The sequence below is a fragment of the Dromaius novaehollandiae genome, chromosome 5, assembly GCF_036370855.1.
Source record: "Dromaius novaehollandiae isolate bDroNov1 chromosome 5, bDroNov1.hap1, whole genome shotgun sequence".
NCBI lineage: Eukaryota > Metazoa > Chordata > Aves > Casuariiformes > Dromaiidae > Dromaius > Dromaius novaehollandiae.
In genome coordinates, this window is record NC_088102.1 from 18117825 (window position 1) to 18262003 (window position 144179).

General features: G+C 43.3%; 2 protein-coding genes across 8 annotated transcripts; one reads left to right on the forward strand and one right to left on the reverse strand.

Moving 5' to 3' along the window:
* Window positions 1-223: 223 nt before the first annotated feature.
* Window positions 224-94433, forward strand: ASB2 (ankyrin repeat and SOCS box containing 2). 7 transcript variants are annotated; one of them, XR_010389331.1, is made up of 17 exons: window positions 224-400; window positions 1462-2194; window positions 5321-5698; window positions 7297-7450; window positions 7846-8361; window positions 10485-10560; window positions 11167-11355; window positions 13774-13903; window positions 15698-19281; window positions 21478-21593; window positions 23079-23205; window positions 23736-23817; window positions 30776-30999; window positions 31778-31952; window positions 32981-33087; window positions 33375-33484; window positions 40154-41321. XR_010389331.1 is itself a non-coding variant. In XM_026111615.2 (13 exons), the coding sequence occupies exons 5-13, from the start codon at window positions 67488-67490 to the stop codon at window positions 90657-90659; spliced, it is 1944 nt and encodes a 647-aa protein (XP_025967400.2). In that variant the 5' UTR covers window positions 15929-19281; window positions 21478-21593; window positions 23079-23205; window positions 23736-23817; window positions 67468-67487; the 3' UTR covers window positions 90660-94433. The 7 variants fall into 7 exon arrangements, 2 of the variants coding, with proteins under 2 accessions (XP_025967400.2, XP_064368214.1); XR_010389330.1 differs by lacking the exon at window positions 33375-33484 and having other exon boundaries at window positions 32981-33126; XR_010389332.1 differs by lacking the exons at window positions 32981-33087; window positions 33375-33484.
* A 2885-nt stretch (window positions 94434-97318) lies between these two features.
* On the reverse strand, window positions 97319-98241 carry FAM181A (family with sequence similarity 181 member A). The gene has a single exon (XM_026112501.2). The coding sequence runs from the start codon at window positions 98195-98197 to the stop codon at window positions 97319-97321; it is 879 nt and encodes a 292-aa protein (XP_025968286.2). The 5' UTR covers window positions 98198-98241.
* Window positions 98242-144179: the final 45938 nt, after the last annotated feature.

Sequence of the window (144179 nt, forward strand, 5' to 3'; positions counted from 1 at the left end):
TCGCGGGGTGGGGCCGCTCGGCCTCGGGCCGCCTCCTCCTCGTTCCCGAGCAGCCGCGGCACGGCGGCCTCACCGCCGGGCCCACAAGTCGAGCTGCCTCGGGGCAGCCACGGCCGGCTTGCCAGCCGCCCTCCCCTCCCGCCCAGCTCTCGCCGAGATCGAAGAGACCCCACAGCCCCCACCGCTCGGGCGCATGCGCGCGCCACCTCGACCCCGCCCCTCGTGACGCACGCTCTGCCGACGCGGGCGCCCGGCAGTGACGTCCGCGTCGTAATGGCCGCGGCCGTTGGGGGTGCACGTGGCGGGTTACGGCGCTAGCGGAGCGCAGGGGCGGCTGCCGGGGAGCCCTGTACGGCCCTGCTCTGCCCGGCCGCTCTCCGCACGGGGGCTGCAGCCCGCGGTAAGTTCGCCGGCGGGGCCGGCCGCGGCCCTGCCGCCCTCCCCAGGCAGCGGCCCGGTGGCGGGGAGCCCGTCGCCGCGCGGCCCTGCGGGCTCCGGGCCACTGCGGGCTTCCTGCGCGGTGCTCGCGGGCTGCCCGGGGCGGGCCCTGCCCCAGCCCGCTGCCCGCGGCGGCGGTGGGGGAGAGCAGCGCGGGGCTGCGGGCTGGCCGCCTCCCCGAAGGTGTCCCGGGGAGCGGGCCCCGCTTTGCCGCCCGTCCGTCAGACGGCGGCGCACAGCCAGGCCCCCCGCGACCCTCGCTGAGCGCTCGGCCGTGCAGGCTGCGAAGGGCCGGGCAGAGCAGCGGGGCTGCCCGCGGGCTCCAGGCCTGCGCTTCGGCTCTACGGGGCCAAATCGTGCCTATGATAAATGGACTGGAGTGCACCACAGTCAGTGGGGAACTTATTTTTGCAATTCTGATTTGGTTTCTGGCATTATTCTAGAAGCAAAATTTCTTTGGAAAGGTAGACAGTGTGGCATTATGCTAGTTGGTTTTGAAGCCAATAGCACTGAACGTAGAGAGTGTTTTCTCCAGTCAGTGAGGAAGTGCTGTGCCTGATTCTGCATCCCTTTTCATCTGTCAAGGTTTCAGCTGTTAAGGTCTGTGCCCAAAGGCTTTGCCACACTGGTTATTTTTTTTCATTTCATTGAGGTCTCAAATACTGGATTTTTTTTTTTTTTTTTTTGAAGGAGATCAACAAGTGACTGCTTTTAACATAGGCATCATTTCAAATGTGGGTTAGAGCAATTTTTGCTAATTTGCCAAATAACATGCATGGGCTGCATGCTACAGCTGTTTTGAAAACTGCAGAGTGAAAACACAGGTGTTTGCCAACAATGCCAAAGTAGGAGCAAGTTGTAGGTTTGCTCCTCTGTACTTACACTTAAGACCATTCATATTTACATTACTAAAAAAGGAAAAAACCCTATGCCTTGCATTCCCATTCGTTTGAATGTCTTCAATGTAGTCCTGATTGTTTTGATCTGATGTCTTAATTTTTTTTCCTTTTTTTTTTTTTTTAGATAAAAATGAAGACAAAAAAGGAAAGGAAATTTAGAACTTCTTTTAAATTGAAACAAAAAGGTATTGAAGTACTAGGAAAATGGAAAACTGTGAAAATTGACCCCAATCTATTTGCTGATGAGCAGTTTGGAGACATCGTATGCTTGGAGGAACTCACAGAGTATAAATTAGTGAGTTCCTCCAAAGCAGGGAAAGTAAAAGGGAAGAAGAGAAAGGCTGATAATGTTTCTGAAAAAGGGAATGAGGAGGAAGAGCCTGTCACTTCTCCCAAAAAGAGGAAGAAACAGAAAGATTTGGGAACCAGAATGGTTACAAGCGGTGATCCTAATGTAGTAGAAGTTGATGTGCCAGCTGATAAAGAGGACAAGTGTGAAGAATTAGTGAAAGGGGAAAACTGTGAGGACCATGGACATGTGGCTGAGAGTGTATCAGGCACAAAAAATGCTCTGAAGAAAAAGAAGAAAAAGAGAGTTAAACAAAAGGCTCCTCAAACTCAGGAAACTCTTCCATCAGTAAATACTACTAAAAAAGTTAATAATTGGACAACAAAAGTTTTATCTGCCTCAACTGATCACAAAGCTGATGTGTCTGCATGGAAAGACCTGTTTGTACCTGGATTGGTGTTAAAGGCCTTGAGTTATTTGGGGTTTAGTGCTCCAACTCCTATTCAAGCATTAGCCTTGCCTTCTGCAATCCGGGATAATATGGATGTGCTTGGTGCTGCAGAAACAGGTACAAATCCTTACTGGTAGAATTTGCAATGAGCTTCCCATTTCTTTTCTTAAAATGAAGTCTGTTGTTATGATTTTCATATGTAGGAGAAGAGCTTGTGGTCTCTGCATATTGTGTTCACTGTAAAGGTGGAATATTTTTTATTTGTTTTATATGATACAAAATTTTAATACTTTGTAAAGTACAACATGCAAAGCTTAGAATTCTCAGTGAATTTTTATGCTTTCGACAAAAGTCTCGCTTTGTTATTTCTTAGGTTATCTCCTATTCTGAGAACTGTAAGGTAGTGCAGTGTAAATAAGGGTAGAACTGATGAAACAAATAGAGTCATATTCCAACAACCTAACTTTTAAGCATGTTCCTATGCCTAGGCAGACCAGAGAACTAAGTTCCTCTGAAGAAGATTCAGTACTCGCTTATAGCTGCAAATAGGAAATACTGGGCATAGAGCATTAGACATTGTAAATATGGCCTGTGCCTTCGTCATAGCGAAACAGGCCCACCTGCTGTCTTGTTTTAGTTGTCTGTATGTTTTCACCAGTTGCAGTGATTCTTACTGCTTGTGCTTGAAGTGAGCATTAGCTTGTTTCATTAAGTTTAAAGGTATTATATCTTGACTCCACTTTGTGATCAGCTCATGCTTTTCTCTTTGAGCATTGCTAACCTTAATGACATTTGTTGTGGCTTCTTTTTTACCTAAACAGTGGAGTGAAAGCTGTGAGCATTACTTTTCCTCCGAGGAATTTTTTTTGCTGCTGATGCCTTTGAAGTTTTGTCTTCGATAGTAGTGCAGCATGTTTGTCCCATAAAAACTAAAAATAGGAAGCAGAATTGTGAACTGCATTGATTTAAAGGCTGCTTTTGGCATTCGTTTAATCTGTTCTAGTTGCCTTATCTCACTGCTTGTCTTGTAAAGCCATTTACTGCTCTTGAGCATGAAGGTATAGTAACTAATTTTAATAAGATATGCAGTCATTTGCATTCTTATTTTAATTAGAAGCTAGGCTGATAAGTTTAGAAAGCCCTACAGGGAGTGTTTGTGGAAAATGGAACTGAAAATGTAAAGCATGTTCTTGTGCTGCAGAAAGGTGCCATTTTGGGAGCACTGGAGAGCAAATCCCTCTCTATCTGCAGAATGGAAGGTGTAGTTAGTAGCAGGTTTTGCTGCCCCACCCTTCTCTGTTGCTCTTTTAATTTTGCATAATCCTGAGTTACTAGGACTGTGTTTTGCTCTTTTACTTTGTTCTCTTCTGAGAGAAAGCACAGTTCCCTCCAGAGAGCCCAATAGATTGTCAGTGGTCCTGCAGAAACTTGAGAGCAGATATAGAGAATTGTCTGTTAGGAAGTGTTGCATTTGGGAGAGGCTATTCAGCTGAAACTCTCCAGTTCTCTTTTCCAGATCCTGCAGCTTTCCTCAGTGTTGGGCCTGAGGGAGGAAGGTGACTGAAAGGACTACCCTTCTTCCCTCTTTGGTTAGCGGCACAGGGGAAGATGACAAAACCTTGTGGTGGGGGTGGATCCTTGTGGGGATCAGGAGCAGGGAGTTCCATGGCTTCTTGTTTTTGTAGTGGATCTAACTAGATCTGTTCAGTACCATGTAGCTACTCTGAACAGCTAGTGAAGTTTTGGGCTAAAGTTCCAAATTATATCTCAATAAGATTCTAAACCAGTTTAAAAGAGGTTAAATTAGCTTGAGCTGTAGGATCCATGGGTACCAAGATACATCTTTCTCCTCGTTGGGTTGGTTTGGCTCTGGTATGCGATCTGTGTTTTTTGATGATAACATGCCCTGTAAGGTGATTATTTGTTTATCTTGTGGGTGAATCTAGTACCTGCAAAATAGCCCTGGTTATCGCTGGCATAATGTAGCTGTGCAGAGTGCTGATGTTTGCACTAATTGGATTGCATTATTTTCTGTTCAAGACCAGCAGCGTTCTTCATCTTTAAAACAGAGTTTCTGATAATGCAACATTACTAGGAGTTCCCTTAATGTACCAGAATCTTGTTAGATAAACATTCTGCAAATACAGATTATAGACTCTTCTGTTTCAAGTGTATAAGTGCAAAGAAATCTCCCAGGCATGCAGAAAGATGGGGAAAGGGACATGAGGAGACTTTGCAGCAGTGTTGGTCAGGATGGTGGTACTGGGCTTAGATGTTTATTAGTCAGTACTAATATTCTCCCCTAGAAAGACAAATTTCTGTGCTGCTAAATTTGGCAAACCACTGTGGGCAAACGCTGCTCAAGGAATTGAGATAAGACCTCCAGAGGATTGCTTCCCAGTAGTGAGTGACCTATTATAGAAATGGTGTATTAACATCTTGCACTCCGTAGCCACTGGATAGTTCCTTTATCACCAGTGAGCTGGTATTTATGAGAACCTTATCTGGGGTTGATGTGCTGTCAGAATTTGCATAATATTTTTGTTAGTGGCAGAGAGTTCAGAGGGGAATATGTGCCAGGGACATGACTCACAGTTGGGTACCTGTAACTCAAAGGAATTTACAGTGAACCCCCGAAATCAGAGTTAGGGGAGAATTTATTTTCTTTGAACACTCCCCTCCTTCACCTTCCAAAGTGAATGTTCTGTTTTAAATCTAAATTTATACATTTTCATTATAAAAAAGGGAGCTGGTGATAGATATGGGGATTAGAGGATAAAATATGTCAAAATATAGCTTCTCAGAAAGTGATAAACACAGTACTATACTTTTCAGTTTGTCCTTGGCCTCATTTGCTATTCCTTTATTTGGAGAAGGTTGATCAGAACTGTCAATTAGGGCATGGTATTCTCCTTACAGGGATATGGTTCTTTAAAAAGATCTTGGCTGCAACTACGGCTTTTTAAAACTACTTTCAGAACAAATTAATCTGCCTGACCTGCTGGGGATTGGAAAAATACCTGTTCCATAGGAAATATGCTGTTGGTGACCTCAAGGAGACATATCAGGGGAATAGCAGACAAGATGCTATTGCTTACTTTCTGAGCTTGTAAAGATCACGTCTTTCTAAAACCCGATTCTAAAGCCAGGTGATTAGCTGCTGCTTTTCTCTTCAAATAAATTTAATGTCCTGTCAGTCTGTATTATCTTTTCTTTTCTTTTTTCTTTTTTTTTCCCCCCTAGGAAGTGGCAAAACACTTGCATTTGCAATTCCTATGATTCACTCTGTGCTGGAATGGCAAAAATCAAACAGGTTGATGAGCAGAAATGACAGTGATGCTAAAGAGTCCCTTGAGGATGATGATGAAACAAGATGGGGAAATGAGGATGAAACAGAAGAACTAACCCAGCAACAGGTTGAAGACAGCAGAGATGGAGATGGTGCACCTTTCACAACAGGCCATGTGAAAGTGCTGAAAAATGCTGAATTTGATTCTATGGACAAGACACATACTCTTGGCTCCTGTAGAAAGAGACCTCTTTTAGGACTGGTCCTTACACCCACAAGAGAATTGGCTGTACAAGTAAAACACCACATTGATGCAGTTGCAAGATTTACAGGTACGTAGATCCCAAGGGCGGTGTCCCAGATTGTGCTGGGTTTGGTTCTGGGCTTGGTTCTGGGCTCTGGTGTTGGGCCAGGATGTGTTCCAGAGTTTCTTCTGCATAAAATTAGGGTGGTTTTTGAGGCAGTTATGATTCTTAGTGACTAACATTTGAGAAATGCAGTAACTTTCTTGGATGAGATGCAAATGGAAGTGTACAGTTAATATGAAATAATTGTTTTAAAATGTTTCTTCCAACACATAGCTATTGACTGTTCTTTTAGGAACACTGAATCAGTACTAGATACCCAGCCACAGGTAACTTTGTCCCCGTTTTGGATGATGCAGGTCATGTATATCAAGATAAGAAATGATGTCCTAAATTTTAAGGACAGAAGGCATTGCTGGATTGTCTGACTTATCTTCTATGAAAGTCAAGCTACAGCATTTCCACTGAGTAACAACTCTGATGAAAGCACTTTGTCCTGCTGCATTCTTTTCCAACTGGAGGTCAGTGCAGCTGTTAGAATAAGTGAGAATATTAAACTGTTTGAGACAGGGAGACCTGGGAAATAGCTTTCCCCTTTTCTAGCCAAGGTGATTGTGTATTTATTGAAGAGATTTTGCGGTGCAGTGAACAGCTTAAACACATTTTCCTTTGGTGTCCATATATCCTGCTGTGCTCATCAGTCTGTAGCTGACTACATGGCCAATTTTAACTGCTAGCCTACAATAATCGATTTATGGCAGTACAGTTCTGATATGAGCAGTGCTATTTGTATGTAAAAATGTGCTACCCAAGTGAAGTCTAGTTACTGTAACAGGAGAGAAAATACATTTTCATGTGGGCTTTGTCTGTCTCAAACCACCCTTGAACAAATCCCTGCCTGAAAGCATGGGTTACACAGCAAACAGTGGTGAAGAAAAGACTGAACTAGCTCCAGTCCTGGAGGAATCATGCACAGTAGCCTGGAGTTCCTCAAGGGCCAGTGTATCCTTTGAAGAAGTAGGGTGAAAGAAGCCGTGGTGAAATCTGTGCTTCCAGAACTAGATGACTCCTAGTATCTGAGCAAGTTGCTTAAAGTTTATTTAGGGTCTCTGCACTACTCTGCAGTCCAGAGGACCTTTAATTGGACAGTAACGTTCTTGTTAAGATTATTCCATAGCAAGTGAGCAGTTAGCAGCAAGATGGGTGTTTCTAAGTCTTATTCTTACAGGGAGTTTCTGGGTTATTTGCAACAGGGGCATGTTTGTTCATCCAAATTTGTTTGACAAAACATGATGGAAATAAAGTGCATGACCTTCTAATTAGGACACACAGATTCTGAAGTACAGGTAAACAAAGCTAACAGCTATGGAACGCTTACATGATTCTTCCTGCTTTTGGAAGACAGGTGCACTAAAAGCAAGACTATTTTATTTTTGACATCTTCCTATTACCAGAATTTCTCTGTGAAGCTGCAGGCGTTGCCGTGTGTTCAGTGTTACAAAAACAGAAGTTTCCTGGCCAGAGTTTAATGATAGTTGTAATACAGGTTTAAAATTACTTCTGTGAGTGGATTTAGGTAAAGATTTTCACTGATAAATTAGCAAGACAAATTATTTGTCTTCTAGGCATTAAGACTGCCATTCTAGTTGGAGGAATGGCTGCACAGAAACAAGAACGTGTACTGAGTCGAAAGCCGGAAATTGTAATCGCAACCCCAGGCCGTCTGTGGGAGCTAATTAAAGAGAGACATCCCCATCTCTCAAATCTTCGGCAGCTCAGGTAAAGATGCCTTTTAGACTAACCACTTGGGAAGAGTTGTGAGGTACCACCGAGCACTGATTATGTTTATTTACTGATAAAATAATTTTGACTATGTAAGATCACTTATTTCTTTGCTAGAATATTTTATTGAAATTCACAGTGGTTATGTTGAGAGAGAAAGAGAAATGTCAATTAAAGCCATTAACAAAACCCTCATTGTTGCTTAAAAAACTGATGTTTTTCAAAGAGAAACGTGGAAGGTTGCTGTAATTACCCAGGCATACGTGGTGCTCCTTTGGGTTTAACGTGCAGAACTTCTCTTGTGTGTTTAGCAGGGAACGTTCTTTTGAAGAGTATCAGATTTGTATTTATCTACATCATTCTGCTTGTACTGTGTGTCTTCTATTCGACAGGTGCCTTGTGATCGATGAAGCAGACCGAATGGTTGAAAGGGGTCATTTCTTAGAGCTCTCTCAATTGCTGGAAATGTTAAATGATTCACAGTATAACCCTCAACGTCAGACTTTTGTCTTTTCTGCCACGCTGACTTTGGTCCATCAAGCTCCCACAAGAATTTTACAGAAGAAGAATGCTAAAAAGATTGACAAGAAGACCAAACTAGAAATGTTAATGGAAAAAGTAGGAATAAAGGGCAAACCCAAAGTGATAGACTTAACAAGGAAAGAGGCCACTGTTGAGACTCTAACAGAAACCAGAATCCACTGTGATACAAATGAGAAAGACTATTATCTCTATTACTTCCTCCTCCAGTATCCGGGAAGAACCATGGTCTTTGCAAACAGCATAGACTGTATAAAACGCCTCAGTTCTCTCCTCACCATCTTAAATTGTGATCCTCTTCCTTTGCATGCCAACATGCACCAGAAGCAAAGGCTGAAAAACCTGGAAAGGTTTGCCGAGCGAGAGACGTAAGTTTACTTTCTTCTTCCTAGTACAAAAGAAAACATATAAAAGGTTGAGGGGGGAGAAGCAGCTGAGTTAGAGGAGCAAGTTTGGGAAGTTGGCTGGGAATGTCTGTCCATGGTTCATGAGCCCAGGTTATTACTCATTAAGGATGAGGTTCCACAGGATTGTTGAGGCGGTAAACAAGGGTGAGTTCAGTAGAAGGCCACCAAGATGGTTGAGGAACACTTGCTCTGTGAGAAGAGGCTGAGGCAACTGGGCTTGTGTAGCTTGGGAAAGAGAAAGCTTTAGGGGGACCTAATAGCAACCGTCCAGTTATCTTAAGAAAAGGTTATCAAGAAGATGAAGGCAGGCTTTTCACAGTGGTGCATGATAGGAGGATGACAGACAGGAGAGGTTCAGGCTGGATATAAGAAGGAGCTTTGTCCCTGTGAGGACAGCCAAGCACTGGAGCAGGCCACCTGTCCTTGGAGGTTTTCAAAATTCAGCTGGATAAAGCCTTGAGCAACCTGGTCCAATCTCATAGCTGATACTGCTTTGAGCAGGAGGTTGGACTGGAGACGTCCTGGGGTCCCTTCTAACCTGAATTATCCCATGATATCCTACGACAGCTCGTTACTGCTGAAGGAAGTGTCCCCTGCTCTGCTGTCAACCATGTGCTTTTACAACCATCCTGTACTTCTCCTGTGCCCTGGCCCTGCAGCTCATTTGATCCTTCTGTAGGTTGATTCATCACACTAAACCATCAGAAGACTAATCGCTTTTTACTGCGTTAGGTTTTTGCGGTTTTAGTTAGATGAATTAGCTTCCTGAGGGTCAAGGTATCTTAGAGCAATGCAAGAGAAAGGGTAATTGTGCATTTCAGCAGCAGACGGGTTTGCCAAGGCAGGGGCCTGCCCTGTCATTTGAAGAATTGTTGTTTCCTGCTGGTGTTGGAATGGCCTTTGGGGTGCAAATTGGTGGTCTCAGTAGTTCTGTAACCAGAAGCCTTAGAGCATAGTACTGCTATGTGGGTACTGCATGCTGTCCCGTTGCCTTAGAATTTGTTTGTAGCTTAGTAAACCATTCGGGCAGGGAAAAGAGAGATTGAATTGTTATGATAGATCTGCAGTATCTGTTAGCAAAAGGTAGTATTGATATCCTTGGCCTAGCCTAGGCAAGGCATTTTCATATATACGGATTTTTCAAGGTACGAAGAAATCTGAGACTATCTATCACAGCCTCCTGCAGAATGCAAGTCATGGAATTTTTTCCATTTATTTGTGCTTTGAACCTTGTAGCCACAGGGTATGCAGTCAGATGCCATAAAATGTTAAGAAATGCTTGCTATATACAAGTAACTTCTTACTCGCTAGCAGATTTTTTTAAAACAAATTGTTCCATACCCTAGGGAGACTCTTGTCTCTGTAATAGACTGTTTATATGAAAGAATGACTTTTTTGAGAATTCATTCATTTGTAGGGGATGGGGGAACCCCTGTCAGAACAGAATCCCCCCCTTATTTCTAGGTTTTAACTAATAGAACTTCTTAAAGTGCAACTTGGTAGAAGACATTTCAGCCCAAGCAAATTGTTGATTAAATCCATAATGTAAATGATATTGGTGTTTTATCAATTGAGAAAACACATAATACGCGTTCTGTCCTGCTGAAAGATCAACTGCATCATCAGTTGTATGGTCAGGTCAAATTAGTGAGTTTTTAAACCTGGCCTGGGCAAAGCACAGAAAAATGCTCTTGAGGGGAGCATACCTCCCTGCTGAGAGGTAAAGCACTATTAGATGACCTAATGCCACACTAGTTCCTGTGAGCTGGGAGAGAATAAAAGCATGGGAAAACAGAATCCTGCAAGGTAGTGAATTTCATTATTGGAGGCACAATAGACCTGCAGAAGTTATCATTTGTGTTATTTCTTTTGCTTTAAGAGTTACTGTTTTAAGATTGCCTCTGATGTAACACTGGGTATTCTTTTCTGCAGTGGCAAGCAAATAGCATGCTTCTAGCAGGTGATGTAGTAAAAGTCTGTTCTTTAAATTGTTGTAGTAGAATTCTAGGTCACCCAATCTTACGTTCTTTGGCAGGTGGCTTACTCTTCTATTTTATGTTTATTAAATGTTATCACTTTCTCAGCTGTGTCCTCCTGACGACGGATGTTGCAGCTCGTGGTCTTGATATTCCTAATGTGCAGCATGTCATCCATTACCAGGTTAAATACTTCTGATGTTTTTTGCTTTTACTGTTTTGGTTTTGAAGTATGCTCTTGCTGATCCAAACCCTGTACACTCTAAAGCTGTGATTCTCAGTCCTATATAAATCTCATATAGAGATTTAATCATGTTTTATTTAACTGTCCTATAGTCCTCTGTATCTAAGGATCTCACTGCTACAGTGACACAGTGGTGGGTAACACATTTTAAACGTGTGATTATATGAGAAATGACCTAATAGATACAGTTCTTCTTTCTGCTTTTGGCATCTCTGATGTTATTTCAATATCCCAAGGTGTCAAATGACTCATCCCTATAACTCTTATCTGAGGACGCACAGATTTTTTTTTTTCCCTGCTTTTGCAAATGAAATGCAGAAGGTTAGAAGTTAGGAGAGACTTATCAGAGATTATGCACAGAACAACAGACCAGGGAACAAAGTGTCTCCAGACAACATCTTTCACTCTTACCTTCAGCTGTGTTACACACAGTATACTACGTATATGTAAAAGGCCTGATACTATCTGGTGACCTCTTGGCCGAAGCATGATGGGCTGCTGCTAACTTTTCATATTCGGCTTCATGACATGTCTGAATATTTGCAGGTTCCTCGTACGTCTGAGCTGTATGTACACAGAAGTGGCAGAACAGCCCGAGCTGCCCATGAAGGCCTTAGCTTATTATTGATCGGTCCTGATGACTTGATAAATTTTAGGAAAATCTATAAAACCCTGGAGAAGAGTGAAGAGCTGCCGTTTTTCCCAGTTGAAACCAAGTACATGACTTCTGTAAAGGTAAAGAAAAAACAGTTTGAGTAGTAACTGATTTACTCAAGTTAGTGCCTTTCCCATCATGTTCTTTCCAGGTTTCAGGTGAAAATTACTCTTCAGGATCTGGATTTGAAATTCAGATTAATCACACTATACTTTTTTGTTAATGATATTTGTGATCGCTTCTCAATAAATGGGTTCAAACATAAGCATCACTTATATTTTTCTTCAGTGTTGTTACATAGAGCTTCATGTGGCTGGATCTCCAAATACAGTACAGGGAAGTGAATATCTGTTTTGTACAGTGACTGTTAGCAGTCATTAAAGTTCCTGTACCAGTGATGCCACAGCAGCCCCGTCAGAACCAGATGTTCCCTCTTTCTAGGATTTTGGCTGCATTAGGAAGAATTTACCTGGTCATACAGTGACTCACAAGATAGCATGATAGACAATAGTTAGGATTTCCAAAACAGTACACAGCTTTCCTGCTTTTTGCATAAGAGGGCATTTTGTGTCTCAACAGCACTGTCTGAGAGTTTTGATGACATCAGCCATGTAAAAATGGGCATATTTTGGTGTTGCATTAGAAGGGAATCTGGCTGGAGATGGAATATCTAAATATTGCACAATTATTGAGAACAGGAGAAAATGCAAGCAGTCAGGGAATGCAACAAGTATCTCCCTTGTGATATCCTGGTTCACACTTAAATCCAATTGGCCTGGATTAAGCACAGGGTCTAGCCCAGTAACAACAGTGGTATCATTACCTTGGGAGCAATGGCAGCAAGTTTCAAAGCCCACACTTACTGTAAATGGGCCTATGGTCTGCAGGAACTTAATTCTTCAGAGTATCTTGAAGCTAGTGGCTGTCCCCTGTTGCAGAAACTGATAAGTTAAAGATATAGCTGAACTGTGGAATTATGTAGCTTGGAAATGAATGGTATTTGGATCTTTCAGGAGATGCAGCCTTGTAAAACAGGCAGGTAAACAAGAATTTCCACAGAGTCATTTTTCTTCTCAGTAATGCCAGATTTGATTTCCCCCCACACCCCACCCCCAACCTCCTTCCCCTGCTTACCCCTGCTCCCAAGTGTGTCTGGTTACTAAAAGAAATCTCCTGTTCTTTTGAGACTCTTTATTCAGAGGTCCCCTCTGTGTTTCTTGATGAGTAGTTCTTGGCTGTTACCACACACTAAGTATGGAAACAATGCTCATTCACACACAAACTAATAAATTTCCCTGCCACTGTCTCAACATCTTCTCGCTTATCTGTAATAGTGGTCCTTTCCCTAGATCAGATATCTTTGCAATTGTAATTACGGGACTTCAGCCTTCTAGGCCCTCCACATGGGTCAGGTCTCATTTACTCTTTGACCTGGGCTTAATCAAAAGCCATTGTAGGCGAGACTACTGGAGTTGTTGATTCTTAATGTCTGTTCTGTTGGCATGCTCCTTTTCTGGTTCTGCACGCTCTGTTCAAGTTCAAAAAATATGCTGAAGAATTTTAAACTTGAGAGGAATAGAATTGGTGAGACACAACAGAGGAGAGACCAAAAGTGGACGCAAGTTTTAGAAGATGAAAAAGCTGTTTAAAAGCTCTCATAATGATCTGAGGAGAAGTGACTGACAGCATGTTATTAGCCAACTCCAAGGTTAATTTCTTCTGTTTCTACTGTTTTAATTATCCTGGGTGTTCTGTGTGCTACTATGTAGCACCTGACTTTTCAGCAGGGGTAATGAGGGTGTCTTGCACCCTTGTGCAATCATTGGCAAGTTCCAAACAGCAGAACTTACTGCTGGGTTGGTTATTATTTACTGTCAGTGCATATCTTCTTTCCGTAATGAACTAGTGATTTCAGACAGCTTGGCCCAGCTGGAAGGCTGCAGGTCAGATCTGGCTTGCTGGACATCTCCATTCAACCTGTAAGCAGCTGAGAAGACAGACAGGACATTTTGACCTGTGCCTGAACATGGTCAGGTCCGTTTCTGAAAACATGAGTAGCTCTTTCCGTATGGCCTGCAGGAACTTAATTCTTCAGAGTGTCGTGAAGCTAGTGGCTGTCCCCCATTGTAGAAACTGGTAAGTTAAAGACCTATCTGTACTGTGGAATTATGTAGCTTGGAAACGAATGGTATCTGATTTGCGATTTGCACCTGACGTCTCTGAAGTGTTGATTCCTTCAGCATTCAGGCTCGTTTAGTCATTGAGTTAATTTAAAAGTCAGATTCTAGCATGGATCTGAAGCAGGAAAACACTTTAGGAAACAATGACATCTGCATTATGTAGGGGTCTGCTGGCATGGTGCTGGGGATCAATCAAGAGTGTCTCCACAAGGCTGGCATCTCAGCTGCATTGTAATATATGCTCTCAAACTCTGATCCTGCAGAAGAGCCCCACATTTGAATCTGCCCAGAATGGCTAAAACATGCTTTCGTTTGCAGGAACGGATGAATTTGGCACGGCAGATTGAGAAGGCTGAATTTTTCAACAGTCGGGCAAAGCAGCATAACTCTTGGCTCCAGCAAGCTGCTGAGGCTCTTGAAATTGATCTTGATGATGACGTCTTTATGGGCAAGTAGAAATGCTTATTTATGGGAATGCTTAGCTGGTCCTGCAGTAGTGATGTCCAGAAGGAGCCTCACCATACCAGAGGAATTCTAAAACCTGCAGGGCAGAAGAGGAAAGAGAGGAGTGTTGTTACTTAGTAGTACATGGCATTGCTTATGTTCTCAGGATGATTGTGTAGTAGATAGCCCAGCAGCTGAGGGAGTGAGGTGTAACAATTCTGGCAAGTCACAGTCAGGTCCACGTGGTGTAGGAGAAGAACTGCTTAACTTCTGGCAACCAGTTGAGGGTAAATTAACAGCTTGGTATGTCATGTTTGAGTCTTGTCCCTTCTGTGTCAAAGAAAAAAAAAATATTTCTCCTCTTCTAGTCAGGCAGCAGGACAGGAGCATGGCAGCTTTGTGTGGGAACATCCAGGAAACACTAGCACACAACAGAAGTCCTGGGAGCCTTATGTGGGTTGAGCTGTGTAGGCTAAATGCCCAATACTTATGTTCAACACACCACCTGAATCCATGACTATTTGAAGTATAGTAATTTCTTATCTTAAAATTAAATGTTCTACAGGCTGTGCAGTAGCCTGCGTGAGTGTATAGGACGCTTGCTGCTATGTAGCTATACGTGCCTATTAATTGAATTCCATGAAGGTATACACCGCTTCTTAGATAGACTGTAAAATGCCACATTGTGTCCCAATACTAGGAATCAAAGGGATGATTTCCTTCCAGTCCTTTGAAGGCATGCTAAATGGGCTGCTGCCCAGGTCACTTCAGCTAAAGCTGCCACTATCCTTTTAGCTGCCAAATATGCAGATACCTTAATTTTGAAGCATGTTTTAGTTTGTTTTTTCTTTCCCTGCTCATGGCTGGGTTAGCTTGTTGCAGACCGCTGTCCAAGCAAGCACAAGTCAACTCTCTATCCAAACTGTTCAGGAGTGCTCTCAGATAACCAGCACTCTGCTGCCTGTTTTTACATACTCTGAAGATTCTGTGCCTTGAGATGTGTTTCAAAACTGCACCTCTAGTCTAAGTATGCCGTGGCTTTTGATTTAAGCACTTTGTAATTGCCATCCAAAATCTTGCCAGCTTCCTGCTTTAAGATTTATTCAGTCTCTGATTCTTCCATAGCCTGCTCTAGACAAATTAAAATCTCAGTCATGCTCCGCATGAGTTAAATGCATCTTATACTTCTGCAAAGGATTTAATAATGTTCCTTCAATGTACAGGACAGTGAACTTTGATTCCATCCTTTTTCTCCGGTTCAGGCCCCTGATCATATTAACTAAGGTCTTTTCTACACTCCTCCTGCTCCTCTGTTATTAAACATGAGCACCTCATTGTTTTTCATGTATCCTTAGTTAGGAGGAAAGGGCTACTATTCCAGTTCTATAGATGCTAAAATGAGCCGTGTGCAAGGTAATGACTTGCACAGGAGAGACTTCTGCCCAAGCCAGAAGCCCTAAGCTAATACCTTAACTGCTGGGGTCCCATTTCCTTTTGTTCCTAAGTCTTTTCTCTTCTGGGTCGAGAGTCAACAGAATGAGTTACTAGAAAAATGATAGCTAGGGCATAGTTATTCCATAGTCAGGATTCTTCTTAACCTTGTTTTACTGTGGACACCATAAGTGACTGGGAAGTGTCATAGGTGACTGAAAAACTGTATTGGAGCTGAGCGATCTTCTTAGAGAGAGAGAGAGAGAGAGATTAGCATCTGCCCCTAAACCTATGAAGCCTCTTGAAACAGGCCAATGCAAGTTCTTATTTTGTGGTAATGTTCTGTATCTTTGGTTTGTGTCCCAAGGAGGAAAAGCTACTGAACAAGAAGAAAGTCAGAAACAAAAAATGCTGAAGGGAATGAAAAAGCAACTAAAGCATATGCTGTCCCAGCCACTGTTTAAAGTCCTTATGAAAACCAAGTACCCAACACAGTCTGGAAAACTACTCCTGCCTCAGCCATCACTGAGCAATTTGGAATCTGCTCTGGGTACCATATCAAAACAACAAGCCAAGAAGAAGAAATCAATAAAATTAAATTAGATAACTGATCGAGATCATCCAGTGCGATGGAAGCTGGGAAAATCCATATCAAGACTGTTAGTGCTCATACAAGAATGTTAGAAGCTAGGCCAGAAAGCATGTAGTATCAGAGGATGGTGCCTGTGTCTTGGTTGTGCAGGCATACAGCTGGATGTAAATGGCACTGTTAAAATGCAGTTTATAACTACTGATTCTTGTCTTGGATCTTGAGGGGGGTTTTATCTTCTCTCAGAGATTTCTTTTTCTTATTCTCTGTATTAATAGAAGATGGTTAGTTTTGGAATAGTTCTGTTTATCGGCTCTTTTTATAAGATGGGTAAAATTAAATGGGCAGAATTCATCTTGGGCATACTCTAGTGGTATAACTTGATTTGAATTTTAATGTTTTTAAAAGAGAGGGGGAGGTAGGCTATATACAGGGGACAGTACAATCTGAGCTGATGTTAGTGGGAGGTTTGGCCTTTGCAGCAGTCAGCTCAGTGAGAAAGGCAAATACAGAGATTGTTACCAGTAAGCCTACAATTCTAGCTAAGGTAGTCTATCCCAATCATCCTTCTCCTCAGGAAAAGCTTTTCCATTATGATATTATTTTTCTGTTCTGTTCTCCATGAAGTCTAATTCCATTAGTCCTTTGATACATTTTCAAACGTGTGGAAAAATTCAGGCTGGTCACAGACCAGGACTGACCTTGGGAGATTTCCAGTCTAGACACAGACTTCTGAGGAATGGATGTTGCTACTCAGTTCTTCTGTTAATTAATATTTGAAGTTAAGTCTATATTTGAAAACGTGTAGGAACCACAACCATTGTTTTAATGAAAAAGATGGTGTTACTGTGAAATATCACTTTTGAAGTGTGCTTCCTGATGATTATGCTTTTTAATCATTTTAATCTGACTAGTGCAAATAATTGTTAAAATACTTTAAAGTTGATCAGAAAAATATATTTTGAATTTTGGTTAAATTGTATCTGCTATAAAACACAAAGCCTGTGTCTGCTCTCAGTTGTTTCAGATTTCTAGGTTTCCTCTTTGTGAACAGCTCATGTGCATTGCACTTATTGGACAAGAAGGAGGAGTTTAGGGGAAAAGCACCCAAAAGGTAAAAGACACAGCAGTGGGGTCTGTGATGGTGGGACCATAGGGAACCTTCACCTGCCAGCTCTAAATTGGTAAAGTTTTTGTGTCTCAAGTATAGAACCAGTGTCACTGCCCTGCCAAGAGGCAGCAATTTACCCAGCTAGTCAAAAAGAAATTTTGCTGTGGAGTTGTGTCCTTTCCAAATATTTGCTTTTTGTGGGAGAATATCAGTTTTTTTGCTCTTCCATCCTTATAACTAATTGAAGCCCCCCCCCCCCCACCCTCATCTCCCCGGAGGGCTTTTCTCACACTTGCTTCTTTGCATTACCGAGGAAGAGCTGTGACAATTTAATCACAAGTGTACAGAGCTTATTAGTTTTGGATGACTCTTTCCTTGCAATACACTTCTCATTTCATGCCCTTTAGGGTAAAAGGAGGGAGTTTGAGGGGGAAGGGAGCAGGGAGAAATTTTAAGATCCTATTTCCTTAGCTGTGTGAGAACAAGACACGTCTTTGGAGCTACTGTAACGTCTTAGAAAACAAAAGCATAAATTTAAAGAAATTGTAAAGAAAGCTCAAAGAAGGAGCTGAGCAAAAGCAAACATGCCCCAACTCATTCCTTTTATCTGTAGCATTTTAATCACATTTGCACATTATGGAAAGAGAACTTAATGTTTCTGCATGTATCAAGTGATTGAAGACTGGGCCTTTTCTGTATTTTCTGGTATATTTGTGCTTGAGAGGGATTAGACGAAGTCAAGGCTGGATCCTGACACTCGAGCTGGCAATTTATAATTCTGCGTAGGGGAGAAGCATTGCTGATTGTGAGCATAGCCAGGAACTGAACGGGGGGACGGTGAGGGTATTGTTACTGCATCACTGCTGTGCAGTTTTTCAGCTTATTCTGTTTCTCCATGTTTAACAATCCAATTCTCTCATGCCAGCCCACTGTCTTGCAAAGTTTTCCCTGCGACGGAGCATGACACTTCCCTTTCTCCATGCTTGTCTGTGCCATGCTCTGCTGCTGGTTTTCTCCCACACTCCCTGGTGCGCTCAACCTGAGTTGTCAGTGCTTAACGTACTGATGGCACACCCCCACAGGAGTTCAAGCAGAGCCTGGACCCTATAAATACCTCAGCATCTTAAAAAGGATACTGGACTAGCACTCTGAAAGCTCTCTTGCAGCTGCCTGCTTTCCCATGTCCTTCTCTGACCAGGATACCCTCTGAGTCTCCTACCTAGAGGAAAAACTGGATATTTGCTTTAGCTAATTTAGAGCAATACCTGGAAAATATTGCCAGTTAACAGCCTCCTTCCATGCTGTTGGAAGTGTGAACTAGGCTACTGCAGGAAGAGGGGAGGAAAGAGGAGAATATTTTCTCCAGCTCTGATTATTTGCATCTGTATTACTGGTGCAAGTTATACATGAACAGTTTTACATGAAGTGCATATGGGCAATTTAGTTTTAGTATTTAATGAAATATAACGAATGGTTCCTGTAATGTTCTACTGGCACTGCAGTTATGCTAAGGCCTCAAACAAGCACTCTTCTGTTTTATGGCTGCTTATAGCTGCTAAAATACCCATTAATTAATGGACTAATTAAGTCTATTTAGGGTGTAAGAACAACCTCCAAGTAGTTAAAAATGGCATGAGTTCAGCAGAGTGTTGGCAGTGGCCAGGCTCTGATGCAGAGCAAGCAGCACTATGTAACAGAAAACTGGAATCCTGATAGCTTCTGAGCCCTCATTTTTATTATTTTGTCAAGTACACGGGGCCAGTTGGCTTCATCCTGGCCGCAGAGTTTATGGTAAGTCAGATGTTATTAAAAGAAGGAAGAATCCCTGTAGCTTAAGACATCTGCTGAGGAGCTAGTTTGGATGGGATTCATATACTGGATGCTAAAGTTTCCTGACGTTCCTAGCCTTTTCTCTGTCTCTTCCCCTGTATGCAAATAAACCAGCAAGTCAGCAAAGCAGGACCGGGAGCGCTGCCTTGCCAGCTGCCCAGGCACACATCCTGCCATGTGGCACATGGGAGGTAACTTGCACCTTACTGAGAAGGGGCCAGATACCACATGCTTATCGTTGGGAAAGAGTGTCTGTATAAGAAATGGCAATTAAGCAGCTGATGCAAAGCAAGTTTCTGCCTTTGTTCAGCTCTCCTTAGTAATTCTGCCTGTGTATTCAGATCTGTAGGAGGAGAGAAGGAAGGAGAGCACACTTCTGATGATTTCACCTCATCCTGTCTAACCCTAGGAGGAAAGTCTGGTAAGAAACACTGCTTTCTTGGATATTAAAATACTCACTACTTTACACTATGTTAGCGGGGTCCATTTCGGGTGTCTGAATAAATTCCAAATTGTTTGATAAATGGCTTGGTGAAGGAATGAGCTCAAAAACCCATGAGTTGAGTGACTAGTAATGGACCAATAATCTAGTGAGCCAGAATACGTAAGAACTGTGCAGTCGTCTTTGCTGGAAAGTGGGACATTGTCAGAGGTCATAGGCTTGGGGGAGATGAGGGAACAGATAACTAAGTGCTGCTTTGGGAAGTGGTGCTGACTTTGTAGCTTTCTGTAGTTTCCTTCCCTCCTCCCCCTTCTGTTACAAAGGCAGGTGTTGTCTGATACCATTTTTCTGGCCCATGTGAGGTTTCCTATTCCAGCTCCCTTTTGTGAAAGGTACTTACAGGCTCCAGGGTCTTCTCAAGTCAGTCAAAAGCTCCTCATGGGGCTGGCCTCACAGAATGGAAAAGAAATAGGAAAATAATAAAACCTGTGACACTGAAGTTCACTGGCCTCAGCAAACATGTGAACAGAGCTGATACACTTGCTTGTCTTGGAATTCAGCAGCTCTTGCAGTTAAGCTGCATGAAATTTTAGCTTGTTTCCGAAGCAACCAACTTGAGATGGTACAAATTGCCTAATTTCTATAGGTGAGGGCTGCAGCAACACAACACAAACCCAAATTCTGGGTTGAGAAAGGAGAAAACATATTTTGAAGTACACAGACTTCTGTACCACTTATACCACTTAGATGTGTAATGTTCTTCGTTGTTATTGGTGTAGTTGTATTTATAATCTGTGGTGTAGGTTCTCCCATAAGAGTAGAGGTTATTTTCTTTCCCTTATGGGAATAGCTACACCAGTATAAACAATTTTAATACTGACAGAAATGCAACCCTGTTAGGTTTCTGCACCGGTACTGATGGTAACCATGCTATAAGGTGCAAAGCTAAACAAAGCATAAGGAGACTGCTGCTGTTAATCCGTTTTCCAACCATTTCAGACTATTTCCTACAATGTCATTTCCTAAGCCAGATCAAGTGAGATTGTTTCTATCCTCTCAGTTCTCAGATGACCTGACAATGTGAGGTTTTCTTGTCAAGTTTAAAAATTTGTGAGACTTAAATTTGCTGAAATATTTCTTAGCAATTTTTATTTTTGGTTCCTTGGGTTCTTACAATCTAAGTTCTAGTTGGAAAAAATGTTAATTCTTGCATATATATACATGTATAAACATGATTGGAAAGTGTGTCCCTTTCTTAATAATAGTTTTTCCTCAAAAGTCCATTTTCTAGTAGCTCATTCATTTCTATATGTATGCACACATACGTGCACAAATACGTACACGCACGCATGCACACACACCCACAGACACTGTAACCTAGCTTTTAGGTAATACCACCACATATATAAGGACCAAGTACTGTCATTAGTCTAAGAAATAGTTATTAATTGTAAAAGTGTTTAAAATATATTTATTTTAACAGTGCTAAGAGTAAACAGTTACTGTTAGATAAGTGCTAAGTGTATGAGTACATATATTAGGTAAAATATTAACTAAAATTTTATTTATTGGAGAGTATATATTTATGAAGAAGTCTAAGAAGAATTTTAGAAGAATTTGTAAATACCTCAACTTTTCTCAAAGGAATACTATGTAGAGGAAGGTGTCATTAGACTTGGTTTATAAATGGACAAACAGGTTCTCTGCTTCTTTCCCAAAATTACTCACTAGGGTTTCAGGAGAGCGGGCAGGAGATCTCAGGTGCCTGGAGGTCCAGCCCTGTGCCACCAGGCTCCACTCTCTTTTCTTACTGCTTCTGGTATGTTTCAAAAGCACAGGTATTGCCCAGGGACCAGATCTGTCAGAACAGGTAATGAAATACTATTCCCACTGCTGCATATCTGCTATAGAGGCCTTTGAGTAGGAAAGAGCAGCAGTTAAACGCACAGGGAGCTGTTTGTCCCTTTCATCCAAGAAGTGGAGTATTTATTTACCAAATAATACATAAATGCTTGTTGAAAAATGTTGTCATGATGTTTTTCAAAGGAAACAAGAAAATCTCAATGCTCAATCTCAGCTAGATCCCTGCTAAAGTAGGACACCCTCCCTTAAGCCTTGAAAAACAGGACATTTGATAGTTACTTTTCTTTCTTCTCCCTATTCCCCACCCCAAAGACAACACAGGTCACTGGTTCGGTGGCAAAAAAGAAAGAAAAAAGAAAAAGAAAAAGGGGCGAATCAAGGCTTGATGTTTGGAGGATAAATACCAAGACAGCAAGGTGAAATTTCAGGTTAGTTTTCGCTGTATAAAATATGATCAATGACGGCACAAAAATAAACATTGAGTAATGTTTGTCAGGACCAGTTTAATTAGAAAATGGTACCTTCTTTTATCCCAGCAGCCTTTTCTGTACACAAAAGTCTGGGTGTTACTAATAGCCAGAAGCTGCTCTCTGCTTGAAGTCAAGAAAATGTCTGCATTTTCCATTACACTGTCTTTCCACTACCGTGTCTTATTATTTAAAAAAAAAAGAGTCTAGAAAGAGGAAACTGCCTCTTGCAAGGCTCCCTGTAACACCGAAATTACTGAGGTCTGAGTGAAAAAAGGCTCTCTGCTGTTTATCAGTGGAAACTGTTTTTGTTATTGTTATTCATGCATTTTAATTTAACTGTTGCTCATATATGGGGGATCAAACCAGAATTCAGTTTACAATGAATTAAAGCCTCCCATGGCTGGGTTAAGGGTGCAAGAACAAACAACCATGAGGCACCGGTTCCCTGCTGGGGCAAACAATGCTGTAAATAAACACTTCAGCTCTTTAGCTTGCTTATATTTATAACCATTTTAAATGCTCTGAAAAGCATGTCAGGCTCTTGAATATATGGCAGCATTTTCCCAACAGAGGCATAATGGTCAGGTACACATAAGGATGGTAAATGTTGGTTTACTGCACCAAGTGACCTAACTGGAGGTGGAGGGAGTTTAAAAAAAAAAAAAATCTTTCTGCAACCTAGTAATTGCTAGAACTGTGTGTTCTCCCTCTCTGCTTTGTTTTTAAGCTATCAATAGAACTTTTCAGGAGAGTTATTGTGAAAAGTAAACGCTAATTTAAAAACAATTGATTAAAGACCTTGGAGTGTGGGGAGGGATCAGGACTGAAGTGACAGCTTTTCAAGCATTGCTTGCCAGTTCCTGGCAGCTCTCATTAGTTAGTGGCTCTGGTGTTAAGACAGCTGGATTGCCAGCTGCCGACCAGCCCCTCATGTGCTAGCTGCTTTACAGACATCAAGCAAAAGATTGTCCAAGACCCATAGGCCTGATGCCTGTCTGGGTGTCAAATCATTTGCCATTTTAAAATGCCTGCTAAGCAGAGTTCTGCTGACTGTGTTGTATCTGTGGCATAGACAATCATCTTTCCTGATTAAAACGTTGGAAGATTCTGTCTTTATGTGGTGAATGATGTATTTCAGGCTTTGTGCTTGTGTTCCACTTGCACAAAAACGCCATGATTGTTCAAAAAGTTTTCTCAGGTTTTAGAAGGAAACTTTCAACTTCAAAATAATATTATTGCTGTGAAAAATAAGTCTTTTCTCTACTTTGTCTATTTGCAGGCAAATCTGACAGTGCATTTTTCTGTAGTAATCATTGAATTCTAAGTAAATGAATTCACCTTGCTGCCAGATGATAAAGTATGTTCTGCACAGCACATTGCAGCACTCAGTAAATTGAGGGATAAGCAGTTACAGTGATTAACTCCCGTGTCCTTTTCCTACAGAGGTCTCTTACGGAGATTCCGCTCCATGCCATGTTTGAAACTTAATACAGCATGATGATGTGCACGAGCAGTGGTTATTCTTCTCATAGAATCTTATGTCCTTCTCACAAGAAAAAAATGAAATATGGTAAGATGAAGGGAAGAGCAGTGTTGTCGTCTTAGTTCTGCATCAGTTTCTTATACCTCAAAGTCCCCTAGCCACTGGCTATAGTTATCACCCACCTTTCTGCCCCACTTCTCTAGGCATTATCACAATAATAGAGCATGAGTTGTTACTCCATTTCTCATTGGTTCCTATCCTGACTGAATACAAATCCCTGTATGCTCCTTTTACTGTTGAAGCTTTTACAAATTTCCATATCTGTTTCTTCAGCTATTGCATCAAAGCCAACTCTTGCCAGGCATAGTTGCATTTCAGTGATTCTGAAAAAAAGGAGAGTTTATAAAAGATGGTAAATACTCACAGTAACTACTAATTTACTTCATAAAAATAATGATAGAGATAATACTTAAGTTGTTAAAATGTCTCTTGTTTAGATTTTTTTTTTTTTTTTTAATTCAAAATAAGACAGTGCTGTTTGAATCCCAGCCTTTCCTGCCAGGGTACTCCTAGTCCAGGAAGCACATTTCTCTTTGATATCTTTCTCTTCCAAGCAGAATTCTCCGTGTGTCTGCCACCTCATCTTTGGAAAGAGACCCTTCAAAGGCCCTTTTTCTGAGCACCTAGGAGCATGTTAAGGTAAGCTAACAGACGCCTAAGCATGGTCCTTCTTCCTGTTAATGCACAGTTAACACGGTGGTTGTGCCACATTTCATCTCCTGGCCAGCCAGAATATCTTGCTGTGTAGTGGAGTAAAACACCTGCTGTTCACGTCCTTCCTCTCTTCAGGGATACCTGTGTGTCTGAGCTGTCCTCCTCAGCGTTGGCCACTGCTGGCCCCTGCCGGCAGACGTGTCAAAGTGACTCACTTAGAAGAGGGATAAAACTGGGGAAAGGCTTAGGACAGACCAAAAATTTGACCTAAAAAGAGAGAGAGGAGCTTTTCTTGGACAGTTTTGTTTGTTTGTTTGTTTTAAACTCAGCTCAGTATAGTGTCACACTCCATGGCCCACGGTTCTAGTAGAAGTAGGAAAGTTTCCTAGGTATTGCTAGTTTCTAAGACCATTACCTTTACCCACATTCTCTCCTGTTTTCTACAACTGAGTGTTTCTCCTCAGCTGGTTTCACTGGATGGTGAAGCTGCACAGAGCTGCCAGCGTTTCTGGTTAAGTGGCTGATCCATCTGGCAGCTTCTAAAATAGAAGTGCAGCTACCAGGTGCGCTGCAATATCACCTGGAGGGGGGTTAGGCAGGAGTGCTAATCTCCAGCACCTCTGCTGCACATATGCACGATGTTAAACATGTTCAGTTCCTCTGTCCTTAAACACAGGAGCCTGGCTATGCTGTCTGTGGCTTTTTCAGCCATACTAAAAGTGACACATGGCATTAAAGATGTTTTAGTTTACTGTAGCTGGTGTCCTTGATATGCTTTTTAGGTTCCCATCAAAATGTCAGTGCTACTTCCAGGAGTTCTACTTAGCAAGTGACTGCTGTGTCTTGCATATGTTATGTAAAGTGCAAGGACAGCTTGTCTGGTTAGATCAAAGGCCTGCCTGGGCCAGTATCCTTTCTCTGGCAGAAGACAGCAAGCTCCGTGTTTCAGAAAGTGTGCTGATCTTCTGCAAACATCAGGGAGGGATTTTGCTCTTTGAGATATGTAATCCCCGTCTTGAGTCTTTTTAGCATCTTCTGAAGCTGTATAGATACAATGTCAGATACAATGATCTGTTATTTCTATTGACTTGGAAAAACTTTTAAAGAGCCAGTGTCTGGGTTTAACATTAACAGTAAAATTCCTAACAAGAACTGGTGGGCTTGGGGGATTCTTTGGGTTTTTTTCCTTCCTCCTTGTTGTGGAATACAATGACTTCTTAGATGAAAACAGCTAGATGATCCTCACAAAATTCTCTCCTACAGCAGGAACCACCACCACTGATCATTCCTTTTGTTCTTTGTTCTCTTCCTGTCATATGCAATTTTGGCATATTGTACTGAAGATCTTAAGTTTGCTATTAAAAACGTGAGCAAGGGCGTTTGTGGCCTCTGATAACTGGAGACCATGTTGCTCTTGTAGATTCTTCTGAAGAGAGGGCTACAAAAGCTGTAATTAGGTACAGGCTCATTAGTTAGAGAAAAGACTAACACAGTATTAAGGCACTTCATGCTTGATTTACCTCTGGTATAACAACTCTGCAATCCTTTTTAGTGGATCTTTGTGTTTTCCCTCCAGAGGGAAACATCCAAGTGCTTCGAAGCACTCAGAAGACATTGAGGGAATTTTCAATACTTACATTTTGAGATGAATTTCTTTGCATAGTTCCCAGAGGGCAAAACCGCAGCACTTTCTTTTTTATAGGTAACAGGAAAAGAGATAAGCAGAAAGAATAACTTACCTGCGTTTGTCTCTCCCTGGTGTTTAATGGCTTAATGAGCACATGGCTAAGGAATCAGTAGAACTTGTGCTTCTTCCTTCTCAAGTATATGTTTACTCAGGTAAAATTATTAGTAATTAGCTGAGTAATTACTTTCCAGTATCTTTTTTCTTCTACATGCTGTCACCGCAGTGGGCTGCTCTAAATGGGACATTTTGATAATGGTGAACAGTCACTAGATGGCGCGGATGCACTTGCAAAGCTGCTCGGTACCCAGGGAAGGAGGAGGGCTGAGCTGACTGTTGGGCATGCTCCCCAGTCCAAGGGGAAGATGCCAGGCCTCTGCAGCTCTTGCTGCAGATTATGCTGGATAAGAAGCATAGTGACCTCTGACCAGGATGATTACTAACTGACAGTGTAGTAAACTCTCCTTCAGTAACCTCGGCAGGAGGTGTTACAGGTAAACTTTATATCTCTAAGTGCTCCTCTTCATGGCTTATGGATATTTGGATTACATATTTGTATTGCTCCTCTTGCTCCCCACAACTCTGCCTGTCTGAAGCACCAATATTTTAATCCTCCACACATTTGTTATTAAATGGCCTCTTCAGATACCTCTTGTGAGATGCCTGTGGGGGGAAATCTCACTCAGGTGCTTCACTCATTTCTACCTAAACTCTGTAGACACCTAATTGGGACGGCCACACAGGCTGAAACCAGAACTCTGTTTAGCCTCATTAGCTGTGTGCAGGTTTTGCATGGGGCAGCAGGGCCAGAGGTGTGCAGGGGGTGTATTTTGCTTGCCAAGCACATTTTGGTGGTGGACATCCACAGGCATGTCCCAGAGGAGGCACTGCTACCTTCCATTGGGTTTCCTCCAAGAAGCTGGAGGAGCTGGATTCCAGTTCACACCAGTACTGGTGGTGCCTGCAAAAGTACAGTACGTAGTGCTGGAACAAACCAAAGGGAAACACTGTAGGGATGGGCACTCTGATCAACTCCCTGCATCCCTCTGGGGCATTAGATGCTGCCTTGAAAGACAGTGGAGAATGCTGCCTCTTTAATTTCTTGATCTTCCTGTAAATATTGACAATAAAAAAAACAGCCCACGAGCCGGGCTAAAAGCAGCATGTAATAGAGCAAGTATGCAGTGTGCTTTCACCTAATAAATCATCCCATTTTCTACCAAGCAATGGTTCAGGGATTCACACTTCATTTAGTCTCACACTGCAATCCTGGAAAGCCGGGATGCTCATACTCCATTTTATGAATTTCTGTTGCCTAGTGTTGAGTAAATAATTCAGTACTTCTGTCCTGTATGTCTTCAGTGTTTCCAGTGATTTCCCCAGTTCTTAGATCAAGAGCTCTACTTAAAACTTAAGATTCCTCCTCACATTCTTAAAAAGGAGGGGAGAATTAGAATCAAAACTAGTCTGGATTTAATTCAATCCATAACATCAAACACTATCCAGATTTAACTCTCTGTAACACTGAGAACAAGACATTCATTAAGTGACAGTCAAGTAACACAAAGGCACTTCAACTGGGAAAGGCAAATCTCCTGCATGTTTAATCCTGTAATGTTGATGTGACAAATACCTTGGTTTAATGAGATTTGCATGTGCCAGTTCTATAGTTGTTGAGGGCATGCAGCTGTTGGCATTGTCCAGTAAGAGGCTGGTCTCTGAAATGTTAGGAATTGCCATTCTGAGTTACAGCAGTAGTCCAGTGTGCATCTCTGACAGCAGTCATAAGCAGCTGTTGACAAAGAATATTGCAAAAAAACTGACATCAGGCAGATGTGGGTTAATCAGGCCTGTATAAAGATCTCCTAATGATTCCAAAAATTAGAGATTGGGACAATTTTTGAAGCAGGAAGATACTAGTGTCTGGTGTACTTTGTGAGCAATTGATTCTTCTCGCTTCCTATTCTTTCCTTCTCTTTCTCTTGTCTCTGAAGATTATGTTTTGGGTGGAAATGATATGGCTGCTGTACGCAGAACTCTGTATCTGGCAGAAAAAAAACTCTTGAGCATGAAAGTCTTACTTCATAAACACAAACTTTATTTTTTTTGTTTTAAGCAGATAGGTTTGGAAATGGATATAGCTTCATCATATCGCTATCCCACCAGTCAGTATCTTTTTATTAGTGTAAAAATAAAACAGTCTTCTTGCTGCTTTTCCCATTAAGTAATTAAATTGATAGACGTTATTCAGAATCTTATTTGGGATTTTAAGACTCTTGACAATTTTTTATTTTCTTTTAAGAAAATCAGTCTTGCTTTAAAAAAAAATATAGCTTTAATTGTTTGACCCCATTGCTCTAATACTGAGTGAGCTGCAGATTAAGTTTCAGAAGTATATTACAAGATTTGGATTGCCTGGTTTGAGGCAAATCTGTATTTGTGTCTTGGATCTTGGGCTTGGTTTTATATATATTACTATATCTCTTTGACCTCTATCCAAAGTGAGGACCCTCTTGTGTTAAGCACTGTGCATACAGGTAGTAAACAGAGCCAACCAAAAAGTGGGAGTTCGTGGGAAATTGTTGGATTTTTTCAAAAGCCTGATTTTGATCCAAATTGGGTGGAAACCAACATTTTTCAGAATTTCCAGCAAACTGAAACCTCTGCAGTCCTTGGAGTGGCTCGATGAAACTGATACTCTTGTCAGTTCCACTGCTAATAACATCTGTCAGTTCCCTGAGCAGCTGCAAGAGGCTCCTGAAATCCCAGTGCTGGGGCAGGCATGCCAGCATACTGCACCACGGGGCATCGAGGCCCACCAGCCCTGGGGCAGGCATCAGGAGCACCTGCCTCAGGTTCACTGAAAGTTTGTCAGACCTGAGGAGATTAGACCAGGGTTGGGCTGACGGTTTTGGATGGAGGTTTATGGTGAGTCCCACTGGCCAGAAGCACCTCTGTCTTGATTGATTTTTGCTCCCTAATGCAAACTTACATGACCCTTTGTCACAGTATTGCTCAAAGACAAAGCCAGGGAGCAGTCACTGCAAACTGATTGTCTCCTACTACATCTGGACATGACCAAGAGCCAGTAATGAACTGCAGGTGCTAATCCTAGCTATGTGATTCCACGAGGGATGACTCTCATATTAAATGGAATTGAAGTTCACGTGAAAAAACTTTGCCATGGATGTGAATGTTTTGCCACCTGGCTGGAGAGGTTGTTGGGCCTTGCTGCACATTGGTCGGGGTGGAAGGAGGCTCAGAAAAGCACCGGAGGATGCTGGGTGCCAGCTAGGCAGGTGTTTACTGCCTGCTCTGCCTGTGGTGCAGCAGCATTTCGGCAGCAGGAGGACAGTGGCTGCAGGAGAGGAATGCTGACATTGCCTCATGACTGAGGTGGGACTGAAAGATTCAGGAGCAGGAAAGGTGTAGGTCTGACCTCTTCTCAGAGAAGGGCTGGACCCTGGAAATGATGAGTCCCCAAATCTAGATCCCTTTCTGTGAACACAGCATAAGGACACAGAGTTTTTGAGAGCTGGAGCCTCAACCACAAGGTTGTAAATATCATTTTATTAAATGGGAACTGTACATTCAGAGAAACTACTGTACTCCAATCTTAAGAATTTGTTTGGAAAAGATGGAAACTACAGGGTAAAAGATTGTGAACGGTTTGCATTTCATTTCCATGTATTTTTTTAGAATGTTTGCCCATATTGCCGGTAAATACATTATTTTATTTTACGTTAATCTGGCTGGTTCCACGTTAACTGGTGTTTCTGCCCAGGCTTTCTACTCCTCTAGGAAGGTAATCTGTAAAACTGTTGTATTTGCTGTGCTCAGCATCTCACTGCTATTCTCCAGGGTATCCGAAAGGTACATCTTCACTTAGCTATTTTGGCCACCTTGGAAGCTGGTAATGGTGAGGTCTGGATCGAAAAAGCTTCTCCCTGTGACTAATTTTACTAAGGAAGTCAGGATTATGAGATGATGCATGTGAACTTCCTCAGTCCCATTAGTGGCAGTCTGTTTACCACATGTGTCTAACTGCAAAGCTTCTGCAGGTTTTCAGAAGGTTGATTACCCTTACCGCCATTAATACTCTCATACACTTTTTCTTTCCTGCTGTTGCTTAATTACTGCTGAGGATTGTACTTCCTTAATTTTTTTGAACATATATATTTTTTACTGTAGTCGTTATTCAGTTTGTGAAATAGAATCGAGTCAATTAACCCCTGGAAATCAGCAGCCATTAGTCAGCACGATTACTTCCACTGTATAAGCCAATAAGTACATGCTGCTCTATTATGGATACCTTTGTGACATAGGAAACATTTTATAAGGAATGTCTTTTCTGTGTTTCTGCATTGCGCACTTTTATCCTGACACTTTTCACGTCATCAATATACCCCATGCTGAACCATACAAGCTATTATTCTAAGGGAAGGGGAGACCAAATCTTAGATCATGACAGTCCTCTTGACCTTTGGGGGGAAGAGACAGTTCAGGGCATCTATCCAGATGTAACCTACTGATCATGGTACTGAAGCCTGATTATATCTCCATTTCACTGCTGGTAAAGCCAGCATTCAAGCAGTGGTTTCTTAATACCACCATTAAACACTTCTTTGACTCAGAAGTATATTGATCCCTTTTTATCAATCTGGAATGTAGCTACAGCTCATTGTAAAACATTGTTATTTCTGGAAATAGGCTTAGTAACAGGAGAGTGGAAGAGAACCTGCACAACGTTAACACAAGCTTTCTACAAATAACTTTGGCTTTCTCCTGAGACTTGCACTAAAAACAAACAGTATTGCCAGAGCCTGGAAAATCTGTTTCTTCTTTTAACTTGTATCTTTTCATATCATGAAGCAGTCTTGGGATTTCATATTTACCAGCTTCTGCCAATAATCCACTGAAGGAGAAACAGTCCCTTCATGCAGAAAACAGAAAATGAGTGGTTGCATGCATGATCCTATATTGACAAAGAAGATCAAAATGTGGCATAACCGGTCAAACTGAGCTGCCCAAGAAGTGATTACTGCTTTGTTTCATCACCTGAGATGTGAAATTTTGCTGCTGAGCAAGCTATTTTTTCAGTCCCCAGCAAAGCTATTTATACCATATAGAGAGGCCAGTCACAAGTTCAGGATCGTGATGGTCCTCCTTGCCTCACCCTGCTCTCCTCTTTCCTCTCTTCCCCTTTTCAAGTTAACAAGCAAAAGCTTCAGGAGGGTCAAGCCTACTTTCTCTCTACAGATTCTGGCTGCTGCAACTGAATGAAAACTACAGCTTCAAACTGACAGAGACCAATGATATATTGGGTAAAGGGTAGTCTTCTCAGTTGTGCTGAATCTCCTTTGAACTGCTCCAATGGCAAAAGCACCTGCTGCGGGTCCACTCCAAGAGAGGTTTTCCAAGGGGAGTATAGCTGCAGAATCACCTTGCCCAGTGGGGAAGAGGAGCAGAGGGATAGGAGCAAGGTCTGTGAGTGTGATCACCTCTCTTCAATCTAAATGAGCTGGGCTGGTGTCAATGTTGTGTCCATGCAGCAAGTAATGATGAGCAGCTGAGGGCAGGAATCCCAGGGAGCTGGAGGAAGGCAGTGGGGAACTGCAGGTGAAGACCAGCAGTGCTGTGCTGTCTGCCAGAGCTGTCTACTTGACTGCTGGTGCCTTGCACCCAGAGCTAGATGGGGCTCTGCAGAGCTGGTATAAAACATAGCTTAGTCCCAAATGCTACACATCAAACTGGTAGCATTTTACACTTTGCAGAGACTAAACAGAGGTGCAAAGAGGAGAAATGAGACATTTCTGAGTTTTGTCGATGTAACTGTTGGGGCTTTTGATTTATGCTATAGGAACCAAATATAATGTTGGCACCATTCTGTACTCACAGCCCGATGTCCCAGAAATAAAGATCAGAGCAACTCTAAACATTTGGTTTTCTCATGGAAAACATGTATGCAGAAAGTAAAAAGGGGAATCACAGTGGCCTATAGAGAAGAATAAGGAAAGAAAATACAGGCAACAATTTACAGTTTTGGCTGAAATCCTTTGAAGCATTTTGGTGGAGCAGGGGAAGATGAAGAAATGAGAAAACAAATTTGCTTGTGGAAATTGTTGCTGAAACAGAATTGTTTAATTCAGTGGAAAATTCTGACTTGTCTTCACAAAACATGAAAGACCGCAGTCGAAACAGGAGGTTTAATGCTTCCCAAAAGTTGCAGTTTACATTTGCAGCTGTCATTTTCCTCTTCAGGCTGGGTTCCTGAGCGGGGCTAGAGCTGCAATGATTCCTCTTAGCTGCCTGGCCCTGAGGAGGCCCTTGGGAGAGAGGTGGCCCGCTTGGTGATTCTGCCCCATAGGAAAGGTCCAGCACAGAGGGAGCAGAGTGCAACTCTATTGACACCTTGAGACTTTGATTCTTCATCCAGGTATTCACCTATCGGTTGTAGTATCTCAAAGGGAAATTACATTTTGTATCAAAAACACATGTTTTCGGAAGAAAAAAAATACTGAAAGTCCTGTTTTCAGTCAGAAGTGAGTTCAGTGTTACAAGTGTCAGAAAGTGGTTCTGTTAACAAGATTCACTTAAGGACCGATGCATGACGGCCTTCTCAGTGTGAATTATGCTTTGTCCTTTCTTCTGCACCAACCTGGCTTTGTCCACAGTCATAAACATGGGAGGTGAAACCCAGGCAGGCAGTCTTGTGCAAGGATGTTCAAGAGAAAAGATGGGGCTACAGGAGGAGGGTGGAAGAGGAGCCAGAATGAGGTACTCGGTCACTGTAAATGCTGTTTTTAAGTCCTAGTGAAGCTGATAATGTAAGTTACCCAGGGTAAATGAACCCTTGCAGAGCTTTGGTGTGCTGGCTGTCCCTTTGGAGGTAGAGCACATTGCTCCTGAGCTCACTGATCTGGACAGAATTGCTGGGGTCATATTTTCATATGGATGAACTGTTTTTGAGCCATTTCTCTGACACATTAGGCAACAAAATTGCTTGCCTTCCCCAGCTCTTTAAAAATGTTCTTATTTTCTTCTTTAAAAGACTCCTGCGGTACAGCTTAGGTTGTCTTTGGTTGTTCTGGCTTTGTCCTGGGTTGGTTGTGCAGTAGGTTGGTTTTTTTTTTTTTTTTTTTTTTTTTTTTTTTTTTTTTTTTTGTTATAAGGGGCGTGCTTCTTAAAGGTTTCTAATCTGTGGACTGAGCCTTGATCAAACATTTATGAAACAGTATCACCTTTCAAATACTATTGAATTGAGCCCTCAACACCACTTAAAGACTGAAGAGAAATTTCACATGCATTGACAAGTATGAAAACAGGATGAACTGATTTAACCTAGGCCCTCCCAGAAGGGGGAGGTGAACAAAGGAAAAAGGATCTTAAGATCTTTTCATTCTTGTTCTTATGCCTTAACCATACCAAAGGCTGCTTTTTTTTTTTTTTTTTTTTTTTTTTGAGGTGGGGAGAGAGAGAGAGAACTGTGTCTCAACTTCTGAATCTCTGGATTACTCAAGAAATCCAGTCCAGTTTGGATAAGGGCTGAGGAAAAAAAACACGTACTCACAGTAAGGCATTACCTGAAGGTTTCTCCTAGGGAAACTGTGGTAAGAGATTGTTTGATCTGCTGTATTTTCCTATAGGTTGGACAGGTGATCTGAGACTGAAGGGAGGTGGTGTTTCCCATAAGGAGCAAAGACCACTGTCACTGAAGCCTTGTTCATGGCCTGTCCCAGAACTGAGCAGGACTTACTGTTTCTTTTTAAAATGCTCCAACATGGGGATAGTGTATTCATCTCTTACCAATGACATGGTGATTATAAATGAGAGTTTGAGGCTCTTTCCCTCTCCACAGGTTGAGAGGGTCCAAGCCACCCCCTGATAATGCCCTACACAAGAGTGAGGCAAAGGCAGTCCCAAACCCTCCTAAGGCAGTTGGCCAGGGAGGAGCTCAAGATTTACAAGGTGAGGAAGGAGTGGGGTCTGTGTTATGGTGGTGGGACGTTTCAGAGATCACGTCTTGGTGGAGAGGAATCTATTCCTGGGGCCTGGGCCCTGGGGCTGAGCTCCACCTGGCAGCTGAGGGCAACAGTGCTAGCTCTCACCACTTGCCTACATGTCCTAAATCATAAGGTACCTGCCACCACTGCTACTTCTTGTTGAGTTTGGCTACAAACACAGTATTCAACTGCTATTCCATGGGACTTTTACTAGCTTGTTAATTCTTTGTGACTCATGGAGGACTGGCCTTGAGGAGGGGTTTGATGTCAGAGCTATTAAAAATGATGTTGCCTTTGGACTGAGACAAAAGGCAAAAGTTTGAAGCTGGATCTAAAGGAACTTGATGCTACCTGCAATGAGTGCTTCTAGCTTCATCAGCTTGTGACTCACTTAGGAGTGTCTAATTCAGTGACCCTTAGGAGAAAAACCTGAGTAACTAGCTCTCCTGTTTCGAATGGTATGAGGGAGAAATCATAGCCTTGGTTCACTATAGCCTGGTGTGAAGAAGTGTGAGATCATTCCTTTCCAATTTGGTAGTGTTTTCCTTGCTCTGGTGTAGAGATTTGGCCACCTACAGGACAGCTGTGAACTGAACATGCTGTTACGACATTGGAAATTTTGGCCAAGATGTTCCCCAGGCACAAGTCAGCAGAGCCCGTCTTTTACAAGTAATGAATTGTCTCTCATATAGAGCGACAGACACAGTGCTGACACAATGCATCGTGATTATAAGTGTGCATGGTCCTGACCATTACCAAAGTACGGCCGTGGTCTTGTGGGATCCGCGATGTTGGGTCCGTGTCCTGCCCTTTCTTGCTCCTCCTGTCATGCTCCTGTTCACATCATCTAGTCCCATAGGGCCTCTGCTCCTGATGCCCTCCTCCACCTCTGTCCCTCCCAGAGCAGTATTGCCACTGTAGAGGGAGTGCAGGGAGGATGGGTGAAGGAGGACTCCCCCTCTCCACCTTTGGCTGCTGGAGATGTCTATGCTGCCAGGTGGCTCTCAGCCCTTGAGTTGTGGGCTGGAGAAGGGGGCTCTGGACACTGAACAGAAGTGGATAGGGACCAGACTCAGCACAGTGTTGTTTGGTAACCTCAAGGTTCAAGAGAAGTTTCCAGTGACTAGTGTAAACCCCCTCGAACAAGTTGAGTTGGATAGAGCAAGGAGCTAGCGGGGTAGAACAAGAGTCGAATTCCTCTATATTTCACTGACTTCACATTCAAAAGCTTCTAAAATATTGTGATATGGTTTTGGTGCTGTGGATGATTCAAATAGTATCACTCATCGCAGTTGCCACTGTGACCGAGTGTGTATTACTCTACCCATTTTATAACCCCTTCATTCTCCCAAAGAAGAGTGAGCTAAAATGAGTAATTCCACACTAATTTCAAAGTAGGTGTCCTGAATCAAAGTACACCTAATTGTAGATCAATCTTACTCATCTGTGGCATAATCAGTGTAACGACAATGGTTTTTATTATTAGTGTGTTTCTGTTGTGCAGCAATTGCAGTTATTATTGCCAAGTGTGGGTACACAGGGAAAATAAATGAAAAACAGCATTAGAAGAAGAATTAGTTAAGGAAAACCAGGTAGGCTGATGTTAAAGTTTCCAATTTTAATCTGTTGAAATATCAGTACATTAATTTAAAATAGTGTCCTATGGATGCTTTCCCCTTATTTCTTACCAGGTTGTATTATTCTACCACTGTCTGCTGGTAGTTGGCTTTGTGACTTCTTGCTAGTTTCTTGCACTGAGTTTGGTCTCAAAAACTAGGCTTCAACTTTCCACATTGATTGGACTGTGTCACTAACTGTACAATTTGCATTTTTTCAGAACTGAATTCCTAGCAATGAAAAGGAGAGCGTTCTTCTGCAGGAAATCAATACTTGCCTCAAGTCCCATCCTAACCTTTGGGATTTGAGTCTACAGTTCTGCTCTCCTCAGCCTATGCCCCCATCATAGTCTAGTACAGTGGGTACAGGGCTATATTCTACCTTTTTGGCACACTGCATAGCCAGGAATGTGGAGACAGTGGCTCAGAAAAAAAGCGCAAAAGGGAGTCTGATTCTGTACCCCCAAAGCTAGTCTTGGGCAATACTGAGATTAATGATTAAAAATTCCTACCCTTAAAATTTCCTAACTTCACTATAAAACACGCATGGACTCAGACTATTTCCATGGTCTGGATTTTGAGACTCTAAGGTGAACTGATTTCCTTCTTCCTCTTTACTTTTTGCAAGGTAAAATAATTTGTCTTGTCTCAAAAGGGCTGGATTTCAACTAAAGACTGAGAGTTTAGGCTGGATTCTGAGTCAGACCCCAAGCTCTGACAGCTCGGGAACCGTCTTTGGACTCTCTTCTTGGCCCTTTCCATGGCTCCACCTCTGATCAGTGACTTCCCAGTGCCTCTATTATCTCTCTGTGGTGGAATGGGATTATCCTGCTAACCCACTTTAATACAGGGCTTTGGGAGAGACTGGAGCAAGAACTTCAAATATTGCTGGAAAAAGCTTTGCAGTTCTCACTTTCTAGAAATGTCCATATATAGCTGAACTGAAGCAGTCTCCAAATGGATTTATTTATACTAGCAGACTGTGTGCTCTATGGCTTTCTCCAATGATACTCTGCTCCACAGGTTTACATTCCCAGGGGATGAATCCTGAAAAGAATAATTTTGAAGAACATATTCTGATATATCTCAGCCAAGAACTACAAATTTCCCTGTCCTGGCTTTATTTGTTGTCAGATCAAGTAAAAGAGTCTAATCTACCGACATTAGTGTTACAGGATGGCAGCAAGATGAGACTAGCATTGCTTTGTGCAGTGTGTATGTTGCACATGCATATGTGCATATGGTGATGATGATATATAGCTCTTTTGTAGCTCCCTACCTCCCAGTATGTCAGTTGTATTCTCTGAAAGTTAATTACATGGTACAGAAAACATGAGAAGTGTAGAAACATTGTCCTTTGTGGGGAGACTGAAGCATGGCATATTATGTGACTTTTTCAGTCTTTTGGTAACTCACTGGTAGACCTGAGATACAGCGTGGACCTGCTTGTTCCCAGGTCTTTGTTTGGAGTGCTAGCCATTGCCCACTGCTGTGATAATGTTGATCTGATCATATAGTGCCAGTCTACATGTTACTGCATTTGCCAGTGTGCTTGGTGAGCTGAGTTGAACAGGAGAGTAAATGGGATTTTAGCTGTCCATAAAAGTCTGTGTTACTTGAGGAGTGCCATAAAGGTGCCATGTGAGAAGTGTGTTAGTTACTTACCTGCATCATGTCCAGTTTTGATACCAGTCCCAACTCCCACAAGGGCCTGTAATGCTGCATGTGACACTGCTCTCTCTGCCAGGCTGGCAGTGGCTAACAGCAAACTGTGTTGGTTTTGGCTCTGAAAAGGCATAAAAGCCCAGAGTGGACTTTTCCCCCTCACAGTGAGTCTATAATTGCCAAGTTCTCTGAAAAGTCCATACCTCTCAAGGTGACAGAACCAGGCTTTAGCCCAGTACAAATCCTATTGGGAGATCCAGTTTCTCTTTTGGGATCTTCCCAATTACACTGCTGCTTTTGTCCATGTCCCCATTTCCTCCCTGTGATCCTGGCTGGCCTCTGCAACCCAAGCTTCCTTACTTCACACACTTGTACATGCAACATGTTAAACCTCTGAATACAGGAAATATTAAACCAGTTGCTGGCTTCTACCTGCTATCCTCTCTGCTCCAACTACAGTCGGTCGGTCCTGATATACAGTCCTTTCTGCGCTCTTCTCTATGGGGCTTGTAGAGGGAAGTAGCTCCAGATATGTAGTTTTCCATTAACTGTCTCAGAGAGGCAGAAAGGAAAGATGGGAGAGGGAGAAGGAAGAAATGGTACAACCTGAAAATAGGGAAACTGAATTAAGGAGGGAAAGCTGGAAGGAAATTAGGGAGAAGAAGAGATGGTGAAAGTCTTGTGAGAGGAGTGGGAAAATGGAGTAATAAGAAGAGAGAATTCAAGAGAGGGAAAACGGGTAGTAACCTATATATGGTTGGGAAAGGAAGAGGAAAAAGTGTCTAGAGGCCAGTGAAAGAATCAGTCCAAGTCTTTGCTAGGGGATGGATTTGAAGGAAGAATATTGTGTCAGAGGCCTTGTCTAAATTGGAAATACCAGCCAATCACTGACCACATCTTTAAAAAAAAAACAAAAAAAAAAACAGTGCAAGTCCTGGGTATTGAGAGGAAAAGTCACCATTTTCACTGGGCAAGAATATAGTAACAAGATATTGGGCTGTAATGGGATTAAACTGGCTACCTTTGGGGCAAATCCTCAGGCTGGACATGGCCATAACCTGCTCCAAGAAAGAGCTGAAGATTTTTCATGGAGAAGTAGTTAGACTAAATTTCAAAGTAGTGCCTTTTAAAAGAGTGAGTTGTTTGAGAAGGTAGGACTGCATCTTGTGCTCCTTCCTCAGTACTTTACAGAGTCATTACTTACCCAAAACTCCAGGGATTTCAGCAAAGAATTTTAGTTTCACAGTATTAAACAAACTCAGTGAAAACAAGTGTTATGTATGAGAAACAAACCAAGGAGAGAAATATGTTTTGTGGCTTAGGACAAGCTGGCAAATTCTGTGGATTTTTTTGTTTCTGATAGAATCAGTGGCAGCTCTTACTTCTTTTCAGTGAAAACAAGGCCTGAACCTCCATGACCTCACTTGTGCTCTAGTTTACCCTGGTGATTCATATTACTGTGAGTCCGGCTGTTTGGAAGCATCACTGCCACGCATTCCCGGTACCTTGGGTTTAGACTCTACCAGCCTGGCCAAAAAAAATATTGGTATTGTGTTTTATGTGTCAAAAAAAAAAAGGACAGATTAGGACTTACACTGACAATGTCGTGGAAGATGTTAGCGATGAACTATGGTTAGCATGATGCTAAAAACTCACAGGATTTGCATTAAAAAGATGCATTCCTGTGCCTTATCCAGAAGGATGGCAGAAAGAGCCCACTTACCTGATATCTAAAATGACCTTTCTCCTGGGTTAGTTCCAGCTGTTTATTTTTCTCCTGTAATCTGTTGTACTTCATCTGAAGCTCAGAAAGTTCATTCATCAGCATCTGGACAAATAGAAAGCAGAAAGTTTGTGCAAAGCTGTGCTTCTCACTTCCAGAAAGAAGGACAGCTGTAATGGCTTCCAGCTGCAAAATGGCTTTTCAAGTCTTTGCAAGTGTCTTTGCAAATTTACCAGGACTCATGCTTTCCCTGCTTCTGGGGTTGTTCCAGCACAAGCACAAGCTAGACTTCTCCACGAACGTTGAGACTCTGTGATGGGCTTTGCAGCCCCTCGCTCTGGGTTTGTTAGGCCACATTCTTCTCATTTATGCTGAGGTAACTCAGGCAACTCTAGTAACGCTACTCAGTGAGTGCTGAGCAGAAAAGATGGTAAGAGGCACCTTGAAGAATGCCTCCAAGGTGCAGTGCATCCTGGTGGGTGCCTCTTGAGCCTTCTTGGGCAATGATCTGGAGAATCAGATCCAGTTTGATCTAAGGAGACAGGCTTTTGTGGGACTGCTTTCTCCTCTCAGTAAGGACACTGTTTCTCCCTTTATCTCGTTTAAATTAGTTATTTGTTATTTTAATTAAAATATTGGGAGAAACCAGCTTCAGTAGGAACATTTTATAAACATGGCTCAAAATTAAACTTCAGTCACTAGAACTGTGTATCACTACAACCTGTATTGCACTTGGTCCCCTTCCAGGAACCCACTTGATATCCATGGGAGATTTCCAGCAGGGAGGGAATCGAATGGCCACTGCCACTACTCTTTTGACAACAGGAATTTTTCGAGCATGTTTAAATGAGGGGCTATATTTTATATTTATGATCAGCAATAATTGGAGAAACTTTCTCCTCTTCAGCTGTTATATATGAATCTTACTCTAAGGCTTTCTTGCAAGAGAATGGCATTCAGCACCACAAAGAATTTGATTTTTAGGTAGTGTAACTCTCTTGGCCTAAATACTGCCCTATAAACTATAAATAACGTGCTTAATAACATTACAATTTTTGTGATATCATGTTCCCATAGCAAGGCTTCAAGGTCATGCTGGCTTTTTTTTGTAGTCATCTGACAGGATGACTAGATTATTTATCAAGTTCTGGTTTGTAGCTGGGTGAGTCTCATGCTTCCTGATGATAGCTCTTACCATAGAGTCCTCAACATATTCCAAATAATCTGTAGAAGGACACAAGGAAGGTGGCTCACAAAGTGGATACAGATGCAACCTACCACCTATCACATATTATTGTCTTGCATGTTATGGGCCTAATCCTGCTAATGTACAGATTTACTCCTGAAGGATATGTTATTCTGATAGCTCATGGACCTCTGAAGAAGTACCTGCACCATACCAAATCTGTGAAGGACTAAGACATCTGCATGACAAGCTAATCTCACTGTTGTGGAAAATGATTCAAGATGTTAGTTAAGAGCACTCGTATCTCAGCACTCAGCTTGTTCCCCTCTACCATAGCTTAGTAATAATGAATTTCAAAAATAGAAATTGGGAGTTCTTTTTGCTTTCAACACAGTTTTTTAACACGGGAGCTTCACATTTTCATGTTTTTTCTTTTTCCTGCAGCTTTGAAGAGGCTTGAAACAGATTGCTTAGAAAAAATACAAAAGAATCCCATGCTTCCCCACTACCTCAAGAGTGGAGACTGCTACCTAATCTGCTGAGTCCAAACCATCAGCTAGTATGATATGTGAGAAAATTATGGAAAGTGCCTCTGCTGGTGGATCTCACAAAAGGCAAACAACCCTGTTTATCTCAAAGAACATGGAAAGATAAGAAAACAAGACAGCTGAAGTGATTTCATTTCAAGATTTTGTCATGGGTATGTTGGACTTCATACCTCTACAACTGAGGACATTAAGCTTCCACACCCATAACTTTTTTCATTGAGCAAGGTACTCATAGTGTAAAATAATGAATGGAGAATGAGGATAGCCAGAGTCTGAGGTGACACAAAGAGGAAATTAATCTAGTGTAAGATTTTATACCAAAGAGTGAAGAAGTTTTTCAAGAGTTTGGTTTAAAAAAAAAAAAAAAAAAAAGTCTGTGTGGGGGATCTGTCCTTCAAGCAGATTTGACCCCATCGTGAAAGAAAATCAGTGACTTTTCATGGCTCAAGGTCTAAATGTTGCCAAGAGATAAACTATTTTAGGCTTAACACCTGACGAGGTGTTAAATAGCTCTTAGTGATAAACCCTTTAGTGCAGAATTATCACTTCAGATTGAGACAGGACTAAACAATCAAGACCTGGAATGCTTAAAATGGTTCAGATAGGCTTAAGACCCACTTAAGAAAGTGTATTTATTGTATCTTCTGTAAGGAACATGTAAATCAGCAGGATTAGAGACTTTAGAAATGTAATCAATTACACAACCAGGTCCTTTACCTCTATGCAAATAACACGTCAGTAAATTTACTTCAACTCACCTAAGCATTTAAATAGAACACTGGAAAAACAAATGGGTTTATGTATACCAAATACCTCTTCTGCGAGCTGTGTCTATGTTTTACAGCCTTCACTGGGTGGTGGCCCCCTGGTTCTAACACAAATATTCACTTGACCCCAGTATATTTATTAAAAAAGCAAGAGAAAAAAGCATCAAAGCTTGTTGGACTGACTTGCTTGTTTGGAGAAGCTGACAGAGCATACTTGGCCTTAGACACGTCGGGGGGGAGTCAGAGAGCAGGACTGTATTCATTTTATAGTGTAATAAATGTTTCAACATATCACAACCCTCTTGGTTGCCTTTCATGATGCTATGGGGGTCACAACCAATTTGCTGAAAAACGCTGAGCTATAAAACAGGCCAGAGTCTCTCCTACTGCAACTCTAATCCCCTAATAAGTAGAGAGAAACAGGCTGTCACTCACAAGAGGGTGGATGCCCAAGTTCAGGGCTGTCTACCATCACGCTGTTTCCGTGTGAGCATGTGCTCTGGTGCTGTTTAGGGCAAGTGCCACAATCGCCTGGAGGGAGATAACCTCCAAACCTAAGCGCTGTGGGCTGAAGTTGTGTCATCTGGAGAGAGAAGAGCTAATAAGGCCAATGGGCTACAACTCGTCCAGGCAGGTTTCTCAGGGCTGGTGCTACCTAGGCGTGGTGTGGTTGTGTGGAGTCCAAAGCACAGCAGTGATGCAAACAGGCCAGTGATGCAAATAGGAAGCAAGTGGGGCATGAGGCTCAGAAGGCTCATACCCACTTTCAGTCCGGTCTGTACTTGCAGTGGTGTTGTGGCAGGAGCCGTGCAAGCATCACTACCCCATTCCTCAGGTACAGTAGCCCTGTTAACTGCAGTACGTGACCCGAGTCTGGCAGATCTAGGAGCTCCCTGTACAAGAGGCCCATCTTAGACCCTTCCTTCAACAGCAGAAAAGCTGAACAAGGTCTTGAAACCTTCCAGCAGCATAGCATTTTGGCCCAAACCCGTTCCTGAATGGACAATGTCATCAAATTGCTCCAATACTGGGCAACTGCATTTTCCCATCCCGGCTTATTTTGTTCGCAGGCACAGATTTACAGGTAAGTTTAAGAGGATTTTAGTCTCTTGCATTGGTATCAGCTAATGAAGTGTATTTTTTCTGGTTCACAGCCATGCGGATATGCAGACCTCACAGTCAAATTGGGCTGGAGCTACGCTATAAAAGGGGTCTCTCTACCTCATCCTGTGTCTAGAGCTTGGCATTGCTGACTAGACATACAGGCTTAGCCTGGGAAAGTGGGTTTGACTCATTCTCTGCTGTCCCCCAGGCAGGTCAGCATCTGCCTCTGTGGAGAGGTGTGTTGGGGCTGTAGCAGACAGATATTTGGAGGCATGCTTATTGCTGGTGGCTGTGTTTACTGGCCCAAGGCTCAGGAGCAGAGGGAGTCAGTGATGGTTGCTGTTACTACAGCAAAAGAGCCAGCAGATGCATTAGAGTAACACTTCCTGTCAGGCAACTTGTCAGTGGTTTTCAGTAGGAAATCCTCATATACTTTATAGTTAGCAACTTTCTTCTCTAGCTTTTGCTGCCTGCAAAGAAAATGAAGAAATAAACCAGGGTATTTTAAGTGACTTAGTTCAAACAAATGAGAATGAAATATATTGTTAAAAGGATCCTTCAGTGTCGGAGGTGCTTTTAGTCATGTTCTGCCACACAAAGGATTTCCATGATGTTTGCAGACTGTGTAAAAATGAGTATTCTTTGAGGGACAAATCTGGTAGTGCTCAGACAGCTTAGCCTCCTCCCAATGGCCTCCTGTAATAATAATAATTATTATTATTCTATTATTATGTAGGAGAAGGATTTCCAGTATAGGAAGAGAAATATTAATGTCTTGTGATACTAGGCATTAATGAAATCTCATTCCAAATGTTGTGTGTAATGTTCACAAAAGGGGAACTCAGACCAGACAGGTGCAGGGAAGGATGGCTAAGTAGAGCAGGGGAACTGAGAGCTTGTCTGGGCACTAGAGGAACTTAGCTGGCTTAACACTAGCAAGAAAGTATCCAAGAGTGGATACCATTGCTTTCTATAAATAAAGCAAGGGCATAACACCAGGGAGAAAGAAGAGCAAGTTAAGCTGAAGGACAGAGTTGGCAGCAAAAGAAATAAAGGGCCATGAATCAGTTAGGAGAACGTTTCTAATTAGAGGAGAGAGGTCCTGAACAATACATCACTGGATGTAGTCGGAGCCAGGGGCTAGAGCCGTGTTGGACACCATCCCTTTGTGCACCATCACTGCAAACTGTAGCTTCTTGTATGCCCTCTAATGCTGGAGGTGCCTAGATCACATAGCACTGTCCTTGAAAGTCTCCTAGGCACTGCGAGATCTGCTTCCTCATGTGCCCTGCACTGCTCTGGCTGAGCAGCTTCACACTTCTACTCACACCTCAGCCCCCTCAGAAGTGGCTGATGCCAGCCGAGACCCCTGAGGGTCAAACCAGGAGGGCATGTTGCAGTGGGTTGTCAGGACTGAACCCTTAGCAATATTCATCAAGAGCCGCTTCATTTTAAACATGGCTAGAGGAGGTGGAGGCACTGCTCCACCACCCACGCTTGTTTGTAGTATCTTTATTAACAGCCAGTCTACGTAATGGTGGCTACTGCAGTTCTCCAGGAGCTCGAAGACCTGAGACTGTCTCCATTTTAGCTTATTGCAGTTCTCGGGTCACCAGGTTGCCTCTGCCAATCCCTACTGATTGTAGAAGAAATCTGAGCCCCCAAATCTCTAGTCCCCTTTGGTTCCCGGTGCCTACAAATCAGGATTTGCATTGCCTAACTCAGCAGTGCTGCAGCCCTATACTGTGTCTAGCCCAGTCTTCCTCACTCATTTTAGATGGGTTTTGACATATGCTGAATAGGATTTACATATACTGTTTATTAACAGCAGGGGACAAGATTTAAAGACACAGTGGGTCCCTTTTAGAACCCTGCTGCTATTATTAGTACCATACTAGCATGCTAATGTGTTTTATTAAGTGAATAATTGGAGCAAGGGAAGCAAAATGAGGTCAGGTAAAATAGAAACAGCAGCTGTCTGTCAATCGTGGTTGAAGAGGTTCCCCGAGCTGTCTGTCACATACCTGACTCATTTTTTAAAGCTCTGCCACTGGTTTATTTCTCTCTCTCTCTCTCTCTCTCATTTCATTCAGTTCTATTTCTGCTTGGTACTTTTGGATTGATTGTCTCCTCTTCACTTCACTATCCTTAAAAAACTTCTCAAACTTAAGAATTTGATCCCTGTTCTGGCAAAAAAGGAAAAAAAAATGATGTATATAATAGGCAGATGAGACACCCTAGTAGGGCACTTGGATAAACTGGAAAACAGATTAGCTTTACCCTGGATATTAGTTTCCAGCAGACCTACGAAGTCCCAAACAGTGTCCACATTGAGCATAGAGCATGGGGAAAGATGCCTATGCAATAACGGGCCCCAGTGTCATTGCTGAATCCAGTCCCAAGAACTTTACAGCCCAAGCAGAAAGTTTGGCTTCAGTCTACGGAGGCTGCAGCACTGACTCACAGGTCATGGTAAAATATGAAAATCACTCCTGCCACTGTATGCAGGATGTGTACTTATGAGAAAGAGTGAGAGAGTGCACGCTACTCCCACTAGAAGAAAGACTGTCATCTGCAGCTCTCTCTTTGCTCCAGTGGACTCTGCCTGCTGCTCAAATGCCCCACTGATTGCACCATGCACAAAAGTGCAAATGCTCCACGTGAACAGCCAGAACAGAGTCACTAAGGGCTGAACCAGGACTAGGACCAGTCACCAGGGCTCTGCTCTCATAGCACAGAGCGAGAAGGATGCTCACATCTTGTTGCTTGGCAGCTAGCTCTGCTCTCTGCTAGGACACAGCTTCCATTCACTCTTTAATTTCTTGCGTTTTGACAATAAGCTCTGTTGTGACACGATCAACTTTGACTTCTCTCTTTAGAAGCAGAGTCTTCCGGAACACGTTTGTGCTGCTTCCCAGAGTCTTGCTGGGGTCCTACCAAGGGAACTGGCTTTTCAAGTCAGAAAAGGTGTACAGCAAATCCCCTTGAGCTTCCATAAAGTCAAGTCAGAATACAGTAATCTTCATCTTAAAGCTGGGTGAGTTCCCCCCCATTTACCACCACAGTACAGACATACATTTTAAGTGGTCATCCCAAAACAGAAGAGGAGTGTGATAGTTTTAAGACAAGCTTCTCATATTGTCAAAGTAAACCATGAAACTTCCTTGGGCTGTGCTAAGAATCATCCATGACCCAGGGCTCCCATCCTGTCACAGCTCCCCAGAAGCAAAAGCTGGGGAAAAGACCCTTCAATCGAGGTGCAGTTAAGCAGCAGTAAAGGAGATGATGGTTGTCTGCGCTGTACCCACACTTCCATAACTTGTCAGGCTGGTGAGACAGTTCCAGGTAATGGTCAAAATGAGGCCAGGCAAAATAGAAACAGCATCTCTCGGAGTCACTGTCATCAGTGGAGCTGGCTGCAGAGCAGGAGGAGAGTCTTGCTGTGTTGGGCGCATTGGGAAATGTCCAAACTGCAACCAAATTTTACTCATTGCTGTCTGCAGTGCTTTTGGTGTGCACTGATTTAAATGAATAGTGAGTGATGAGTCCCTGGCTCATGTGAGATCAACTCAGTTAGATGTGGACTTAACCTCCAGAAAGATCTAATCTTGTGGGGGGATTTCAGTAGAATAAAGGTCAGCCTGCTTATCTTTATGCATTGAAAGGAGGTGGCAAAGTTAGAAGGTTAGTCATTTTTAAAGCTGATGAACAGAAATAAACTTCCAAGAGGCAGCACAGCCTGCCTAAGCTCTGCAGCACCCCAAGGAGGAACACCACTGTCTCTTGTTTCTGAGGGGAGTATAAGGTGATGAGACTGAGGAGCATCCTTAATGCCTACATACGTGGGATAAATATAGGCAAAAGAGAGTGCCGGGCAGGTGCTAAGGCACATCCTACTTACTGTACAAAGGAGTCAGGACCTGAGGTAGAAAGTGAAGCATGTCATTAACCAAACAGGCATTCTCCATAACCACAGATGCCCTTGTTGAAAACTTGGAACTGAGATTTATTTCCTTAACGCAGTATATTTTTCTTCTTTGGTTTCGTTCCTAGTTTGTTACCGTATTTTCATCATGAATAACTGCTTTTGCGTAGCTGTATGTATACCAAAGTGCACATTTTTTAATGTATAATTTTCTGTAAAGGAGGTGCCCGTATAAAAAGGTGGCTTGGCTCAAATTTGAACTGATAAATCTGCTGTTGAATCTACTGTTTACTGTGGCTTCCTGCACTCATGACATTGTCTTACCTCAGCCTTTGTTTGATACACAGTACTGAGGTAATTTTCCTGAAGAAGAGTGCCACACTCTCACTTCTCTAGGGGCCCGAACTTGGTTCCAAATGGTAACAGACAAATAGAAACATCTGATGTGAGCTTGGTTGACACGTGTACCGTACGCTGAGAGGGCAGTATTTAGTTTTAAGAGTTAAGAGGTTGCCCTCATTTAAGGAGAGAATGAAGTTCCCTGAGAATCTCTGATGCACATGTGAATAGGTAAAAAGATTTGCCCAACCTCACGGATGATGGGGGTGTAAATAAGACCTTCATCCTCTTCCTCCCTGGGAAAATACACCACAGTCAGTCAAGAGAAACATTTTTGTCAGTCTGGACCAGGACTGTACAATACAGGGAACGTTGTGCTCGCACCAAAGCATTACCCAAACCATGAGTTTCTTACCCAGTGTTCACTTGCTCCTGATCTAATGAAATGGCCTATGGCTTCAGCAGGCATTTTGTGTAAGGAAAGATTTCATGAACTGACCTGCTCTCTGTAAAGGTGCTTAAGAACAAAGTCATCCAAGGAAGTGCAGAAAATTCTGAATATCCTGCAGGACTGCCAACCTTTCTGGCCTCATACCCACAGCTTTGGAGAGTCAGGAGTGCAAGACTTCTCCCTCATTCCTTGGAGAGTGCAGGCTGGAGATGACCATTTCTTCTTCTCTTCCCTGGAGACTAGAGGAAGGGACTAACCAGATGTTAGTACTGTTGATGCTGTGTATCAGCCAAGCCACACAGTGTATAAATGTAGGTCTGCTTGGTAATCTTAATTTCAGACCAGGGCTCTCTCTGCTGGCTGCTGACAACACCAATATGGGACAAGGTGGTTGTGTCAGCCAAGAAATTACTGAATTGCCATGTTTTAAGAAGATCTACATTGCTTATTTGCCAGCAGAGATCAGGCAACAGCTTACATAAGGTTTCTTCTGATAATATTTATAGTTATTGATTTTTTGTTGAGATACAATTATTTACTTCTTTGGCCAAGTCATAAGCTCAGCAATGCTGATATAAATTGAAAGGGAAGCCATTGAATTCAGTGCTGTTATAATCATGTAAATTAGAGGAGCTGAGGGCAGGGTGCATCTCCTTTTCTCTCTTAGATTCGTCATCAAAATAGTAAATGCAGTGACAGTTTGAAAAGTTCTTTATGAATTTATGAATTGATGACAAGAGAAGTTTAATATTCTGATTTTTGTAATGCTTGGTTGCTTTCAAAAGCAATTGCACTACTTGGAAAATTTTACTGTATGATGCAAGGTCATTTGAGTGGGTTTTTTATTTTGACTTTTCTTTTAGATTTAAGATTAAGGTGAATGGAAATGAAACTGGAAATCTGATGTTTTTTATTAAGTTTTGCTTACTTAAGAAAGACTATGCTGCATGTTTACAAACAGGTCAAGAACTTTTTTCTGGAATTAGACCTCCTACAGGGAATATCAGCTTGCAATGATCAGAGTTTTTCCTAATACATTTCTTAACTCTGGTAAAGGTAATTATATGCGGTGCATTGTTATGGTATGTAATCACACAGCTCTGCTCGGTACTGCGTGATAGCAAAGATGAGAAAAGAGTAGAGACAAAGAAAAGAGTCACTTTCATTGTGTCGGCATCAGCACTTTCAATGCCAAGGGGATTTTGGTCTCTGTGTTTCCAGAGATGACTGTACTTTGAAATGTTATGTGTACAGAATGCATGGTTGTCTTTACATGTATGGGCAGGGCTTCCTGTGAGGACAGAGCGGCCTAAAAACAGTAAGAGAATATAAAACAGGCCTGTCCAGCTTCTTGAAAGTGGACTGCAAAGAATATACTTTAGCATTTTACTCAGGGGCCATGCAGCAAATAAACTGTGTAACACTCTATGATGGAGAAAGACACTGAGGAGGCAGACAGGTTTTCCAACAGGAAAGTTCAACCCACAAGCCACAAACAGAATAGCTTTTATTTCACACTTCCCTTTCAAATTTAAAATTCACTGTTTAAATCTTCAGATCTGATATTTTATACATCCATGAGTTCAGATCCTAGCAGGTGAGATCCACATATATTCATCAGTATAATCCAGAGTGTGATGCTCTGTTGAATGAATCCTTCTGTATTGGCAGCTGCTAAAGAGCTTCTGAGGATTTCCTTCAGATGAAATTTTTCTTCAGATGAATCTCTGCAGAGATTAATACAGGGCTTGTAACTGCTGGAGCCTTGGGGAGAGTACCCTAATGGTTTTATAGGTTTTACAGATGAGAAAATGAGACATGGTCCCAGTTACTGATTTTCCAATGGCCACAGAATAAACCTGGTGGATACAGGATGAAAAATGAGGTTTCTGTTAGAGGATTAGTCCCATCTAAAAGGTCTTAAGTGCTCTTATCCATTTGCTTTGTGTATGGTTGTAAATTTTGGAAGTCTAGAGTCTTTTATTATAGGGTATTGAAGTCCTTGAGGGCAGGCTGCAAGAGAATGGTCTTGAAATGTGCAAAACTAATGGGTGTGCCTGGTATGTTGCCAATTCTTTTGAAGAGGTATTCTGTTAGGAAGAAATGCTGCCAAAATACATGAGAAGGACTGCACCTCTTTGATCTTTTGTGCCATTTTGAGAAAGCCCAAAGGCAAGTCAGCTGGATGTACAGCAGCTAGGTAGGTAGGTTTGGATAGTAGTTCAGATAAAGCAGATCAATGCACAGATGTCGTATGGAAATAGATAGCACAATGGTGGGCACTTTACATATAGATGGATGGATTAGATGGGCTCACACGTGAACAACAGCTGCACATACTCAGTTTCCCAGATCTGTCCTATGCTTTTTTGGGGGTTAGTCAATCAGTTGTGCACATGTGTGTCACATTATGCATGGTGTTGTTTTGTCTTCTTATTTTTATTGACTCCATATTGTCTGCTATGAATTCTCATTTTGAAGTGATGAATCATCTCACTGCCTTCTGCAAACTCCCTTCCCCATTTTGCAAGATGAATTTAAATTCAGTCAGCATGAGCCATCTGTAAAAATGTAACAAACACCTAATGTATTGTCACTGCCTACTAACATCATCCCAGTTCATTTTTATTTTCTGGGATGCCATACTTAAATGCACTGCACTAAGAGAGCACTGTTTTATATATACAAGAAAATTGCTACTGGGTCATTCCTCCTCTTACCCTAAATTCTTTAACAATGCTTCAGTTTCTGAGAATCCCCAACAAGCACGTTTCTCATACAGATTTCCTCTTCGGACTTTAAATTCAATGATATGCTATAGGGTTTGAAATCCTGTATTCACCCAACTGGGTCACAAAAACATTGCTTGCTGTTCTTCAACTGCAGTAAGTATCTGGAATCATCATTTAAGATTGCTGGGGACCCCCAGTGACTCATGATGAGCTGGGAGCACAGTAGGAGTCTTTCCCTACATGCAATGCTTTACACCCTAAGCCACATGTATTTCTATGACTCCTGCAAAAGGTGGAAGCGGAGTCGGGAGAAGAGTTTTAGCAGGCCCTTGCCTGCAACAGCACAATCCAAAATATGACCAGCTACAGTTTGGATAGATAGAAACTTCAAGATGGATTGCAAATCTTCTGCAGATCTCCACTGCACAGAGAGGGAGCAGCGGAGAGGTGAGCTTTGCATTGCTGCAGTGACCTTCCCCTCCGCAGCTACTGCCAGTGTTCCCCTAGCAACCTCGGGCCGTGTTCGGGAAGAGGCGGCAGGACAGTCGATCACAGGCCTCGAGGCTTGCCCTGGCAAATATTTCTTCTGCATGCCACTATGCAGAGCACTGCCAAGTCATGTTAACACCCTTCTTTGGGCAAATTCTCCCTTCCTTGCTGCACAGGATAAAATTTCAGAATGAAAGCCTCAAAATCATCTGCAAACTTTAATAATCCATTCCTATGATATCTTCAAGATACAAATAATGCAAATAGAATTTGAGGGTTAGAGTAAGATTTCTTTGATTTTTCAGAAGCTGTTCAACTTGCCTGGTGTCGTCCTTCTCACACACTTCCAAGTCCCTTGTTTGCATCTGTGTGTATGTGTGTGTATATCCAGTTCAGTGTATGCAGAGACGTACAAACTATCTTCCTCAAACTCTCAACATAACATAATGCTCTCAACATGATTGTGATTGATTTGTATACCAAAATCTGGGTTTCCTCTACAAAGTAAACAGAAAGGGTGCAGAGTCCCCGAGCTTGTATCCAGCTCACTCCATCTAGTTATAAGTAGTTGTAGTTGTAGTTTTAATTTATTTCGGTTCTCTGCTAAGAAGGAAATCTTTATCATGATTTTTGTCTTGAGGACGCTTAGCCAATACAGAGCTCTAACCTGTCAATCCCTGATGATAAGGATATTCACCTCCTAAGACATTCTTTTCTGCTCGTTACAATTCAGCTTAACCATCTGCATAATTCACACCTATTTTTTATGTTTCCCTGATGCTATGCTCAGACAGGGTGATGGACTCTATGCACAAATATGTCATTAAGCCCTTTCCAGCTCTGCTTTACATTTGTGATTGTCATTCTGGTCAGCATACTACCCTCACCCATACCAGATCAGTGGAGAGCTTTTCACTGGTCTCCAAAGAGCTTGAAATCGTACTGTATTTGTCTCTTACCAGACAGAGGATATTATTCTGAAGCTTAAAAAGGCAAAGCATAAAAATGTCACAAGACCTTCATATGGTAAGTCAGTGTATGCAATTTGCATGTCATATTATTTTTTTAAGATATGAGACAGTTTCCAAAATCTTGATGGAACCTATATACCTACTCTGAAGTACTATCTCTGAAGTACTTCTTGTGCTTCTAGATCTGACCTGGGTCTCCTTTGGAATAAATATGCAGGGTTCCAGTAAAATTAGCAAGGATATGCTCATTTCTAACAGCTAAACGTCTGCTCATTCTTTACATAAATACATACAAAAGACTGCATTTCCTCGCCTGATCAGTCTGTGTTACACCATAAAGTAAAGAACTTAAGGATGGATTGAAAGCATGTGGAAGTAGAGTTTTTTCTGTGTAGAGGAATTCTTTATCAGAAGAAAGTTGGCAGAAAGCCTGCAGCTTCTGCAATATTCACCCCAGCTACTCTCTTGCCACACTAATTTATACCAGTAATGGATATCTCAGGTAAAGGACTTCACCCTCTTCACCCGAATATAATGGATTTGCAATAAGAGATCTGTATATGTGTACACGTACATGTGAAGAGAAAGCGAGGATGTATGTTTATTTATGTGTGTGTGTTGTATGATGACAGTGTCAGAAGAGATGATAATAGTTTGTTATAAATAATAATGCGTAACTGCCCTAGGGAAAAAAAGACCAGGTAGTGCCTGGTTGATCAATTCTTTCTTTGCGTATTTGCGTTTTATTTCCAGTGTATTAAGAGACCTTAGTGGGTTTTATCTGATTGTTTTGTCCTCGCTTATTCAGGTGTAACACCATCAGCTCCTCTCATCCTGGACCAATATACCTGAGCATACCGCTAAATGAATATTGGCTCTCATGCTTTGTTATAAAGACATGATGCAGAGCAGAAACAAACTGATACTGTGGCCAAACATGTGGTATGGTTTATGGTTGCAAGATCAGTGATGAGGACAGCACCCTCCAATTACTCCAGTGGTTTCTGCTAAATCTTTCTTTTCTTTTCTCTTCCCCCTCTCCTTTTTGGTTATGTTAAAAGCAAATAACATGGTTATGAAACACTCCACTCCTATTCACATCCTGAGCACTGCACCAATAGCCAGAGACATTTCTTAATGTTGATGAAAATTTATACAGACTATTGACTGCTTTTTTATGATACAAGTGTTTTGACTCTACCCAGACAAAAACATGTCTAAGGCTCTGCTGGTGTCGTATGCTGCACAGCCTGCCCCTATGAGTGTGCTGGCCTATTTATCAGAGTTGCTGTCTGCAAAAATGAAGTTTTGATGCAGGTTAGAGATTTGGGATTTTTTCTTTCACTGTTTTTTAAAGTTAGCCACAAAGCTTCCTGTACAACTTGAACTCAGCATTTGAAGTATGTCCCAATGTCATTTCCGTGTTACTCAAAGTACGAAAAGCCAGTTTAGTATGTGCAGCCTTGCTTTCCTCTAATGACTGGCTCCCAGTGTCAGCATCCATCAGTGATAGGGGTCCTTGCTCCTGGTGTTCAAAGCTGCATGTGGTTTTCTGCTGGTACACAGCAAGATGTTGTTAGAAGTTTGACAAGCCCAGAAATGTGCTATTTAGGGTTTTGGAACTGATTGCTTCAAAATGTCATGGAGATAAAGAATTTAGCAAGATTCAAATTTGGGTTCAACATTACATGACAACAGGACTGTTCAGAAGTAATCAGAAAAATATTTGGAAAGGTTACAAAGTGCCAAGCTGTGAAGATTTAAACTAGTCTTTTTCTGAGCTGGCAGGACTTCTCCAAGGGGAACAGTTTATCCTGCCAGAAGTTTCTTGCAAATGCTCCTAAACCACCCACTGTCAGAGTCAGTCTATGGGGTCTATCTAAGCTAGCCACTGGCCTGATTGATTTTTACCTGTTGAACAGCAGAAAATAAAATTAGGTCAGAAATTAATCCATGACACATAATTGTGAACATAGCTAATGTGAATTAAATGCCATGTACAATCTCATCACAGCAAACAAAACCATTGCCATGAAGAATAGAATGTGCTAAACAAGAAATGACTCATTCTTAGCGGCATTTTAGTAACAATATCTGTGAAACGCTGCATGTACTTACCTACACTTGCATATAGTGTGTGTAGCTTAAGATGTCTAAACTTGTCTCACAATCTCAGGTCAAAAGCACCTCACTCATTAAGGGAAAAAATGGTACTTTCAACATGATTTAAGCATTTGTGAAAGATGCTGGCTGGCATACCTTGGTAGCAAAGTGTTTTTGTATCTGGAGAACAAGCACAGAGTGGGCAGACCCTGGCAGGATGATGTGCCTCACTCTGGTCCCAAAAGACTGTCCCCTTCTGATGGTGAGAGAAGCTTTTTCGGCTGAGGAGACAGTGCAGTGCCAGCTGCACTGTCCCTGATGTGATCATGCTGCCACCCAGACCTGGACCGAGACCACATGCTTTCTCATCAGCTATTGCGCAACTGTCAGGCATCACCTCTTTCATTTGGGCTGGGCTGGTTTTGGCCTAGTGACCTAGGGAGCCATTTATATCCAGTTTCTAATCCTTCGAAACAAAACCCTTTCCTTTCTCAGCTGTTGCACCAAAGGAGCTCACCGAATTCCCCACACTCCCATGCTCCTTGCTCTGTAACACCTCACCCTGCCTTATGTGCTATTAGTGTATTTAATAACAGGTAGATGTGAACATTACTGTTGTTGGGCCCCCTCATGCAAAAGCGTGGAAGGATACTTCATGAACAGCAGTGTTCAGCATTTTCTGTCTTGTCCTGGGGAGCATCCCTCCACTGGTGGCCAGCAACTGTAGCTCTGGTGACACGGGGGGACATGGGCCACTTGCACCAGCTGAAGATCTGTCATGATGTTTTCAGCATTGAGGAGTCACTGAGACTGCTGCTGGCCCCTCGGTGTGGTGTTGACTTGAAGGGGAGAAGGACGGAGGAGCTCAGAGCAGTGCTTCAGGAAGACCACGGAGGAGAGCTCTGCACTGACAGCTCTTGCCCACCTGCAGCCAGGCACATCCAGAACTCGTTCTTCAAGGCCTGCTGAAAACACCCTACACTTTTTTTATGTGGAGGGTGGGACAAGATAAATGCCAAAGAACAGAAGCATGTCAGTAGCTCAAACAGAGAAAATATGCCATACTTATTACAGATCTGATTAACAGCAAGACAGTTTGGCTGAAATTTAGCTCCTCACTCCAGCCTTTATCTATGCTGTTGTGCTTGCTCTCATCTGTAAAGGTGTTAAACGGATTTTCCATTAACTTTGTGGGTTTTGCCACTTGTATAACAGCTTTTTCTGTGCTTAGGATTTCCCTGGAGCTATGATCTCCAAACACAGATCAAGAAGCTAATCATGCTTAGTTTGGAGATCAATTTCTCCTTGCCTTAGCTACGCTCAATGGTGTTATCTAGCTTTATTGTAGTTAAGGAAACCACAAATGTAGCAAGCTATTTCTTAGCTGTGAAAGAACCTGTCTTCTTCTAGACTTAGAGTGGGAATTTTAACAGTCATTGAATTCTACTCATCATGAAATCAGGGATCTTTAAAACCTTCCACAAATCTTTCCACAGTTCCACTCTAATTTGCCTACTCATGTCCTGTTTTAGGATGATCTATATTCTCATACATAAATGGTTATGGGACAATAATTATTACTTAATACAATGGAAAGAGAACTAATACAGAAAAGAAAAGGATTTTTTTCTGTCTTCTTGCTTTTAGTGATGTCTCTTCCTTCAGTATACTTGCGACTTTTATTATTGCACTGTCTGCTTACCAGTTCAGTAGATAGAGTCCACAAATCTGCTGAATTAGGTAAGTGTGCAGTTATTTTTAACTGAGTTAAACATTACATGTTCTTACGGCATGTGCAACAGATCTATGCTAGTGTCATATGACATTCTATCCAGACACTTGTCCTAAATTTAGCTCGAAATTTATCCTGAGAGATGCAGGGCAAACAATCAAATGTCAGCCCTGCAAAACAAACCTGTTGCATTATGATTTGAATTTAAAGGAGGCATAAATATTCTGGTCCTCTCTCATGCATGCTGAAATCAGTTGGTGCAGGAAAACTGAGCATTCTTGGTGGCTGTATGAAGGATAGTTAATTTGATCAGTGCTTCAAATGTTGTATGTATCACATTTGAATTTGATCACACTGCCAAAGCAGCATTGGGTAAATAGAGATCATGGTGCAATGTCCCTTAGCTCAGTCTATTCTAATTCTTTCACTGGTCTCATTTGCACAGTAACTGGGCACCTCCCAGGTCTGGCCATCTCATGGTAGGGGGAGTATAGCTGAGACAGGCCAGTGTCCCCAGCCCATAGCATAGTAGGCATCAATGTGGATGACAGCATGTCTTCTGGCCTTTAGTTTCAGGGTCTGATGGCAGTGAACCCACTTCCATTTGGGATAGCTGGAAGCTGCTTCAGCCTTAGTCCCAAGCCAGGCTTGAACACCTCTCTCTGGAATCAAAACCACCCTACCCACTTCTTCTCCATGAAGCATGTACACAGGACGGTCCCACTCTGCCTCTCACTTACAGGCTGGTCCAGTAAAGCCTGTTAGCATTAGTTTAACTCTCAGCTTGTAGAAAGTCACAACTGAATTCCTTCAACATCCTTATACTTGAAGATATGTAAGTTTTTGCAAGGTGCTGAATTTAGGTACAGATATCTCTTGGTTTTTGAGGGCTGTTTATCTGAGGGCATAGTAAAGCAAAGACAGATCTGTGTCAAGAAGGCCTGTTGTTCTTTGTCATTGAGGGAAGGGAAGGATAGCAATACAGCAGACCATATCGTATACAACAGACACAATGGTTGGAAATGAATGACAGTCTTAAAGGAATTACAGAGGGTACCAGAGGAGTGCATCAAAAATCATGAAGTAGAAGGAGACTGTTCAGAATTTAAATCAGCCTATGGGATTGAATGGAGAGATATATTCCCATTGTATTTTTTTACAGACTGCTTTAAAAAACTCTGTAGAAATGTTGTTTCCCATCAAATCTATTTGACTTTTGCATCACTGCTGTTTTGAAGTCACTGTTTTTGCCAGTACCTTTGCTATTCACAGCAGACTGTGTCTCATGTTGGCATTGTTGGCCTCTTCCCCTGCAAGAGCCTCAGAGCAATGGGGCTGCAGCAGTGTCTCTGAATTTTGTGTATTTTTAAAGGTCAAGAAAAAGAACAAGCCTTTCATTAGAATTCTTACTAACACACATTATAACATAAAATAAATGATATTTGCACAGCAAAGTACAACTAAAAGATAATGTTTATGCTTTCCCACTTCCTCCAAGAGACACGTATTTGTTTATATAGTCTTTGGTTATGTTCGTTTTGTATTAGCATTTCATGTTCTCCTCTGACTGATTCCTCTTTCAGTTTGAGTCAGTGGATGTGACCTTACGATGACATTTGCAGAGGGAGGCTATGACTGCAATAACTGTAGGTTCTTCCAAAGCTCACTGGCAGGTCTGGTCCGGCTGAGTCATCAGATATCTGAAATGAGGCTTAGGAACCTGAATGTTAGATGTTTCCGTTTTTCCTCAGGTCATGTCTCTAAAGGAGTGAGGACTCCATTTTGATTGTAACTAAGAGGTGAAAACTTTCTGTGAAGAGCCATCATACAGATATGTATACCGAGCCAAAGTCCACCCTGACTTGTGGGTGTGAATCAGGACCTATTAGAATGCGATAAATTCCTCCTGAAAGGGGAATTATGTTCTTAGTAGAGAGAACTCAAAACACCTACATCTTTGCAACACTAGTATTTAGGCAGCAGAGTCAGCAAGATATAATGTATATTGTATTCCCTACCCCTGGGCATGTGTGACATTCTGCACCTTTTCCTGTAGAAGTGCCTCTGGCTCCTTGCCTCTCTCAGGGTACTGTAGCCAAAGCAATCATTAGTTCTTGCAAAGGAAATTGAAACCATCTTCCCCTGTGGGAGTTTCCGTCTTCTTGTTATTTGAACGTGGGTTGTATAGCAGGAGATACAGGGGGATTGCTTTTGGTTCTGATATATGCATTTAATCTTTGGGAGTGTCTGATGGTAGCACAGCATGGCCCACGCTGAATGTAAGGTAAAGCTTGAGGCTCTGCTCATTGGAATATGATTGTAAAAGATATAGAGAAATGTGCCCTAGATCTATATTCTCAGTGAAATATACCACCTAAATTATATTGCTATAGTGAAAAAGTTCAGACAAGGTATAAGTAGCAAGTGAACTGTTCCAGGTAACTGGTGCATAAAGTAGTATGTTGTTCTGTGGCAAAGGATTGTGATGAATTGTGGTGTGTTCTGCTTTACACGTGAGAAATTAACGTCAGTAGAAAACATAATCTAGCAGTAGTTGTGCAACTGCATAATGCAATAGGTCCTCTAGCTGCATCTTTTTGCATCTTGTATCTGGATATATTCAGTAGTTGCTGTATTGGTATGCTTAAAAACTATTGTGTATGAATGGAACCACATTAAATGTCCTGGGACTGTTACTCTGTTGCAACTAATCAATATTTTCTTGCTTTCAGGAGAGTACCCATGAACCAAATGCTTGGGTGCAGTAGAGTTAGTTATCATCAGTGGTAATATGCTATCAGTAAGAATACAGTTTGTGATAATGTCCATTCTCACATGCATTCATCATGAGATGGCAGAAATATTGCCACCTTTGCATGGAGAATGAGTCTGTAACAAGCTCATTGGTCTCCTGGGTTGCACAAATTAACTTTATTTTTTCACCAGCCTTGGTTGCCTAATACAGTTGCATTTTAAAACAAAACAGTGCTGAGGAACTGAAGAGCTACTTAATTCAAACTAATGGAAGTTGAGCTAGTGAACAAATCCAGAAATGGAGCAAATGTTAAATGTGCATTCCTAAACTGACTTCTGCTGGCTATTTTGAAGAAAAATGAAGAATAAAGAGAATCATACTGTTTTTTAGCCATTTCTTATTTTCCTGTGGTAATCCTCCTTTGTCTTCTCTCAGATTCAACTCTCTTTTATTGTACCCTTTTTGTGAGACCTGACTCCCCCATCAGTATGAGTTGGCTATCTATCTCCATCATTTTCCAATTTAAGAGAAAGAAAACAGTTAGTAATATGCAGTGCCTGAGTTTAAAATTTGTCCCAGAAAATGGCATCAATTTATGTATTTATTTTTGCAGGTGACATTTTGTAATCTCTTGAAATGTCTTGGGATTAAGCTGAAAATGCAAATCCATAACTGGCTGTGTCCCTTCAGAAATATTAACAAGTCCAATGCAATGCTAATAAATCATAATAGTTATTATTATGCTTTGGATGTGTTCTAATAAAGCCACAACATTGTCTTACTGGAAAAAAATCAACCCCCAAATGTATGTTTTCATTCCTATATAGTAATATTTCTGTAATTAATATTTTAAACTTCTATGAGGTCTTCCTCTGAGGATACCAAAGTATTTCACAGATATTAATTAAATAAGGTCTTATTCGTCAGTCTCTATCCATATAAGCAGTCTCACTGGCTTCCCATCTGCAAGGAATTTTGGAACTTGATGGATATGATTATTTCCACTTCACTGATGTAACAAACAAGACACAGAGGAGTTAAATGATTTACTCAAGACAAAAGGGACAGTTAGTGGTATTTGAAAATAGATCTTCTGAAGCAGAGTCCTGTGCTTTCATCAGAAAATGGTGCAGAAAGTATTTGCAGGAGATCCCTGTTGCCCACAGTGCTGCAGTCCTCCAGCAATGGGCACTTATGCTGCCAGGTGTGCCCGGTCTCATGCACTGAATGAGACGCTTGTGCAAAGAGCTCCTGCCTGGTGGTCCTCCATGGCTAGACTTCTCTCCCCCTTGTCAGCTACAGCTGGCAGTGCTTATCTGTGATCTGCCATTCCGTGGCATTTGGTTTGCTGAAACATGGAGTGGGGAAGAGGCTACAGTACTGTGCCCTGTTGGGCGTGCGCCAAAGAAGCCTGCACCCAAAGCAGACACCCAGCTGTGAAACTTACCACTTGGTGTGATGCTGTGTCCCCTACATGTCTCTCTGCACATGCCCAAACATGGTGCTATCTCATGTGTAGGGCAACTCGAATGGTCTGTTCTGGATGAAGCTGAAAAAAAGCAGGGTATGGCCCAGCTTTACAGGGACATGCTCCTCACTTCTTGTGTGCCCCAGGACCAGAGTATCTTTCACAGTTTCTGTGTGGGGAGGGTGGACTGGGCACTGGAAGGAAATCCAGGAGTGTGGGAGGGAGGGAACTGCAGTGTGCGTGGTGTGAACGACATGGGGAACCACCTGCGATGTTCATAACAGCTGGGGTCTTGAGTCCAGTATCTTCTTTCTAATCAAATAGTCCATCCTGGAAGACTTAGGCACCCTTGTCTTTGCAAAGTGTGAGTCTGAAGTATCACATCCTTTCCTTGATGTCAGTGGGACATCATGCAGGTCATAAGAGTGCCAAGGGCCTGGATCCAATGAGCAATTGCCAAGGGGCAAACAGAAGGGTTAAATCAGGGAGATTTTCACTCTTGGTTTTAAGCCAAGGCTGGTTACAACCTTAATGTAGTATCAGGAAAAATAGCGCTGGATATTGTTTAAAAGTCTTGGAGAGCTGGCTGATGTTGTCAGGGACGTAAGAGTTTCAGACCCTCCTGGCAGTGACCAGAGTTCCTTCGCCTGCCACAGTAACTGCTGAATATCCTTAACTATGGGCAAAACAGTTGCTCTAACATGCACTTACGAGGGGCAGATCATTTAGTGGGCAGCAGAGAAGGTGGATGTGTGATATAATGCCCTGAGCAAGTTGGAGCAAGGAGCAGGCAAGGAGCAGGCACAGAGAGGGAATGATGCTGATCCTGGAAGACCCTAAAAGCAAACCAAGTGAGTTGGAGGAGATCATGTATTGGTACATGATGCGGTCCTGCTAAATGGGCTCCCTTCAAGACTGATCTTGCTAAGCCTTAGGTAGGGGGTGTTTATGCACTGACACTGCAAGTACAACTAGCCTGAGGCTCCACAAGGTATTCTGAAGTAAAAAGAGACCCATTACGATCTGCAGTGTATTCTCCTTATATGCATTGCTTTGCCACTGGAATCAGTGAAGTAAGAGCTGAAGGAAAAAGTGTAGGCATCATCTTGATTTCATATTATGCCTTTCCCCCTCATTCATTAGACAAGCCGGACAATACATACTAACCTTTCCAAACTGTGTATTATCCCCGTGTTCCAGCTAACCCGATAGTGTCAATTCTTCTATATGTGCCTGAATATTTTCTTCTAGCTCATCCTTGGATCAGAGCTCTCTCTTCCCTGGCCAACTTGCCCTGCTCCAGATGTGGGGAAGATGGCTGCCATTTCACATTTATGGCCTCAAGCAATCTGACATAGGGTCTGTCTTTCATAGTTACGTGTTATGAGAGCAGTTCTTTCCCAGTAGTAAGCTCTTACAAATACTACTTGGAATGGGTTCACAGCTGCTTTTGTCATCTTTTTGGGATTCTGAAGTCCCACATTTGTAGCCTTAAAAATATATGACCATTGTAAAGCATCAATAAATATCCATGGTAGTGTTTGCCCTGTTTTTTTTTTTTTTTTTTTTAACAAGCAGCAGCTACAGGAACAGTAAATTGAGCTCCTTTCTCCCCAATAAATAAAACTCTCCAGGACAACATATTTTATTTCAAAATTATATGGTAATTTCTTTTTTTTCTTTAGGTTCCAGAAACATGTCCATATATGGTCTGCTTGTCAGGGACAATAAATAATGATGTAATAGAAAGGTCAGCTTTGTGTCATTTAGCTACAGGATGCTTGATGAAGTGAAGTTCCACAGATTAATGCAACAAAGAAGAAATTTAGAATGGGTAAAAGTTTCTCCAGTGCATCTTCAAATAGGAAATCTGAGATTCAGAACAACTTATATTTTGGCTTGTATTCGCTGATCATGGGGTGATCCAGAAATAAACTCCAGGCTTCAAAGTGAGAGTGTTTCAAAACTGTCCTGCAGTTGATCGAAGCATCCAGGCAAAGCAGGGATATGAATACCAACGAGGATTTTCTGAATTAAGACTTAAATCAAGGAGATAACTCATTTCAACAATATTATTTGCCTTTTATTTCAGAACAAAAAGGTAATGCAAATGTGCATGTTTTGAACTTATTTTGCATTTTCAATCTGCCAGATTGGTATGGCTATACAAATACTTATTCCTGTAGCAATTTGTAACCTAACACCCTAACACAGTCTTTAGAGTTTTTGTGTTTTTGCTTTTGTTTTTTCTTAATAAGCCATAAAACACTTACTGTTTAAAGTTAATTCTGGAATAGTTAAGCAGAACTGTAGCTCCATCATTTCCTTATTTTTCATTTACTTTCAGGTGATGCTTATGTCTTGCTTCCTAGAATAGTTTGCTCAGAAATAATTGTTATTGTTGTTATGACATGCTAAGTTACAGTAAGTGTAGTGTGCAAGGTGCACTGTGAAGGAAAAAAGTGACAAAAGTGAATGCTTTCGTTCATTTAAAGCTTTCCAGTTGGTACAACAGGAAGCTAATACTGCACTGAATGCCTTATGAACTGATGCTTTCTGAGAAGAAATAAAAGCATGCAGATATATACATTTGAGTAAAGAATTTGTGCAGAATCATAATTCGATGGCATTACATGATATGCCAGACTGATAGGTGACCTGTTTTGACAGCTGGGGCTTGACAAGGGGATTTGTTTACTTGGAGGATTCCTTCGGGAAGACTAGCTTTTGCTTCCTTCAGCACTGGGCTATAACTTGACCAGTTTGCATAAGTTGTTAGTACAAAATATGTTTGCGTGTTGCTGCAGCTGGACAGCATAAGATGTTTTTCTTTTAATGCCCCACTTCTGATGGGCACTGAAAATCTTTCTGTTTTCAAAAGAATTGTTTACTTAGAAGCATAGCTGGAAAACTGCAGAGATTTATCTTGAAACTGACCTGAAATACAGCAAAAATGTCAGCATTTCAAGTGCTGTAACCTGGTCTAGTTTCCATTGTCAGCAGAGGATCTGGCCTGAAAGGTGCAGCAGTAAGGACTAAAGTGGAAGCTTGTTTTACTCTAAAGAGTTGCAGTCGTGTCCTGCTGTGTTCAGAAGTAAAGGCTAGTATGTGGAGCAGTATCTGCAGAATCTGGGACTCAATCATTTCTCAGAAAGGAAAAGGCAAAACAAGCAAATTGCTCCTCTTCTCTTTCTTTTGCATTTTCTTACCTACTTGTTTTTGTTTTTAGAAATGTGGTTTATCGGATCCTGAGCCATAAATACTGAGGTTCTGTACTGAGTTACAAGCTGCTCGGGGTAAACTGAGTGCTAAGGCAGGCAAAGCCCCCAGCTCTGCTCCTTTAATGACCTTGTCACTCACCTGCCACCCTCCTCTGACGGGCAATAAGTAATTCTGCTAATTCTGCTGCCTGGGGTCTGTTGAACAAGGACAGGCAGTCGTGCTAAGCTTTTCTTTAGGAAGTGCTATCAATGGGGACCAGTTGTTTCAGATGCTAATGGTATTGAGTAGTGGTTCTGCATGTTCAAAGCCAGCTGTAATCCTTGTTGTTTATTTATGTTGCATCAGGGATCAGAGGCCCAAACACTGTATGTTGACAGAGCTTGTAGTCCAAATGTAATAGCAATGTAATTGTGTTTGTCTGTGGAGTTTACCGTAATGTGAGTGGTTACTAATAGTCACCCTGGTGAGTAGCACCTTTGCTCTCAGTGAGCTGCCAGGTACAGCTGCTCATTAACGCAGGGAGGAGCACCACAGCCTGGCCCTGGCACAAGCATTTAATTTCTTACCTTATGTTCTTGTCACTAAATGCAGCCAAGCTATCTGTGAGTGTCACAGGCCTGGTTTCTACATCTTAAATAAACAAACTCTCACTGAAATCAGGATAGTGAACTTAAGAATCGAGTGGGGATATTGTTTATATGGCGAGAGCAGGATCAGGCCCTGTGTGGAAATGGTGGTAAGAAGATCTTGTCAGACTGAGATATTAAATGGCAGCACAGACAGCAAAATGCTAAGATGTGTCTCTACCAAGAGAGATCAGTAATGAAGCAATTCAGACCTGAAGGCAAATGGTTCTGTAATGAATAGTTTTGACGCTGTAATCAGAGCTTTAAAATTGAGGTTCTGTTCTTAAAGGACAAGCAATGCTCTGGTGTTACCTGCTTGCGAGAATGGGCTCTTGGACTGCCAGAGAAATCCAGGGGAAAGCCAGACATTAAAACCTTCCGCAGAAGCCTGAAGTTAGAGCGAGCAGTTAACCTAGCATTTAATTTGTAAATCTGATTCCAGTATTTTAAACCTACAATAAGCAGGCTTAAAGAAAGCAAACAGACAGATTCATACTGAATTTAGAGAGATTGCTTTGGTTGGATCTTACTTACCTGAACTAGTTCAACCATCCCTACAAACAAAGACTGATTTTTTTTCACACCTTTCTTACAGAAGGTAGAAAATATTTAGCATATAGCACATTAGTCTAGGTAGCTTTCGTAAAGTCATGGTAGGTAGTTCACTACTAGTTCACTACTAACCTGATGGCTCTGCCACCAGATCACATTACCTTAGCCCTACGGTGTCAGTTGAGCCAGGGTAAGTCTGTGTGACTGCAGCAGTGCCATGTAATGTGACTGAGCTTAGCCCACGATGAAAGAAGGTTAAACTAAATCAGGTTACTTTGGATTAGCCTCAAGCTGAAGGCATGCACTTGGTCTGTTACCACAGCTCACCTGGCTCACGGTAACTTGTTGTAGAAATAACTTGAACCTGTGCCTGAGCCCCATGGCTCTATAGCTACAAAGAAAACCATTTCCAGGTGGAACGGGATGGTGCCAGGTCTGCTCTGTGCGTTGTCAGGGTGCTCCAGGCTGCAACACAGAGAGCTGGCATGCTTCTTGCCCTCGTGGCCTGATTCAGACACACCATGCATCTATTATCCACATGATAGCACAGTCAACAAATAGAGCAGGTTTGAGCTTCTATTAGATCCATCCCTCTACCTAAGAAAACTGAGTTTTCAGGAAGAAGCTGAATGAAGCAGAGGGGCTTGTTTTGGTGAATTCAAATATGCCGGCAAATGGGGTAGATAGGTCACTGAGCAGGGGGAGACAGTGGGAAACAGGAGAGAATGGATTTGTCTGAGAAATGAGCTGCTTAACCAGAGAATGGTTTCAAACCAAACTTGACCTGTATCTGTTAGGGGGTCAGGATAGCCAAGGCTTTCAGCTGCTTAGGATGGGCCTGAAAGCTGCTAGAACCCCAAATATGACAGTCACATGCTCATCAGGGTTGTGCCAGTTAGAAGAGGAGAACTTAAAGCTTCCTCTATTTTGGGCCCCACAACATCTCTTCCCACAGGATGAGTCAGTGGCAGGACCTGCTGCCAGCACTGTTGTTTCTGTACTCCATGGGAGTCCTGTCAAAATATTTATATTAGTGAGGATCACCAGTGTGTAGGGAAGGTTCTCCCATTCGTTTGCGAATGGGGGGGCCTAGTTAACCCATACAAAGAAGCGGGAGGTGAAATAGAAATGATCCCCCAAATCAAAATGTTCTTTTTCCCTCCTTCTGCCTTAGTTAGTTAGGCGTGAAACAAAAGAAGGAGGGAGAGGAAGATGTCAAAAAATGGCCTTTATGCCTAGATCCTTCAGGGAGGTAGGGAGGCACCTAAATCTATTAGCCCCTCTGTTGGAGTGAGGAGCTGCATTGGCACTGGTCTCCTGTTCGCTTCTCAAAGGAGAGGGAAGGGACTATGACAGACAGCTTAAAGACAGAGTGATGCTGGACCTGCTGCCTGCTCTGCCTCCTGCGTAGCCATGAGTTAAGGAAGAGGGGTCTGCACCTTATGCTCTACTGATGCAGGTTCCTCTTGGAGAAGAAGGCCTTAGTCTCCACTCTCAGCTCCTCCTCCAAGGACTCTTTGTGCATTTGCAATTAAAAGCAAATGCAACAAACTCATCATCTCCTTTAGGAGCTCACAGATCCACGCCTCTCCACTGACCACTTAGTTTAGGTCTCTGAGTCATCATCAGAGCCAGGTCCCTACATTTAGGCATTGCACTGTTGGGTGTTGCAGACAAGCAGTCTGATTCCAGCCCATCGGCTCCACACATTCACAGCACACCACTTACTCAGTAAGTACATAGGCTGACAGACTATAAAAGTGCTGTCTAGACTGCCAGAACTGAGCAGGCAAGCAACAGTAGAAGCTGCTGGGGAAAGAAAGCCGTGTCATGGTTCTTGGCTAGCCATGAGATGGAGTGCAAACAAGGACAGGTACTGGAGGGTCTGGGGTGCAAGGAGGGGCCAGCCGTTGTCAGAGCTATCAGCTCTTTTACATGTGTTGGCTTAGTTCCTTTGGTTAGACAGGGATCATAGCATAGGCCTCAGGTATGCCCGTGCTCTCTGAAAAATAAAACCAAAAGCAGCCTTGAGAGATCTGGCAAAAACCAACAAAACTGGTTGTATTATTTACAGCAACAGAACGTTTTATTTTGGCAGTTTTCATGGCTGTAAAACACACAGTATATTGTAAAGAGTAATAAGGTTAATCTGAAACCTGCTGGGCTTCTTTTTACCCTTAGCTCCTCCCGCTTCCTCTGCAGTATGCTTGAAGTCTGAAGTAGATGCAAGCAGCGCTAGTAGATGTAGAAGACACCACTATTTATGGAATGATATGTTTAAATCCAAGATCTTAAGCTTCTTGCAGCTTTATTCAAGCTCTTTCAATTTCTTTAAACTTTATATTAATTAATTTATTTTTAATTATGGTTAAAGAAACAAATGTAAGGGCATTGATGCAGTTGATATGGCACGTTGTGCCGATGCACGCTCTATTCTGCCAAGCACTCAACCCCTCACCTCCCCAAACAGCAGGCAGTGCCTTCACCACGGTCCTGCAGGACATCCAGTAAACCAACCGCCAAGGCAGCAAGTGCTGTCGGAGGGCACAGTGGTCACGCTGGGGGACAGCACAGGCCGGCAGCTCCCTGGGGCCAGTGTTGGGGGGCTCCCCATGGCAGCAGGGCCAGGCCTCGCCCCCAGAGCCCATCCCACTGCCCCGAGGGAGCAGGGCACCACGGAAGCCGGGGCAGCCCCAGCCCGGGCATGGGGCACCACCATGTGGGGACAGGGACGAGTTGAGGCTGGGCAGGGGCAGGGCTGGGGTGGGGCTGGAGCCGGCACTGCTGCGGTGTCATGGGGCAGGGACTGACAGCCCTGAGCTGGGCTGAGGTGGGGTCCTGGGGCTGGGGCTGGGATGGAGGAGGCCTTGGGCGGACAGGGACAGGGAGGCCTCCTGCCATTTCCAGTCTAAACCCTTCCATTGGCAGTTTGCATCCATTTCTTCTCACGCCAGCCCTCTCCTTTGCACAGCTTTTCTTGCTTGCTGGTATGCTTATAAAGAGAAAACCTGCTCCCTCTTGGCTGCCATCTTCTTAACAAATCAAGTCTGTCCCTCTGCTTTCATGAAATATGCCCTTGACTCCTGAACGCTGGAGGCCAGAATTGTCCCTGGCATCCAGATGAGATCCTGCCAGAGCATTGTATGTTGCTGGTGCTAATACTTCCCTGTCATTACTAGAATTACCACTGTATTTTGGATTGTCTTTGCCTTCTTTGACTCCCTACTGCACTGATGGTTCAGTCTGTGACTGCTGAATGTGCTCTGATGTTTCCCCTCTTCTCTCATTTCCATCTCTGAAACTCCAGTTTTCAGAAGAGAATCTTACTATGAGTCTTAAAACTGATGACCTTGAACTTTGTTCTGTGAAAATCAGAAAATCAGAAGTGAAACTGAGTAGTGTCCTGTTGCTCTTCGAGATTAGTGAAACAAAGAAAGTTACTTCAAAGAGCAGCTTTGCATGTTGCTATTGAGATCTTCAGATAATGTGATAGAAACATCTCCATGAAGTTGCTTTACCCTGGCTAAGAACCTGCCCTTGCAGAAAACAGACAACCCTCTCCCCTTAATTTCCAGCAATTAAGCAAGAGAAATAAAATAAAGTAAAAAAGAGATGTGCATTAGCGTTCTCCTAAAGAAATTAATTTCAAAGTTGTATCTCCTTAATCTGCTGAGGATTTCCTTTACCTATTTTTCTCCTGAACTGTGGCAACCAGAATAAGTAGATAAAAACTTGTCTTACTTCCTTGCAGCAGCTCCCTTCCCTTTTCAACCAACAGATAAAGCAGTTACATCTATGTGACAGAAAGCAGTTACTTCATTAAGTTTCTATGTAGATTTAATGTTCTTTCCATGGCGAACATTTTTCTAGGGAATTCTAGTCAGTGTACTCAAGAGACAGAGCTGAACAAGAGCACAGGACAGCTGAATTTCTTTCATTTTCCACATTTTGATTGTCACAATCTCCTTTTACAGGAAATTAAAAAAAACAAAACATGGCTACAACAGCAGCAAATACTAAAAGAAAAACAATCGGCTGCGAGGAATACAGTCTGTACAGTAGCCTGAGTGAGGACGAGCTTATAAAAATGGCCATACAGCAGAGCCTAGAGGAGGATCCCGCGGGGCAGTCAGCTGCCCAGAGTCACCAGAAGTCGATCGTGACGGGCCCTGGCGAGGCAGCTGCCCCCAGCCACGCCAGCAGCCACAACCCACCCTACCAGATTTACCCCTGGCAAAGGTGAGTGAGCCCAAGTTTAGCTCATCTCGGCAAACACGCTGCCCCCAAAGGGACGGCCAGCCTCTCCTGCCAAAACACGTGTTGTCTAACTAGTCGTACCAAGTGGCTTCAAATAGTTCATCATTAGTTTGAAAGTCAGATTCTGGTATACATGCAATGAAGTCAGTGATTTTCACCCTCACAGTGAAATGAGAATCTGCTCAAAGTTGTCTCTGTTAAGCAACGAAGAAAATAAGAAACTGGGCAGCCCTATAAGCTTTCTTGACCTAAAGAAGCCCTGTTGAAGTGAGCAGCTCCTTTCTCCCATGGGGACACACTGCACTCCTGGCCTGGGCTTAGCCAGAGAGGGAGAACAGGATTTCTTATGGGAAAACATAGGAGAGAGGCCAAAAATGGCATATAAAAACATGTGAACTGACTACCTTCTAGATACTACAAACTCTAAAAGACGTAGTTATTTCAGATCAGAGTCGATCTCAAGCACGCTTGCTCTCAGCCAAGAGTAGCTCCAGATACCAAAGCGTGGAGACATCCCCCTCCCCTGCGACACTGTGCTCAGGCTGTGGGTTACAGAGACCTGCTGACAGTTTCAAAACCAACTTTGTTCTCCTTTCATTTTTAAAAGGCAGAATTTTCAAGGGGGGGTTAGAAAGTCAAAGAAGATAGAAAAATATCCTTTCAACCTTTTTTTTTTTGTAATAATCAGTGAGTGACTGAAGTTCTGTTCCTCCTTCCTTCTCATAACTCCACTGTCCTCACTACCTCACTGCCGAAACCTCACTACCTTCAAATGTTTGATTTCCAAGGTCGAGAGACTTGGAACAATTTGATGAGCAGTAAGGACGCTTTATAGTTACAAGACAAAGGATGCTTTGCAGAACGCAATCCTGCTCTAACTAAAGGCTTCTCTGTAATTACTGCACACCTGTATTGTCAGCTCTGCTGTGGGGATCTGACATGGGGGGGAAGGGCTACCCTGGCTGTTTGGTCTTGTCTTCCTTGGGGGTCCTTTGACACCTGCTATTTTAGCAAAAGATAGCATCTGTTCTTCTGTGCATTAACCTGTCCTGCCTCTGCCTCAGCCCAGTGGCTTTTGACCTCCCACTGGAGGAGAAGCCTTTGCAGAGTTTGTAGCTCCAGATATGTAGTGTTGCTGGACACTGCTGCTGCCTGTGAGAGCTGGGGCTCAAAATGGAGCTTGCACCTGGGGCCCTGGATCCTCCTCCACCCCCTCCTCTGACCTGCTTGTGTGACACTTCGGGAGGTGATGAATGTCACCTCGCCTCCTGCCTGCTTCCTGTGCGGTGGTGGCAGGGTTAACCTCACTGTTGTCTTATATGGTCATTTGAATCCCCTGATGCTTCCTCAGAGGGCCAAAAATAATCTCCAGCTGAGAGAGCAGCTGAATCCAGTGCAGAGCAAGCCGTGGCCATCTGCTTTCATTCAAAGCCCTGACCAGCAGGCTTTCGCTCTCCCTCTCAGTGGGTGTGTGTCTCTGTTTCTGCCTCAACATGACGTGTTTCTCCTATTCGGAGTATTTCTCTTTATTCCATTCATGTCATCGCCACTCCAGACTGGCGGCCCAGGCGAGAGGCCGTGCTCAGCCGTCCAGCTCGGGGGCAGCCTGGGGGGTCAGGCGAAGGTACGACGGCAGCCTGTTCAGCACGCCTCAGCCTGTGTAAGTGCCTTGTTTTCCCTCTCCCGCTTCCCCTGCAGTCAGAAGAAGCCTTGCTGCCTCCTGCCCTCCCAGTCAGCTCTTCTGGGCGGTGATGGTGTCTGGGGAGGAAATGGTGGCATTTGGGGTGTCATTCAAGGGATTTCATGAACTGCTTAGAAGGGTCTTGCTGATATCTGCACTGCACCCTCTTTGCCTTCCCTTTCTTTCCTCCAGCCTCCTACCTGCCCCAAACCATCACACTGTCTCTTGCAGGCAACCCCACCTCCAAACCTTCCTTGTCCTCTTCTCCCCTTTCATCCCTCTCCATCCCTCCAGTGCACATATCCTGGGGACTCTGGGTCACTTGGTAGCTCTGAGGTGACAGGGGACAGCAGAGAAGGGGCAGCTGTGTTGTGGTTTATTTATACAGGCTGGCTCCCACATTGATGCAGTAGATGAGGCAGACTGGTGCTGTTTGTACTGCATTGGTAGTAAGTTCATACTTCAGTGGTGGGGGATGGTGGGGAAAACAAACATTTCATGGCAGTATATAAACAGGGTGAGAAAGTCCAGTTCTTCAAAGTAATGTTTTATAAATGCTTCCAAGATGCCGTGGCTGCACCCTGGCACAGCAATACCTGCACTGTCGTGCCTCATTGAGAAGGGCTGCTGGGAAGCCACACTGCATCTTACTTACCCCAGGGGAAACCACCAGGACAGAGTTTGACCCCCCCCAGCCCTATTTTGCCATTGGCAGAGACCATAAATACGCTTGGCTGAACACAGTCATGGTTGAGGAAAGCAGACAGGTGAGGGTGTGGGCCCAGCTCTGCCCATCTGTAGTGGAAGTGTCTGGACCATGATGGTTTTTTACAGCTCTCTGCCAGGCAGAGTAGATGTTGGCACCTGCCTTTAGGGATGAGATGAGGGGTAAAATGTGCCACAGGCAGAACTTCTCTGTACCTTGCAGAAAACTTTCCTCTGCCTTTTTCGTCTTCTGGTTCAAACCCTCTTTGTTTTATCCATCTTACAAATCCCTCCCTGGATGCATTGTCGTATTGACTACCACATCCTCACTCTTCTTCCTTTCATCCCTGTCACCTGTCTCTATCTTCTGCCCCATCTCACCCTGTACCCTGCACTCTGTGTGATTTCAGCTCTGCCCTCCACGGTCTGCTGACATTGCCCTCACTGACATATGTGAAAACCTCTTTCTGCTGACATGTGGGGACTCCCTCACCTTTATCACTTGTCAGCTCCCCTTGGCCCCACTGAAATCACATGCTCTCATTATGTGATCTGCACTCCTTTCATATCTCTCTCCTGCTCTGATCGTAATGTCTGAAAAGCAGGCTTTTTCTTCTGCATCATATAGCTCAATAGAGTTCAGTCCACAACAAGGGCCACAATAATGCTGATAAACTATCCCTCCTCTGCTGTCAGGTGAGAGCAGAAAAGTGGCTGGGAAGTCACAGGGGAACATGGTGGCACAGCTGTTTTCTGGCTCTGCTCTCAGAGCAAGGCAGGAGGTGATAGCTGAGTTCACTCAGGGAGATGTTTCTTCATGCTGTCTGCATCCCACCAGGCTGCCAGGAAAAGAAGGTGCTTCCTGAACCCTTCTGTGCACTACTGAACCTCTTCTGCGGCACTTAGAATTGACCCCACCATGTGCCTCTTTTGCAATGAGTATTTATGAGTCTGGCTACTGGCCTCTGAAATGCGTAACTCTTTTGATTAGCCTATAAAGTTAAGATTTCATCAGAACTTCAGAATTCCTCCTTCGTCCTAATACTGATTTTTTCTATTTCTATTAAAATCCAAACAGCAGAATGTGTTTGTATGTGTGTGTGTGTGTGTGTGTGTGTGTGTGTGTGTGTTTACATATAAATATAGATTGACTCAGACAAGCAAAAAAGAAGGATTTCACATGGAGACTCATTAAACCTTCTGTGCCGATCTGGAATTTGCTTGGCTAAAGTATCTACAGCCGGGTCCAGCAAACCCCTTGTCTTCCTCAGGAATCATTTAAGGTCAAGGGGCCTAACAGAAGTTTACTTCATTCAACATCTGAAGGCTCAAGCAGACCACTAACTGATTCTGCACACATTTTTAACCCTACCACAGAGACGCAGTATCCTCTTCTTTCACCGGGGTCTCAGTTAATGTGATTTACTTTGCGTTTGCTGTGTGCCAACAAAATGCAAACAGACTCCTGTCATATCCCACCTGGCATGCAGTAACTCATTAAACTCCAGTAACTCTATCGTGTGCCCAAGCCTGGGGTCGCAGTAAGCAGCCCTGTGTATGTAACGTGAAACTTTGCATAGTGCAACAGATGGTTTCAGCAGGCTTGTGCCAGAGGCTTTTAAAGATAAAGATCCCCCACCTCCTTCTCCTCTCCCAGCCAAATATTCCAATTGTTGCTATTAACTGACTTCAACAAAATGCTGAATTTTAAGTGCCTATATAAAACTCTCATCTATAACTATTATTATATTGCTGTAGGTACCCTAAGTAGTATGAGGATACAATGGGGTCCCTGGGACCTCAGTCCTGCAGTTATCAGGAGAAGGTCAGTTGATTCCTTCTGACTGGCTGGTGGCCAGGAAGGCAGCTGCCTGCTCTGGCTGTTATCTCCTCAGGCAAATTGCCTGGCTTTGTGTCCCATATCTCCCTCCATTCCAGTGTTGCTATTTTTGTGACTCTGCTGTCTTGAGATCACTGTTTACAGCTATAGAGAAGGAAGAGCAAGTGGTACTGAGTACATTTTCACCTGTGAAATTAAGTCTTTTCCCATTTATTGGCCTACCCATTGTGTTCATGGGCTTCCACTGCAAGCCCCGAGTTTGTCCTCAGAGAAGCAGCATGGTGACTTTTCTTTTGGTGCAAATATCAGCGTTTATGGCACCAGATTGGCTTGAATACTTCCAGGCAAGCTGAAATTAATGACTGTTATGGCAGTTTCAGGCTGCTGGTCCATTCAGCCCCTGCTGCAGGCCCGCAGTGCTCCTGGAAGCTCCCTCAGCATAAGCTATGCTACTCTCCCAGTCTCCATGCCCTTCTGCCATGTGCAGTCTGCTGCAAGGTGATGAAATCCAGTGCTGTTCCTGTAATCTGCACTAAATGCAGTGGTCATACCAATGAGCTGCTTTTTGGGGACTCCACTGCTGAGCTGCCCGTGTTTTTGTGTCTCAGGTCTCCTCTGTTGTAACATTTTAGACCTTCTGTTATAACCAGAGTTTCTAGCTGTTCTCATTCTCGCTGCTGTGACTTTAGTTGCGTGTTGAATTCCTGCCCTGGCAATGCAAGGATTCTCTCTGAAACACACCACCTCCCTCCCCTCACCTCTCTCCTCAATCTGCCTTCAAAACTGCAAGAATATCTCTTCAGAGTTAATTCAGCTACAAACTCTCCTATGTTTTCAATATCCTTGTGTCCTCTGTCTCTAAAAAAATGGCCCACCTCTGGCAGAGGTTCGCTGGGTTCAAATGGACCATCGCTGGATAACATGAACCACTTCACAGCATGGCACCTGGTTCCAGCTGTGGTTCCAGAGACCCCTCACTGACGTGGTCACTCAAGGCACTGCTAACTTGGCTAAGAGGGTTGCGAGGAGTGGGCTTGTCAAAAAAGCTAATGGGTCAGCTCCCAAGCAGGCATCTAGAACAAGACCAGATTTTCAAGTGTCCAGCACATAGCAGGCCTTGTTGTGACACTGGACACATTTTCAAAGGTCTCTAATGCCAAAAGTGGTTATCATTTCTGAAAATTTGGGTGCTTGATACTGAAATAATAGCTGGGGATCTCTAGGGTATAGGCATTAAGTCAGCTCAGAATTTCATTTCAGTGGGTAGATTTTTCTTTTTATCTTCCCTGGCCAAATAAAAGAGAGCCCAGACCAACACCATAAGGTTTACAAGGTCCAACTAGAGTTCTCCTTTCTTGATAGCTGGTTCACCTAACTTCTCATAAGAGAAATAGGAAGTATCTCTGAAGCATCAGAACAAGATTTATTCAGAATTTCTGTTTTAGAGCTCAGCCATCTGCAAATTAAAGCTAGCATTTCTTCAGTGGTGAAAAGGGGCAATTCTCTTCTAAGCTGATCTTGTTTATGAGATCTCACATGGAACCATCTTACCACATTTGACAGCAAACAGCAAGGTGATGTGATTATCACAACCATGGACACTCATGGTAGTGCACAGAGCAAGGCTAGCACTAGTCTCACCCAACTCTACATTTCTAAAATGTAAACATTTATGTTAGTGACAATCACGCCTACACTTTCTTTACACTTAGTGGAGACAGAGCCACACCTCCAGAGTGCTTCTTCTGATCCATCATGACTGGCTAAATTAGGGCAGATATAGATTTTACCTCTAGTGACGACTGTAGCTAGATGCCCTAGGGCCACAAAAAGCTGTCATATAGGCTGTAGCGGTTCATCGTTTTTTGTCTAATGATACTGTGCTGTTGCTGTAGAAAGCTCCTCAGCAATGAAGGAAGCAGTAATCAATTTTCAACCTTGTTTTAAAGAGAACTTGACCCAGTGGCAGCAGCAATCAAGGATGGAGATGAAAAAGCAGTAAGTAACATGATGAAATCAGGAAAAGACCTTTCTGAACCTAACAAGGATGGCTGGATACCCCTCCATGAAGCTGCATACTATGGCCAAGTGGGTTGCCTGAGCCTATTGCAAAAAGGTTAGTGAAATTAAAATTAATTGATTACAAAATGGATAAGAGCAATACGAATAAACCAAAAAGCAGAATTAGCACCAGCCCACCCTGAGTCTAGATCCTTGTGTGAAGTTCTTTTTTCAGCCTCTGTGCGTGTACATTAATTTCAGTCTCTCTCTGAAGACATATTTCCAGACTGAAGCCTGTAAAAGTTAGGATATTCAGGATAAAGTGCCATCTGTATGAAACTGCATAGATCCTGCCAAGCCCTGGATTTCTCACAGTAAAGGTTTGTAGCTGGATCCTCAGCAGTTGTAAACTGCTAGTCTGCCACAGCAGGCAGCAGAATTACCTCCGTTCCCACTAGCTGAAGATCCAGCCCAGCCCCTCTTTGCCAATGACTGAAGGGGGTTAGCTATCATATTCTGCTTCAAACTGCTACTGAAGAGCATTTACTCAGCAGCTTTTTGCATCACTAATGGCAACGGATGAACATTAAAATCTAAGCCAATGGCTAATCTGATTTAGAATAAATTCACCATTTATTCTTAACTTACTTTCCTTACTGAAAAGGAAAATAAAAGAAGAGATAAACAACAAAAACTCACCTAAAACTCTAAGGATCATGAAAGGTGATTGTGCTTCAAATACTTGCATACCACATGCCGCAATGACTGTGTGCTGATGGTTTCTTCACAGCATACCCTGGCACAATTGACCAGCGCACTCTCAACGAGGAGACAGCACTGTACCTGGCCACGAGCCGAGGCAACCTGGACTGTCTCCTCACTCTGCTGCAGGCTGGAGCTGAGCCCGACATCTCCAACAAAGCCAGAGAAACACCGCTCTACAAAGGTGAGCGGCCAAGTTCCCAGAGATGCTGAGCTCTGCTGGTGTGATCAGAGGAGAGCTGCTGGTGCTCAGAGAATTAGCCCCACATAGCTCTCCTCGGACGTGGTAGGCACACTAGGTCTTGCCTGCAAAGTCTCAAATTCACCAGTTAGCTCCCATTTCGTACAGGTAGGCATGTATCTTCTGTGTCTGACTTGCTGTGATACAGCCTCTCTTCTCATCCGCGCCAGGGACAGGGGATTGGTGCCTGCCGCAGGGCTGCAGACTGTAACGTGGGTCTGAGGGTGGAGGGTGGGATGCTCAAGGGGGTCCTCAGCACAAGATGTCACGTGGGTCTCTGCATAGTGTCTCAAACTTTGAGAAAGCAGAAATCTGGGTAGTACAGGAATATGTATACCTTTTTAAACAGTAGGTCCTGAGTAACTGTTAGATGTGGGAGTATAGTAAGTGTAGACATGTCGGTGATTCACGTCCTGAGTGGGACAGGCCAGGCTATGTGCTATGGCAGATGCATGATGCTATAAACAATTCAGGTAGATAATGTATTTAACGTGGATATATTACATCGCTGCCGGTGAGAGAGAACACTTTCTTTAGCAGAACAGCATTAAATTCATAGTATCTGAAGGGTTCAGAGAGGGCAATGATCCCTCACACCTTTATGTCCATCTCCCTTTGACTGACTGCTCCCCACATGGCAATTTTTAGTGCTCTAACTTTACATTAAAAAGCACACATTACATAGCTTGCAAAATAATCTTTCCATAAGCTTTGTATGCCTGGAATTATAGATGCTCAGTTTAACATGCCTGATTTTAAAATGTCTGGCTTACTGTCTGCTACAGGAAATTTGTTCCACTCTGAATTAAACACACAGTAGCAGTGGTCCTAATAATAATAGTAGTAATAATGAAAATATGAAAGCACCCTTTAGCCAGAGAAAACTTACTAAGAATGTACTAGTCTTGATACAAAATTTTCTGGTCCATCCTCTAATAAAGAAAGAGTGAAAAAGTTATAACAACAAATTGGTCATCCTTTGTATGTAAGCAAATTGAACTCTGCAGAGCTGTTGTGCATAGGTAATCACAGCAGCGTCTAGTCAGATAATTTGCTTTCAGAACATGTTAGTGACACTCATGTATGAGAGAGGAAGCCATGGGGATGTCTCAAGGGAAGAACCAACAATGAAAGGCAGCACTTCCATGAGGAAAAGACACTATTATTTAAAAAAAACAATTGCTATAGACTGTGCTGGCCTCTCTCTCTGTGCATTGTACAGCATATGCTAATTGGGGGGTATAAAAGTGGCTACTTATGCTAGAGGCTTTTGATTTGGGGTGCCACAGTAAAAGCGTGTAGAGAGCCTTATGACTTTGGATGCAGAAAGCAATGGAATAAATTAATAGAATAAAAATTTAAAAAAATTACATATCAAGAAAATACCTTTCGCTTAGGGTGGTCCTGAGTTGTGAATTGTGGCAGGCTGGGAGGGTGCTACCAGCTCACCTCATTCTTATATTCTAAGGATCCTTTGCTGGCTGCTGTTTGTTTGTCTTTTTGTATTTTCTTGACTATAGAGCTTTATTTGCAGTTCAAGGCAGTAAGATACAGGGTCAGTTTGCATAGAATTTGGACAGAGAGTCTTTAAGTCATGTGGTTTCTGTAACATATTCATTCTTCATAAATATCTCCTGCACTTCATCACCTCCCTGTGTCACAACGATATCCAGTTGGCACAAAGGTGCTGGGCTGCATCCCGCTCTGTGTCAGGCTTGGTTCAAGTGCGGTACATGACAATTAGCCTCCCCCAGCTCCCAGCTGAAGACTGTTTTTTCTGCTACCCCCTTTGCCTGCCCCAGACACAGTCATTTGGCTGCGGCCTTGGCTCTCATATTGAACTAGATGGATTTTTTGTTTGACTCAGTATGGCCAAGTTGTGTTATATTGCTTTGTGCTACACGAGGTGGATACTCAGAACACCTAGAATCTATTCAAAAGCTTGTCCTATATCTCTTCCCTTTTTCTCAAAACAGCCTGTGAACGCAAGAATGCAGAGGCCGCAAGACTGCTGGTGCAGTACAATGCTGATACCAACCATCGTTGCAATCGAGGATGGACTGCTCTCCACGAGGCTGTCTCCCGAAATGACCTGGAGATTATTGATATTCTTGTGAAAGGAGGTGCCAAGATTGAGTCCACAAATGCCTATGGAATCACTTCTTTATTTGTGGCAGCTGAGAGCGGGCAGCTGGATGCTTTGAGATACCTGGCAAAATGTGGTGAGTACAGTCATGCAGTTGACATGCCTTTACTCATTTCATCCTTAGTATTTCAAAATGCCTGTTAATTCTCCATGCCTCAGTTTTTCAATCTCTGGAGACAAGGCTTAGCCAGAAGAGGTGCTGAGCCCCTGTTGCTGCAGAAGGCCAGATTGCATAGGGTCTTTGAGAGAGCATGGACTAGACACACAAGTTTCTTCAGCATCCATTAGTGGTGACTCACTTTATAAAGTGGTTTGGTGCTCTTTAATTGTATTGATTGGCAGCTTTCCAAACCCATATGACTGCACACGTGTAGCCTAAAATCCAGTCAGTTATAAAAGAAACCGTAGGTAGTAATAGATGGCAGAAGTCGAACATTAGCCAACCCCATTTGCTCGTGAACATGTGCATTGACAGGCAAGGTTCGTTCTCCTCTGCTAATTACTCACTCTTCCTCATATGTGTGTTCAAACATATAAGCGGAGTGAATTTGATTCTAGTTTATACTAAACCTGCCTTGTACTGCTCCAGTCATATAAAACAGCTTTTAAATAAGCACAGTATACTTTACCATTCTGAGGCATATTTGTGTTCTCAGCGTGGCGTAACGTCTTCAGCATAGGTGAGAATCAGGCCCTGCATATGTGAATATGTTTGTGAAATGAGACCAAAACATCAATGAAGGTAAAAAAAACTTCTGAAGCAATTAGTGTCGCCAAGAAAGATATGACAACTGAGGAACAAAAAATGCTGTCCATTGTCCAGCTAGCATTGTCAGGTCAGTTTTATATGACCAGTTAGTCCGTCAAACTGCCTATGATTTTGAAAATGAAGCTGGACTGTGATTTGTGTTTCAACTTAGATACATATTAGGATTTCCTTAAAGTTCAATTTTGAGAAAAATACACAAGAGAAAATCCAATAAAACTGTCCAAATGTTTCAAGCCCTCAAAAGCTCCTCTGAGAATGCAGGGAATGATATCATTGCATTGTTTACAGTGAGCAATGTTCATCATAAAAAAGGTTTCTTTTTCATTTCTTTTTCATTAAGAACGTAGTCCTGTGTTATGTTTTGTCACTGCACTTCTCCTGATGTTTCTAACTACAATATCTTCAAAGGGCCAAACACAACACAGATGTTTCAGTCTGGGGTGAGAGCCCGGGGAAATGTTCTCCTTGGCAGGGAGTTTTCATGATCAAACAGGAGACTGATTGGCTCTTTTATTGGAGTTAGAAGCAAAACTCTAGTGAACTGTCATTCCCATTTAGGATACACATAGAGCAGCCTTCCCGAGGACAGAATGGTATAGTATATTACAGTCAAAACCTAGGCTTTCAGGACTTAAATTTCTAGCACAGAAAAAGCTAGAATTCAGATTCAAAAATACTTGTGGACAAAAGATATTAGGGCTTGGTTTATTCTTCCTTGTTGTTTATTAAGACATACACCCACTAGAGCTCAAGAAAAATGCCCCAAATAATCCAGTAGCTCATTAATATAATTTGTCTTTTTTTCCAGTAAAATTTAATATTTGGAGCCTAATTTGAAGCCTGGTGAAATCAAAACATAGGGCCTCAGATGCTAAGATTTGAAGTGAAATGTTCATTGACTAAGGCATGCCTGAAAAAAAGCAACTTTCAGAGCAACTTTTAGATATTGAATTCTTTGCTTCATATTATGAGAATGTCTTGTTATAGAATCCTATTTTAACCTGGATATGTACTACTATTAAAATATAGTATAAATAGTATAAACAGTATAAATGTACTTACAGTATAAATATATATAGTATAAATAACATATAAACACACATTTAATATATACATATATAAAATATGATTATAGAATAATTTCCTTTGGAGGGGTCCTATTGAAATCATCTAGTACCACCTCCTGCTGAAGAATAGTATATATACACACAGTAAATATATAAATACTAATGAGATTATTGTGTCTAGAGAAAAGGCTGTGTTATATAAAGCACTACCCTCTAGCATATTTTTAAGTGTTTGCCTTTGAGCTATACTTGGATGGAGCCTGGATTCATAACTGCGAGCTAGTGGTTGACACTCACTGTGTTTTTTATCCTGCGGGTACCTCCCCTCTCCAGGAGTGTATTGTCACTTTATCACATTGTTTTCCCCCAACAAACTGAGTAAAGAGAATAATTGCCCCAATAAACTTTCCCTCATAAAATTCACATCATCATAAAAGCCAGTGGAGATCTAAAATATAACTGTATCAGTTTTTTATTTTGATATGGTATGACCTCATTCACATCCCCTTCTGGCACATTTTGTAGCTCCAGTGTCATGGAGACTTACACTGTTCATTCAAAATACGTTGCTTCTGCCTGATTTTAACCTTAAGTGCTGCAAAGATTTTCTTTCTTCCTAGGTGCTGATATAAATACTCAAGCCAGTGACAAAGCCTCTGCTCTTTATGAAGCCTGTAAAAATGGACATGTACATATCGTGGAGTTTCTTTTGTCCCAAGGAGCAGATGCTAACAAAGCCAATAAAGATGGCCTGTTACCTCTTCACATAGCAGCCAAAAAGGGCGTTTGCGAGTAAGTTTGGGTTCATTTCATAGTTTCACCTTTTAGACAAGAATCCAGAGTCCTAATGAAAAAGAGAGTATAAGGTCCCATATCTAATACTGAGCACTGTGAGCAAGGGAGCTGCCAGCTGAGAACTTGTCTTTCCATTTTTAGAGCTTGGGTTTGAAATTCTAAACTGAGCAGAGTGTGTTTGTGGGATGGGATAGGACGGAACGGGACGAGACGGGATGCGGTGGGATGGGATGGGCAGGGCAGGACAGGGCAGTAGTGTGGGGTGCAAGATCCTTTTAGCTTTGCCTGAGTATCATTTATTAGGGCTAAATAACCCCATGAATCTTGGAAGTGTATTAAATTGAGCTCCACAGAATATGTTTGGAATGGAATAAAAGCATCCGTGTGGAGGGTTAGTGCTCAATAGCTATCACAACATAGCTTAGTTTGCAACCATTTTCCTACCTAAACAAGCCCATAGTGATTCTTCTACATGAGCAGAACATGCTGCATCCATCTCTGGTGTGTTCAGGGGTTTTTTTAGCAATAATTCAGATGCTGACAGCAGAAAGTGTTTAAGTGAATCTCTAAGGCATTCGTGAGACCGTTGTTAGAATATGGTGTCCAGTGCTGTATCCTTCCTTTCAGAAGGCTGTCAAAAAATTGGAAAGACTTCAGAAAAGAAGTAGAAGAATAATTCAAGATCTGGAAGATATTCTTTATTAGTGAGTGATTAAATGACTCTTTAATGTAGCAGACATGCATAGAGATCCAGTGATTAGCTTCTGAAATTAGATGTGTTTGGGATAGAATTGAGTACACACCTTAAACAGTGAGACAAGTAACTAATGAAAAAAATAACCAGGAAATGGGTAAATTTACCAGTCTTCTGAATTAGAGGTGTTTTTAGGAGGAGGAGAAATGCCACAGCCTGTGAAGGTGTCAGTTTAAAAGATGCCACATAGAGATGTGATTATAGCTCTGTAATGTAAGTAGTTTTTGTCTAGCTCTTCCAAGGACTGATAGATACTGCCATTACAGCATGCTTCTGAGCCTGAACTCCTGAGTACGTGCTTCTGATCCTAGGGCAAATTTTGCATCCTGCCTTTAACTCCTTGCTGCTGGAAGGGCCAGTGGCTCACAGACATCTGTGCAAAACAGTCACATCTCTGACTGCAGTGAGAGACCCCCTTGACAACTGTAGTGGACCCTTCTGACTATTACATTTTCCATCAAAATCCTAACAGCAATAGTAGAATGAGAGAGTATATCCAGCTGCAAAGACTGTGCCTGGATATTAAAGCTGTCTTTGCAAACAACTGCTGGAGCAGATTATTATGTATTTAACAATGTCTGAGGAATGAAAACTTTCAACAGCACTATGCCTTCCCATAGTATCTTTTCTCCAAGTTTCAGTCTACTTGAGAATCCTAATTAAGCTTCTCAAATCATTTAGACAAACCTGAGGATATTTATTTTCTGTAACTGGACTAGGCCTGCTTCTTTGTGGAAGCTGTATGTTCCAGAGGGAAGCCCAGTGTGAATTTATGAAATGGATTTATACACTTCTAGCATGTGTGTAAATGCCTTGCATAGACTTATGCAAGCATGATTCAAAATTTTCTCTGGGGTTTGAGTTACAAAGACGTTTTCTTGAAAACAAGTACAGTTTAGATGAGAAATGGGCCAGAGACAGAACCCAGCTCCAGTCACTCACTTTCAAAGAAGTTAATCCAAAAGTACAAAACATTGATCTGAAACCAATTTGTATATAAAGCCTAGACCAGCTCTCTGAATCTGCTCCTCCCCTTTGCTCAGTATCTCCAGACCACCATATGAAATCAAATTTACATGGAAACTCTGCAGTCTGAGTCCATCCCTATGTTATGAAAGAAAGAGCTTGATTCAGATCTCACACCAGTTACTGCTAATACTCAGCAGCGTAGATGAGACCAGAATTAAGCCTTAAGTCTGAGTTCCTTCACATGTAAAAGACTGAGAACAATTTTTTGGTTTGTAACTGCTGAAAACTGAAGTGGAAAAAACAGGTCTTTCATGCAGCCAGAACCAAATATTTATCTAAATGACAAAGCTTTAACCCAATTGACTGATCATTCTTAATTCCTTTGGTATTTAGTAAAATAACACCCTTCATGGTGACCTCTCTTTGTATTCCTGCAGATTTAATACGTAATTCAGCAGGAATTCCACGCTTCAACTTTTTGCCAGAGCGTGAAGGCTCCCTACCATGAAAGAGCCAAGAATGTGGTCCCAAGGCTCAACTGTCAACTCTTGTTGCTCGGTGTTTGTTTATTTTAAATGACACCTTGTCAGTACTGACATGAAATTCATAAGGTTCATCTCATCAACTGTAGGAAGGATAACAGTGAGCAGACATTTAACCCCTTTCCTTTTGGAACTGATGAGCTGAGAAGGGAAGACATTATTTGTGAAGTGTGGGCAGATTTATTAAGTAAAAGCAAGTCAATATTCTCTTGACACACTCATGCTAAGGATACTCTGCCTCCTCCACGTAATTTCTAGCAAACAGAAGTCACAGAAGTAGGTGTCAGGGATATGGAGAAATGTAGCAACATTTCAAATGTGTATATGAGGCTCAGCCTCGTGACAGAAGTGGGTTGTGACCTGTCTTGTCCTGCCTTTGCTGCTTTCCCTTGAGCTGCCTTCCCCTTCCAGACAGGCAGTAGAGACTGCAGTTGTGGAGGCACCATATAACTGCATCAATCCTCTTTGGAGGATGAGGAAGAGAGGAACAAAAGGAACAAAATTTTGAGGAACAGAATTAGGCTCCTGGTACAAATTTGATGCCTTCTGCTTGACCTCCCAAAATAAATCTGGGTTGCAGGGGTTGTACCAAGGTCTGGGACATTGCAGTATTTGGATACAAAGCCTTGGTGTGACACCCCCTCAGTAAGGTTCAGATCCTCCTCACAAATAGAAATGAGGCAATGCCTCTTTAATCAGATATGAAGAGCTGGCTGGAGCATGCATGCTTCTGGAGGGAAATGACAAAACAGATCCTTATATCTTCAAAAACAGTAGATTGTGAGATGGCTGATGTTGACACTTGGCATGGTATCCTCACAGTGCTCTGTGCCCTTTTTGCTATTATGGCTCTTACAGAACATTTGCTAATGGTGGGAAGTAGCCAGCTCACCAGCATCCAAGCCTCCTGCTGCCTGGTGAATATCACGGCACTGGAAGATCAGTGAGGCTTCTTGGAGAAAAACCTCATGCTTCATTTCCCGAGATACATAAGGACAAACCCCCTTTTGTTTAAGAATGAGATGTAGAAGTAACTTGAAGACATCAACAGTCCATCATGGAAATGAGAACATAATTCTGTAGTATGTTATGCATCTTCAACTCTCATTTCAGCTCCTGGGAGCTTTGGAGTCTTTTTCAGGACCATTCAGTGCATCACAGGCAAAGCTTACCCTGACAGTAGTGTTTATGTTTTGCTTAGTTCATAATGTAAATGTTTGAGGGCCCAGTGTTGGGACTGGCTGTTGCAGTCAAGCTCAAGACATCTAGCACTATAAAAGAGACAGAGTGCATGTTCAGGAAACCGAGCTCTGCACGTTTGTGTATTTGAAGAGCTTTTGCCTGCTATATGTAGGAGTCTGTATGGAAGGAGGAGGTGGAGGCGTGCTCAGCTTGCTGGTCCCCACAAGTCCCTTTTTTAGGGGTCTCTCTCTCCACAGGCGTCATAGAGGGAGCATGGCAATCTCCTGGGACAGTAGGGACACTCAATTTGAATGTTGCCTGGTCTCTTTCTGGATCTAGCTTAAAGTGACTTCTCTGTTTTATAGAATCAACATAGTCCATTGACTAAAACATGCAACTTTATGAGCAGGAAGTTAGGATTAAACCCATGGGTTTGGTTATCCAGCTCCAGTGACACCTGTGGAGGCATCAAAGTGATCATGGATTTTTGACTGCACGGTCACTGTACTTCACATATTTGAATGTCACATTACATAACGAGAGCGGCTCAATTTATGTTACTGCATTTAAGGCCCTGTAACACTTTCCAATAGCATTCCCTGGTTACTGGGTTTTAGAACTTGGCTGAACATCTTTTCTCCCTGGGCTAAAGCATGGCAACTGGCCTGGAAAATATTTTTATTTCTTTTTCTCCTTTTTCTTAATTGTCTTTTTGGCTCCGCACAATCTGGAATGGACATTGATAGCCCTGTGGATTTGCCACAGCCAGAAGGCAGGCAGTGAAGACCTCCAGGGCAGGGCTCAATTCAGGGTTAAGAACTGCATTGTAAAATCTGACGTGGAGGCCTGGAAACCAAATATATAGCTGATCCTAGCTAAGTCCCACAGAAGAAGGTTTGGTTTCATCCCTTTCATAGTCTCAGGAATCTTGCTACAGTTGTGATATATAAAGCCTACCAATGCCTTGGGTATGCATTTGTCCCCACTAAGCAGTAGAGCAAGTCTGACAGAGGTAGAGAGAGATCTTCTCTCTGCCAGCAGGTCTGCATGCACATTGGGTCTGAAACAGTGCATCTGTTCCTCCACTCCTATCCATAGTATAAATGTGAAGACACAGAACATTTGGGAGAGCCTGGCAAGGTGTCTGTCATTTTTTAACTGCCCATTTGGGTTTTGGCCTGTGAGTGAGTTACCACAGGGTAGACGAGGTATCAGCATGTCACCTCTTCCATTTTAACTGCCCTTGTCCCTGCCTTTACCTTACAGAAACTGGGAGATAATTGCAAACAACTTGTTCCTCCTTGCAGGAGAGGTCGCATAACTCACATTTTCTGCAAGGCAAGAGCATACATAAAGTTGCTGACAGGTTCTAAGTTCATGATTTACCTCAGAGCAAGTTGTTTCTGTGCCTGAGTTAACAGGCTCTTTCTTATGGTTACAATGGTACAGCTACGATTTGCAGTAGATTCCCTAAAGCTCACAGCTCCTCACTGTCTCTCCACCTGGCAGGATTGTCTCCATGCTGATCCCTGTAACCAGCCGCACTCGTGTCAAGCGCAGCGGCATCAGTCCCCTGCATTTAGCAGCTGAACGCAACAATGATGACATCTTGGAAGAGCTGATCGACGCTGGCTATGATGTGAACACTACCCTCTCCCAGGAACGGTCCTGCCTTTATGAGGACAGACGCACCACCCCACTTTATTTTGCTGTCTTTAACAACAATGTCTATGCCACAGAGCTCCTGTTGGAGGCTGGAGCCAACCCCAACGTTGACCTCATCAACCCATTACTTATCTCCATTCGACACGGCTGCCTAAAGACCATGAAACTGCTTCTTGACCATGGAGCAAACATTGATGCCTATATTTCAAGCCATCCCACTACGTTTCCAGCTACCATCATGTTTTCGATGAAGTATCTTTCTGTGCTGAAATATCTCCTGGATCTGGGCTGTGATGCAGTTTCCTGTTTTGAGTGTCAGTATGGAAATGGCCCACATCCTGTGTTAAATTACAGAAGGGACAGACTTAATGATCCTCAGCAGTCCCAACAGCCAACCATAATACAGGTAAGCACTGCCCAATTTACCTACAGTACTTCTGAGGACCTCTCTTACCAATGCATCTTGCTATCTTAATGTATTTCTTCTCCCCACTTTCCTGTGAGAAAAGATGCCCTTATTCCTATTTCATATGCAGAAGAAAAGGCTCAGTAAAAGTTTGTAAGTTGCCCAAGGCCATGTTCAAAAACAGTGGGAAGGCAGGCAACAGACCTTGCAGCCATAGGCTGAATTTTAGGTAAATTCTAGCCATCTTGACAGCCTTTGCTGGCAGATCTACAATGCTGTTTTCCTCTGGATTTGAGCTGCTGGGAGTGAAGCATGCTTCCTTGACAGGCAGTATCATGTGGGCAGTAGACTATGGGCAGTAGGAATCTGCTTGTGTTATTTGCCATGTAAGATTTGCGTTGTCTTGTACAGAGTTTAAGCTCCTGGTTAAAGCAACATTGTCTAGTTCTTCTTGTAATGAGGGTAACCTAGTGAATGTAAACAGTTGCAGTTTCCAAGTTTACTGAATGAACAGCCCTGGAGAGAGTATAAATCATTACATTAGCTACATGACTTTGTGCATTGCATTCAGAGTTTTCAAAGAAAATTAGGAGATTTAGATCCATGATTTCATATTTTCAAAGCCACTTACGAATTTTAGGTGTCCATGCCTTACATATGTATCTGTGCAGTCCTTTCCAAAGCTTAGCTGCAGTTTTCATTGAGATAAAATTGGAATCTTAATCCCCTAAACTACTTTACAGATTCTCAGATCACACATTTCTTCTGGTCTTTGTTGTCTCTTTCCAAACTATCTCAAACAAAATCCATCCCTTCCATCAAAATTTGCTATCCTGCAATATGCAACAAAGCAAAGATATAGCTCAGAATGGCAGTCCTCTTTCTCTTATGCAAGATATCAAGGAAGGACTAAATCAACTCCTATCTAGTTTAAGTGTAGCTTTGGGTGATTCAGAAGAAAGTGTCATTCAGCTGAAAGAGATAGTCACCAATAAATACTCCTTGGTGATGAAAAGAAGGAAGGAAAATATTAAAAGATCCAGGGAAATCATGAGCTTTTTCATAATTCCTGTGTTCCAAAAGATTTTGCTCTCCAGTACCTACCTGGGAAACAAAAGAAAAAAAAATCTCATCCTCAAAAGAGCTGTCTTCTCCTTGAGAGGATCTGCTGAAGCAAAATTTCTCAAGGACACCACATTTTTGTCAGAGAAAGGGAATAAAATATAGTATCCCAAATTCTTGAGCCATGATACGATACAATGTAGAGTGAGCAGAGGGCTGGAATCCCAAGACAGAAAGAGTTTGTCTGTAGCCTTCTGTGATACCCCAGCCATTCAAAACAGTTCTGTTTTTCACTTGTAGAAATACGGTATTTCCCTCTGGGTCTCAGCTAACACTATTTCTTAGTGCATATCAAAATGCGGAACCTCTTGCAGACCTCACCTCAAAGGTCAGACAACACGAGACAGAGATAGCCAAAGCTGTGTAAAATTATATCTGCACCTACAGCAGAAGGGAGATCAGTGAGGGACAAAGGGACAAACACATACAGAACAGAAAAAGCAATTCCTTCCCTCTAAGAAATGTTATTTTAAATTTGCTTCCAACCACCAGGGCGGCTAATAAATGTAAGACTTGTATGGTGTAGCTTCATGATATGGTTATGAAGGTTTATATTCTGAAATATAGAGGATCATATGAAACTGTAACCTTCTCCTCACAAAAGATGTATATTTCTTATTTTCTCATATCAGATTACATAAAGATAACGAGTTGGTATGATTACTCTTTATACAGTAAACACTATGAGCTACTGGAAGTGGCTTTGAAAAATGCATAACTATAAATCATTACTATTGCTACTAAATTAGTGTTTCTTGGAGGACATGAACCCAGAGAAATGGTCGCTGCCTCACTCTACATTTCCCAAATTACAGTTTTCAAACAGTGAACACGGGGAATGAAGTGTCCTGCTGCCGCGAGAGGGCATTCAGGGGCCTGCTGAGACTGCAGGCAAAACATATCCTGGGACTAGAATCACTTTTTCTCTGAGAATCCCTTTGCATGTAGTTGCAGGTTTGCGTTGTTTTGTTTTGTTTTGCTTTGCTTCATTTCCTGCAGCAAGTTTTGGAACATTTTTATTCTGGAAAATGTTTTTGTAGACTGAGCTTGTGTGTAGGGCAGAGAGGAAAGGACAGACAAGGTCTGTGGCAGAGACAAGAACAGAACAGTAAGACCCAGTGCTTTATTGCCCTGCGCCTGTGTCCTCCTTTGAACTCAGACATACTGGCTTTACTGCTTGGAGGTGATAGTGCAGATCCCCTGCTTTGCACTTCCCGTGGGCAGCTGCATGGCAATAGCAGGTGCACTGGAGAATCAGGCCTGGATATCCCAAGCTGAACTTTCAGTAATCAGTCCAGGTAGGAAACTGGGTTGTCTCCTGGGATCCTCCCAGTATTTAATTTTCCTAGGAAACATTACATGGGGATGCTTAAGGAAACAAAGTCGGAAGAGTAGTAAACACCTCTGTGAATGCTCTCACTTTAAATAAAATGGGCTTATAATAGTCTGCAGCTTTATTCTTCCCTAGGTGAGCTAATATAATTTTATTTCCAAATGAGAGTATCTACACAAGGGCTTAATGCATTTTGAGTTAGGGCTCATGCAAATACAATCAAATGTGATCTAGTTACAGCAGCTTAAACTGAAAGAGGTTTAGGCTGGTGCCATTTCTTTCCCATTTGGTGTAGGCTCAGAGTGTGCCTGCTGATAGTGTCAGTGACTAAGCTGATGAATGGTAATGGATGGTACTTAAATCACTGTAATTCAATTGGGTTCGGCCATGTGTCTGAGTTCTTGTGTGCAGAGTGTGATTTAATTCATCTTAACTTTCCTGGCTGTTCCCATGCAGATAAGTCACAGATATCTTCATCATATGTGGCACCTTAATAGAGATAGATGAAGCTGTCTAGTATAATACGCATATTTAGACTGAAGTGGAAAGACAAGCCATTTTTTTAAATGAGATGGCTTAAAGTCAGTTTCTTCAGTTTGTTTTTCAGTATCGATATAAGCAGCCCTCCGTGCAAAGGCTCTGAGCTCTGCAGCTCTCACTGGTGGCAACAGAAGTTTTGCCTGATCCAGGATTGAGTAAGGGAGGTGTCTTTGCTCCATGTTAGGCCCAGGATAGTTCTCCTATGTGTGAGTGTAACTGTCTGGGATTCATCTCCCAGACTCGTTTCTAGCAAGGTGTTTGATGCCCAAAAGCTGCAGATACCAGTGGATTCACCAGAGCCAGGAGGTGCTGTGCTCTGCCAAATCTCCTGTTTCCCCAGGGCCTCTTTTGCGCACAGTTGCCCCATAGAGGCCCTCCGAAGATGGAAAGGGACCCAGCACACTCAGTCACAGCACCCTTGACTGTGTGGGTCCTACACCAGCGCAGGGTGAAGCCAGTAGTGCTGCTCTGCCCTCCCATTCCCACGGAAGAAGGACTGTCAGATCCCTGTAAACAATTCAGCATCCTTTGTAAGCTCCAGAGCTAGGAGTCCACTGGGGTTTTGTCTCCTCCTGCTGTGGTGGTAAAGGGGAATTCTGCCCTCAGTCTCAAAAAAGAGGCTTTAGTAGAAGTTTTCTGAGGAAAAACTTGGAATTGTCCTCATTGCTGGTAGAAAGATGGGACAACCAAAGTAGCTGGGGCTGTCACTGTTGTTGTCATTTCCATGGGGTGCACTCATCTCTCACTGACTGTGGTGAATCTGTTTTTTGTTGAAGTTTTGTGACATGGTGTCTGCTCCAGAGATGAGTCGTTGGGCCGGGCCAATTATCGACGTTCTCCTGGATTATGTGGGTAACGTACAGCTCTGTTCCCGACTCAAGGAGCACATAGACAGCTATGAGGACTGGGCTGTCATTAAAGAAAAAGCAGGTATGGTCACCCAGGGAAGAATCCTGCACAGAGTCTCACTGTTGGATTCAAAACTTCAGTCATCATCTCCTCTTATAGTTTCCATTCTTTCTGTTGAAAAGTCCTATAGGTTTTTAAGCTGATTTCTACAGAACCATACTGGATTCATTCCTGTTAAACTCTATAGGATTTTCCTGCTGAGACTGAGTTACATTTGGAGCACGCATGAGGTAGTAGAAATTGCTGGGTTGCCATTGACTCTGTGATGTTAAATTTACAGCAGATATGGATCTGACCCGCTGGGAATGAGCCTTGCCAGTGTAGGAAGGCTCATTTGGGTGAATCTGGGGTGCAGTCAGATTAGGGCAGGTGAGTAATGTGAACATCTCCACACTGGCTCAGCAGGCACTAGTGGCCTTAAAACCACCACTAATACTCTGCACTTCTGAAACAGCATTTTCCGTAGGGATCCAAAGTCTTTCATAGACATTGTCAGAGCCAGTTCCCCAGCACCCAGCTAAACTGCAAAAATATTGAACTTATTTTCAGCAGGGAGGCTGAGTACAGCAAAGCAGCTTGCTTAAATCTTCACAGGAAAATCTGTTGCTGAGTCTGAGATGGGATGCAGCATCCCAGACTCCAGCCCCACCTCCTTCCTTAGGAAGGCTGCCATGGAAGCCAGAGGCATCGTCTCTCTGTTCCGGAAAAAGAAAAGACTTGTTTTGCATTCCTCCTTCTCCTCCCATTTTCCTCTGCTTAATATTTTCCTCCCCATCTTCCTGCACAGCTTCCTGCTCGGCTGTGTCTCCTGTGGGGGCAGCTCCCATGCTAGCCACACTGGGAGGCCATCGCTCCTGGCACTTTGCAAAGCAGGACTTTATGTGGCACTGGCTCTCTGTCACAAGGCTTCCTCCTCACCCCTTTACCCTCTGCCCACACACTTACAAATCTTCCTCTTTCTTTTCTCCTGCAGCAATTCTCTCAGGCCCTCCCAGCACCCTGGGGCTGACATGGTGCATGGCAGAAGGGAAGGGAAGGAGGTGGGAGGAAATCTTGACTGTGCAAAAAGCAGCAGAACAATTCCATATCTCCATTGGCTTCCCCAAAACCATCTGTAAAGGTCCTTGCATGTTCCCCTTCCTGCTGTTTGTGGCCTGTATGGGTGTGCTGTGGCAGGACTCCTTGCAAATCAAGCCGCATCAGCATGCTGGCTGCAGGCAGTGGTTCAGCTGCCAATAACGTTCCCACAGCCTTGGTGTGCTTGCCACTGACCAGACCAAACTGAGCTGTTGCTCTCAAGTTTAAGTTGTTCTGCTCATATCCCTGACCTGTCTCTCCTTCAGAGCCCCCAAGACCTCTTGCCCATCTTTGCCGCATCAAGGTTCGAAGCTTGGTTGGAAGAAATCGCATTAAACTTATTGACACCTTGCCTCTCCCGGACAGACTGATTCGATACTTACAGCATGATTATACGCAGTGACCTTGGGCAAACCAGACACATAGCAGCTTCCTGGCATGGCACCCAGCGTCATCGCAGCGGACAACGGCATGGCGATGGCACACATGCTGCATGGTGGTGAGGAACTGTTGCTGGCCTTGGTCAAGTGCCCTCCAATTACTCAGCTAAAATAAATACACTTTTGGAGCAAAAATGAGAACTAACTGAAACAGTGTGCTAAACACAGGACTATCATTGGTTTTTCCAAGAGAAAACTTGTACGATTCACCTCAGAGCTTGGTCTGCAAAGAAAGGGAAATAAAAACCAGCACTGAAAATGAGTAGTGCTGAAGCAAGTATCAATGAGGAACTAAAAGGTATTTTGGGATCTAGTGGAACTTAGAGTCCTTCCTGTGCTCAGAATTCAGAAATCATCAAGAATCACCATATTTGGAAAAACAATCACATTTCATTCACTGACTGAGATTTTTGTTTTAGTTTCTGTTCTGTGCTTTGGATTTCTGCTCAGTGTGCCGGTTACTAATTCTCTGATACTTTGACACCATCTTGCTAATGCTTTTACTTTCTTTTTTTTTTTTTTTTTTTTTGACCTTTCTTTTCGAATAGAGAACGTGATTTCTGAACATTCAAAGCTCAGAACTTTTTAGTAGATTCTTTTTCCCTTGACACAGTACTGTGTAAATATTAGGGGAAACTGAGAAGTGTTGATTCCTTTAAAAGTCAATGGAAGGTTTATTTAAGAAGGATGGAAGAACTGTATTTATGCATAGAAAATACAGTTCATATTGCATTTCATTTGCAAGAAATAGGTGAAATTCTGTTTGAGAGAATTTTCTAGACTGGGGATTTGAAAGCAACTCTGAGCTCATTTTTTGGGTGTAAGTTAGAAGTAGTTGCACTGAAAACGGTAGCTTTACTCTGTCTTGAAGCTGGTGTCAGAAAAGAACGAAGCCCTAGAGAAACATGAACCAACAGTGATGCAGTGGGGAGAGGCAAGGTACATAGGGATATGCAACCTTGTTAAACCAACTTTGTCTGTTGCTATGCTAGATCTTACTGTCCCCATGAAACCCAGCCTCTCTTACCTCCTTGGACTACTGTGGCTATGAGAATACTATTACTGGAAGAAGAGAGATTATTTCAAAATGATGAAGCTCAAACTTTGAGATTTATAAAAATGAATACCCAGAATTAGACTTCCAAAGCCTTATTCAGGTGCCTGAACAATGTGAAGTTGCTTACACCAGGTGTAGTTCCACTGAAGCCCATGGGGCCACATTTGGTGTCAGATATTACTGAAGTAGGATAAAAGTCTTAGTATTTAGCCCTGAGTTTCCTGACTTTGGGAGTTCAGAGTATCTCTTAGCTCCCTTTGACACTGATGAAAGTTATTATCTCAGCTTCTTTGAAAATTAGGTCACTTATTTACAGCTCAGATCCACAACTGATTTATAGCAGCTTAACAAGTTACCATCTATCAGCTGAACTGCTATAATTGTCCGTGAAATTCTTTTATTGAGGTTTTTAACAAGTCACATTCCCTCACAGCTGGGGAGGCTGAGGAGCTCACAAACACTTATTGGCAGTGACTACAGCTCCGTTGACAGGTGTGACTTGCTGAACCACTGTGATCTCATGTGTGCCTCAGTCCCAATCAGACACCTAAGTAATGATGGAAGAACCAAAATATGGCGCCATATCTTTGCAGATCTCATGCTAGAAGCACTCTGGTCCTTATCTTAGAAAACAAAGGAGCTATGCACTATGGTTTGGTTGGATTCCCACCAGAGATTTGACAGATATGTTTTCCTTGTTGGGTGGTGTACCGTCCATGGAATCAGGCAGAACAATAAGTAGAGAAAATGTGTTGCACCAAGATTTCTTTGTGTGGAGTTTTACACCTTAACAAAGGCTAAAACTGTGTCGCACACATGCAGACCAATTTGGGCACAGAAGTTTAGACTGTGAAATGGATTGGCATGAAATGTGCTTAGCACTTGTGGATGTGAGCAGAAGCAGAAACGTTTACAGCTAGTGTACTCTATCCATAGCTGTCTCCTTCTCAAATACAAAAGCAATTGAAAAACGAACACAGTTTCAATTCAGACTGAACTGTGATCTTCTTGCAAAGCTTTGGAAAGTCAACTGAGATTTCTCCACTGTTGAAATTTTGTCCGGCAACTTCCTTTATTACCAGTTTGGGATCTGCCTGCTTGTCCCAAAGCACGAACCCCAACACTCTTGCATGGTGGGAGGGAGGTGCTCAGAGGGGAGCTGTGCTGTCCTCTCATCCAGACCCATGGTAGGCTCAGTCCTGCGGCACACAGGCACTCCATCAGGCTCAGAAGATGGAGCCTCCCGGTCACACCAGTTAGGAGCTGGCCGCCAGTGTTCTCAGTACTGAGAACAGCTGCCCGAATGGGCCACTAAAACTCTCTTCTGGGTTTTGGGAGTCTGTCCCTGCAGACCAACACTTTAGAAAATATGTTCATACCTCAAGCAAAAAGAAGAAAAGAAAAAAAAAAAAGCATCTTTGTTCCCTATGTGCTGTACTGCCTAGAAAAGACTGTCCCAGGCCACTCCAGACACCTCATGGCAGTGAGCAGGGCAGCTTTCCTGAGCTGTGATCATGGAGATGCCTTATAAACCACACCAGGGAACTGCTCCAGGCTAATAAAATACTGGGTGGAGGGAAAGGGAATGAGGATGGGAATTCTGTAGGCCAGTATTGCCTGGCAGAGACTATGTCCTTAAGCATTTGTTCGGTGCGCAGTGACAGCCCTGGAGACCGCTGGCTGACAAAAGGTTTTGAAATCACCATCTGCATGTATACACCACAAGGATGGGCTTTCATAAACAATCCCAAGCTGAGAATTTCCCCTGAACCAAAATCATTACATATACAAAAGTCTCAAAAATAACAATTTTTTTTTAATTTCCTTGGAAAGTTGAAACTGGGTTTGAGTGGAGCAAATATGCAGCATCCATTTCTTCAGCCAAGGAATATTCATGTAGACTGGGAAAGCCATGTTCTCGTACCTCTCAAACATTCGTCCTGACCAGGAGTATCACTGAGCTGGAGAGCGTTAATCTGATGTGGAAGTACCGCAACTGCGAGAAGAATAAGGGCACACTTTGCACAGAAACTGTGGAGAAATGAGTCTCTGAGAGGGTGAATCTACTAATTACAATATTATCATATCCTTTCTGCTTGATCCTTACTGAAAATCTTTACACAGTCAGTTTACATTTATTTGCACTGAAATAGAGCTGGCTACCTCTTACACACTGACCGCTTACACAAGTATTTCATGTGTGATACTGAATCTGCACAAATTCAGTGTGGATTTAATACATCTGTCTAGAAGTTACTGTGAAATGGCAAATGCCAAACAACCCAAACAAACAAGGCTTTGTAACCAGATCAGTGCTTGCAGTGCAGGGTATAAAGTGGTTTATTTTTACCGAGCGTAATAGACTTCTTCAGAGATTATGACTTTTTCTGAAATGTCCTAGGAGTATTTCATGACCAGGTTATTGTACTTTTTCTTTCTTTTTCTTTCTTTTTTTTTTTTTTACTGCAACATGTGCAATTCACTTTATGTTCTTGTGCACTTTTTTGAATTTTTATTTTATTTTGTATGAAAGCCTTTTCATTCACCTCTCCCTTCCCATTATTTATAAAAGCTATTGTGGTGTTAACAGTTTAAATTTGCATTGTTGTAGTAAATAGCAGCTCTTGAATGTTATATTTCCATCTTTCAAAGTATGAATAAACAAGTAGATTCTGAAGGACTACCAGCTGTCCTGAATAGCCACATTGAATAACTTAGCACAAAAATAGCCAGGAAAAGTCTGAATCAGTCCAAGCTTGAACAATTAATAATTTTGAAGGTAATCTCAGGGGTGAGAGAACAGCAAGCATTGCGAGCAAGGAGACAGAGTTGCAATTCTTTGCAAATCTTTTGGAAAGTCTCACACATCCCCATTCAGTGATTTCAGTTACCCTTAAAACTTGTCTTCTGTTCATTTGCATTTTACTGCACTGCTGCTCTAGTTCTTAGGGTGCACCAGAGCACTACCAAAGGCCTAGAGCCTACCCTGGGCTGGTGAGAGAAGTCCCATTTCCTGAAGATTTTAGGGATTTTAGAATGTAACATCTGTCTGAATCTGAGGGTCAGTACATAAATATCTGTGTGTCAGAGGTCACTTGGAGCAGTCTGGTTCAACCCTTCCTCTTAACTTAAAAACATACTATTCTACTACATGTAAAGCATACAGCCACACACTTTCAAAATAAGACAGAGTTTAAAAGAAGAAAAAGCAGAACAAAATAATTCCAAAACGTTTGAAACTTGGTTTGAACTTTCTTCTTTTTCTGGATTCCTTCAGAAATAAAATTTCTGCAGAAGCTATACACTTTTGCAACTATTTCAATTTTGATGGAAATCCATACTCTGGTGTAATATGCAGCACTTCCAAGTTTGTCTCCTGAACTCAGCCAGGAGCGCTTGGCCACAGCGATCACTGCAATACCTGTGGGTTTTCCATGACCTGCTCTCTCACCCAGCTGGAAATCCAGAGTGATGCCAAGGATGCTACTGTGCAGTGACACCCCTGAGACAGAGTTTAGCATCTGTATTACAAAAGTGACACAAGGCTATGTATGTGAGAAAATGTTGCTATTTCCATGTAAAGAAATCCCTTTGCTATAGCTCTGCAAATTCAGAGCCATAATTCTCCCACTGAATTAAAAGGGAGTGCTCTCTCTAATTTCTGTTTGAGTAAGGGAGGGACACAGTCTCCTCATTTCCCTCCCCTCCTCCCCCAAATACAAAAATCATATCTGCACGTCTGCGTCAGGTGCTAGCTGGGTGCCTCTAACCCTTAGACTTGCTCTTCACCACCCTGCACATTGCATGTAGTCGCAGGCATGTGCTACCAAAGCCACTTCCTGCTGTCTCTCTCCTGTAAGAGTGGTCTACACAGGCTTGATACACATATAAGGTGCTGATACCAGAGAGAAGGCAGTGAAAACCATTTCTGTTGTCACTTTTGGCCTTCTAGACTAGCTCATTACAGCCCTTGATTTCATAGAGGTAAACATGGGTGTGATTCAATGAGAGGTTTAGGAAAAGAATAAGCTACTTTTGGCCAGAGGGTAGTGTATATCCTAATTAAAGTTGCAACCTGGTTATACAACGCCAAGCCCCATCAGAAGATCCACAACTATTCTTTAGAAGGCTTTAAATGCTTATTTGCTTATGACTGCATTGTCCTCAAAAGAAGCTGAGCCTGTTTTCCCCCTCAGTGAGATGCAGAGTAAGAGTCCTAGGGAGCTACGCTAGCTGGGGAATGCGTAGATCAAGGCTGCCTTCTGCTGAATACTGCGAGAAGTTCCCATTAACGCCGGTGGGAGCTGGTTCCGCCCTGGAAGATCAGAGTCCATTCTCTGGCCTTTTTTTCCCCCATAATATACTTCTCTTGACCTCAGTGATTTACAGTATTTACAATATAAATGAATGGATATGTAAGCCTGCAATATTAAACCTTTCAGATCTCATGTTCTGTGACTTAGCACTGCATTATCCATGGGCTTTAGAGATGTTTAACTTAATAATATCCCCCATTAGCTTTTCTAAAGCAACTTCATTAAAGTAATTGAGAAAACACTTTTGTAGTCAGATCTTGTGATTACATCTTAAAATTGGGCAAAATAAAAGATCTCCTCTGCTAGTCAGAAATCAAGGCAGGCTATGCTATACACTTTTCTACCATACTTTATATTTTTGTATTCAGCAAATTACCTGCTTTGTCATTTGTGCCATTGACACTCAGAAATTAATTCTGCTTTGTTTTTAGTAGTCTGACACTAGCTAATTTCCCAGCTTCAGAAGACCTGCTGTTGATCTATATCACTCTGAATTGGCAGGGATTTCAGCCGTCATGTCTAACCACCACTTACAAATAAAATCTGCATCTACTCAGTGGGGCAAAAATAAACAGACTTCATTTGCAGAATGACCAAGATAAAATTACCTCCTTTCTTCCTTTATTTTTTTTAATTCTCTCAATATTTACATATAAGAAGAGCTTAAATCAATTTACAAATGTGGTTTCTACATTAAATACTGTCCTTCCAGTCTCTTGCATGCCAAAGGAAGTGACCCAAGTATCTTGACTTCTCTGGAATTACTTTAAAGCACAAAAACTGTTTCAATGGGTTTAATTCATTTCATTTTACTGCTGTGGCTGCAGGGCAACCCCAGAAAGATGTTCCCACATGGAGGAGGTCTCCTAGGTGTTACAAGTGCAGATTATGAATGGCTCTTAGCCCGACTCGCCATGGCTCAAACAATGCACTTCAATAAAAGAGGCCTGATTTGCCTTGCACTTCATGCCACTGGCTTCGTAAGGCTTATTTCTGATTTACACCCGTGTAGTGAGAGGAGAATCAAGCCCAGATAGATTCACAACCGTTGTTTAATTCACCCCAGCCTGTGCGAGAGGAACCCCGCAATTGCTGCCCGTCTCCAGACAGAAACCACCTCCTTCCCCGCGCATCGCTCCGCACCGCGATCCGCTCATGACCAGCGCCTTGACGTTACGTTTCAATTCAGTTTAAGGAGCTATTGTATTCAAAGTCACACCCCCCCCCGGCTCTTACCCCCCCCCCCCAGCTAAATATAGCCAAAAACATTGAAAATAGGAGGGGGCACGGCTGGCTTGGTGGGGATGGGTTTCAAAACCACGGGCCTGTACAGTTTCTGCCCCGTGCTGTCCGCCTCCTTGCAGAAGTGCTGGACCTCCCCTGGCAGCGCCGTGCTTTTCCGCCACAGCCCCAGGCCCGGGAAGGGCGACGGCGGCAGCGTCCCCGGGGTTTGGTACAGAGGCTGCCCGGGGCACTGGAAGGGGCAGCAGGTCCAGGCAGCCACCCGGCCAGACACGGGTGGCCCCGGCGCCTTGGCAGGGTCCTTCTCGCCGCCACGCTGCACAGGCTCAGGGGGGCTTTCTGGGCTGGCAGCCTCCGGGCTCCTCCTGCTTTTCTTCCCCTCGTAAGGAAGAGGGTCTCCGGAGTTTGGGAGCCCGTCCAGGCCCGCGGGAAAGCTCCTGGCCAGCAGGCTCTGCGCCGGCCGCGGCTCTTCCCAGAAGGAGGCAGGCAGCTGTCTCTTCCTCATCGGCACCTGGTCTGGCCTGGCGGGCTCGGGGTTTTGCTCCTGCAGAACCTGCTCCCCGGAGAAGGTCTCCTCCACCTCGGCTGTCCCCAGCGCCTTCTCGGCGGCAGCTCTGCAGTGGTGGCTGGAGTCGGGCGCCTCGGGCTGGGGGACGTGACTCCTCTCCTCCGCGCCCCGCTTCATGCTGCACTCCGCGGACTTGCTGGGGTGGCACCGTGGGATCCTGGAGTACTTCTGGGAAAACCTTTTGAGCTGTTTCTGCAAATATTTTCTGTGGTCAACCGACCGGCGGCAAGGAGCGGATTTATCCAGAGCCGCTTTGATGTCACTTGAGGCCAGGTTGACGAAATTCAGGAGGGTTTTTACCTCACTGTCTGATGCCATTTCACAGAATGCAGCTTGCGGAGATTTCCATTAAAAGTTTATAATCCTTCTCTTCAAACTTTGGCAAACCTGTGAAACATGATGGGCAGATTTAGAGTGCGAAGCATCGAAAAGCACCAAGCAAACTGGGGCGAGATGGGGGGAGGAAGAAACATGTCAAACTTCTCAACTAAACAAGCGAGTTGTCAGCTCGCTCCCGTGCGGGCAGACTTTGCGAGCGTTGCCCCGCGCTCGCAGCCCGGCGTCCCCGGCATCGCTGCCCAGGCACACGCAGACGCGGGGATTGGCTTGCTCGTGCCGGAGAGGCCGATGGTTAATCTCGTTAGATAACATTTAAATCACCCGCAGAAGCCTCGGGAGCAATTCCCGCGTCCCCGTAGCTGAGCACAGGCACTCACCCGGGCGCGCAGGAGGTTGTCTCACCCGCGCCGGCCGCTACTGTAGCACTGCTGAGACGAGCCCCCTTCCCCGGCTAATCTTGTTACGCAGGTTATACACTACCAACCTTTACAGAAGCAGCCGGAGCCGCGAGTGTTTAGAAGCAGTTTAGCAAGCACTTGAGTAAGCTGAATGAATATCGACTCCGTCTAGTTCGGGGGCTTTCTCAGGCCAATCAGAAGCCACTTTGCCAAATACAAAGCATCCCAATCAGGCATTAGCCTCCCCGTTCTCACATTCTTTGCCATCACAAATTGTTGCCATGGGGACAGCCACAGAAAGACAGCTAATAAATACAACCATTTCCCTGCGATTTCTACCATTCTCCCCTATTCTCTTCACCCCTACTAAGGCCTTTTTTTTAAAAAAAGACACAATCCAAAGAGAAAATGCTGATGATGAGCTAAGAAAGTTTAGACACCCTATTCTTTGCACTCCCCGAAGCTGTCTGGGGGCTGATACTAACCATGCTTCATTGGCACAGGACAATGTAATACGGGGGACCAGGCTAGCCTACTTTTAACCGTTCCCCATCAGAGCCTTTTTTTTTTTTTTTTTAGGGGAGGATGATGTCAGAAAAAGGTAGGAAAGGAACAAATCTCTAAAGAGATGTGCAGATATCCATGGAAAGGGAGCTTGAGCGCTCAAGAATCTTGTCTTTATGTTTGCCCCCTCAATTGAGTTACACAAAAGCTGAATTACCCATTCAAACTACCCGGACAAAAGGATGGAGTTGGATAGTACTCTTGCATCTGTAGTCAAACAGTTAGAGACTTAAATCGAGTCGTCATGATGGAGAAAGAGTTAGACAAAGCCCATAGAATTGCCATCAGCAAACATTTTCCTGTGTCATATTAGTGGGTCTCCATGACTCCCCCTGGCCTGGGGACAATAGCACAAGTTTGCACACTCGACTACTGTCACCCTGCCAACGCTGGCAAGGAGCAGAAACAGGACAATCCTTTAAGGGGAAAGCATGCCCGCTGCAGGGAAGGTAAGAAGAGAGGGAAGAAAAGGCGTGTGAAATGCTAATTGAGCTGCTTCCTTTACTGATCCAGTTATGCGACTCCTCCGCCTTCTTGCAGGGTTGTCCTAAGGGGTGGCAATAACTTAATAGCACAGTAAAACCGGGAGTCCCACGATGCATACCCTCTTGTCCGGGAGAAGAGGAGAGCAGGGAGGCCTGTCCTCGGTGCACCCAGGGCATGCCAGCGGTGCAGAGCTCGTGCCAGCCTGCATGCCAGCCCTGAGACCCACTGCCTCACCACAGGCCAGAGCATGCGGGGGCTCCATCGCCAGTCTTGCTTTCCAGCCTCTGACAGCCTGCAGTGCCTTGGAGATGCAAACAGCTGTAAGGGTCCCAAGTCCCGTGTGTCTTCAGAGAGATGCATGTGGACTCTGGGGCCAAAAGCACCCATATATCACTGTGGGGAAAGCAGTGTCAGAGGTCTAGTCCACCTCCATTCTGCAAGTAAAAGCTACATTGCTGATGTGTGGCCTCAAAGGCCTGAGCACAAAAGCCTGCCAACCACATTTTATGCCCATTTTACTATATTTCTTTTACTTTGGCTTTCCTTGGAGCAGGAGAATGATCCGGACTGGCCGTTTTATGACACTCTGCAGCTCAGCAGAGCTCAGCAGGTTGCACGAGGCCTTAGAGACAACTCCTCAGTGGTCCGTACTGGTGGGCCCAGTGCTGCTGTCCTTATTCACATGGTTTCTCCCAGTCTGGTCTGGGCCACATGTGATGGCTCCAGTGCTCAGGCTGTTTCCAGTCTAGGTCGACCTTCCAGGGCCAGGACATCATGTGGCAGGAGGTGTTGCAAAGCCTTTGACATTGGTGCACACTGTAACATTGCTGCTGATTTGCCACCCCAGGTCTGCCCCTCTCATAGATCGGATGTGCAAGCACTGAAATTAGTTTGCAGCCTTCTTGTGGTGATTCGATGGTAGAAAATCCTGTACCTGGCTGAAGCAGCAGGTGAAGCTGATAGAGCAAGAAGGCCAGTCAGAAAGCTTTCCTCTAGCTGATGAGGACACTAGCGTTTCTTTTCTCATAATTTCTATTCCGCAAGCAATTCCTTCCATGGAAGACCTAGTGTAGCTGACCCTGTGCCTGCTGCACCCTCCATCAAGTGCATTACACCATCATGCAAATCCCTTTGTAATCTTCTCCCTTCAGTTCCTTTTTTCTGGGCAGTTTCCAGACAACTGCTTGAGCAGCTATTTCCTGATACACTAAGCAGAGCCTGTCCTGTCCGTACCGCACCAATGCCTGATGCAGATTTTTCTTCTGTAGCTGAAGCTACAATGAGAGGTTTTTGTCTAGCTAATTTAAAGAAATGCGTATGAAGGCATCACTGTTTGAAGAAACAAACTGCCTCCTGTGCTTGAAGAGCATTTGAACCCAGCCTGGGCATCGCATTACATGATGCAATCTCCTGATAGATGAGCTTGTTGGTTATTCAAGGATGCGGAAAGGATGCAGAGATGTGACACAATTGTCTAGGGGGAAAGGAGTGTCTCAGGTTGTCAATGAACTGTGTCTTCAGAGGGCTGGGAAACTCATGTCACATCCTATGAGACACTATATCTGCCTGTGGCCCCAGGGCTGGGCTCTGAGCCTGAGGGCTGAGAGTTCAGTAAGGCTGAAGAAGGTGGATATGGCTCACCGGTCCACGAGAGGTGGTGCAAGCTCAAGAGAAGGGAAACCCCAGCTTCCCTCTCCAGCACACCCTCTGCTACAAGTCCTTTCCCACCCCCAGGCCTGGCCATTCCCATCTCCTTCGGGAACCACTGCCTGGGGCACTGCCCTGTGGGCATCTGGGCATAGTGTGCCTGCAGGCCTGCCATCTGCCCCGGCTGCAGTTCCTCCCTGTTTATCCCAAGGGTGGCCACAGAGGCTGAATGCCAGCCCAGCCCTCTATTTCCTGGACAGTGCTTAGTCCCTCCCCAAGTGTCTGGCGTTACGGCCCCAGGGCTTTGGCCGTTCCTGTTTTCCCCCCTGTCCTGCCGCCACTGCAGAGGAGAGCCCTCCATGGGAAGGCTGCGCTTGCCACTCCGGCATCCTGTTCCCCTGCAGCTGGATAACAACGGGGAGCTGAGGAGGAGTGAACCAGCAAGTGGGATTTAAAAACAGAGCAACCCGCCCTTTCAAGGTCAGACTCAGGTTGAGCTGCACAGGGTTTTCTCTAAGAGGCCACCGGAGCCCTTTTGTTCCTCTCTGCTCTCGCCATGTTCATCCCAATGTACATGTGAAAGGAACAATTAACAATAGGGCACTCCTCTCCGAGGATCCAATGCACTTTGAAGTGTCCACCAACCAAAGGGTCCAGAATGATACATCATTTTCCACTGTGAACATGTCAAACGAGTACAGCAATTGAAAAAATGTCTCCACATGCCTTCCCAGCATGCAGACAGGGACCAGCTGGAGAGCCACTTCATATCTGACATGTCACCCCCTGACAGCTGTCTTCTTGGGAATTTTTGGTATGTGAAGTTTTGTATTTTCTTTTTTTTTGTTAAGCAGCGCACAAGATTAAATTAGCTTGCTTTAAGGCTGCAGCCAGGCCTCTCCTGAACGTGCAGCATTTCCTTAAAGACTGAATAAAGGAGAGAGAAAAGAAGATTTTCCTACACAGAAATACCTGGGAAATTTTTTTAAAGTGTCACTCATTGTAAATGATGTCAACCTTTAGCCATTTCTATACCAAAACCTCCCACTGCTTATTTCCACACTGAGGGCCCCTTTCAGTGAAGGTATTCCAGCATCAGTCTGACTTGAAGTGCGTGAACAGACCCAGTAAACTCAATGCATTGCCATTAAATTGGGCAGTGATAGTTAAGCAGTGAGTGTACTGAGCAGTTCTAATAACATGAATATGCAAATCACTGGTGTTATTTTTAATGGCCTGTAAAGCAAAGAGCAGCTTAGTGAACAGCTAGGCAGTATAGAGACTGTACAGAAGTTACTGTTTTGACATTAGTTTAATCAAGATTTCTTTTTTCCCTGTAAAAGAGCAGTTGTTTTCAGCCCTGGCCTGAGCAGTAGGTGATGTTGTCTGGTTTACCCCACAGATAAAAAAACAGGCTAGTGCACATCACAGTGCTGTTAAACTCTGCAGGCAGAGCTGGGTGGGGTCCGGGCTGCCAGTGGGGGTCTGGTTGGTATCAGTGCGGTGCTGCCCCAGTATCAATATATTGCACATTGTCACCTGCCCGTGCTTGTGCCACTCGCCGGGGGTAAGACCTCCATGGGACACGCAGGGCAGGGCATCAGGCAGGGAGGCAAAAATTGGGTTCTCTTCTGGCAAGCGGCTGGCACACGAGCACTGATATCAGCTCTCGGTGGCTTCTCGCCACTCCCTGGTCTGGGGTGAGTAAGTATCTACATGTCTGAGGTTCATGTCTGTATGGTAAGTGCTGTGATCCTCATCTCTTCTTCAGGAGTATTAACTAGGGAATCTCTGTTAATTAAAAAAAAGAAAAAGGCTTTCACATTTTTACCTAAAAAGTAAGATTTCTTAACAATGGTTAAAATGTTTTCTTTCGAATTTCCCCTGAGGTTTCACTTGCTTTGATTTTCAAGGAGAGGGAAGGTGAGTCAAAGTGGAGCAAAAATAAGAGAGAAAACTCACACTTTTGGGTTACATACACCAGTGATGTCTAACAGTTTTCCTTTTGTCTCTCTAAATAGACAGAAAGGGTATAAGGGAATTTTAAACCTGGAACCCTTCAGGTGACATGTGAGAGCTGTTCCTCAGGGGTCCTGGTTTTAGGTTTTTTGTTGGTGCTGGCACAAGAAGCGGAGGGATGTTAATGACGTGCTGATAGAACGAAAATGAACGGTGTTATTAAGCATCATCCTGGAAGAACAGGGTGACCTTAGGAGTAAAGGCAATAGCAAAGGACAGAAATATTATAATGCTGGGCCAAGCACCTCAGGGATCGATAGCAAGAACTCCTGCCATGAAGAGACAGATCACCACTGGGAAATGAGAAGGGAAAACCAGGCCATAGGATGACAATGAGCCACCAGCGGAAGCAGCCATGAAAAAGGCAAAAGTGTACTAGCACCCTTATACAGGACACTGCTGAGCCTTTTTCTGGAATATTGTGTATAATTCAAAAAAGACAAATCTAAAGTGAAGGAAAGACAGAGAAGGGCTACTGGAAGCTACTAGGGAGCAGACTCTCTTGCACAAGGAGACTAAAAGAGATGGTTTTGCTTCCTATAGCAAAGCCAAGGCTCAGAAGTTGTCAGTTGGCCAGGGACAGAAACTTCACTTAGATAAGGTAAAAGACAATGCAGGAAGAGGAGTATAAAGTAGTCCATGACTATTTTTGGTCCAGAAACTAGAAGGTGGTTTCTGAAAATGAGAGAAGTCTCTCTCTCATGCTCCCTCAATCTTTCTCCTCACTTTGCTTGCTCTCCTTGCTTTCCAGCCAATCTCACCTTCCCAGGACTCCAGCAGATGTCCCATAAGGGCATAACTCCAAGTGGAAGGCACTGGTGGTGCTCAGGCCCCCAAACAGGTCATCTGCTGGACTCAGAGCCTCAGCCTGAGATTTGAGCCTGCCCACCGTGGGACCTGCAGATCCATGTTGAAAGGGAAAAAAACTTCTGTTACCTTCATAAATATTGCCGAAGGTGAAATTCATTCATCGAAAAACTGACATGGGCAAAACTAGCAGCCAGGCTCCCAGTCTGAGGATCTGAAGGGCCTCTGGGACGCGTGACCGTGACTGCAGGTCCACAGTCCCTGCCGCCAAACCCTGAGAGATGGCTGAAGACGTGCATATGATGGTTGCTGACAGACTCCCCACGTGCCTCCCTGCCATGCGCCGATACGCAGACTCGTGGTGTGAGAGCAGCAGGTTTCTCACCCTGGCACTAAGGGCTGGATCCTGCACTTCCTGTTCCTGCTCTGAACCTGTGCTCGGGGTAGAAAAGGAGAGACAGTATGGGATTTCTCCACAGACCCGCACTGCCTGGTGGTCCCCTTTGCTCTCACTCCTCGTCTCCTTGCTGGAGTCAACACCTCTCCTCCCAGGAGAAGAGCAACCTGGTATTCCCACAGGATGAAGCTTTGACTCTTTTCCTCTTTTTATTTTTTTTCTCTTGACAACCGGCTTTGACTTGAGTGACATCCCCTCTGCTTTCAATCCCCAACTTTCTGCACTTGGGGACAGACTCTGAGCAGGCACTAGGTGCGGAGGCTGTGCAGAGGAAGGGGGAAGAGGCAGCAGCAGTGAGGAGGGGGCCGCTGCTACCCAGCAGCCTGCCATTCAGGCAGATGGTGGAAGGGTTTGATATGAATAGCTCCTGTCAGTCTCATAGAGCGAACTTTACAATCGTGCTACGTGTTGGACTGCACGTGACTAATGCCATTCTTCTGGAGGCTGCAGGCAGGACACAGCTGGTTCTTTAAGGGAAATTTTGTTTTTCTGGGCAGAAAAAAAAAAACTATTACAAGATCATGGCAGGAGAAGAGTCTGTATCCAATATTACACTTTGTAATTAGACATGATCAAAGCCCTTTCACTGTCTCTCTTTCTGGTAAATCAGATAATGTTTAAAAATGAGCCTGGACTTGGTTTGGTCCTTCTGGAGGTTTAAATCCTCTGTTTCTCCACACAGCAGGTATGCACTGAGCAGCAGCAGCAGGTCCAAATATAGATTTCATTACATAATTCTGGAGTAATTAAGTATTTCAAGATCAGTGACGAGCTGAGTGCCAAATACTACAGGTAGCTTCTGTTAAAGAGAAACAATCCTGCAAAAAGGATTTAAAAACAATACAGACATGAATATACGCATTTGAATAGCTGAAGACCCCCTTTTAAAAGCTGCAAAAAAGAAAATGCACAGTGAGCTCTGGATGGGAAATGAACTTTGGTCTCAAGTCTACAGTGCAGAGAAGCCGTGCCAGAGCAGAAATGCAGTGCCCGTCCTGGACATCCTTCGACTGTTCCGTTTGTTTGGCCAGGGCTTCGCCCAGCATCGCTCCACCTGGACACTTCTGCGACGAAATCACTGCCAGGCACTTAAGGTTCGGGTCCGAGCCAGAAATACATGCAGTATGACTGCTGCACCCGCCTTTCTGTGGTGGGGGTGAGCATACCCCTACCCTGCAGCCTTGCTGGGGCTGAGCCACAGCACAAGGGCAACAGCTAAGGCCACACGAGACGGTGGGATGAGGCGTGGGCAGCCCAGGTGGATGTTGACCTGCTCTGCCTTGAACCAGCTCCCTGCAGCAGTCTGGTCTTGTGCCTGGAAACGAGGAGGCTTTCCTTGGGAGGCACTGGTGCAGTTAAACCACCTCCACTTCCCTGTGCCTGTCCTGTCTTTGCACGAGCAGACACATCTTCTCAATGCCTCGGCTGCGGTTTTGTTCCCCAGGGCTGATTTGTCACCTGATCTGAGCAAAGTCTTGCTGATTTGCACCAGCAGAAAACACGGTGCTTTGGGATGCATGCGGCTTTGGTAGCATAGGTACGGATGCATTTTTAACGGCTTTGTGATGTAATTTCTTTTTAACAACAATTAAAAAAAAAAATCCCTGCAACAGAGTAAGGCCAAACGCCACAAACACTTCAGCTAAGGCGACACCTGAGAGTCCATGCATCCTCCCAGGCAGCGAGCGCCTGGCGGCAGCAGGCTGGACAGGCTGGCCGCAGAGCTGCTGGAGCATCCGTGGGTGCCTCCAGCCCTGCAAACACCATGCGAGGAGCTGGAGAACTGCCAGCCGAGGAGAGACCCCCCAATGCTGACGCAGTGGTGCAGCACTGTGACCGCCAAGGGCTAGCGGGAAGGGAGGTGCAGGGCATGGGCACCGCCACAGGCACTGGCTGGGAACAAGGGCACAGTAATTTGCAATCCCACAGCTACCAGGGAGCTCTTTCAGCCACAGTCACCTGTTTGAGGGATTTTAGGGAGAAGGCTTGGTCTCCAGCCTTAGAGGTCTCTAGCAAGACCTCTAGTGAGAAATCTTCTCCATAGTGTCTGTTGTTTTGACTCATAATTTTAATGCTATATATAGCTTGGGGAATGCAGTGTCCTTCACTTCAGGCAGCGGCTGCTTGAGGAAGGACAACTAACCCATATCAAGCACTCTGTTTCAGTGTCATCTCTCCATGCTGGTTTTGGAGATCTTTTCAGTATTTGTCCTTTGCTTAAAAACAGTGTGGAAAGGTGATGGCGGTTAGAGGTACTAGCCATCCCATCCCTGTCAGTGCATTTTGGGATGTGAGTGCATGGAAAGGTGAACAGTGCCCTGAGCCCACTGAGCAAAGGGGAGATGGGGGGTCCTTGTGGGGCTGCTTTGTGGCAGGATGCATGGAGAAGCTCCCCAGGAGAGGGAACAATTACCATGCTAACCAGCAGAATGTGTGATTCTCCTCAATGCTTGCTGCTGCTATCTGCGCAGCGCTGAAGGTGCCCTCCTTGGCCCAGGCTGCCGAACATGTGCCCCTCGCACTGGACACCTCGGTCTGAGCCCCGCTATTGCCTGGGTCAGTCTCTCACTGAGATATGGTTGATTCACAGGTTGATTCTCATTTGTACCTGCAGCTCTGCAGGTATCTGCGGGTATCTGAGTGTATTGCACAGCGCATATGTGCTTTGACTCTTGCAGTCTCACATTTTTATCTATGATCCAAGGCAGCATTGCTCACAACTGGCTGCCATTCAGCCATTGGCGCTGCTGAGGCAGGTGTAGCAGAGGGGCAGCATGTTCCCGTTTTGTAGCTGCCTTAATTCCAGGCTGCAACACTAGCTCCACGTTTCCATGCTCAAGAAGATGTGCTCCTCATCTGCAGACAGGCTGAATGAGGCTGTAAGAGAAGGAGACACGTGCTCTCAACGTGGAAGGAAAATCTGCCATCCCTTCACAGCCTGGCTGAGGGGAGGCCACGGGGGGCTGTCCTGCTGACTCCTCACCCCGGGGTCCTGGTGCCAGGGAAGGAGCAGGGAGAGCCAAAAGCTGGTCAGCCACTGCGGCTATCCCTGCCTGGCCCCGAGCGTCCCGCCCTGCACCCGGCGCTGCAGGGAGAAGTAAACCACTGGCAAGGTTTGATGGGGTTGTTGCTTCTTCATAAATGGCTAAATGATTATGGTAAAGAAAACATAAATGGTTTTGAAAGAGAAAAAAGAGGCATTGCCGAAGTAGTGTTCGGTACGAGTGACCCGCCATGCCTACGCTATGAGTGCTGTGCAGGGGCAGGGGGAAGAGCATGAAGCTGCTGGCAATGGCCGAACTGGAGCAGCCCAGATGTCAGTGCCGTGATTGTAAAAGCGCCTGTCCTTCCGACGGCTTGAATGTCCACTCTGTCGTGCCTGGTGGCGCGAGTGGCTGCCCGGAGACTGGCACTGGCTCTGGCTGTCTGTATAAACTGCAGTTATTCCCTCATGGCACTGGGGAATGACAGTCCTGGGCATTTAGTATGTCGGCTCTTGAGGGCCTGGCACTGTCCGAAGGGGTAGGGAAGCACCTTCTATCACGGTTATTTGTCTCCACAATTTTTAAACACACCTGCTGACTGCTGGATGGGAAGGACCACATTCATACAAGGCAAGCCACCACACTGGCAGGGCCAGGAGTCACACTGGAGAACATAACACCCAGGAAGCAATGCTCCATCTCCCCTGGACCGACCAGTTTTCCAAGTTAGGAACTTTTTTTTTTTTTCTTCTCTATGAACTGTTAGGAAGCATCAAGCATTTTTTATCACCCATCTGCAAAATTTATTCAGGTTTGATTCACTCCCTGGCAAGGTGGACAAATTTAATCAAGAAATGTTTTACTCCTGTTGCATCCACCAGCTCATTAAAGGTTTTTTATTTGAGAAAACACTCCCCTTTCACGTAAAATACATCATTATGGATGCTCCCACAGGAGCACGATGAATGATGCTCTGCTTTTCCTTCACTCCCGGAAAGGTCAGTGTAGCATTTAAAACTGTTCTTACCTTCATCACAGTTTTAAGAACTGTTTGAATTATACTCACATCAATGTGAAAACAACCATCATACAGTCTCAGGGCCTTTTCTGCATATCGTCAGACTTCTCAAACTGAGTATTGCAATAGGGAGCATTCATTATTCCAGAATAATTTCAGGCTAATGCTGTCACTCATAAAAGAAACTCAGGCAGAAATGTAACCCCTTTTTTATCAGAGAAGTGCCCAAGAATTCATTATTTTGTGGGCTGTATCAGAAGCAGTGTCCAAAAGCAACCATCAGGCTACAGGAAAAAAAATAACACTAGGTCACAAACTCTAGATAGAAATCCTACTCTAGAAATCATATTCCAGTATGTTTTTCAGGGCAGGGAGAAGGGCATCCCTTTTATAAGGTACTCCTGGCTATCATTTGCTCTTGGAAGTTGCCCACCTACCCACTGTGCTTTGGAAAAACCTGGTTTCACAGCAACTGTCATTCCAGCGCCAGCGGTGTGCGTATCCCTTGCGAAAAAGCCAGGTACTTGGGTCCTGATTCCTCCGTGACGCAGAAAGTCTGCAGTTCCCTCGGACCCCCAGGGAGCTGAGGGCCCCCAGGGAGGCCGCCAGGGTTTGGATCCCACCTGAGCCACCGCTCGGGCTGCGACTCGCTGTAGAGTTTGGCGTTAAGGCACCACGAGAGGGCACTGTGGGAACCAAGTTGAGACTATTTATGCTACAGACTTGCTGAAGTTTGGGCTGTTTGTTTTCATCTTTGCTATAATCCCCCAGCGCTGCTCTCTGTCTGGGCAGAAGCAGTCAAAGAAACAGTATTACTCTGCCCAGAAAAAACAACATCAATGTTTTAATCATTGTATATATAACAAATCCACTGGGATTTGGGGGGAAAAAATCCCTTACCCTCTTTGCACCTCTTCACCGTCATGTTAGAGTGCATTTGGGAGGTACTTTCCTGATGCAGTAGTACTTCTTAAAGGATACATAATATGAGAAGCCGTAGCAGGCAAACAAATCTCTGTTATTCAAGAATCTCTCATGGAGGCAGAAGGCTTGAACATGAATGAGCAAAACCCTGAATACCCTCAAAACTCCTGAATTGAATGGAGCCTGCGTGTGCTCAACCCCTTCCAGTAGTTGCTTAAGCACAGCTCTTTGGGCCCAATCCTGCATTTCTAAAGCATCAGGAAGAGTTTCAAATGAAAATGGGATTTTCTGTACATATAGTAGTGCAGAAATTGAATAAATCATAAAGCCAACATTAAACAAGGCATCGGTTATTAGTACCTGTCTCTCTGCCGGAGTTGAGATGTGTGCTACTGCAATTCTGAGCTCCCTACTCCCACTGAAGCCAAACTTTAGTTGGGCACCAATTTCTACAGGTGCTAAATTAGGTCCTCCATGAATTTTCTGTTAAAAACACAAGAACCGGGTACATGGAGGTAATTAGGACTGTGCTTATTTGAGACACCACAGTGCACTCAGCACAGTGTTGATGTCCACTGGGAGTGTCTACATGGGCATTGTTGGGAGGCAGCAGGGTCTTGTATGTGCTTCTGTGGAGCGTAAAGGCCTTAGAACAGGAGAGCAATATGTTGAAATAAAGAATATATTCACGGATGTTTATTGGCCCTAACAGAGTCTGTTCAACCATTCTTTGTAGAGTGAACGCCAGTAATGAAACAAAATTAATATTTTGTTTGTCTGTCACAAATAGCAATATGAATAGCTTGTCCAAGTTGGGTGATCAAGCCATTTTTTGCAAGTCTGATGCTAAGTGTATCATTTTTCTTCCTTCTTGCTGCCTCCAGTGAATCTGGTACACAGGAGAGGCTGTCACTGTTGCACCAGTTAGATCCTTGCATCATGCGTCTGGGCATGTGCAGAGCTCCACGATACACTGTGTGGGAGCCGGTGGCTGCTGGGGAACCTGGTCAGATCCATCACAGAGACTGTAGGAATCCCTCCAGATTTCTAATGTGTTAGCAGTTTGTAGGGTGAGAGTTCACTCACAAAATCCTATAATCAGTGGCTAATACTCAATAAGAAGTGTTTGTGGCTGTTTGTAATAGTAGTTGAATGGCCATTACTTGCAGTGTGATTTTCACCTCAGCAAGGAACTCTGATAAAATGGGAGGCTTTTATACTTAAAATAGTTAGAATTTGTATTTTTTTTTCATAAAGTAAACATGTACTGCAGAGGTGGGCTGTAAGGGCAGGCAGTGAGTAGGACCTCTCCTCCAAGACAGTGACACGAGCAATGCTTTGGCTCAACTTTGGCATTCCTCAGCTTAGCAGTAGGCCAGCAACTGTTGATAAAGGCTACTTCTATTTTGTATGCCTGAGCCTGGCACTATTAAATGAACTGGTCTGTTGGGTAAAAACTCAGACACGTAAGTACTTTCCTGAACTGAAGGAGTAGGTTATAAGCTGACACCTCTTTAGCTCGTGTGTGCCATGTAGAAAAGCAGTTACCAAGCTCAGCTGACAAACGGGAACATCTCAGACTACAGAATTCATTCTGGTGTCTGAGCTGCCCACGCAAAATTAAGGGTTGACAAGTCTGAAGATTAGAGCCTGACTTTGCCACGGAATTTGTTTATGGCCTAACTAACTGCTTTATGCCTCATTGTCTCCTTTGTGAAGATTTTAATAAATCTTCTGTCTTTTCCTCCTATTTACATTACACTGTCTTTGGTGTACAGGTTTTCTCTTACCATTGTATGTTTGCACAGTGACTAATACAGCAAAGTTTTTGAAGACTGTTGCAATAGAGGCCTTTAGACTGAACATGTGTTACCTTATTCTTGGGATGGGATCAGCACAGCAAGACCCATAAACTGAATCTTGATGTTCCACCAGACACTTCATTCCAGTAATCACAGATGTATAAAATATTTCCATCTGCAAGCATTGCTGTGAAATACACTTACGTATGGGGTTTATAACTTTTTTTCTGCTTTTATTTATAAACCCAGTTTAACAGACAAAGGCTATGAAATGAAATGGGCCTCTGTTAGCTTCCAAATTACATCACTCAGCAGGGGGACAAACAAAAATCAATGTGCACCAGTCAGATCCCCCTTCTGCCCCTGATGTTTTTTAGACAATTGCTCCATAGTGTCACATGCTAAACACAACGCTAAATCCAACACTGTAGGTTTGCAGCGCTATATATTTAAAACAGTCCTCCAGCTCTAATTGATGGAACTTAAATCTGAGATACTGAAAGAGACTGCAAACACGAGCTGGTGGGCAAATTACCCTAGGTCAAACAGCTTAACCCAGATGTATAGGGCCTTTCATTTGGGGGTTAGTTTTGTTAGAGGATGCAAAAGTTTGGAATTTTCTGACAAGAGAGTCCTTACACCTGCAAGAGCTGGAATCTTGATAGCTAGATGGCCAAAGCCTCACAAGCAGGCAAGGCCTCACTTCACTCTCTAGAAGCTTCTTTGGTCTATCAAAAAGAAGCACTGACAGCCTCTGAAAGGCAGGCAGGCCCTTCTGGGTACACAGGCCAATATCAAACCACAAGGACCAGGGGGCATCCATCCACATGTGCTGAAAGAACTCAAACACGAAATCTCTGAGCTACCGGCAGTCTTGTGTAACCTAGAGCTGACACCCGTCTCCATCCCAAGGAACAGAAGCTGACTAATGTACTCAGGAATAGCTGCTTGCATGAATAGCAGAAAGCGGAGTTCCCCAAGGACTTCTGCTGAGGTTGGGGCTGTTCACCGTTTTTATATATGATACATAAAAGAGGGTGAATAGTGGCAAAGTTTGCAGATGATACAAAGTTATTCGTAATAATCAAAGCTAAAGCTGACTGTTGCAGAAGGAGCTTATAATACCAACTGACAGTGAAGTGCCAGATGAAATTCAGTATTGACAAGTGCAAAGTAAGGCACTTAGGGAAAAAATAACTCTACTTATACATCCAAAGGGATGGGCTCTAGATAACAACACTCAAGGAAAAAGATCTTGGGTAACTGAAACTGAGGTATGCTGTTTCTGAAAACATCACTCATTGCCCTGCAACAGTCAAAAGACAAATCGGGTGGTAGGAATTACTGGGAGAGGGGTAGAAAGCAGAACAGAAAACAATATTACAACACTATATATTATTTGCACACCTTTGAATACTAGTTATAATTTTGTTCTCCTTATCTTCAAAATAAGCTAGGTAGCAAGGATGATCAGAGAGTTGGAGCAGTTTCTGTATGAGGAAAGACTAAATTAGATCTCTTCAGCATGGAGAAAAAACAGCCGGAGGGGATATGGTGTAAGTGTACAAAATCACCAGTGACATGGGGAAGGTAAAAGGGCAAGGTTATTTTCTGTTTCTCCAAGAGTCAGGGATAACCAATTAAATTATCATTTAATAGACTTAAACTATAAAGATGTATTACATTATTTCTTTCTTGCTGGTTTTTGGACCCCATCAAGGAGTCGGGTGCACCAGGACAGCGTTGCAGTGTCTGCATTCAGGGCTGACTATGGGGTCTGAGGTGTGAACAAAGTAGGCCACTGTGGAGGGCAGCAGACGGCTGGGGACAGTGCGGTGGCTGTTGTCCTGGAGGCAGGAGCAGCCTAGCACTGCGTTCATGGGGCAGCACAAATTCAGTTTTGCTCAGCTTGGTGCAGAGTCTTGAGCTGCACTGCCTGGTTTGCAAACATGGGGAGGCATGTTCCCACAGGAACTGAAAAGCGATGAGATAAGGCTGTTTCTGCTGTCCCATTTTATTCACACAGATTTCACAACCATATTTGAGGTCACATTTGATATGTAGACAAACGCCAAAGCAGATTTTGAGATTTCCCAAGAGCCATACTAAATTCTTGGTCCTGTTTCCTTTTCCCTTCCCCAGCCCCACAAGCCTTCACATACTGCTGTGAAGTGTTTAGTAGGAAAAATTTGGTTGCTCTCTGCTCCAAACAGCTCTGCTTTGATAAATGCAGCAGGATTGATCTGCGCTGTGCATCCCTTAACTGAGTTATGATGTATAATCCTCCCTGGAACAGAACATTTACATTCCACTGACCTAGTTGAAAAAAGGCATTAATTTTAATTTATGTAAAATTCTCCCAATAAAAGAGTGAGAGGAGAGAGGCAATGTCTTCTTTGCAGTCTCTGCCTGCTTGGAGCTAGAAGTGAAGTCCAACTTTTTAATCAGGATTTTCAAAAATGGTGAAGCATTTCAATGGGTAGGTTCTTCATGTAAATCCAGATAAAGCTTTATCACCTCTCTCTTTAGCTTACTGGAGTCATGAATAGAAAACATGGCATCAAGCTGTCTCCTCCCTAGGTCAGGTGCCCATCCCACCCCTGCCCCTCTCAGACTGTTGGAGCAGTGGCACCTGGGCATTCAGGTACACGAGGGAAAGCAAAGGTTCTGCTCAGCCTCCTCACTTCACCTCCACTTTCCACACCTCTGATCCCATCAGTCAGGGAGGGGCAACTTTGTTGCTGAAGGGAGTGGGCTAATGGGGCATCTTCCTAAAACTGCTGGCTTGGAGACCCCAGAGAGCATGGCTAGCTCACAGCCCTGCTCTGGACTTAGCTGGGCCCCAACACTGCAGTGCCCTTGAGAGGCGAAGGGCCATTAATGTTTGTGAGAGTTGCTTGTATAGCCCAAATTTTGACCTTAGCATCACTTCATCTGTCTTGGCAAGGCAAACACAGCATGTACAATTTTCAGCACTGAAAATCAGTTGGAAAGATATCTTAATGTTAAAATTCCCTTTAAGGAGAATTACTTGTGGGGTCTAAAGCCAGCAGTATTGTTCCATGTGCCTGGCCCTGTTTCCACACCAGAGGCTGTCAGAGCGAGGAAGTGGTGGGAGAGATCACTGTATGCTCTGCAGGCTGTTTAGCTGGTACCAACATTACTATAGGCAGTGGGAAAAGTGTAGCCAGCCAACTCAGGAGCTTTCAGTACCTAACTGGCCTGGGATCAAGGGAGCTTGAAGAAGTCTGAGTCATCTTTTCCTTCGTTACTTGATTCCTTCATAAAAAGTAAACTTGGTAGAGGTAAGCACAGAGTCCTTCATCTATCAAATCCAGCCCACCTTGCTTCTGCAGGCAGGTCGCCTGCAGCAGAGGGGGTTCCCCTTTCCTTGTCAGGGAAGGAGTGCTGGAAGCCTGAGCAACACGAGATCCACCAGCGTGAAGCCTGAATGCGAACATAAATGAGCAGTTCAGAAACGCACTGATTCAGGATCCAGACTTTGCCATGAGCCCTTATCCTGTAGCAGAAATACTAAACATAGGTTATTGCTCACACATGGTTCCCTGCATTCAGGGACCTTTCTCTTGTTCAGAAACATTTCTGTTATAACTCCAGGATCAAGGAAAAACTTCCCATACAGGTGCAAGTAATCATCCGTGACTAATGGAGATTCCCCGGGGGTGAATCCGATCCTGATGTGTGGCTGATGGGACAGAGCTTTCAAGAGGGCACTGCCTGTCTCTCTTGGGACATGACATTTTTATTTTTTGCTGTTATCTTTAGTTTACAATGAAGTCCATTTCAGACCAATAGTATGCTCACTACACATGGAAATGAGATGGTGTGTTCTCAGTGAGGATCTGAATTTGCTTATGTACAGCAGTTTCAGGAACACGTTCGTATTGCTGAAGGGCAGTCCCCACACTAGCCTGCAGCTGCTCAGAGAGATACAGTATCATAAAATGCAGACAGCAATTTGTGGCAAAAGAAAAAGCTTTTTTCCAGCCAAAAAGCAGTCATTTTGTACTCCTTCTAATATAAATGTCTCCTTCACAACATAAAAAAGCTACTACAGAAAGAAACTTTTCCCCATTTTCTAATAAATGGATACCAGCAACATAAGAGGTACAATATCAGTCAGGTATAAATAATGTAAGGAAGGGAAAGTAGGAGGATTATTGTCCATAGAAGGAAGTACCCCATCAGCTCTGTTTCCAAAGATTTATTTGGTAGTGAAACTGGCAATAATCATTCCAAACATTAGAACCCAATCATCAGCTTTTCAGGCCTTGATAACTCATAAGCTGTCAGATCTCCTTCCAAACACATGTGCACCCTCACAAACTTGTCTTTTTCTGCAGCTAGACTTTGGCAGTCTTGAAACAAATATTTCAAGAGAGAGAAATGGGTATGCAGTGATACCGCTTTCTCTAAAGAAAAAGAAAAGAGAAATAAATGAGTAACATCAATGAACCAACATGCGTCTCTCTGTACCATTTAAGATTTGGAGGACGCTGGCAGAACGGAGGGAAACTCTCCACCAATCATTCTTCCAGATGTGGAAACCCACAGAGTGGTCACTAGCATGAGTAGCCAGGACTCAGTAAAGCCAGTCCGTAAGCACAAATTTTCTTTAATAGAACCTTAATTTTTCATGGAAATTCTCATGATCTTCAGAAGTCTGATTTACATATAGTTTGTTATTGTTATTAATCCTTTTTGTTTTCAGAATTAATACCATGCTAAAGACTATCATTCTGCAATGTCACTCTAAGAACAGAGTTGACATGAAATGATTTCTGACAGAGAAGATTCCCTCTTCTAGTAGTTTGAATGCACCTGATGTTTCATGCAATCTAGTGCCATAGTGCATCCAGATGCAAGCTAGGAAAAGCAACACAGGTATCTGCATCCCACCTCTGTCATGAGGTAGAATTGCTTCAAATGGTCATGGTGCCATGGGGACCAGATCCTGTTCCCAGTGCAGAGTCTCTACCAGTGCTAAAAATTCAGCAGACCAAACTGGGAATGATGCTACCTGTGTATTGACAAGTGATAGAGCTATCATGAGGTTGGCAAAGCTTATTGTAACAGCTGAATTGGCTTATAAGCATGGTGTGATCCTAGAACATCTAGGAATAAAAGTACTTCCTGTACAACTTTTGTTCAGCTTTTGTGGGCCACCTTTAGGACAAACTCCAGTTGAATATTACCAAGGATTTCTGACATGGTACTCTAGCTGACTTGATGTAGATAAATTAGTCTCTCCCTTCTCTTCTTTTTATTCATTTAGTTCATATTTATGAAAGCACACTAGTCAGAAATTCCTTGAGACTATAATAAAGCTCCTTTTGTTTCTGAGAATTATTCGTTTCCATTAATTACATGGTTATGATTTCCTCGATGATTGGTGTAACCCATATTCCAGTCATTGGGTTAATTCATTTTGTGTCAGTTCAGCTGGGTCACATTGTGGCATTTGCGCTTCTTGATTGGGTGAATGAAACCCTTCGAATGGGATGTAGCAAGTAATGAATACCCCATTCATGCATTAGAGTAATTCTTGGTTTTGTGTGTGACTGGCTACGCAAACAAGATTACATCCACACCAGTGCAGCTAGCCACCACGAGGTGAATGCAGTGTGCCAGCTGCACAGGGAATAAGTGGGGTTTGAAAATGTCATTGCAGGCCTGCTCAAAATGCTCTAAATAAACACTCCCCATTTAAAAAGATTTTCTAGGAAAAAAAGTGCCCCTGCAAAATGCTCGGCACTATTGTCTGCTTTTTATTTGACAGTGACTTTTTGAAACCTTTTAATCACATATTCTCACCACTGCAATTAATCTAACCTTGCTATCTGAACTCCTTTTCCAGAAATAGCTGTTAGCAAAAAAATGAGTAAAAGTAAAGGAAAACACACACATATGCTGATCCAGTAAAATTAAACAAATACAGAAGGTTGGGTTTTTTGTAAAATTGCTTTCGTGTTTTAATGCATCAGCATGCTCATCAACCACTCAGCATTATTTTTGCAACTGTAGTACACAGAAGCCTTAACATACCAGGACCTCATTGTCTTTTGCTTTAGCCTTCTGTGTGGGGTGAGCTTCAGTCATGAAAATCTGTTTCTCTGACAGTCATAAAAGGAGAAAAGTTTCCTACAAGTATGTGAAGTAGTAACTAGCGTAGGGATCAGTAACAGGGATGAATCCAGCAGCTTTTGGGGGTTTACACAAATATTTACAAATTCTGCTTGCAGTGTGCAAGCAGATCTAATCACCAGTACAAAAGGCATATCAGCCTGGTGTTTAGAAACCGGAGTGAGCATTATGACTCTGAATGCCTGTTGGCTCTGGAGTGATTGCTTGGTAGGGGGAATATTGATTTGTAGGCAGAAGATTTAGACAATGCTTTTCCAAGGAGGCTCATAAGAAAAATAATTTCTGATTGCTGTCTATTTTGCATGAAAGAACACTATGCTTTGTTTACTTGCATCTTGCATCGGAAACTGAATAGCTTTCCCTGAGAAGCAGCATTTGCCACTCGTCACACTGTTATGCTTGAGGCAGATGGAAGCAAGACAGAAGTCTGCAGGAAAGAAAAGGCTATTTATTTTGTTGGTGCAACTGATACAGTTAGAAAAGCAGATAAGCTTTTGGACACACAGATCATTCTTCAGGTCTGAAACAAACATCAGACTTCACACTAAGTTTAATTTAGTTATGATAATTAATTAAACAACTCTGCTGACTGATTGTGAGAGAAGGACAGTTGGTGTTGGTGGGACAGTTGGATGGAGCAAGAGGACACATGATAAAGTCCTGCAGCAGGAAGTGTAACCACTGCCACCTCAGTAGCTCTGTCAGGGAGAGAGAGGAAATTACAATATATGACAAAGCTGATGTCTTTGCTGAGTTGGTAATGTTTGTCATCCAGTACAGCTGTGAATTTGTGAGGCAGATGAACTAAGCTGTTGCATACACATTATCTACTAGTAAAGAGAAAAATGGGCCAGATCCTTAGCAGTTTTATATCAAGCAGATTATATTAAGTTCATCTGGTTAATGAAATACATTCAAGCTCTCTGACATGTCTCATGCTCTGAGATGTTTATTCAAAACAAGGTTGTGGGCCAAAATTAAAGTTGAGTGGGATTATATGTGATTTAGTTAGGAGCTTACTATAAGAATAAATACAATAAGCCTCCAGTGACTACAGCTGTCTGTCCGTGTGTCTCAGGCCCTTCAGTGCTGGTAACCATTAGCAAGTCTCCTTCAGCTCAGGGTGAGCTACCACAAAAACTTCAACTCCTCTGTGCCAGAGTGCCAGCATCCCTCCTCCTGATCCCCTTCCACTATCTTCTACCAGTGCTACTTTCTTTATGGGTCCTTCTTGTCTTTTTATTTGCCTCTGTCATAGATTAATATTATTTTCATCATTATCTTGCTAACAGCTTTTATTTAGAGGTAGAGAAAAGTAAGCTCTTTCACCCATATGTTTATCTTGTTAATGGGAATTATCTGAATAGAAAATGAGCACAAGCAACACTCATTTACCATGAAAAAAGCAAGCTGGAAAGTGTCAGAGAGATGCAATGAATGAACTTCTCTGGCTAATGGCTGACTGGCCTTGTTATTAATATAGATATAATGATGTTAAGCTTCTCTATTAAGTCAGCAGACCCAGGCTATTGGTTACACTTCATTTCTAAGAAACAGGCTCATTTTTCAATTATATTGTAATTCCAGTGTCTTTAAGTGCCTGGAAAATGCAAGAAGTTCAAGGACATCTTACTGGGGATGCTGCAAACTTTCACTCAGACAAAAAATTCAGTTCAGAAGAACCAGCGATGCTGGCGTGTAATTCACTTCTTCCCTGGTCCCAGGTGAAAGGAATAAAGTCATTACATGCATGCAGTTTGGGAACCAAAGCTGACAGTAGATAAAACCAAAGGTAAGTGAAGATCATGCTGAGGCTACAACTAAAGATCTCTGCATAAGTTCTCTTCTGGAGCCCTCTACACACTGGGTTACTTGAGCATGGTCAGCCGTCACATTTTGGTGTGCAGCTGCAATCTGGGAGTGCCTGATGGGGTGAGAAGGAAGGGTGCTAAAGCATCTTTTTCCTTTCCTCAGGCCTCCATGCCCCGGTGTGAGCACCGTGTCCAGTTTCAGTTCCTGGGGGCACACGTTGCCTGATGCTGTCCACCCAAGAGGAGCAGGGCGGCAGCAGCAGTCGCATGTCCCAAGTACTGGGAAATAGACATACCCCAAGGGTGGCGTTGGACAGTGACGAAAGCAAAATACAGCCCGTACTGTTAATATCTAGATTGCTATGTAAAGACACACTGTACGCATCTAAGCACCCAGCCTTGCCCACGTCTCGGCAGTGCACAACACCTTCCCCTGCTGTGCGTGCGGTTCTGGGGGAGGTGGCTTTCAAACGCAGCCAACCTGCCTTGTGAGGGCCCTTCAAGAGGAAAGCAGAGTCTTCGTCCCTCTGCCTACTTGTCTTCATCTATTCAGTTTAATATGTTCTGATGCCTAGGAGCTGGGAGTCCCAGGGGCTCGAGTACACTGTATTCTCATGTCTGGAAACCTTGTGTGAAGGAAAGAGTTAATGGTTCCCCCAGCGGGTGAAGCGTGAAAGCGGAGGGAACAGCTGGCTCTGACTTAGGCGGCACAGGCAAATGTAACAGTGGTTGGCAGGCGGAGAGCGTTTCCCTTGCCAGCACCCTCCCTTAGCCATTGCTTGGGGGCACCCGGCCACACATGAAGCCTTGCTGGGATTCCTCAGTCCTCTTGGACACACGTATTATGGGAGCATTAAGGGACGCTCTCCCCTCGCTGGCTTAGGAACTCTGCAGATCCGCAAAGCCATTGCCTTAATCTCATTTAATTTCAGTAGCTGTAGCTCCCCAAGTACTTTAACTTTTTTCTCACAGCTAAAACCTAGGCCACCTTAGACTGCCACAAACCTCTTAGGTAGCTTTGGGGTCCTAGTGTCTAGAGTAACCACCAGAAAAGACTTCTGCCTTTCCTGACCCCTGTGATACCAGTTCTCCTCTTCATCATGCAGCAAAAGTGATGTCCCATCCTGCTGCCCTTTGCCTACTCTGGAGATCTTCCATCTGGTAGAGCTGAAATACTTACAAAGGTGCCCTCATCGTGCATTGTCCATACTCTTGAGCAAGAGATCTCTGTTGTTATCTGATTATCTGATTCAAGCCAGGCTAAAGTAAAAAGCAAATAATTTATTCATGGCTGCAAAATAAACAACAAAATTACGATGCTTGCAAAAGATGTAGGTGAAGAAGACAGAGAAAAACTTTACCTAATTTACTTTCGCTAAGATTAAATCAAGGTCTCTTTCTCTTGTATCGGTCTAGAGATATCAATCTCTAGTATCTTTTGCCCTGCTAGATGACATTATGAGTTGGTATCCTTATAGCTGTTTTCCACCTGAGACTGAGCCCTGTGGCAGCCGTTTCTATGCACACTGTAGCTGTGTTCAGGGACGAACACAGGCCTCTTGGCCAAGATTTGCACCAGTGTTGCAGTTTGGCTTCAGCCTCATTGACAGAAATGTGTGGCTGCCACCTGTCCCCACGTCAGAGCTTAGCACTCCAAGGAGGTTGCCCAGCCTGTGAGCATGGGCTGTTTCCAGTCGGGAAGGTAACGCTCTCCAGGACCCTGTAGCATATACTTCAGTCGAGGATCCCTGCTGTTTGAGAGAAAAGGCCCAGGTGTGCTGGGACAGCAGAGAAACTGCTTACCCTTCGTACGTGGGGACAACTGTGCGAGAGCAGTTAGTCCATGTGAAATTCAGATCCTTGTCATGCTGCCAAGGTCAGAGAGACTTGCTTGGCTCTCTTGGGCTGAGTCAGTGATGGTCAGTCCAATGAAAGTTTCCTTGGGGCACTGCTAAGTGCTGCACCCAGTCTTTGCAAAATATAAAATAATATTAATAACATGTGAGGAGCCAATCTCATGTTGACAAGCAGTTTCCTTTGTTGAGGCAGATCCACTGATTCTTCTGCTCATAAGGACTCCTGTAAATGCCTGCATACCACTCGCTCCTCCAAGACAGGTGCTAGCCCCTGAGAGGGGGGAGGCTGATTTTGCCTCCTAGCCAGGAAACGTTGAAGTACTGCTTCCCGGTTCTCACCAGGATAAATCCTCTTCTTAGAGCCCTGCCCGAGATGCTGAGCTCTGCTGCTGAGCACTAGGGAGTAACGCCACAGTAATAGCAAATGGTCCTGTGGTAATGGAAAAAGCGTGGGGAAAGGGACAGGGCTGCTCTCCCCAGTCCTCAGAGCCTCTGAGAGTCAGAGGAGCAGAAGAAAAGAAGTTACATCTCCAGAGTTCGACCTCAGGTCCACAAGCAGGCTGTATACTCACACTTTACCCCCGTCTGTCCAGGATAGCCATGAGCTTTCCAAAGATAAAGCTGTGCTTACTCCCATTCAGTCCAGGAGGAAGAGGCTGAACTTTGAGAAACTGCTGGATGAGTCACAGGTTTAAACCTGAAATTGATCCAGTTGCACAGTGTGTCCATCAAGTACTTATTCTTTGCAAACATTCACTGCAAGTAGAAAATTAAATATCAGCTCTAAAATATTAGAGAGATCCAAGTGGAGGGTCCTGGTGACCCGTGACTGCTGATCAGACAGAGGAAGTTCAAATTCGCTCTCCAGTTCTCCCTTATGCCACATCACTCCAGGGAGACAGCTCGGCTCCCAGCAGCACAGCAGTAATGACTCACTGCTCGCGTTGCGGTCAGGGACAGAGCCTGTGACACAGGCTATATTCTCGTGTTTCTTGGGCGTTCATCTCTGCTGACTTGCACTACGCAACGGACATGAGCAGTCCTTCGCCTGGGGTCTGGCTCCATGGGGCTTCTTCTGATATGAAACCTGGTCACTGGCAGCAGAATCTGTTGATCAGCTGCTGAATCTCCCCATTCCTGCGTGTGTGTGTGTGTTCGTGCGCAAGACAGAGAGAGAATGCTGAACATCTCTGGCACTCCCAAAGCAAAGTGCTGCAGAGAACAGCCAGTGACATTTCCCCTTCCTGATTAGAAAGAAGAAGCCTTTTGAATTTGAGAGTGACAGATATCCATGACCTTTTCCTCTTAGAACTGGAGGACGGACTTCAAAATGCTCTCCACCTGCATCTGGGGACACTCAGAGAGCTGAGCTGCTCTTGGAAACTGGACTTGAAAGGATTTCACTTCCAGTGAACTTGGTTCAGGATCAAGAACTTCTCCTGCCAAGGAACGGGAAGTTGGGAATTTGCTTATTCAGTGTCAAAAAGGATAGGTAAAGAACCACAGGGCAGTGAGGGATATGGGCCAGGGGCTTCTGGGGCTCCCCGAAGTGCGGCTCAGTCACAGCAGGAGGGATGGCCGGGCAGCAAGGAAGAGCATTGCTCAGGCACCTCATGAGGAGGTGCTTCATGCCGGCGTGGAGTTTTTTGCCTCCAAGCACGCCTTGTGCTAACTTTTTGTAGTGGGATATGTTTCACCCACTGGGAAGGCTGGAGACTCAGTTCTGTGGATGGTTTATCTCACTGCTGGACTAAAACCCCCATAGCTGCCACAAGGGTTTGGAAAGCTGAAGCCACATTTTGCAGATTCAGCAAACTGTTGCTGTCTGCAAACTGTGCCCTGCATGAGACTGGGAAGGAATCTGACTGTTCAGTGCAGAAAATTAAGGTGCTTCTTTAGCACAGACAAAAAAGCAGAGGAAGATATAAATTATCTCTGTGCAAAAACTTAGAAAGACAATATGCACAACTAAAGAAGGGTGTGAGTATGTTTTAATCACAACTACAGGGCTCTTTCCTAGTTTCCTGCGTAAATAACTAACATATCTGACAGACTGTGGTCTGATTCTGGTTCCCTGTAGTAGATAGTAATGCCAGGACCATTGCCTGCAGCCTTATCAAAATCACAGTGAGAAAAAATGCTCCATTAATTTGGGGGAATGACATTAAAAAAATCACAAACAGAGAGTCAGGCAAGATGATCGTAGCAATCTTATGATCATAGTGAACCTTTCAAGACTCAAAATTATGATGCTATAGAAAGGTTTTTATTTTCTGGGCAACATAAAAATGTCTGCCCATTGCTACAATTTATTATTATAATTATTATCATTAATATTAAAGAGGTTGTAGGAGTAAGCCTAAAAACAAGACATAGTTTTTTTTTTTTTTTTTTTCTAGTCTACAGGTTGTATTGGAAGTCCCGAGAAGAATTACAGACCTGCATTTGAGAGTTAAATTAGGCTGAAGATTTGGTTTTGGCCTTTTTTAATGTACCTCCTTTTGTGTGGATGTACTTTATAAGCTAGGGCTCTGCAGCTATAAGTAGGCACTGTGAAAAATCTACCAAAGAAACTTTCTTAAATACATGCATTAGAAACTAGTCCCGAGGCTCGTCTGAGACTGTTGTACCTACTTAGGCAGTGTTTGAAGAGCTTTCAGATCATAATGTATTCATGCACCCTACTTCATCTAAATACATGGCGACTCCATTTTTCAGTGCATAATCTTGAGCTCTCGCATTTCATTTTGCATATCAAACAGGGAGGTATTTGGGATCAGTCTTATTCTGTTTACACTGCCATTGCAAGAGAATAGCAACTTCCACTTTAATAAACTCGCACAAGGGTGACACCTCCAAATGGTGCATGAGCAGCATCCAAGGGAATAACCCCGGGACACACAGGGTAAGGATGACTGCCACGCCGATCCAGCTTGTGCGGGGAGCACGGCAGAGGGGCAGGTGCTCCTCGGACTGCGAGTGCTTACTCCGGGCCCCTCTCCTCTGGCTGCTCTGCAGCTCTCCGCAGGTCTCTGCCAGGTGCCAGGGCAGGGGGGACGTTCTTGGCTGCATCTCTCATGCCCTTCATTCACCCAGCCATCCACCTGTCAATCTCACAAAAACAGAGAAATGGGTGACAGACAGATTAGTCCATTAGTCCCATAATGAAAGGGCTCATCTTCAGAACACTGGGGAAAATGACTTTTTCAGTCTTGGAGGGGTATGTATCGATACATGCATTAGTCACTGAGGTTCACTGCAAATAATGGCTCTTATTTCCAGTGAGCTTCCCATCTGACTGTTTTTTATGCAAATACATCTCTTTTGGCTCCATCACCTTCTTGTCTAAGAGGTAGACCCTAACACGCCCCCAAAAGCCTTTGGGTGCACGCTATTCCCTCAGTTGAGTGGCTGAGCAGCTAGGAAACTGTCCCTGCATTAGAAGAGGATCCTTATATGATTGCAGAAAATTACAAACTGTACACAGATTCTTTCTCTGTATTACCACTTACTCCATCTATTTTTATCTGTGTATCTTGATATCCATATCTATATCTGTAGATCATACAAGGGTCTGAACACTTTAAAAAACCAAATCCTACCAAATCTCCCCAAAGAACCAGTTTCCTCTCCCCCAGTCAATCAGCAAACAAACAGGGCACTGCCTGCTCATAACCTTTATTTTCTAAGTATATTTAGACTGAAGCTTTTAATCACACTCTGCCTAGCACAAGCATGTCTCCGTGAGCAGGGCAGGGTCTGTGCTCCCTGCTCGCCGCTCGGGGCTCTGCAGCATGCTGGCTGCATGGCTGCTGCTGCGGTGGGATGGGTCAGGCGGCACGCGGCTCCCCAAGCGCAGCGGTGGTGGCAATAAGGAGCGCTGGGCCCCGATTGCCTCCATTAGTCTGCTTGGCAGCAAGACCAAGGTGCGCTGTGATCCTTACTGAGGCCTCAGTGAGGGGAGTAATCACGACCACCTAAAATGAACCTGGCTCAAAGACCGAGGCAAGTGTTTTGCCCACAAGGAAATGGTCCTGCAGTATCCTGGGGCTGCGCAGCTGCTGTCAGTAGCACTAGTTCAAGTAAGGTTGGTTAAGTGAAGAAATAAGAAGCAAGGAGAATCTGTCACACACAGAGCACCCATTGCACCCAGCATGCCACCCGGCTCCTCGGCTCAGATCAGACAGCACCCCCCTGGGCACGTCCATCTGGAGAGAGCCATGACATGGACCCCACCGTAACTCGGGACACACCATGGCAAGGGAGACGCAGGGGCTGCACTGATGTGTCCCTTCTGCACATACGTGGCCCATTGCCAATGAACCATGGCAAGAGGGAGCTGGTGGAAAGGCATGTCCCGCTTGTCCCCTTGCTCCCTTACCTTGAGCTCGGGAAGGTGGATGTGCTGGCATGGCCCATGCCTTGGCGGCAACCCTATGGTGGATAATCAGTGCAAGAATCTTTAGTGCTCTCTGTTAAAAAAAATTGTGCAAAAGCATATGTTTCTATTCTCAGAGAGCAGGAACCACGTCTGGCACAAGTGACTGAATTCACTTCAACAGCACCACACTAATCATTTTAATTAGACTCCAACTGATTGGCCGTGACAGTGCCAGGGTGGAAATGTTTTTTCCATTTGTACTTGCTACAGAAATATACTCAAATATCCATCCATTACTCAGGAAACTCTGGGACCTTACCAAGACAACGGTGTAAACACTATAGAGCTGGCTCTCATCCTGTCCCCAGCAGTTTAATGTCACTGTCTTCCCAGGAAGAACTCCTCATCTACTACAGAGCAAATGGGAGGAAAACAGAGAAAGCCAGTTTTAACTAGATAAATCTAGAAAGCCAGTTTTAACTAGATAAATCTAGACTAAAAGAGATCTTAGGCTTAAATTAGCTATAATACTAAACAACCATCAACAGTGGGAAGGAAAAAAACTTTACACAACGATTTGCTGCAGTTTTCTGGGATCTCATTCCAAGGAGAACAGCGACGGTCAAATCCAGGGAAGAAGCTGGGCATTGATGCCTCATGTTTAGTGAATGATCTCCTGAGCAGAGCTAAAAATACAAGTTGAGCACATGGACTCCCTCCGCATAGCCACCGCCTGGGCTGCCAGAGGGAGGGGAGCTCTGCCTGGGTGAGCTGGGCCATGGCACATGCAGCTGTGAAGGGTTTGCGTTTGTGGACAACGAGGACCTGACAGTGCTGCTATTTCCTGCACTGAGGGGGTTATGGATGTTGAACTGGCTGGTAGAAATGTGTCTAGAGAAGGGCCAGCAGGGTCTGTGCACGCTGCTGTTGGTGAGACTTTCCGATCACATATGTTCTGTAAACGTATGCTGTTTTGCATGGGCGAGCACAATGGATGCAGCCTGGAGCATGGATCAGAGCATATGTCTTCTAATGTAATTTTATCAGCCTCTGTAAATCATGAGTCACAGCCAGGTGTGTGGCATATTTGGTTCTGGGTGAGCCCACAGAAAGGTCCCACATGGGGAAGGCTCCAACTTTGGGGCGTTCAGAGCGTAGCCTCTCAGCCACCCTCGGCTTGGCAAGGGCTCAGTCTTTTTGCTCAACGACCTGCAGGCAGAGGTCATCTGAGGCACAGTGGCTCTCTCTCTGTCGCCACTACATGTGCCTTACTGCTTTTCTTTTGAGCTAGCAGCATCTGGCCCTTCTCAGTGACTTTTCAACACCCTTTCCCGCATCGCCAGGATAAAGAATGAGAAGAAGGTAGCGCTATCCTCTTAGACTTTGTGAGAGATGCACCCATTTTGCTTAAATTCAGGCAAACTGCAGTCACCGTGCACTTCAGGTGCCACTATCCCATGCCACCACCCATCTCAGAGACGGACAGACCCAGGTGAAGGTGCTCCTGCCCAGCGGAGGCTGGCGCCTGCCTGCAGCACGATGAGAGCACGCACAGCAAGAGGGACCGGAGGTCTCCTGCAGCAGCAGCACCAAGAGGGGCCTCAACAAAATGAGCTTGCACAGAGGACCACAGTGCAGTGGAAGGCTTTCCTCAACAAGCTGGTTAAAGCCAGCCTGGGTACCCCTACACCACATTACAGGTGTCAAGGTAGGCATGCCGGGATCCTTCAGCCTCTTTTGTTAAGTGTAGTGGCCTAAATTTGCCACTTGGTCTGTACTCTGGTGGCCTCTTATCTAAAAGATAAAGTCCTTTCACAACCCTCCTCCACTCACCTTCCCTGCCACTTCCCCTTTCGCATAATTAATGGACTAATGGAACATGGCATGATGGTAAGTGCTTAAAAGATTTATCTTCGTATCTTCATTTAAAACATTTTAGTATCAGCTGGCAGTTTCCAGCCATCATGGTAATATATTTAAATGATTTATGTGGAAAAATAAGACATTCCACAATACCTCTAAGATGTCTCCTGGAGTGTGGCTATTGCTGGCTAGCACCGCCTCTGGGAGTCCGAGGTATTCATTTACGCCTTGTACTTCATATCTCTGTGGGGGGGTGATTATCCCTTGATAACAACACCCCTTGCCAGGAATTTTAAGCATTTCTGCTTGAACAAATAAGAATCTGCATGGAAAAAGGCAGAGTGTACAAGAACAAGTGGGGAAAGAATGACTTCAACAATACTCAACACTGGAAAATGAAATGACAAGGAAAAAAAAACCCAAACAAACATAAAACCAGGAAAAACTTTCCCCAGACTGAAAACAAAAGAAAACATATTTAGGGACTTTAGAGGAAAGATTTTTGAGGACCTGATCAGTCTGTAGGAATAATCAGACACTAGACATGTTATCCCATTAAAGCCTTCAGAAACAGGAGAAACAAGCATTGATTGAGAGCAGTTCCACAGAAAGTACATTTTTGTACCCTAAAACAGTGGAAAGCCATTTTGCAAAAACAAACATAACCAGCTTAAAGGTTTTCAAATGCCTCTTAAACTGCCTGGTTGATCTATTTGCATAGAAATTTTGCCAGTTAAACAAGACTGCAGCATATTAAACGCTGTCTTAAACCTGAGCCAGTTCCATTATTGCATTTCTGAAGAACTTAACTGAGAAGTGCAGCATGGTCTTTCCTGGACTCTAAGTGAAGCACCCCACACGTTACTGTGATTTGCAGTCCTAGAAGTCTGTGAACCTGCTGGCACTGCACATGGATTGAATGGGGGAGACTATGCTGGACAGGGCTGACCACCGACAGCATTGCACTCATATGAGCAAGCGCTGGAGGTGATGCCTTGAGCCCTGCTGAAAGTTGGCCACGCTGGCACAATGATACTGCTTCTAGGACCAAAGCCAATGTCTCCAAACAGGGCTTCACCACATCTTCTCAAGATGCTTTCTCCCCCTCTCATTTGCAGGGCATAGAGCTGGTCTCAGGCTGGCAACGTAAGCTCAAGCACTGACCTTTGGAAGAGGTGGGTTCCAGGGGCTCATCGGGAGGCAATGTCCACAAGTTCACCCTGCCTGACACGCTGAGTTTAAACCACCATGAGCTGTGGGAAGTTCACAGTGGAGGCTGGATCCAAGAAGCCAAATCCCATTAACTTCAGCTTTGTTGCAAATGCCCTCCCAGTGCCCAAAATGTGGCATACGCTGATGTATGACTTCCTTATGTATGTGCACAGGACAAGGGGACTTTGGGACGCACGAGTCATGAGTTGCTCAGCTGGAGTCAATGCAAGTGTTCAGTAATTTCTCCATTACAGAGACAGGGCACAGGAGCACAGCGTGATGCGCTGGCTTGCTTAGACCCTTGCAGGAAGTCTCTAACTCTGCCACTCACGCCTGAAGCACTGGGGAGCACTCCCACTCACATGCAAATGTGTGTGTGTGTGTGTGTGTGTGTGTGTGTGTGTACGTGTGTGTGTGCGCACGCGCACATCTAATCTGCTTGCAATGAAACCTCAAACACCACATCAGCTTTGGATGGAGCTTGCTCTACTCTCCTCTACAAATATACATTTTCCACCCTCATTTTTTAAAGTCAGCGGGTGAAATTAAGATTGTCGATTAAGACCTTCAGCAGGTGGCTGCTACTTTATTTAGGCCCTGAGCATGTGCCTCTACTGTACAAGAGAGACAGGTAACAGACACTCCTGTCTTGCACGAGGCAATGTGTATTTTGCACGGCATTGGTTGCCTGCCTGCCAGTCCACTCAAAGTAGAGCAAACACATGGGAGGGAGCACTCAGCATTGCTTTGCTTCTGCAATTTGAGGCAGCTAGCAAGGCAATACAAGTGGTAGAAGATTTGCCAAGTATTAGAAAGCATTTCTATCTATTAGGTAGGATCATTCCCAAGATTAAATCAAAAGATATTTTGTCCCAGGGACCACAAGGCCATTTAAGCACTATATAGAACACTGCACAGAGTGTATCAGCAGATGCACTGCCTACCTCAAACCCCACGTAAGTAAGGGATCTCTCAGGCCAAGGACAGAGAGCACCAAGCCTAGGGGGATCTGTCCTTGCTCTACTTCTCTCTATTCATTTAATAGGGCTGTCAAAAATTTACCTCTATAACCTGACCTGCCCAAGCCCTGCTGATGCTGTCTATGGAGTAATGTGCCTTGTGATTAGGCTGCAAACAATATCTGCTTTCCCCTTGGCCAATTCCATTTCTGTATCTCTAAGACATTTCAACAAAAGCAGCAGCAGTAACCTTACAAGATAATGTTTGTTTCCCAGGGCAGCTGCTGAAGGGAGGAAAATTTAAATAACCTTCCTTACTGGCCTGGGACCCTGGCTCTGAGGTACTCTCAAGATTCAGACATTTATTTTCATTACACCCAGTAACGTATTCCACTAGGGAAGGTTTCCTCAGAAGCAATATGTTTTCTGCAGACTTCTCAGCTTTGATGAAGCTGTGATTTTTGAAAAATAGCAAAAACTCAGCTCAGACATAACTATTAACTGTTAATTGGAATAGCAGCTACCAGCTCAGTCCCCATGTCCCAAGCCAATGCCTCAAGCATCAGGTGGCAAAATCAGTCTCTGTTTCACTCCTTAACTCAACAAGCCAAATTACTGGACCCAGGGGTTCACAGTACTGCTTTGGCTCCTCGGCAGTAGGGCTGCGTGTTTAACTCTGTTACATCCCAAAGGAATGACCCCACTGTTACGGGTAAAATGAAAATGGCTTTGTCACCAGTGCAAGCTGGTGCAGGTCCTTGTCAGTTAAAGAAGCTGCCCCAAGAAACAGGAGTTGCAGTCCAGTCTATATTACCTGTAATAACTCTTGTAAGAAATGAAAACTCTGAATAAGCTCCAAATTCCCTTGTGCAGATTCTTTGACTGCAATCAGGCTGCAGTGTTACTTGAATCAAGTCAGCAAAGGACTATCAAAGCTCACAAGATGAAGTGCTAAAATAGCAGAGGTACCTGACATTTCAGGACCATTTTCCTGATAACATCTCAGTGCACAGCACAAGCATGAATGAGAAACTCACAAACCCTGTGAGTATCTAGATAAGCTTGTTCCTATCACAAAGTCAGGATTTGCCTGCAATTATCATGTTAAGGGTAATGGCAGGTGATATTTGCATTGACTTTTTAATCACCTCTTCTGTGGGAGTTTTTATTCTTTGTATAGAGATGAGGAGGACAAGCACTGGGAGGTGAAGTGATTCATACATATTATTTCCACTACTATGGAAAGATGCAACAAATGAAAACCACATCATTTGGTTCCCAGGCTTATAGTCTGGCCATGGGTCTTTACTCTCCATTACTGTCGTTCCTCATATGTATAGCTAAAAGGGAAGGTGGTTGTGATAGGGAGAGCTAGGTTGCCTTTTTTTCATAAATTTTCCTAATGACAAGGGGACTTCATCCTGAAAAGCAAACTCTACCCCTGATTATTGCTCAAAAAAGTGCCAACGGTACATGTTAGTTTTTAGAAGTGTGTTGTTCAGTATGGCAAGGGGAAGGCTGGAAATTAGGTGTTTCTCATTGCGGCACAAGGGTCTCATAAAAGCCGTGGAGGAAATCTCCCAACTGGTTTGCAGATAGCAGGTAGCAAAACTATACCTGAGATCCTATGGCGTGGTTGCTGCAGAGCCAGCCACAGCCGCACCTCTGGGCTCTCCCAGGTTTATATCCCCACATATTACAATGAAACATATTTGTGATATGTTTGAGAGAAAGATGTTTGTGCCTGTTCACAAGTCTTCATTTGCACCAGTCAGTCCTCTTGGGAGAAAGTGATGCTTTTGCTATTGATTTAGGGCTTTTTGTTTAAGGAAATTCAGAACTTATTCAAAGTTTTTCTGTCTTACAAGAGCTATTACAGGTAATATAGGCTGGACTCCCTTAAAGCAATCCATGTAGTGATCTCCATCTCTTTCTCTCTGGAGTCTGATTCCCTTCTCATCCACACAGCTTTAAATCCAGACTGGCGCCTTTGAAATTAGAAGAGTTTCAGCAAAAAACTGTGAAGCAAAAGAAGAATTGGTCTCTGTGTAAATACAGACTCCCTAGGTGGCCTGATCCTGATCCTGTTGATTTAGTGGGTGTTTTCCCACTGAGTTTAATAAGAGCAGGAAGAGCCATTTCATTCATTTAAGTTATACTTGCAATCAGCTCTTCTGCTGACTCAATATGCACAGTTCCATAGAAGCTGTTAGCCTTCAGTGCCAGAAGGTTGGGGATTTGATCTCGTGAGTGCTAGTGTAACTCAGAAACACTCTAAATAAGTAGGTGAAATCCAAGTTAGGTCCATTATTTGCAGTGATAAATAGCTGGGTTATTTGTCATCAAAACACTAATTGCCATTTTAGAGCTTGAATTGTGAAAATCACTAGCAATAAAATATCATTAGGCCTCCAGCTGAAAGTTTGATAGCTGATATGCAGTTTGGAATATTAATCGTTGCAATTAAAAGGTAAAGAATACTTTGAGGGAGTATCCTTAGGACAACTGTGGCCAGGCACAGAAAAAAGTTAATGAATAGGTGTCAAATGGGTACTAAGCAGAGAAAGAAATTGGCCTCATTATTGACAAAATACGTTGATTCAGGCACAAAAATAAAATGACACTGTCAAGAGGACAGATAGAAGTCTGTAGTTCTGGAAAAGAGTATGTTAGGTGATGGAAGGGCTCAGGCTTGTTGATGCCTGTAGTTGTATCATATTCATATGTAAAATCTATCACCTTTATATTATTATTTTTTTTAACAAACATGAAAGCTTTTTTACCTCTCTAAACAGAACTAATCTTTTGTCTGAAAAGACTAATAGCTGAAGGAAGCCTTAATGATATCTTAGAGTCTGTCTGGGCTGTGGATTGGCAGAGATTGAAACCAAAACCATGATTTATGGAGCTGAGAGCACTGAGAATTGCTTTTCTTTATGAATGTATGGGGGTAACTGACTTAATCATGCTTTAGCACACTACGTCCTACAAGATACGGCAGTTTCCCCTCACCTTGCTATCTCCTAAGCATAGATAATACCAGCAATGATGGCTCCTAAAGGTCACTCACATGATCTAAATACTGTGGCGTACCATGTTTGCCTTGACCAAAACCAGCAGAAAATCAGGAATGAAGCCAGCTTCATACCCACAAAAATATTGTAAAATAATGCTAACCCCGCCTCCCAAGAACGTATAGTCCAGTCTGGAAGGAAACCCTATACCCACAGATTTTATTGAGCTTCTGTTGAGAAATTGCTGAAATCATCACCTTCAATAACAGATCTTCTGTCTATAACACAGATGCAAATCACCTAGGATAGCTTTGAGCAAGTCTATAATTTGTATCTTTTACAAGTCTGAAAAGAAATTCTTCAGGGTGTATTTTATTTGTGTTTTTTCCTCTGTACCACTAGAGAGGGTGTTTGGCTTTAGCAGATCTTTTGACTTCTTGAATTCAGGAAGTTATCCTTTCCAAACAGCAGGTTCCGGAGTTCATTGTCTCCCGTGTTGCTCTACATGGCTCTTTGAGAGCTGGCCACAGGAAGGGCCAAGGTGGATGAAGGTAGTAGACATCTGCAAGATGGCAACAGCTCAAGTTATTTTTTTAGCACATATTACATGAAGCAGAATTTGTATTTAATATTCTTTTGTTGTTCTCACATCAAAGGGCTAAATTCAGTTTTTTGGCTTTTTGGTTATCTTTCTGATGCAAATCGTATCACTTCACATTACCCACTGATTAACTGCAGTTTGAGAAGTACAGCAGATGTTGTAGAAAGCCAATATGTCAGTTCTCTCCTCTTCTTCCTTCTCAGAGAACACAATCCAAGTCAATAAAATTGAAACAGACCCACAGTGAATTCAAGTTTATCTATCTGTAGCTCAAGGGTGGAAACAGTCTGGGTTTTAGAAAATCCAAAAGGTATTTGGGTTCAAATGAAACTGGGGTTAAAGGTCTGGTTATGCCCAGCACGTGGCACCTGGAGCACAGGACAGGTAGATACAGGGCACTTTCTGCTTCTCTCGGTGCTTTGTGGCATGCTGGCTTCTGATGGCATGTCCAGCCTGAGCCATTGCAATGGGACAGGGAGGCAGCTGCCCTCAAGGCTGGAGAAGAGCTCCTGACACTCCCTAGTTCAGTAGTATCAATGTAGCCTAAGTGGACACAGGATTGCCTGAACCTTAACAGGAACTGGGCACCTTACGGCATACCAACAGAGCTGGAGAGGTAAGGCTGGAGTTAGTCAGATTGATGGGACTTAGTGCATGGTCTGCTGAAGTCAATGGGAGCCTTTCCACTGACTTCAGTAGACCATGGCTCAGGACAATGTATTCTCATTGCAACAGCCCACACTTAGCAATGTTCCTTGTTGCCCCACGTGACAATGAAGATGTGATGACCATCGTTAGGCCCTCATCAGCAGAGACTCCTGTATAGGTGGAACCATGCTTTTGAGCAGAGCTCATGACACAGCTGAAGGCTCATGACCATTATATTCTGGGCATACCAGCAGTCTTTTTCAGCACATACATTCTCTTCTCCTCACTAAATTCCTAGATTTAGAACAGTATGTCATTTCAGTTAACAGGCGCTTCAGGTCCATTAGAAGACAACCCAGTGCGAGAGGTGTCCTCAGCTCTCATTGCACAACACGGAATAAGTTGAATTTGATTATGGCAACATGCCGACAATGCCAAGGTTAATGAATTAAAGATGTATAACACAGGAGGCTTAATGAAGTCAAATTATGAGCGACTGTTTTACAAGGTGGCATTTAGTATTAATGATAATAATTACAAAGTAACTTCTCTACCCACCTCTGACTGGGCACTTGTAGAAATGCATAGCAATTCAAAATGCAATGGAGTCAAGAAAAAGCAAATACTCAAAAGCATCATCAGTCAAGTGTAGTATTATTTATTGTTTTTAAGGAGTAGGGATAGCAACCTATGGGGGGAAGAGAGCGAACAATAACATGACTCCTTCCCCTTTAAATCTTATTTTCAGAATGCAGATAGACCATCTTCTTCTTTGTGCTTTTGTCTGTGTTAAATCTCAGCAAACTGGCTCCATTGCAAGCTCAAGTTTCTGTATGTCTATACCATAGCCTGGAACTGTAGTCCACAATTATCAGTTCAAGTAGTGGTTCTGGAGCACATCTTGTCAGATAATTTATGAGATAAAACCCCTCCAGAAGTCCACTGAGGGCACTTCCTCAAAGTAATAATATTGCCATATGGTAGAACATCTGAGACAAAGAGCTATTCCCCCAGGAATGAATGAAATAGCCTTTTCACGCAGTTCCATCTATCCCTCTGAAAGTGTGAAGTCTTGTCAAAATTGCTCAGTCCTTAGCTCATGGGAGCTAGGGAACATGTGAATACATAGCCCTCTCCTTATTCCTCATAAACAACTTAGAACTTCCTAATGGGACGACAACATGGCTAAGACTGGCATTGGCCACAAATCAAAGGGTAGGGCATGAAAGGCAGCTGCCAGAGTTAGAAGAATAGAGGTAGGCTCTCTCTCTTTGCCAAAAAGACTATTGATTCTCTGTACCTGCTTCTGTAATTTGGCTGACAGGTTTTTAGGACAGCAAGAATTTCAGCTAACAACAATGCTGCTTCAGCCAGTTGTTCTTAATAACCCTGCCAAGGAAAGAAGATTTATAGACAGGTGCTGAACAAGGCAAGAGGCTTTTTTTAATGTAAGCACATATCTCAGGACAGTTTGGTTGTGCATCAGCTGTCTCACATTCTTTTCCACAAAGTTGCAAAAATACAGTGTCTCTAAAGTGTTTGATGGGTAAGAGATGATATAGGCAGACGGGATAAGAGAGGAAATGTATAGGACTGGGTGCTGCTGCTATGTTTTCTCTCACATAGGAGCAGCTATCAGATAGCATGAGTTCTTAAATCATGACCTTCTAGACTGGGGGCTAATACATTCCCTCTTGAAGTTAATTGGAAAGGTCTTGTTGATATATAGGAAGATTACTTGCTTGCCACAGTCAAGATTTGGTCCTTAGCATGTCCTCTTTCCCAAAGGCCATCAGCTTGTTAGGCTGTTATTGCTGTGTGAGCATATTTTTCTTTAAAAATAACAACTTGCTCCTTCCACGTGACCTCTCTGCTTTGTCAGATTGTACGTGCCATGGCCTCCTGCTTTGGCTACACTGCAAAATCTGGCATGATGTACTGGAAAATAAAGGCAACAGAATAAAAACTGGAATGAAAGTGACTAGTTGGGTGCTTACTGCTGCTGTAGAGTATGAGGCAAAAGAAGGAATAAGTCCTGCTGAATATAGGATAGCTCTGATTTGCTATTTTTTCAAAACGAACCTTGATTCCCCTGTGCTTATGAGCACACCGTGTAATTTTTTTGCATATTTCCTTAATGCACTCCCTTACATCCCTTATCTTTATGCACCCTCTGTCCTCCAGAGGCCATTTGGGTGGAACTAACAGCCAGCAGACAGCACCTTGCTAGTTGATAGTTTGGACTTTACAAAGCCATAGTGGGAACTACAGGTTGATAACTGAGATATCTGAAGTATCCACATATGCTTGTGACTTTATGACTATGATGATACCACAAGATGGAAATAAGTGTTGGTCAAGATTTGCCAATCAAATAGAAGCAGAGAAGCATGAGCTGCTTTCATTCGCTTCTGTTTTGTTTTCCTTTTGTGATTCACCTTTCAGTAAAACGTACGGGTGAAAGTCAGGTTTATTTTGATCTCTAAGTCTTAGCTATTTATTGGGCAACATCAGGCAGGCAATGTTTGGAGGACTTTTGAAAAATGAAAGCCTCTCCTTCTGGTCTTCTTCAGTGTATTTTCAACACTGGAACGTGAAGCCACCATCCTTGACACAAAAACACCGAAATCTTGTCAGAAACTTTACCCCTCCTGGATTCTGGAAGGGCACCGGAATAAGAGTGAGCTTTAAAATCGGAGACTACAAAGCATGCCTGGTTTGCTTTTGAGCCAGATTGAAGTCCCTCAAGACACACCATGCTGCGGTAGGAGAATTCTGTCACCGATGTGTTTCCACGCTGGAATTTGCTGAAGAACATTCTCAGAAAGTGCTGACAGGTTTCTTCCAAGCAGGAACCAATTATAAAAGAAAGGCCATTTGTTCCGTTCAGTACAAATCTCATGTTTGGTTAGTTTCCTGTACCTAAAATACAAAAGTTATCCTGCTTTAATAGATGGGGATGGAGCCTAAATTGTGCCTGAGCCTCACAGTACTAAACAGGTATTTCTCCCTTTTTCTCACCCAGAACCCTTAGCCCAGTATATTAAAAATAACAATACCATTCTAAAAGATTTGACAGTCTGAATATTGGATTCTAGCTAACAGGACACAGTTCACATTTAACTTTAAGAGGCCTGTGGTAGGAAATATTAAATACATCAATTAGGAATGAGATGGAGTAGTCCCCTAGGGACCTTTGCTCTCTGATGTTCTCACTGCCACTAGAAGAATAAATAAATGCAAAGCCTGTCATCTTAGCTAATAACTCCCAGAAACGGAGGTTACAATTACGCAATGGGAGTTAGCCCACATTTCAACAATATTTTGCTATTAAATTTGCTTTCTTGAAAGGCTTTTTATGACTGCAAGAGAAAAAGAGGTGACAGACTCAGAGCATACGGCCCAGCAGTCTGGGTTTCATGAAGGCCAGCACTGACCAAGCACAGAAGAATTTTTTATTTATTATGTACCAATATCTCTCCTTTGGAGGAGAATATAAATCAGAATTGTCAAAGCTGTAGGAAATACAGACATCTCCTGACCAGGCAATGTCCTGGACTACACGTAACTCTCTGTGGGAGTCATCAGAGCCCCAGGTTACTCCGGCATGGAGGAGCCAGAGGAAGGAGGAGGATTTAGAGTTATAGTGCCCCATGACGACAGACCTCACACGGGGCATTTGAACCAGCACTCCTTTTGTTAAGATATTCTTTATGTCACAGTCTTATTTTGCTGCCATTTTGATCACTTCTTTATGAACATTCAGTCTAATATATCCTGATAAAAAATTCAAATTCTCACAAGTGTATGAAGGAAAGAGACTGCTATTTTAGGGAAATACCCTAACTTCCACCCGCAAGGAATGGCAGGTCAGGAACAGCTGCCCCCCTGTAGTGAAATTATATTACCTGCCAGTGGGACCAATTACTCTGTAGGATGATCCCTCTCACTAAGGATCTCAAAGATACTCAGACTCCAAAAGCTTTACACTAAACTTCTTCCCTTCTTGAGCAGTCCAGTGAGTCCAAAGGGCTTGATCCACTACTGTTTTACTCCACTTCTATGCCAACATGATTTACCAAAATCTGTGGATTTTCATGGACCTTAAATCAGAATAACAAAGTAGTGAATTGTCCCTCTAAATCAAACAAAGCCACATTGCTAAGCCTAGCATTTGGTATTGTGAATAGCCTATTGTAGTCTATAAGGCTTGGTGTGGTGAGAAACAAAAAGTCTGCAAGGAAAATTTTACCTGCTCCAAACCTTGTATTTAGATAAATGCAAACAAAAAGCAATGCTCTTGAGATTTTTCTTTAAATGGAGCTAAATTTTATATATGCTCTCAGAAGATGATATATACAGCAATGTGGCTTCAGAGAGACAGAATATTTAAGGTGGAAATTTTGCTGACCAGAAAGTCAGGAAAGGAAATTATAGTTGGTGTCTGCAAGGCTAGGAAGGGCAATATGTTAAAAATGTTTAAATGCTTTTCAGGGTTGTCTCTATAAACATGAATCAAAGTTAACTAAAAAGGCAGTCAGCGTTGGAGTCATTAGTGCCAGTTACTTGTTCAAAGGGTTAAGAAATAGCAATGGAAATGAATGGTTTGGGGCTTTTATAATGCAGCAAGAATGAATGAGCCATGGGGCTGGTTAGAACAGCCAGTATGATGGACACACTGGGAGGTTAGTTTATACAAGAAAGGACAAACCATAGTTTTCTTACAGAGGTTTTAATTCTGTAGCAACATTATATGTCTTCTATTAACTTTCAAGTAAAAAAGGAGTTGAATATTTCTCTATAGACATAACTGCAGCAGAAATAAATAGAATGACAGCTTTACAGTATGCAGGAATTCCCTTTAACTGCCCTATTAGGGCAGATTTACAATCTCTTTACAACACAGAGGCAACCTAAGAAGGCCAAATCTGAGGATCTGACCCCCACTTAAAAAATAAAATCAGAAAAAATATAAGTGAAGTTACAACACTTCTCCAGTACCTTTTCCATTTGTAATCCTCAGTGTTCTGCAAACATGAACTTAGTTCAGCCCCCAGGAGAGCTACACTGCTTTTCCCCTACTCTGTTTTACAGGCAAAGAAACAACACAGAGGTGAAATGCCTTTCTCAAGGTCACATACAGCCTAGCTTATAACCACAACTTCTACACTCCTGCTTGTATCACTAGATTACACTGACAAGTTATCATGATAGTTCCCAGTATGAAATGGTCCCCTGAGAGTGAAATGTGTAACCTGTAAAATATACAGCATGCTTACGTTTGGTTACTTTTAAAGTACATCATTAAATAAAATGTTTTCAGTGAGCAATTTAAATAGTTCATAATTTATAATGTTACATCATGGCAAGGTGATTTTTTGAAGTCAAATCTAATGAAATGACTGTTAACTTCAAACAAGAGGTTGAGCCTGTGATTCATTGAAGGGTTTATCTCTGTCAGATTTGCAGTTACACATATTAAAAAATGATCCACTTATATATATTTGGCTGAAGTTATCATGATTATAAATTCTGAACACTTACCAAGCTCGTGGTGCAGTAATACTAATTTTAGGATACCAATATTTAGAACAACTTTTCTTTTTGCACTGAAATATATTTTTTCCCTGCAACCTGAAACTTCAACCTCTGATTTATTTCCCCTTCACAAACCACATATGCTTGTGTTTTACTTGTGTGTTTTAGAGATCACTAAGAAATTGTATACTTTCTTTTTCTTTTCTTCAATGACTGATTGCTTTTGAAATCACTTTAAGTGAACAAAATGCTTGTTTGTTTACATATCTCTACTAAAAACATGGAAACATCAGGCCAACAGATTAGTTGTAGAGTTGTTTCTATGTTTAGGTGTTTGATTTAGGGTGTCTCAGCAGAGCCTGATGCAAAGGGTGGATTTTCAGCATGCTGATGCTGCATCAGCTAACTTTCTAGAAGGTTCAAAACCAGACAAAAACTAAGAGTGGCCTTGAGCAGGAGCCCCAGCTTCAGAGGAGCTTTCTGAGCACGTGAATGTGGTCTCTGGTGTGAATGTCCCCTATCCAGACTGAACGGAATCAAGATTCCAGGTCCCAAAGCCTGAATTTTGGTGAGAGGTGAGCTCCAGCTTTCCATCTCAGCTGGCTGTTACAGCGTCTAGCGATGCAGTGCTCCCTGGGACACCTAGGCCACAGCTTCTCCCATACCAAAGAAGGAGCGTTGTCCATTCAAGCATCCTCTGAGATTCTTCTCTTGCTGCAAATTCCTCCCATTCTTGCTTCTCCTACCTGCTCATCACAAAGCTTCAGATTTTTCTCATTCTTGGATCTATTTTAAAAACCCTTTTTTATAATGATGTATAATCAGCACTCACCTGATAGGAGAGTGTTCCCAAGATTTATGAGAAAGCTGCTTTAAGACCACATGGTAATAAATTCTCCTTAATCCCAAATATATATGCGATACAGAACAGGGCCCCCAATAAGTTTTATAGAGAGCATTAGTGTCAACAATTTAAAGAGAATTAAAAAAGAAAAATAACGTTCCATCCCTGAGGAAAAATCCAAACAGCACCTAAGACTAAAAGTAGCATTTCTATAGGGAATTGCTTATGAAAGATAATTTTAGTTCAAAACAAAGAAATCACTAGGCACTGAAAAAGGATTATAGTGATCAAAAATAGTCCTCTGAAATATCAGAATCTGAAGAAAAGCTCAAGTAAAAGCCACAGATGAAAGGAAGGTAAGCAAGCTCAAGTGCAGGAGAAAATCCATCTTTCATCTGCAGCAAAGATTGTTTGTGATCAGACTCCAGAATAAGGCAGATGCTACTTGCGGTTGGGAGCATTTGAAAACGAACTTGTAGGTATGATCCATAGCAATGCTAGATTTATTGACCACCTGCTGTGAAAACAGACCTTTTGCAGCAAATCCTCAGCTTTCTATTTGTGAAGTATCTCCTGTGTCATTTTCACAATTTTCAAGAAGAAGTGATTAACCAAGATGCCAATGCTGCTCCACTCCTGCCCGCTTACCAATCAGTGCAGTGTTAATAAGACGCCAGGTGAGATCGCTGAACCTCCCATTGAGCTATTGAAAGGAAACTGAGCATGCTAAAAATATTTAGAGAGATTTATTTGATTTCTCCACATGATGTCCTCTATAATTTACCATTTCAGCTCCTGCTTATTCTGTTTTCTGCTTTGTTTTGTTTTAGAAAGGGGTCTTTCTCTCCTAGCTTTTACTGTAAGCGCATCAGACACTTGCAGCTTTGATGTTTATCACTGGAATCAGTCCCATGTCTAGCTATTTGTCCTATCTGGTAAACTAGCAGACTTCTCCAGTAGTTCTGCTAAGCACAGGGAGGCTGAGATTATATACATCCCAAATGTATATGTACAGAACAATAGGGTTACAGCACTCTATTCTTAGCATGTATATATAGTGTGCATAAATACCCAGGCACGTGAATGGGCACCGTGCTGGGATAAGCAGAGGATTGAATCTTATTCTTCTGATCTGCAAAAGAAGTCGTCTCTGCTTTGCTAAATGACAGCAAAACAAACGCCTCATCTAATGGTTATTTAATTTGATCCAACAGGTCCCTTGGAACAGGCAGTTCTTTTCTGTGAGAAGCTGAAAGCAGAATCAAACATAACATTTTGGGATATTTGTCAAAAGCAGTTGAATGAATGGATGTCTGAAAATAAACATCCGTTTTTCTCCAATATTTCAATACCCAAGGTTGGAGACATGACAAGTTTAGGAAATAAAAAGACCATCAGGTTTCCATTGCATTCTGCTGACAAAGAAAAGTGATATGTTAAGTTTACTTGAAAACTTATGCTTATTTAGCAATCTAATAGAAAGTCTAATAAGCGTAACAACAGCTCTATGGACTGGTTGGATGCTGTGTACACAGTAAAAGCAACCATTTTTTACATGAAAACATGTTGTAATCAGCACAGACCACAAAGAAGTAAAAAAGCAAAATACACAGATGAGCATACAGGTAGGGGATGAAGTTGCTCTTCTGGATGAGCCGGAATTGGGTCTCTTACTACATTTACTAAGCAGAGTAACACAGCACATTAGTTTATGACACAAAGTGCATTTCTAACTGGATGCCAGAACTGAGTACAGCACAACAGATTGGTTGATAATAGAGAACAAAATTAAGATTTTACTATACAGCAAGTCCAAAAATAGTCTCCTGTAGCAAAGCCAGACTAATATGTCAGCATACATCTAGCTACCTCACAGATGATGTTGAAACAGAGAAATAGGTGGGTTCATATGTATGGAGGAAAATAATCTGGAAATGTAAGCAGTCAGACTGGTAAAGAACTGGTGTAAGACACAAAGCATAAATGATGTTCATAAAAATTTTTTTGGTGAAGGGACTAATCACCATACTGGGATAAATCCCAAAGCTTTAATAATGTTAACATTAAGTGCATAAAGTTAAGCATGCATTGAAGTTTTTCAAGGATCGAGATATTTCAAAACATTCATCAGCTAACTCTTCTTTTTTTTCCATATTTCCCTCCAAACTGCCAAGTTCCTGGTCATTTTTCTCGGAGTACAATGAAAAGCAATTTATTATGCAAAATGGCATATGTTTCTACTAAAATCTTTTAATGCCATGCGCCTCTGATGTCCTTGTGCAGTTGGAAAACAAAATTAAATACAGCAAATTTAAGAGGACTAAGATCCTCCAGGCGCTCTGTTAGTTTGGATATCAGAAGCTTTGAGCACTTGAAGAGGCCTGATTTTCAGAGAGAAAGTTCTCAGCCCTTTCTGGTGCTCAGATACCTGTGTGTTGTCTTAGACTAGGCACTCAACAGTGTCACTCAAAATCATTAGCTGTCTGCAGAAATCTTGATCCTTATATGTGAAGAACCATTTTTAGGAGAGTTTTATATAAATAAGTACATCAACATATTAATATATAATTATTATATCAATATATAGCTCTTATCTCATACAAGAGGGTGCTGTGGACAGGCTATATTTGTCTCCCCTGAGCCTCTTTGAAAGAAATATAGGGAGTTCTGGGGACTCGCTGAGGTGAGTAGATTATTATTACTTGGAAGAGAGGATTAAGAGCCTGTGGAAGGGATTGTGAGCAATCCTGAAAAGGGGTGCTAGGGGGTTAGAAAACCTGAACAGAAGTTTGAGAGTCTTTTAAAGAGAATCTTACCGTTGCTCTCTTCAGTAATCCAGGGGCAGCAGCATTTTGATCTTGACACATTGCTGGGGTTGTAAAACATATGGGGGGCTCATCAGGTGTGTTTATCTTCTAATATAAAAAGTAGATGATTTTGAATGAAAATGGATACATAACCTTGCACAGATAGAGTTTAATTTTTTGATAAATCCAAGAGGAGGGAGCATAAGGTGGTTTCTGATGATATTGCCTGTCCTGTATATTGCTTACTTCACTTTTACTTCTCAGTCCTAGTTTCATGGAAATTAATGCCAGGCAGAAACTAAATGGAAACTTTTTAAATGTTTAGACAAACTTAATGAGCCCATAGCAAACAACAGGACATTTTCTTTTGAAAATGATTTCTCTCTTCTCTGTGGCTGGAGCAATAAATATCCTGCAAATAAACTCCATACTCACTCATAAAATAAAATCCACATTAATCTCAACTATCAGAGACAACTATAAATTGAATAAAAGTGAAACAGAGTAAAGACACTTTGAAAACAACAGCTAAATCACAAGGAACTCAGCCCTGGGCAGACATCATGATGAAACTGGCTGGGGTCAGCAGTGGAGAGGTCCTGGAGAACTGACTCTCAGGTCACTGTAGACGGTTTGGACAGGAAACTGTATGTCTCCATGAGCCAAGTGCAGATCCTGGAGACCACTGTGGAGAATAATTTTCTCCAGTCCAGAAAGGAGATCAGTAGAAAAACTGAACTTTTTGTCACCAATAAGGTACACGAGCAAGTCACTGGAAAGAAGGAAGGGGAACATGGAGAACTTAGCAGAGGCTTTAGTCCTCACAGGTCAGCAGAACTGAGTAAGTCCACTTTGTCTGCTTGGCGTGTATGAATCATGTCTGTGTATATGGTGTGTGTCAGTTATCCTACTTCTATCTTCTTGCATGTAGCCTTTTGGGAGAATTTCATTATTTAAGTCTTCTGTAAATAACTGGTTCTAAATCTCCTTTCTTGGGCTAAAGGTCAATGCTGCTCTTTTCAGGCTGGCCAATTTGGTCAGAGGACCCTCCAGCATAACCAAATATATAGGGTTCTTTACAACCAGTGCTTCCCACTGATGTCGATGGGATGGCATGGAAGAGCAAGGATTTTTTTTTTTTCAGATTTGGGGACTA

Bases quoted from the DNA above. Each gene is read 5' to 3' on its own strand.
- ASB2 (XM_026111615.2), top strand. From the start codon at position 67,488: ATGGCTACAACAGCAGCAAATACTAAAAGAAAAACAATCGGCTGCGAG. The intron at 74,924-76,956 runs GTGAGCGGCCAA...TTCTCAAAACAG, and splicing joins AGAAACACCGCTCTACAAAG to CCTGTGAACGCAAGAATGCA. The intron at 85,276-89,046 runs GTAAGCACTGCC...TTTTTGTTGAAG, and splicing joins AACAGCCAACCATAATACAG to TTTTGTGACATGGTGTCTGC.
- FAM181A (XM_026112501.2), bottom strand. From the start codon at position 98,197: ATGGCATCAGACAGTGAGGTAAAAACCCTCCTGAATTTCGTCAACCTG.